General features: G+C 36.4%; 1 protein-coding gene across 3 annotated transcripts; it reads left to right on the plus strand.

The window, feature by feature from the left end:
- Positions 1-47163: 47163 nt before the first annotated feature.
- Positions 47164-106433, plus strand: FUT8 (fucosyltransferase 8; the record flags this gene model as incomplete). Of its 3 annotated transcripts, none has more annotated exons than XM_080617552.1 (9): positions 47164-47366; positions 55153-55268; positions 55400-55568; positions 62490-62604; positions 68926-69163; positions 92097-92343; positions 93582-93758; positions 101539-101689; positions 106116-106433. In XM_080617552.1, 9 exons carry the CDS (start codon positions 47164-47166, stop codon positions 106431-106433), a joined length of 1734 nt encoding a protein of 577 aa, XP_080473678.1. The 3 variants fall into 3 exon arrangements, with proteins under 3 accessions (XP_080473678.1, XP_080473679.1, XP_080473680.1); XM_080617553.1 differs by having other exon boundaries at positions 55403-55568; XM_080617554.1 differs by having other exon boundaries at positions 55406-55568.
- Positions 106434-144179: the final 37746 nt, after the last annotated feature.

Here is a 144179-nt window from a genome sequence, read left to right on the forward strand (position 1 = left end):
AGTCTGAATGCCTGAGGCATGTAATTGTTGAAGGTCTGAATGTGTAACAGAATTCTGATTATTGGTTGGCAATTTTTGCAATTATGGCTAGCTCTTGTTGAAATAATGCTTGATAAATACATTAACATGTAATAGGATGTGATTTTCCTATGCTTTTGTCATCAGCTGTAATAGCTGTAAAGGAATTTTTATGTTAGGTTAGACCTATTTGCTATACCCAAGTGAATTGTGTGAGAGCTAGTGACAGCTTTGCAAAAAGTAGGGAACTGGTAGGTAGCATTACAGCATTTCTACAGCAATGATACAGAATCTTGTTCAAGTAAGTAGAATGATTGAAATTAAATTTTTAAATGAAGATGTTTCATTAGTTTACCTAGAGACATAATTGCACAGTTTTCTGTATATTTACTTGGAAAAGTTGTTTAGTTTTTGAGGGAGTTTTAACTGAATTCTCAGGTTAAGTGCATGTGGGTTTATGCTGAATTCCTGCAATTAACTTGCGCTCAGTCCTTAATAATAATATTCCCTTTACTGTAATGTAGGCAAGTCAGTATTTTGAGTTTCATCTGTCACTAAGATACATTTTTATCCAACTTTTTGGAAAAGATTAAATATAAATCCATTTTACTTGCAGTTTTTGTTGATGTGATGTGTATTCCCCCTCCAACTGATCTTTGCTTGGTCCTTCAATATGAAGTAAATTTTACTGTTTTTCCTAACTTTGGGGATCCCTTCTGTAGTACTTCCATATGGCAGAGTCCAAGTTTGCTCTTGGTTAAATAACATCTTTTTGAGGCAGAGAGCCCTTTCCTTCAAGCAGAGGTTAATGGAAGAATTATGTATTTTAGAAGACAAGCATAAAATTGGCTATGATACGATGCAGTAAAGACTTTCAGGTATTGTCAAGTCATGCCATGTTGGTTAAGGCATCCATTTGATATTTGAATGTGTTTTGCTAGAGACTGTTTAGGAAAATAAAATGATTCATCTTGATGGCTTTTTGTTTTTATGGGTTTATGACTAAATTTTTATGTTTCTAAAAATCGGAGCTTCTCTATGGAGCTATGGTTTAGTGTCCCATCAGAAATGTTAACCGAGGCACCAATGACAAGGCTCTTTTTGAAAATCAGTGTGAAAAGAAGTAAGCAGAATTGTACCTTGTTAATTTTAGAGTTCTATCTCCAAAGTGCGTACAGATTCTGAACAGCCCTCCTGTCTCTCTTAAAGTGTATATAACTAATGTAAACACAGAAACGGCTTTCATAATCTTTAATTATTTATTGAAATACATTTCACATGGCACTGATGTGAAATGTTGCAATATGCTTATGCTGTGTTAGACAGCGGAGGAGCAGCCTGGGAGTTCCTGAAGATTATTGGTTCCTGCTGAGAAGTTAGTAAATAGTGGGTGTAATTCAGTGGCACCTGCAGTCAAACAGTACATTTTTTTGTTTATTGAGGAGGTTTCCATTGATCTGACTTCTAGGACAGCAAAGAACTGCATTTCTACTTAATGTTTCCCTCTGTCATTCGTGTTATTCAAGTACTCCTCGAAGTCATAACCAAACAGGGAATCTTTAGATTGATAACCTTTTTTAGTGGCTTTTCTCCTGAAGCCTCTTACAAATGTGTAGTATTGTCTGAAATGCCTTACCTTCTCTGGCAGCAACCACAAGGAGATTGATCATTTCTTTATCTGGCTTCAGCATATCTTATCAAAAGAGGTGATGGCTCTAATGGCGCTTTTTGACATCATAAGTGCTTTGGAATGGAAGCATAGAGAATGCTCGTTTGGACAGTTCTTTTAGTGGCTATTGCTTGAAAGTGTTGCATCACCTGCTATCTAGAGCGCAGAGCACTTGGATTATGGATTTGTTTAAATTTTATTTATATATTGTAACAAATGTGTTTATAGAGAAACAAGTGCTGGGAACTCTGGATTCCCATCTGAGAATTCTTCAGCTGTGTTTGGATGTGCTGTGTGAAGATTTACTGTTATTTTGAAGGTGAATAGTCCCAGGTGTGTATAGTTAGTATGTACTAACATTACAACACACTCAACCTTCCATCCCCCAAATACAATGTGACAGTATTTAAGAATAGTAAGTGTAAATACTTTCTGGGGTGTATTGGTAGCCTATATATTAGCGTGACATGTTTCTGCTGGAATATGGTATATCAAATGGAATATTGCCAAGCTGTGATTTCTAATGGCATTTATACTATTGCAGGGGCCTGTCTTCCCTAAGCTGCACTTATTACATATGTGTATTTGGTGACAGTTACTCAGGAAGAATGTGTAGCGTGTGGAGCAAATGTATTTGGAAGGAAGAGTCATGAGTTCTTGAGGGTGCAGTTTGAGCCTCAATGAAACATTTTGTCTCTCGTCTACCTTTTATCTTGCTTGTTTTCATCTTTAGACTCTCTACTTCCTGATAGAGATGTATGAAGTGTAGTGGCAAGTTTTTTCTTCCTTATCTAGTAGGCTCTTTAATGAGTTCAGTGATGGCCAGAGCTGATGTCAAACTGTATCTCAGTAAAACTATGTATATTGTGAAAGCTACTGCAAAACGTGCTTTTCCAACAGGCTTAAGGTTACATCTCAATGTTTTTTGACGTTATCTCAGTATCTTTCATGCTTCCTGGAGTTCTTCCATATACCGCCTTTCTCCTTCCTACTGTACTCTTACTGGGATCAGGATTTAGCAGAAAACTCAATTTCACAATTCTGTATCCCTTGGTGTTTGAGCACTGCCTTGTCATCTTTGCGTGTTGTCTGTCAGCACCTCTTTACTGGTGTGGGCAAGGGTGATCTATGGCTAAGTGAAGCTGTTACGAAGGAAAATGGAAGTGATGCTTGGTATAATTTATGAAGTTCTTTGCTGTATGAAAACTAGGTTATGCTTATCCATGTTATACATACATAGATATGCATATATACAAAACTATATAATTATACTAGATTATATTTAATACTGGTCACGTAAGGTAGCTTGTACCATAATTCAAGTGTAGGGAAACCTGAATTACTACCAATATGTACGTATGTTGGGAATCAATGAAGAACTCTCAGTTGTGGAGCCTTTAACCCACAGCAGACGCATTGCAGTGAGTCTGTTTGCTTTATCTCATGCTTTATTTCATACTTTATGATGGAAAGAGATGAAAAGAGTAAATTCAGCTTGATTAAACTCAACATGTAACTTTTAAAAAGGATATTTGCTTTTCATCTGTGAGTAGGGAAGAACATATGTATAATTTTCTAAAAATTTCCTAATGTCCTTCATAAATTAAGCATCAGAGGAATAAGAGAGAGATGCACGATTGCCTAATGGATAGTAAAAGAGGGAGATAGGAAAATAACAGAACCACTTCAGGAGGAACCTTCATGTATACATTAAGAGATAGTCTCTTCTTAATATCATGCTATTTTAGTCTTTCTGTGGTGAAGCACGCTCAAGGAAAATGTGTCAAAAACGTGTGTGAGCAACTTAAAAGACCTGAAATCTGCTTGAATTGAAATGTACCGTACTATTTGCATGTGGTTTTCCCCTGACATTTAGGCTCTGTAAAGCTTAGTGTGTAGTACTGAGGAGTAGTTTTGAAGGCATTTTGTGGTCTACTGAAATATATAAATTGCATGTTTTTTGTGTAATATTAATGCTAATGGAATTATATTCAATACACATTTTCAGCTTCCTTCATTATCAGGCATCATCATCTGCCTAAAAGACAAATTTCATAAAGGTCTTTCAGATTTTCCTCGTTGAAAATCTCTGACCACTTCTTTGATCTTAATTTCTGGAATCTCATCTTCGATAGTCTTCTTGGCCTTTGTTTGAAGATCTACCTTTAATTAGCGTGTGTCTGATAAGCATGAAGCTGCAGTGCTGTCTTGCCTCAGGGAAGCAGTGTTGTGTTTTCCTTCTTTTTCAGCTTCCTGGATGCTGAATGCTGCTTGCATCTGTTCACAGCCTTCCCACGGAGCAGCAATGGCAGCAGTATGAAATTGATACCATCTTTGAAATCTTCACAGCTGCTGGTCTGCTTCTGAATCACAGCAGTGAAGTTGACCACAGTCTTATTAGTGTCACCTTACTGCTATTTGACCAATCAGTTAATAAAAGCAGAGTCACTCAAGCACTTTTGAGGATAGACTTTGCAATAAAGTGCTATGAATTTTACTGGTTCTTGTTTGGAAAAGCTTAAAATGAAAGACGAAATTATGTATGAATTCCTAGTATAATTTCCATAGCAATATCAAACTGTGTGCTCACTGTGGGCAGGTTTGGAGAACTTACCTTTTCAAGAAAGAAGGGAAAACAGAAAGAGGAAGGAGCAGGGTAGGCATCAAAGGCACAATAGAAGATGCTGTTTCTTTCTTTTAATCTGCTACTACATGAATTGTTTCAATTAATACATACAGGGTTCTTAGTAATTCTGTTGGTGTTGCTATTTCTCTTGTATGTTCACTTTTCTTTCAATATTAATTTTGCTGACTTTAAAGGACTGATAATTGTATTTGTAGGGTTAGCAGTACGTGTAGTGGGTATTAAGGTGTATAGTTTAAAATTCTTCATCTCTTTTGTACCTGAAGTTTGATAGGCTGAATTAAATCCCACAGTTTAAAATAATCCCTCATGGTTTCTAGGAAGGCCTTCTAGCTTTTTAATGTAAATTTGAACTAGAAACAAAGTACTTTTTGTTTTGGCTTACAGCCATGTTCCTTTTTGTTGTGTTTTCCACATCACAACTGTTTTTCAGAGACACGCATGGTACTGTCTCTCTTCTGTGAAGCTTGCGGATTTAGATCTTCTTTCACTGGGACTGTCAGACATTGTATTCACAGCCTTGTCTTTGGATAGGATAGGCTTTCTCTTTTGAACTAATTACTGTAACCCATAACAAATAATCACGAAGATGTACAGCACAAACTATTTCCTTCCTCAAATTCAAACAGGTTTGTTTCCTGCTGAGTTTCTTGACGTTATTTCAAGAGAATAAGTTTTGCCAGCATTTCAGCCTTTATTTCTCCTTCATGTTGTCTATATTCTCACTTAACAACATTCCTGACTGGGCTTTCCTGACAGCTTTTTTCAGTCTTTTCTTTCAGTAGCCTGTCTCTCTTTAAAGAGAGTTTTCTGTCTGTGTGATCTCCTTGTCTCTGAATTTCCTCATTCTTTTGGTTAAATTTCTAAAGGTGGTTACTACTTTCCCCTTTTCTTAGTTTTGTATACTTTGCCAGACTTTATCTGCACTTAGTTTTTGTTCCCTTAAGATGGTTTGAGTTCAAATCCCTTTTGGCTGCATCAATGCTAATAAAGTGGACCATTGTCTGGTATTGAGGGCAGATGACGTGTTCCTTTCTGGTTAATCACTCAGCCTTCAACAGAGGTAGCTGCATGCACAGTAACATTCCAAAGTTTTCCAGGCTTATGTGATAACCTTCAGACTGTTCTCAGAGGCTGGAAGAGTGCAGTTGGCCTTTATCAAAAGTAGTTTAGAGCTTATTCTAACATGATGATTGCATTTCAGTGTCTGGGAGTTTCAGGCATTAGTATTTTGATGCATATGGTGTTCTAAGTTAACTTTCGTAAAGCCGATAGTCAAGCCAGTTACTAACTGGAGGTTAACTCATTTATATCTGTGAACTGCTTCCTGAAAGGCCTATCCTGTGCATCATTAATATGCATCAAAGCATATTAAGTCTTGTGCTTTGAATGATTCTGCTGGCTGTGTACGAAAAACCCCACAACTCATAACCCAAACCAAAGAAACGAAAATAAACAACCAGCCTCTCTCATCAGTCCCTCCAGACCTTCATCCACTTGAATTTCCTTGTTGGTAATTTGTAGGGTATCTACACTTTCCTTTGCACTGTAACTTTCTCATTTTAATGTTACGTGGAGTGTTTGGCTTCTGTTGCATTGTGGATCTCAGAACAAGTATACAAACCTTAGATACTCAAGATTTCCTGCTCTACTGTCTATACCTGTCCTTCCTGAGCCAAGTATACCCTCTAACCTTATGTAGTATCTGAGTAAATAACACTAAATATGTTGTGTCAGTTAAGTCATATTTTTGTTTGCTTTCTGAGTTTTCCAGCTACTTTTGTTTTATTCCCCATAGTTTTTATGTTGATCTCTGTTAGTTTACAGAGATTAAGCAAGCTCCGAAGACAGTCTACTGTTTGCCACCTTTTTCTTCTGTGACCCTTTGACTAACCACGCTTGCCATTCATCACTTTGGAGCTGTGATCTGGATTGCCATTTGTAAGTCTTGTTATTTTGTTAAAGAGGACAGTCTTTGCCTTTAATTTGCTCACTGGCGGTATGAATGACAGCAGATTTTTAGCTTGCCAGACTGGGAAGCACAGATGGCACTTCACATGGCTGAGAAGTAGTGGAACTCTGGGGAAAAGAAGCATAACATGTTTTCCTGGATTTAAGAGAGCTAAGAGAGGTGCAGTGCTTGCAGTGTTCTCCCAAATTTCCCCTAAGTTTGCTCTACACATCCAAGTGTGTACTGTATTAGCAGTGTCCCTGCAGCGTATGTGAAACTTTGTAAAGTGAAAAATATGGGGCTGGGGGCACTGAACAATGGTGACCTGTCTTCTGGAAATACTGGGAGGTGTCAGCTAGGGTCATGTGTTTTTTAAGCAAAAGGGAAAAATGAGTCGTCTGGTTGGGCCAATGTGTCTTGAAGGAGGGGAGTAGGGAAGAACTTGAGAACTTCAGAGTGTCATGTTGGTTTATTACATTCTGGGTGACCTACCTCCTATCAAGTGAATAGGTTAAAAATGTGTTTAGATATTATTTAATAATTTAATTCTTAGTCTGGCCCTTTAATATGCCCATTATGTGTGAGAATTTCCGTATCATGAAGGGACTTTACACCTTATAGTAGTAACCGGTTTATGTTTTTGTTCTGGTAAGGTTAATGATACTGAGTTTTGCTTCTAATTGTTATTTGTGCTATTAAAACTGGTGTACTCTTAGAATGAGGTCAAAATGCAAAGTCCTACCTGATAAAGAAAAACAAGCATAAGGAAATCTCTCTTGGGCTTGTTTTGAGGAATTTTGAGGAATAATGCTTCCAAATCTGTATCTTGTTCGATTAAAGTAGAATTTCATTGAACAATTGTATGTTCTTCTCAAATCTGTGGTAGTCAAAGCTTGTTCGAAGAGGAACCTTCTCTACAAAGTTGAACTGCAGAAAGAATCCTGTGCATTTCACTGCAAAACAGCTAATTCCTGAGAGCCTTTCTTCTGTGTGCAGTAGAAGTTAGATGATTTGGCTTTGATCCTTGCATATTATGGATTGAGTATAAGCAAGCTTTTCTTTAACTCTTAGCAGTAAGGGATCTTCAACTAAAGAAGATGATCTTTATATATATCTTTATATAAGATCTTTTATATATATTTATGGTTATAAATATAGTATATACAGATAATCGTATATATTTCTTTTAAAATATATTTATTAAAAGGGTTACCTTTCCCTGGGATGTTTGTTTCTTTCCGTATTTTAAGGAAACTTGCTTAGTATCAGCAACTAGCCATGATGCTAGATGTATGAACTGATGGGTATAATGGAGATGAAGTTCAATTTTTAAGCTGTTTCTTCATTAGAAAACCACATTCTCTCTTGTCTTAAAAGCAGAAAACACGTGGTCTGAGCTTCACTTGGCTTACAGAAGGGGTGATTTTTCATTTGTTTTTCTTTGCCAGACGTGAAAAAGCATTCAGTGTAACACTGTAGCCGAATTTGTTGTTTGTTTGAAGTGATTTTGTTGTTTAAATTACTTTCTCATAATATTTGCCTTAACATAGGTTCAGTCACTTCTCTGCCAGCTAGGGGAAACGTTAGAGCCAGGGCTGAAATAAGCAAGTGACTTTGCTGAAGAGCTGGTCTATGTGCTTCTGAAATTGCTGGTACTAGAGGAGGCAGGATTATTGTACTTAGAAGATGACTTAGGTGTTTGGAATATTAGGAAATTATTTAAGTTTCATTAACAAAATAATAATTGACAATTCACATACATGAGTGCTGACAAGAAATCCTGGTATAACTAGGCTGGTATAAAACAGTTATATCAGAGGTCGACTGTTGCATGATTCTGATCTGTTTTCTTGAAGGATGATATGGGTTTGGGAGAGTAACATGATTCTAAGGCGCACCAGGTGGTTTCTAGCTTTTAAAAAAGATTGATAGGACCAGCCAATAAAGCATTGGTTGATTTACATTTAGGATGGTACATAGCTCTGATTGCAGTTACACTCAGAAAAGGTGGAGCCATTTGAAAATGAAAGGACCGTTACTGTGATTATGCTGAAGCTGAACTTCCCTTTTTAAAGGAGAATGACAGAACTCCACAAGTATAAGGCTAGGAAGAAATAAGAATAGTCTTTATTGGGTGTGAGTGCATATATGGGAGAGAAACAGCTGAAAATAAATACATCCGAGGAGTAAACTTAGTAACAAATCTTGTTTGAAAATCAGAGGGTGAGGTCTAGTTTTACAAAATCAGTAATGGAGAGAGAAACTTGGTGGTTCAAGATAACTTTTTATATATTTATGGAAAAAGACTATGTAAGATTATAAGGTTGATTGTGGAATCAAAAATTAAAAATGAGACATATAAAGATAAAGCATATGAGATTTCTCAGTGATGGAATGACAGAAATCTCTGAGGAAGGGGATAAAGCAGCCAAGAAAACATTTGATTGTTGTTTTCATAAAGTTTCCAATTTTGCAAATTCTGTTCTTCATGACTATCACTTGTACTATGTAGAGATCAGAAGGGAATCTTTATTTACTTATTTTAGCTTATTGGTGCTTAGTTTATCTTCGGAAGCAGAGGCGATTTGCCATTTACTAAAGGTGGGATTTTGAGCGAGGTGTCTGGTTCTTCCTGTGGCATTGGGAAGGTAATCCTGTGCTGCCGTATAGGTTTAGCGTCTGCACAAAGTGAAATCAGTTTGCTCCAGTGAAATGGGGAAGTGTGTTGTATCCTCCAGCCGTATTCCTGAGGTTATGTAGGCGTATTCATCTTACTCTTCTGTAGTTGCAGGCACTGACAGTGTGGCTGGCACCCTTGAATTCTGCTCTCTTGCTGTTGTACAGTCAAGTTTTGCATTTTCTAAAACTCAAATTACATTGAAAGTGTTGATAAAATGTATTTGGACTTCATTTTGAATGGATTCTTGTAATGGAGGAGACTGGATTAAACACTCCAGGTGATATTGAACCCTTTATAAGGATATATTTTTAATAAATAGATTCATTTTTCTAAAAATAAAAGGTAATGACTAGTCCCATGTACACGTAGCGTTTCAATGTCAGGATTTGGCATATAACTAAAATTTCCTATCTGCAAAGTTACTTCATGACCTTCATCTCCAAAAAGATCACTGCAATAGGGGCAGACTTACCTGTAAGGCACCATTGTCTAGTTAGTGATATTTGTAAATACTGCTGAGGTGACTGAAAAACAAATGCAAAGATTTTTTTAAATAGTTGTGTGTTTAAATAGAATTCCATTTTCAGGGGTATATTAACAATATTATGCTGGAGAATTGTAAGCTTTTTGGCAGTTGAATGACTTGGAGTAGGTTGATTTTATAGATGGTCACTTTACATTAGTTGTGATCTTAAAACAAAGGGCTTTATTTTTTTCCTCTTAGTAATAGGTGTAGGGATGGAAAAGAAAAATTACTGGTTGCCTGCATCTTGATTTCCATACAGAATTTGTACCTTCTGTGTGAGTTACTCTGAACAGACTATGGAAAACATTCTAAAACCAGTGCATAGTTGGTTGCAAAACAACCAACTGGAACTCAGATTAATATTTCATTGTCATACAGGTAGCATCTGTTAAGTGGAACTTCAGATGACTTAGCCAGGCTTGGCTGGACTGCTTTATGTTAAACTAACTCAATATACTTCATTGTTTTGTAATTATTGTTATTTTTGTTAATCATTTGTGTTGTGGACAAATTTTCCTGGAGCAGAGGTGGAAACTACATTGCAGCTTTGTTTATTTCCCCCTCTACTTTGTCAGTGACTATAAGTAGATGCTTCACTCTGATGGTACGTTAGTGTGGGGAAAAAAGACCCAAATTATCATGTTTTCTTTCTATTGTTCTGTGTGGTTTTATATATTTTAGGTTAACCAAGTGTGACATTTTTGGGAGCTTTTTATAGGGCAGGGTGAATTGTCCAGCCTGGTAGGACTCTGGCCTTTTGGTACTGCCTGTAATGCTGTTGCCTCAAGCTAAATCAACTTGTAAATTTAGTATTTGTTCTTTTCATTACGTGAAATATAAACATGTCCACTTCCTGTTTACTGTGAGCCAGCCTCTCTGAAACTATTTTTCCATACGTATGCCTCGCATAAGACGCTCTTTTCTACCTGTGATTGGGGTTGCAAATATGAACACGTAAGATGATAGAGCATAATGTTTCATATAAAATTGAAAGTACGCATCATTCTACACTGTGCTTTAATAGGTTCACTGTAGGCCTATCTCTTGGAAAAGGTGGACTCCATATTCAGTTTTGCTTGGCTTCCTGACTCACCTTCAGCTGGTACTTTCATCTCCCCATTTCTGTAAAATGGGTAATGTAATGGATTTGATGAAAGGTACAATAAAATAACTGGTTTAGAGTTTTTGAACAGCTAAAACTTTGTTGATACTTTTTATACATGGGGTAACAGTGCTGTATTTTTTCTTTTTTGTTTGGATTTCTGAAATCCTTTATCACAGGAAAGGCTATATCCTTTTTATTGAGTGCCGCCTTAGCTGATGTATAACCACGCTATCAATCTCAAATGGAATTGAAAACAGGCTATCTCACTCTTTCCTCCAGGCATCCCATTTTTGGAAGTTCAGGGGCTCTGACCTTGTAGCTGCTGATTACTTTGAATAATTTATTACATGAAAAAGAAAATAAAAAATTCAGCCTTTTTTATTTATTTATTTTTGTCTCTTCTGCTGCTTTTGAGATTTTTAGAGTTGCCAGTTCGCCTTGTTCATTTCCCAGTGCAGCTGCTGAAGCTTCTCTTTTGGCAGAATTCTTACTGTAGTAAAAGACAATTATCTGACGCATTTATCATTTTCTCTTCACTCCCATTCCTGGTACTATTGTTGCTTTAATTCGTTTCATATTTATTTTCCTTCGCCAGTTTTATCCCTTTCCTTGAAGTCAGGTTCACAAATTAGCTTTTTCAACATCCAATTTATTGCTGTTGCAGAGTCTGATAGGTGCAGCTTTGATTGCTTTTCTGTTATATGGCCAAGAATGAGCACTTAGTTCAGTGGCATGCAGCCATTTTGAATTAGTGAGACCACTGTTATAAAATGATGTAGGAGCTCCATGCCTTGATAACCCAAAAGTAAGATTTTGTTTAAAACAACCTACTGTGTTATGGTCTACTAAGTTTGTTATGTGTAAACATAAACAAGTGGTACAAAACAACATTTGCTTACATCTGTTTTAAAGGCAGAGCCTATTCTTTTCCACGTGGCAACTATTTCAGTTTGAGGAGTTTGCTGTTTTAATTTTGGGCATCTGGTTTTAGGATCTTATTTTTCTCAGTGTTTTTTTCGTCCTAAAGACTGGCTATATATATCCTGAGAATGAATCCACTGCTTTTTTCCCCTCTCGCTTTCTTAATTTGTTTCACAGATGCCTTGGGGGTCTATACTTAACCTTTGTTGGGCTTTTTTTGGCAATGGAGCAAACAATTTCTGGTTTTTTTGGGCCTCAGTATAAATAGAGGTTATTTATATGTATAAATTTCTGCTTTCATAAGAGTTTTGCTACAAGTCATCTAATCATAAATGATAAAATTCTTCTCTTTTTATGAGTGTTTGCATGCATCTCTTGAAAGCTGCATGTAATTGTCAAAGGATGAAAACACAGATTAAAGTAAAAAAGGATAAAAATTAATGATCCTCTTTTCCTCTTCTACTTTCAGAGAATTACCTAGGCTTCAAAATGAAAGTGAGGAAGAAGAGTCCCCCAAAGCATTAATTTGAACAATAACTATTGCTGGTAAGTAACTACTTCTTTTACTCTGTGATGTTGCCTCCACTCAGACAAAAACTAGATATGCACAAACCAGATGAAGACCTGTGCTACTTAAACAGCAACTGAAAACTGCCCTTCTGTTGACAAATCCTTGTCTGCTGGAAGAAGCAAACTTTGCAAAAGAGAGGTCAGGTCTTTTGCTTTTATGCCAGATAACTGATAAAATTGGGTCAGACACCTATTTCATCTTTCTTTTCTCCTCATGCCCATTTCTCTCCCTTCTCCTCTTTACTTCTCACCTCTAAAAAGAGAAATTCTTTGATAGATTCATTATGTATCCTCTGTCTTACATACAAAGCCCGTATTCTTTGGTAGTATTTTGGGCCCTTTCATCTCTATGGCAGATACTACGTGTATTTCTTAGCGATCACGAGTACTGCAGAAGTTGAGCACAGGCCCTATTCTATGAAGTTTATCTAAGAGTTATAAGTAACTAAGCTGTTGTGGCTGTAAACTATTGTGTGTTCTGGGATATTCTAGGTCCAGTGCTAGGTTTTCTCAAATGGTGATGAGTATTAAAACCTTAATACTGCAGATTCTTATGTTTTTGAAGGTCTAAGCAAGTACCATAATACTCATTTAAATAAATAAATGTATCATAAAAAATCTTAGAAGAATAGTAATTCTCTTCTTTTTGAGAAGTTGATTGAAGAGTTGAAGTGAACTTCACTGAAACGTGAATTCAGATGTGAACATGGAAACCAAGCATGTTACGAAATTATTCTTATTAGATGCAACTGTAGAAAAGACTGTTAGGATCAGTATTATTAGTTGTGGTAAAGATAAGGTTGTGAAAGCTTCTTGAATTAGACTAACAACTCAAGCAAATTTGTTGCAGATGAGATGGTTTTACTGTTCAAACAACTGCAGTAATGGTTGTCAAGTTGTAGACATCTAAAATACTCTCAATTATTATGACTTATTTATACAGTTACAACTCTTGAAGTACTTTTTCAGCTTAAGAATTTAATGAATAGTTTAATATAAAAAAAAGTGGGATTTGAAATGATTTGCTGAGGACTTCATGGCCAGGACAAAACAAAGAATAAGGTGGTAGCTTTCCAAACATCCAGTTTCTACTTAGTTTTCTTGAAACTAGGTTGGCTGTTGTAACTGCTTACTGTTACTGAAAGCGGTTGTTTCCATTTCCTGAACCCTGTTCTCTCCCGTATCTGACTCCTGCTGAAACCAGTTAACTGTTTTATCTCACAAACCCAGCAAAGAGGTAGGTAGTTTTGTTTCTTGGTTTGTGGGTTGGATCAGCTAAGATAAGCGTGCAGAAAAGTGTTAAAGTGGTGCAAAGGAAGAAATGAGAATCTGAAGGCAGGAGCAAAGAGTGGAGGAACAGCAGCCAGGCAGCAGCCAGAGAGTGGATCAGTCCATCAGTTTGTGGTTAACACTTGTGTTACCACAGTGTTAGACTGGAAATAGATGATTTGGCTTTGGAGAAGAACAGATTTGGTTTCTGTGAGAGGTATACACTAGAACTGGCTAATCTTGCCACAGCCCTCCCAGCCCTTGCTGTTAGTAGGAGCGACCTGTTGCTACAGAATATAAACAGTGATTCAGAGGGAAGAAATTTTAGCAGATAACTAGAAAATCTGTAATAATCTTCCTATCCACCCTCTGCCAAGCCCCATGTGAAATACCTGTGTGCTTCAGGCCCTGGGAATGAAAGATAAGTATGTATGAAGAACTTGCATGACTTGTCTAAACCTCACTTCTTCTCAGAATTGGCTGGTTGAACTGTGAGCCTGGATGCATGCATATAGGCTTGTTTATACTAAGTGTTTATACTTCATTTTGTACTGTGTGCACACTACCTTGATTTGTCTGTAAGCTGTGGTGATGGTTGCATCTGTTGTAGAGAGATGCAGTCCTTCCTTTAGCAAGAGCAGATCGTGATGGTTAAGAACTGCGTGAAACCTCTTTTTGCCTTTTCTGTTCAATTTGTGCAGAAGGATCATTAAAGAGGATTTGTGCAGAGGATAAACTGCAGTGTCTGGAGCAGTACTTAGGCCAGTGGTTTTGTATGCATTGCTCAACTCCTAAAGGAGATTGAGCAGTGGAGGTAAGCTGATTGGAGCTTACTATCTAGGTAAGATCTAGGTAGTACTCATAGGTTGAGGGAAGTAACTAAATAATAGAGAGGAGGTGATACCTTTTCCATATTACCTTGTTATGCAGTCTATAGATTGCGTTGGATTCCTGCTTCCTGTCAGATTGCATAACAAAGTCTGTTCAGAACTATTTTCTGCTATCGTAGTCTGGCTGGGAAAACCTCTATTTATTCCATTTACCTATTTAATATTTTTCTTGATACTTCTCACATGTAAAAACATTCCCATGGTAGTCTATACCTTCTTTTTTTTTTCTTCTTAATCATATTTCACACTTGATCTAATACATTCCATCTATGGACTGCAGTTTTGTAATTTATTAAAAAGGAAGATCAACAACTACATTATAAACTACTTTCTTATCCTTTCTTGAATATACTGCAAGTTACATTTGTCTGAGATAGGCTTTTGACGATAAACTTATCTCTTCAAAAAGCCTTTATATTGTGAGTTTTAAGGTTTATTGTAGGGGCACCTGAGATCTTGGATAGATTTTATGTATTTCTACATATCTAAATAGATAAACATATGATTCCTGATGGAAAAGGAAAATATCTTTTCAGAAGGGTATGTTGCTGATTTAGTCCTGTCCTTTTTATCATTATCCATTAACCATCTTTCTGTGTTTCTGGAGTACCTACTGTGTTTCTTGCTTACTACTTTCCCCCACATCTGAGGATCAACAAAATCTGTTTCTTGCTCTAATGTTCAGCTTCAGTTCACTATTTTATTCTGGTAGTCATTTAGCTTGGATTCTTGTTTAGAAGCTGTCTTACTGCTAGGCTGGCTTTCTGAAATGTATTCTTTTTTAAAAGTGTGTTCTATATAAGTTCTGATGCAACAGCACAAACAACAGTCATGTCTTTTTCCTTCTTAAGAAAAGAGATTACTAATGTATCCATTGACTTGCGTGTTTATTGCAGTGAAAAATGGTAGCAGCTACGAGACTGCAGGGACATTGGAAGATTGGATTAGAATTTAACATGAACCAACAAATTAGAATGATCTATGAAAAATGGGATACAAGTCATTAAGGGCAAGCTTAAAATACTGCTTCTAAATTAAAGAAAAAAGGCAAATACAGAATAAGGAATGGCTGGGAGTTCTGAAGTTAAAGATTGAAAGTTAAGAGCTGACCTTAAGACAACAGCATCATACACAGAAAAACGTTCTAAAAACATAACATCACAGCAGGATAAATAAATGGAAGCACTGTCATAAAACACTGTGTAAATCCCTCTGCTCAACTTAGCGTAGAAATGAAGTCAACAAGCTCATTGTGTCAGGTTTGGAGCCATGCACTTAATACATGAGCAGAAATCTAAGTTACTTTACCAAGTTGGAGACTTCAGAAGACAGTAGTACTGATGATCAGGACACTGGATCCAAGACCTATGAGGAGAGGTTGAAAAGATCAAGACTAATTTAATAAAGAGAGCATGTGCTGCTGCTCAAGGTCTTTTGGAACACCACAAACCTAATAAGCTCATGTTTTTACCAGTGGAGATGGATGTACTGTGGCTAGTGAAACTCTGCAATAGACTGGGAAGAGCATACGTCTCTGGAAGTTCCAAAAATGTCGTAAGACACAGAAGTATGTGTGATCTCATCTTAGGAGAGAGGTGTGGTCTAATAAACTTCTGATAACCTTATTACATTTTATGATTTAATGTCTAGTTTGTAGTTGGGTTTTTTCCTTCCTCCTCCACTCCGCATTGGCTCTCTCTTGTGAGTGGAGCATGAAGGGAACAGCTTTTTGCAAATGATGCTCAGAAACAGCATAGAATCTCTTTCTGCATATTACAGTAAGTTTATTATTTTTACAAGTTTTTAGCTGAAATATTTTTTCCAGTTGACCAAATTACTGTTGATGTTGAATGCACCGAATTTTAAGCTTAAGTAGTCCAAATGTAAGAGAAGACTGAGTGGAGACCTCATGCCACCCTTCCAATATCTGAAGGGCAGCTATAAGGATGCTGGGGAGTGACTTTTCATTAGGAACTGAAGTGATAGGACAAGGGGTAATGGGTTAAAACTGAAACAGGGGAAGTTCAGGTTAGATATAAGGAGGAAGTTCTTTACTGTGAGGGTGGTGCAGCAGTGGCTCAGGTTGCCCAAGGAAGTTGTGAATGCTCCATCCCTGGCAGTGTTCAAGGCCAGGTTGGATGGAGTGTTGGGTGACATGGTTTAGTACAAGGTGTCCCTGCCCAGGGGTTTGGAACTAGATGATCTTAAGATCCTTTCCAACCCTAACTATTCTATGATTCTAAATCTGAAACAGTGGCTGTAAATTTGGCAGAATTAAAGATGGTAACCTACTTGGATATGATTTGGATATAAATTAGTAATATTTTTATAATCCCTGGAAAATCAAATTTCAGATGTCATTGATAATCTATTTTTAATGTCTGAGATTAGACTTTTAGACTAAACTAAACCTAAGTGTTGACAAATTATTTAAGGAGACAATATCAGAGGAAATAGCCAGACAAGGTGTTTATTTTGTCTGGAATATTTTTCCTGCCTCACAAGCTTCTGTAGTTAAATACGCAATGAACTATGTCACAGGTTTTTTTAATATGAAATATAGAGAGTTGGTATAGCCAATTCTGATGAGAGTATCTGTGAGTTATATTTTTTTTATCTAATGGTATCATTTTAGATAAAATGATTGTCTGAAGGTGTAAGTCTTGCCCACTATTTCTTGTTTATTAGAAGAAATTGTAGCTGTCATGGAGAAGAACAGGATGTGGCTCAACGCCAAGGCTACATCTACAATACAGAAATATTCCACAGTTGTTTTGACTTTGCTTTTTTTAGATTATGTAATCATATTACACTGATACTTAGGTACTTTGTTGTGTCTGTGTTTGGACTATGTTTACTGATGTCTAAAACCACTTCAGAATTTGGCAGAACCTGTTCTGGAAGGAAAATCTTCATTTAATTGTTTTTGCACTTCGGTCTAAGGGATTTTTTGGTGACCTCTTTTGTTTCTAGACAAACGTTGAAATAACCCTAGTCTAAAGGGAGTGAGAATAATGAGATGCTTTGCCAGTATATAGAAAAAAACCTATCAGACACAGGTTAATTATAGGGTGATTCACTTGAACTTGATCCTAATGATACTGTCTTTTAATCAGATTGATTTTTTCCTAAGGAGATTTGTTGTAACTCATGTTAACTGTATTAAAATTGGTTAATGAATCCAAAAAACTGTCACTAGACAGGGAACTTTCAAACCCTAAGGAAAGTTCTTTTAAGGCTGCATGGCAGCGGGTTCTTGGTCATTGTCTTTGCTGACTCTGGAGGAGAATATATCACTCCTAATAAACCTCTAAAAGTTGCAGTTTTTAAGATCCAGTAATTTTAATGATAAAGAGAGATCAGTAACTGTTAAATTGCTTGGCAAGTGGACCTTACTTGAAGAAGTTGAAGATGAGCAGTTGACGTCATCTACCTGGGTTTGTGCAAAGCGTTCGACACTGTCCTGCATGACATCCTTGTCTCTAAATTGAAGAGACATTAATTTGATGGATGGATCACTTGGTGGATAAAGAACTGGCTGGATGGCCGCACGCAAAGAGTTGTGGTCAATGGCTCCATGTCCAGCTGGAGACGTGATGAGTGGTGTCCCTCAGGGATCGGTGTTGGGACCGGTCTTGTTCAACATCTTTGTTGGTGACATGGACAGTGGGATTGAGTGCGCCCTCAGCAAGTTTGCCGATGACACCAAGCTGTATGGTTCGGTTGACTGCCAGAGGGAAGGGATGCCATCCAGAGGAACCTCGACACGCTTGTGAGGTGGGCTGATGCCAACTTATGAAGTTTAACCATGCCAAGTGCAAGGTCCTACGTCTGGGTCAGAGCAATCCCAGGCATGGCTATAGGTTGGGCAAAGAAGAGATTCAGAGCAGCCCTGGGGAGAAGGACTTGGGGGTGTTGGTCGATGAGAAAATGAACATGAGCCGGCTTCAGTGTGCACTCGCAGCCCAGAAAGCCAACCTTATCCTGGGCTGCATCAAGAGGAGTGTGACCAGCAGGTCGAAGGGGGTGATCCTGCCCCTCTCCTCTGCTCTCGTGAGACTTTTCCAAGGAATATGTGCCTTTCCAAGAAAAAATGCTAATGTTTTCACAAAGTCCTATATTTAAAGACTGCTTTTTGCACCTTTCTGCCGAATCATGTTAATAATGATGGTATTCTCTTATTTAACCATAGAAAAGTACTCCTTCCACTTCTGTGTTTAAGTTTGGCTTAGGAAGGCAGAACTGCTATATGTTCCTTTGCTCTTGATTGAACACATTTTAGAAATGCCATTGTCTTAAAGTGTTCTTCTTTCCTGTATGTTACAGTTGCAGTGTTGTGTGGAAGGTCATGTTTTTAGTGGCTCTTTATATGTAATGATAGCTATTTACTCGATTTCCCTTCAAGTCGATGATGTGGTGACTGATAGTAGTCTGGGATTGCAAACTTCCAGAGAGCAATCATTCCGTTTTGTGCCATTGTCAAATCACTTTGATTTTGTTGTCGGTGGTGTTACGTGATAGTTGCTTGGCATGAATGTAATCTGAAGGGTGTGAGGAGATTGCTGATTGTCCTGTAACTGTAAGTGAATGATCTTATAACTCGGTGCTTTTTTTTTCCACAGACCCAAAAGTACCACTCAGCACTCTGCAGCTGGTCAATGAATGCTTGCAGCAGTTGGTGATTTTTGTGCACCATCTGTATTGTGTAGCTCTTCTTCTCGATTGTTTTGTCTTCATTTCAGTGTGATTTGCTAATTACACAGAGTCACAGAATCACAGAACATTAGGAATTGGAAGGGACCTCAAAAGATCATCTAGTCCAATCCCCCCACCGGAGCAGGAACACCTAGATGAGGTTACACAGGAAGGCGTCCAGGTGAGTTTTGAATGTCTCCAGAGAAGGAGACTCCACAACCCCCCTGGGCAGCCTGTTCCAGTGTTCCGTCACGCTCACTGAGAAGTTTCTTCTCAGATTTAAGTGGAACCTCTTGTGTTCCAGTTTGAGCCCATTACCCCTTGTCTTACCATTGGTTGTCACCGAGAAGAGCCTGGCTCCATCCTCGTGACACTCACCCTTTATATATTTATAAACATTAATGAGGTCACCCCTCAGTCTCCTCTTATCCAAACTAAAGAAGTTAAACAAATATGGAAGAATTATGTATGCTGTTGTTGTATGTGCATAGCTCATCTGGGAGGAAGTAATGTTTCTTCTGGAGAATGACAGAATGAACACTGATGTGGTGAGCCACAGGTATTTGAAAAAGGAGATGCTAAAAAGCCACAAGTTGAGTTGTGGGAAGTGGACTCCTGACTTTCCGTAACTCCTTGAATGCTGTGATTAGCATCCCACAGAGCATTGTAAGGCAATACATTAATCATATCTTAGGCAGTGATAAAGAATGCTCTGGAATGTCAACAGTGTTGTGCACCTTTCTGTGGTTACAAGACTTTCTGAACAGCAGCCAGAATATTTAGAAAACAATTGTGTGTGTGCTCTGATGTGCCATTATTTGCAGCAGCGTGAAAACTGATGATTTCTGCAAGAAAACCTTTTTTCTAGTGTAGCAATATTATTAGAATAGGTTCTTAAGTTATTTTGCTCTAAATATTTTAAGATGTTTGAATTTCTCTGTTACTAAATCATTTAGGTTTGCGTTAACATCCAGATTAAAGATGGTAACACTAATTTTGTCTCACTGGTTCCGTTCAAACAATTCATCTAGTTGTTTTCAGCCTGCTGTTCTCCATGTTTTCTTACCATTTATAATGTGGCTTCCTGTTTTTCCTGGAATATCCCAGAAAACTAATTTGCATATACCTGGAATTTCTGTTTTTAAATTCATAATTGTTGCTATTAACTAATACATAATTCTTACAAATAATTTCGTATCCTAACAATTTCTGTGATGAACCTGAATTACTAAGCTCTGTTGGAGGGTAAAAGTTAATTAATGCTGATACTTCTGCAGTTATTTTGCAAAACCTGAAAATTCGTTCTACATCAGTGCTTCACAATATATTTGAAGTGGTGCATTTCTGAAAACTGCTTCTGTTCTGAAGCCTACCGTTTACATAAAAAACCGGTGTCATTGCATGTGCTCTGAGCATACTACAGAATTACTAAGTTGGGAAAATTAAACTCATCCCTGCATTTTTCAACTAGTGGCTTATATTTAGTCTCTGCTGTTGAGTATTATAGCATTATTCCAGGGCATGTTGTTAGAATGACTGATGTAAAATAATCTCTGAGTTTGGGAGCATTTTACAACAAGCTGTATTAGAGTGGATTATTATTTTGATGCCTTATGCAGGGAGTATAACACAAGGCAAGGTCAAGAGAAGGTTAAAATCCAGCTCTGCTCAGCAATTTAGTGGGATGCAGTTCACACATTCTAATGGCTTCAGACAGTAGCTTAATAACATACACTTTCCACCCCTCTCTCTGCTTTTATTTCTCAAACATGCCTTTTTTGAGGAATGATCTTTCAGGCCAGAATTCTGTAAATCCCCCAAATATGGGAGTTCTTGAGGGTTTCCCCTCTTTGCCTTATATTGAAGGATTGCTTATTGCCTGCATTTAATTTATTCAGGTTAGGTTCAGGTTAGATATAAGGAGGAAGTTCTTTACTGTGAGGGTGGTGAGGCGCTGGAACAGGTTGCCCAAAGAAGTGGTAAGTGCTCCATCCCTGGCAGTGTTCAAGGCCAGGTTGGACAGAGCCTTGGGCAGCGTGGTCTAGTGTGAAGTGTCCCTGCTCATGGCAGGGGTTTGGAACTAGATGATCTTAATGTCCTTCCAACCCAAACTATTATATGATCCTATGATTCTATACCTTTGCATCAGCTTCTTCATCATTTAGTAATGGTTGTAAAGATATCATCCAGAGATGGAGCTGATGGCAGAGAGCATGAGGCCTTTCCTAATGTATGCCAAATATAATCAGTAGGATCTATGTGATTTCCTGAAATATATGGGTTTTCTCCAGCTCTGCATGTACTGAGATTCAAAACAGGCTGTAAAGAAGCTAAGTGGTAATTGATACAAAAATAATCAGAGCTTTGTTGCAATTTAGTACTTCCATGCACGTGTGCTTCTTCCAAGTCTCCTTTCGCTGTACACACTAAGTCATTGCCAGATACTTCTGTCAGTGTTTTGTATTTCAACAGGATTTTAATCTGGCCATTTCTTTAGTGACCTTAAAAGCATGTAGTACGTCCATATGCATGCAGGAAAGGTGTGTGGTTTTTTTCCTTACATTTTTAATCTATATTTGTTCAGCAGGGATATTTACAAACACCTTTTCCTGTTTTCTTTTTTCTACACACCTACAGTTGTGGGTTGTTTTTTGGGTTTTTTTGTTTTGCTTTTTTTTTTTTTCTGAAATGCAATTTATTCTTTTATTCTGCTTAATGCTGTAACTTCCTTTGAATTTAATCTAATTCCTGGCCTGTTGTGGTGAGTAATCAAGTGTTTCTTTCATGTAGAAAGATTGTTGTGTTTATGAATTATCTTTCTCCAGCAGCTAAGTTGCTCAGTGTGAGTGCTTGTTCAGAGTTCTTCAAGGCAAGAAGAGTTTTGCCATTTTGTTCCCTCTATTCCTCTGGACCAGTTCACGCAGTCAAAGCGTAGAAAGAGTTTTAGGCTTTTCTGTTGCATGTGGTTTGTTTTGTTTTTAATCTTTCCCTACCTGTCATTTAGTTACACAAGATTAAGGAATGAAATTCCGTATATATTCTTTTATAATGAATAAAACATACATTTGTCCTAAGCAAGCAGGGAAGAAAAGTTATTTTGTAATGAGCTAAGAACCAGGTCATTGGTATAATTTTATTTTATCTTATTTTTTGGTATCAAATATGAGAATTATTTTTTGGAATCATTTTTGATAGAACTGGTTGCAGTGTGAAGTGTTTGGGGGAACCTAGTTTTTCTTTCTTTATTGTCAGAAAAAGTTGATCCCCAGTGCTTCATTTTATTACTGATAATGGTCTCCTGAACATTTCTAAATGATCTTCATTTCTAGAATCATCAGAACTGTGAATATGGAAAGAATGTTTTGATAGTTTGTGATTGTAATGATTTCTTGGGTTTCATGCCTTTTTATTTACCTCCTAATGTTTAGTGGGTTTGATCTATAATATACTTTTTTGTCAAGCAGAGAAAACCTGGGAGAATGGGGCAGGAGAAGAGAGAAAGCGTAAGATTTAAAACAGTAAAATGCTCCAAACCAACAAGCTAACAAAGAAGCAAACTGACAAAAATCCTCAACAGAACCAAAGCCAAATGAAATTGAAAGAAGCTTCTGCTAAACTGTTCCAAAAGCCTCTATTGCATGTGGGAAAACTTTCTCAACAGAACTGTGAAATGATGGCCTACCCTGCTCCCTGCTAATGTGCTTCTTTCATAGGATATAGCTTTATCTTAGTTGGCTATAGTTCTGTAATAGGACCAAATCCTGTTTGTATGTATGAAGAGAACTGACTTTGTTGTGTTACTATTGCTTATATTGCTTTCTGTCCAGAAAAATAGAAGGTGATTTATTCAATAGAACCTTATTTTAAAAGAATTTCAAAGTTGGTCTTTGAGGAAAAACATCTGTAATTTAACTTCTGTACCAAGGAAATCTGGAGAAACTAAAAAAAAAGAGTTATTGGATATGTGTTTAAGTATGGGATATTGAAGAAGAGCCAGTGTAGACATTACCTGATCAATAAACTATAATTGAATTGCCTGGTTTGGGCAAAGCTCTTAGACAATCATTTTTAGAAAAATGCAAGTCTGCTGGGAAAAGAGAAACAGTCTTTTATGTCAATTTGTAACTCCATAAAGGAATAGGAAAACAGGAATATGTGGTTATTTTTCATAATAGAAACAGCTTAGTGCAAGGATTCGTTTTTCCTGCTCAAGGGCCTGTGTTGGCTCATGTAGTTCATCAAAGAATAAATTATCTGGAAAGCAGAGTCTTGTGCTCTGCTGAATAGAATCTCTATAGGAAACTTTAGTGTTATATTTGGTTCTAAATAATTTTGACATAATGGTTACATTTAAAGCGTAATTTTTTTGTGCACTTCTCTAACATAGATTTGGAGTTAAGAAAGTTAGACATGATACAGGTTGAGATTTGGGATGAGGTCTTCCTATGATCTTCCTGTGGTCATTGTATGAAATGACCTGTGCCAGTAATGTTTAATGAAGATACAGATTTGTGTAACTCAGTACAAGCCTTTTTGAATTCTGTGTGAAAAGACTAAAAATATTATTTTACAGTCCATAAATATAAAACTGAATTTGGTAGTAGAGAAGTTTTTACGTACACCTTCTCCCTTCCTCCTCAGTTCTATATTTGACAGATTCTGTTTTATATGCATTTAAATAGCAACAAGCAAATTTTCAATTTAGTTCCATTTGCTCTGGTTTAGGTTTAACATACATCAAAATGCTGCTTTAGGTTCATTTCTGGTTCATGGAAAACTTAAGATTTTGTGGTGAGTTTTTTAGACAGAGATAAATTCAACTCACTACATTAAAGGCATAACTCAAAAGAATGGCCTTGAATGTTTCCATTTTCTTGGTTATGATCTTAATATGCATTGCTTAAATAAAAGAACTGTAATGCACAATTTTTGTTGTTGCTGTTTATTGCACATATAATGTCTTTTTATGTATTATAATACAAATATTCTAATAATATTTTTTAGAGCCTATTCTGGCTTTTGATAACATAAATGTTTTTATACTTGTGCATAACTGAGTTTCTTTAAAAATTCATCATTATTTAGTAATCTGAAACAAATGAAAACTTCCTATTTGTAAATCTGGGTGTCAGTGCACCGTTGTTTTTACTGTCATCAGGAATCCCTTTTCAGTTTGGCAAATGTTAACAGATCCATTAAAAGCAAATCAGGGCAGTGGGTTTTTGAAAATTACTGGAGTTGAATTTTTGATCACTAAATGCTATTTTAAATTTTGTCTACCATCACCACTATAAAAAGCATGGTAAACTTAATATATATTTAAAATACAGATTCTTGTGTATGACTGAAATAAAGATCCCCAAACTCAGGGTTTTCTGGATTTATAAGAACTGAATCTGAAATCTTTCATTTCTCTCTGAAGGCATCTATGCAAATCACAGTGAGGTAAACTCAGTGTATGTAATTTCTCTTCCATCAATTACTGCATAGAGCATTTTTCCTAGAGAAACTTTTCTGGTTTAAAAAGAAGAAGCCGAGAAATAGTGACATTGAAAGAAATTCAGTGTGAGTGTCCTTTTTTCCATACAGTGTGTTTAGAGTAGATAAAGGGAAAGGCTAAGATTCTATTCCAAATAAATGCAATGGCAGCTACTAACAGTTTTAAAGTCATTTATGTGGTATTAATTTACACCTGGAAAGGTGGCATAAGAAACTATAAAACTGTTTTTAGTGGAACAAATTATTCAAATTAGTATTCCATTTCTTTTCAAGTTGATGCCTTTATGAAAACAGGAGATGTATGTGGTCCAAGTTTATTCAAGTTTGAATAAGCTATGAGCAGAAGAGGCAGAGCTGGAATTGCATCTGAAATACTGTAACAAAATGCTTAGATATTTTGATTCTGATGTCTTTACAAGTTGATGTTTACAACATTAGGAGATTGAGAACAACAGGGTCATAAAATACCATTCAGTTAGAATTTTATTGGCTGTTTGATTCAGTCTTTATAAATTCTGTATCTGCAGAGGGCAAAAGCTGTTGGAGAACTGATATATCTGAAAATTTCAATCTTTAGAAAGGATCCCAGTGCTTATTATGTTGGTAGTACTGTTAAAATTGCAGAGATGCACGAAGAGTGGGGAGAAAATCAGTTACCACTTCATCAGCATTATTTGTCTACTGAACAGTTTCTATTTCTTTATGTACTGCACTTCTGGGATATGTGAACAGCAGACATTAAGAATTTTTAGAATCTAAAGCATATAGTGTTCCCTGAACTCTGAAAACAAGTTTTAGTGTCTTAATCTATTTTTTCTCCCCTGACAGACTCGAAATATAATGCTTTATGATTACTTAAATTTTGAATGAAGCCTGTGGGTTTTGATGTTTTGGCAATCTCAATCTTTTACTCTATATAACATGATTACAAAAATCAGGCACTATTGCACTGAGAATGTGGTGTTCGTAATCTGTGGTTCCTGCCCCTGGTAAGTGAATTTCATAAATAGTTTATTTATTGACATCACTTACACAAAAGCATTTAAATAGAAAAGGAAATATGAATAGATCTGCAAATTGGTGACTGAATATCATTCTGAAAAGATAAGAAATAACTCAGACCAGTTAAAATGTGTGAAATCACATTTCATAGGTAGTCAGGGATTCTGCTTTGTTAGTTTCTGAGAATACTTGTATAGTAATTGAAGCTGACACTTCAGTTATGTGGGGATGCTTCTGTGAATGCCAGTTGCAGGATAGGGATCTAAGTTAGGGGTACAAAGCAGGCACAATAAATCCTTTGAATACAGAAGGACTGAATGATACCAGTAGCAGCATGTGACAGCCTGTGAGCACAGTTTTATTTATTATACCATTTTGAAAAGTGCAGTCTGCCTATGCAGGCTTTACTATTTCAGAATAGGAAATGTACACATGAAATGGTGTGATTTGTAAATTAAAACATGAACACATAGTGCTCACATGCACAGGTCTCATTAGGATATAAAAATCACATAAAAATAAGTTTAGCTTTTGTAAGTCAAGAGGCCAACTAACCCATCCTTCCTGCTCAAACATGACATCAATTTGAATGTATGCTGATTTTATTGTGACGAACGGAAGTGTTTGATGTATCTGCAAGGGACTGCATGCCTACAGAAAGGACATTTTGAAGCTGACCATAGGAACTGTTTAGGAAGGAGTAGTGATATTTCAAGCACTCAGTGTATTTTCTGTAGTACTTAATGTTTTCAGATTGTTTCTGTGTTTCAAATGTTACAATTTTTTTTGGAAACAAACAATTACAAATTTTCTTTGATTTTGTTTCCTGAATAGCCTGCATTTTGGAGCCCTTAAGTGTGTTTGTCCCAGTAATGCCCTATTATTTCATAGAAGAGCATAGTAATTACATAATATTTGCAAAATGAATCATTGAGATTTTTCAATCAATTTGCTATGATGAATCTCTAATTAGAGCAAAATTGTCAGACAAAATGTTTCTTGTAAGTATCAGGGCTTACAGGGAACAACCTATTACAAATATGCCATTTTATAACTACAGGTAAGTTATGTTTTGTGTTTTATTTTACCATCCAAACAACTTTCATAATGTTTCTTCTGTAGAAATGCTTAGGCTGTAGGATGTCCCCTCATCTTTATCTGTTTTTACAGAGCTGCATTCTGGCTTCTTTCTTTCTATGCTTTGCTGCTGCTTTCGTGAAAAAGAAACACTCAATCTAACCTCATCTAGGTGTTCCTGCTCCAGCAGGGGGATTGGACTAGATGATCTTTTGAGGTCCCTTCCAATCTCTAGCATACTGTGATACTGTGATACTGTGAATAATTTGAAAGAAATTGTTACAACAATTCCTAACTTTGGTGCTTCAGAAGTTCATGATCATTATATTTGCTATCTTGAAGACTCTTAAGAATTGTACCAAAACTGCATCAAAATGGGCTAAATTCTGTGGCAGTGTTGATTTACTGTATTTTTGCTGCAATTTCCTTCACTTTTGTTTTTCAGTTATCTAGATAGATTTTTCAGCAATGACCATGGCTATGTAAGATCTAAACAGAAAGTCAGTTGTAAAAGAAATTTAATCTCAGGTTTTGTCTGAAAATCTTTCCTGTCCTTCTGAAATGCCAGTAGCAGTTATCTGTGGAAGGAGTGGAAGCAAGCTTCTGAGCTTCCAGAACCTGGGTCCTTCTAAGACAGGGAAAATATAATGTCCATGGGTGTGTTTTTTCTAGCAAGAATATTTAAGCCTATTTTTTAACATACCCATTAAAAAACCCAAACAACAAAAAAACACATTTTAATGACAGTGAGTTTCGCAATGTAATAGTGCCTTCTAAAAATCCAAATATGTGACATCAACTAGGTCTTCCTTAATTTCATGCTAATTTAATTGTTCATAAAATTTAGTAACTTTCTGAGTCATGAATTCCCTCACAAAACCAGTGCTGATTATTTCCCAGTACCTGGTGTTTATCCGTGTGCGTGTTACTTCTGATGTGTATTGTAGTTTCCTATTATTAACCTGATGCAGCAGTTGTATTTACTGATCTGTTATTTCTCAGGTCTTAGAGCAGTTTTGAAAAACTGATGGTCGTATTCTTTTTCCTTGTTATGGAATCTTAAGTGATAAGATACTGTGAAGCTCTTACTGGTTTTGTGTTACTTGAGTTCTATTAGGATAGGTATGTGGACGAAGTTTTCACAGTTTATTCCTCATGATTTGTTATTGGTCGTTTTACTGTCATTTTAAGCTTCAAGAATTCTTCGGTAATCTTTGTGGAGAAAGATTTCAATGTAGGGATCAATTTCAGTTCCTTTCTAGGAACTGCTAATGTATGTACTTAATTTAGCTTTCCTGCTGTGGTCCTGTATTTAAGTTGTGCTGTTAAAACTGAAACTTCATTTGGCCCTGCAGAATCTCTGTCAAGTCTTTCAGTTCTGTTGTGCTTTTAAAGAGTTTTGCTGTAACTTTTATGCATATAAGAATTCGCTTCTCAAGAATTTCATGCTACCAATTTAGTATCTTCCAATTAAGCTTCACAGTTACCTCTCTGCTTGGTTTAATACGTGTCACTGGGAGCAAAATATGGGTCATTATAATCTTTTATAAAGCAATTTAAGTTGTACTCCAAGGAGTTCTTTTCTGCTATGTTCTGCATTGTTTCTGGGAGTGGGTGTGGAGTTGAAGTCACCAGCTCCTTCCCAGCATTTTCTCAAAGGCTTTCTAGCTTCCTTATAAAATCCTCTGTCTTTGCACTTAGCAGTCAGGTCACCATAGAGCCTTCAGTAGCATTAAGCAGCTTGTTATCTTAAAAGGGTGGTATTTAAAGCCTCATGGTTATAACCTGCCTTCTTCTGTCCTTTAGAATCCCTGTCATCAAAAAAAGTTAATCCCCATTTAAGAATGGTGTTGGTATCATCTACTATCAGATTTATGGAACCATTTCTGTCTCAAAATTTTCTTCCTTCTCATTGCCTCTTGACTTGTGAGCGGAAGATGGAGTTGCTCGAGGTCTTTAAAAGTCTGTTCAGTGCATCTCTCTGTCTGAAATCTTCTGGTAATGGCAAAACCAACTTCAAAAGCTAGTACTTCACTTCTGAATGCCTCAGGGTAGATAATCATAGAATCATAGAAAGTTAGGGTTGGAAAGGACCTTAAGATCATCTAGTTCCAATGCCTCCTGCCATGGGGAGGGACGCCTCATCCCTAGACCGTTTCCCACTTCTTTGGGCAACCTGTGCTAGTGCCTCACCCTCACAGTAAAGAACTTCCTTATATCTAACCTGAACTTCCCCTTTTTCAGTTTAAACCCATTACCCCTTGTCTTATCGCTGCAGTCCCTGATGAAGAGTATGTACATAATGTTTGAGACGTTAGTTTTAATTGTAAGTCTGTAATTTTCAAATGGAGGTAGTAAACTGATTTTATTGTTTCTTGATTGATAGTTGTGGGGGATTTTTTCCCTTCCTGTGGAGCTGAACTGTACTGCCATCCAGACTCCTCTTTACCTTTCTCAGTTGTTCTTTCCTGAGATTCACTTTGCTGAAACAAGAATCCGTCAGGCTGGCACTGGATTTATTATCGGTGGCTGGCCTATAGCCAGACTCTTTTAAGAGTGAGAGTTAGCAGGCCTGTGATTTCCACAGGAAGCTGCTCAGGACCACGGAGAGCTCCGCTTCATGATATAGTTGCTAGACTTAGACTGAACTATTCAGGAATAAAGGAAGTTTAGGGGAAGGGCTAAAATCCCGTTACACTGAAAGTATGAACAAGAAGATAATAGCTGGTATAAAAGGGAGTTGATGGGAAAAGCCTAACTTGCAAGTTCAAGGAATTGTGATACTACTAGAGGACTGCTAAACATAGGAGCAGCTGGCCATGATATGGTCACATCCTTATTAGTGTTCACTGCAACAGAAAATACTGTTTTTTCTCCCAAATATATGCAATAATTCTATGAAATTAATGGCTTTGTGGATACTATTGCAAGCTTGCCTAGGAAATAGAAAGAAAAACATGTGATTGTAGGTTTTTTCTAGTGTCTGGCCTTTCAAAAAAGAATATTTCAAACCCTGCATTATATTCCTTATTACTAGTCTCAAATACACGAATGGGATTTGACTAGAATTACATGTGAGAAAATACGCGAATTTAGCCTTTAATTCCTTTTTTACTATGTAGTATTCATGTTGTTTTAAGAATGATGAACTTTATATGCAAAATTAATTGATCTTACTTTTAGAATGTTCATCTTATAAAATATTCTTTGTTAAAAGAATTCAAGCAACTTTGTTTTGTTTCTATTGATAAATAGAAACACACATGAATACACGTACAGACACACAACCCCAGTCTTGCATAATAAAGAAAATAGCTCACAGTGAAGGCTGATAAACACACCATGGTTTGACAGCAAATTTATGAATTAGTGATAGTTATAAATAAATATGGAAATTATGATCAACAGTGTAATCTTAACACTTCACATAAAAGGAGTTAAACAAAAAGCTAATGCATTTAAAGATGTTTTAAACTCAGTAAGTTTTAAACTTGTCAGTCATTTTGCTTAATATGTCGTACCAAATTTAAGAGGAAAAGCTGTTGGCAGCTTTATGTGAGGTTTTGTCTTGCAACTTTCACAATCCTGTTTTATTCATAGCCTTAGTACTGTACAAAGCATTTAGAGTTTTTCAGTTCCTTCATTTTTAAATAAAAGAATAGATCTTAGATCAGCATTTCACTTGAGCTGTGGTGATGGTGAAGATCAGATAGAGGAAGCAATCAAGTTTTGGTGGCATGGAGCTCTGTGAAAGCTGTAAATTGGTGTAAATTAGACAGCATGAACCTATATGCTAATGCACATAAATTGGTTCCCATACTTGAATTAGCCCATTAGATCTCTTTATTGTGCTTTGTAGTGTGTAAAGTAGAAAGTGTCAAAGTGTCTTAAAGTAGTTGTTTTTTATCTATGAAAACAGAATAGTGTATAAAAGAAAATTAAAGTGCCAAGGAGAATTTTTACAAGTTATGATATATATATGTTGTGGCACAGTGGAATTAAAGTTAAGGCAAATACTTCCTCATCATATGGCAATATTAGTATTTACAATCTTCAGTAAAATTTGTCTTGTTCTAATAAAAGCACTGCAGAAAACACAATTCAATTTAAATTAGAAAATGGTGATACAAAGCGAATATGAGTATTTAGATAACAAACACTTCAGTCTTTCTCTTTCTCTAATGTGGCCCACTTAAAACTGTATTCTGGTATTTCTGTTACTAGGTTGTCAAATCACCCAGTCTCCAAGCCTCCCATGTGTGACAAGGAAGGCTTGTAGCTCAGTTCTGTGACGCTATTTTTTGTTCCCCAGCTACTGAATACTATATAGCCTTGACTATGCTTTGTGTTTGCAAATAACATAGTCCTGGTTGCAAATAGCATTACAGTTTTCTTATGGCTGCAAAGTGTCATACATTTTTTTCATAACTATTACAAACTCAGCAGTTCTCTCCTGCTTGTTTTTCATCTTGATTTATAAAGATCCAGCTGAGTGGTGAACAGGTTGATGATATCTTCTTGGTTATTAGATTTTGAACGTTGCTTTGATGCCAGCTAGAAGAAGAAAGATCTGATCTTCCTTCTGATGTTTGCAGCCATTACGGAATGACATGGGTAAGCTGGCTGAAAAGAAGATTTAGTGGAGAGCTTCAGCACGAAGAAGAATGGAAAGATCAAATATTAGTTAGAGGTTGTCCATCTTTTTTTGCCCCATTCAGAAGTGGCAGCTGTGCTTTGGTCCCAGAAAAGCAGTGAAACAAAAAGAAAAGCACTTGTATGTCGGATTCTAATAAATTTGGATTCTGATGCAAAACTATGGAACAAAGTAACATCTTAGCCTGGGGCTAGGGGAACACCTCTACTTTGTGAATTTCTGGGCTCTGCAACCACATGCAGTAGGGAAGTTGTTACCTTTGAGTGTTCTAAGTGATGTTAACAAATTAGCAGTTTTCTTCTTTAAGCTTCTAGTAAGTTCAGCTTGATTTAAAGAGAAATGTCTGATAAAATTTGGAAAGCTTAATTTTAAATCAGCCTTTTTGTGGGTTTTAGGAAAAAAAAATTTTAGGAAAAAAAAATGTTTGGCCATTGTGTCTGAAAGGTTGTCTGAATGATTAGCAAGATTAGTAAGTATGTTTGAATACATTTTAACTAGGTCGTGCCAAAGTGCTTTGGTGTCCCTTCTTCAAGAGAAGTGATGGTAATTTTGTAGCTTACATGCACTTTAAATGCAACTCACATTTTAGCATCACGCCATGTGTCCAGTAGCAAGGTCACGCTGATGCAGCGACTGTTGGTTAATAGAAAACCCCAGCTCCTGGACCAAGTCGGCCAGCAGCAGTGAATTTTGGCAGGATATTCCACCAAGTCTTGTTCAGGGAAGATTCTGCGCACTTTTGTCTTTTCAGGATATGTGATGTGCTGTGTGGATATTGACCATGTTAAGATTTTGGTATGCAGCTTGAAGGACTAAAAAGATTAGCCTTCTCTGTTCTTTATTATTGATCTCCAAAAGTATTTCACAGAATTAGGGGTATTAAGTTTGGTGCTCTAATAAGATCATAATAAGTTCTAAATTCTCTTAAGAAAGAGACAGGCTATTTCTGTTCGTCAGCTCTCATCTAATGCAGGGCAGAAAGCACAATTCTTTTCAACCTCTTGATTAAACTACTACTTTTTGTAAGAATGTTGGTGCTTCAATTTAAAGGGAATGTGCGACCGAGAATCCATTACCTCATTAAATCGTCTGTTTCAATGGCAGATTCCTTTAGCTGTTAGACACTTACAGGTTTAAGAATTCATTTCCCTTTCCTCATGAGCTGAATTTATCTAGGTTAAACTCTTAATCGCTGGATTTTGTTATGCCTTGCAAGTGTAAGAAGCAATGCAATGTCAGAAATCGTTTCTTTTTTAACATAAGTTATGTCCTGCTATCTTCCATACTCTGTTCTTTTACTACATTGCTTCTACAGATTTCCACTCTTCTGTTTTCTTTTGGAATGAGGTTTCTGCAAGGGCTAACAGTAGATAATTAGCTTACTACTCGGGAGGAAGATCATGCTTGATGTTAGAGTTGATGCTTGAATTTTTATTACTCGTTCTTGGCTGTGGCTATATTAGATTAGGGTTGCATGGAGTCAATACAGTAAGTAAATGAGAATAAATAAACCTTCACTGTTATATAATTGTCCTGTTCATTTGCCAAGGTAATTTTTCTCTTTTGATTAGTCCATATAAGACAAAAGGTAACATCACTTTACTGTGTTTCTGGTTAATATCTTAATAGTTAAAAGGGACTGTAAAGCTGAAGACTGCTTTATCCATTGCTTATTAAAATGAGTCCGTGTAGTCCATGGTGGAGTATATTGGTTTTGCAGTTAATTCTTTTATGTTTCCAAAACTAAAAATCACCAGTCACTTTTCGTCTAAGTGTTTGACAGGAAAGCTTGCATGTATTTGACAAGTAAGCTGCTCTTTGCCTTTCAAGGTACAATTCCCTCTTTTGTTTAAAATTGCTTCAGATATCAAAAAAATTAGAAAATATTGTATCTTTTTTCAAGCTTTCCAATGTAATGCTACAAAAATTGTAAGCACTTGTATTTATTACCCTATCTAAAACAAAGGAGGGCTTAGTATTTTTAAATACCATGTGTGTGTATTCTTAATGTAAGTCTTTTATCAGTTTAAAAAAGTTCTAACTTCTGATTAGATCTTAGCTCCTGTGAAAGTGTTCCAAGGTCAGTGATCTGTGTTTACCTTCAGTAAAAACCCAAGCGCTGTGGGTTTGGATCTTTCTGAACCACTGATGTTCCATCATTTTGAGGATGTCTGGTCTGCGATATTCAAATCACTTAAATTGTGGGTGTTTTTTGGTCTTTTTTTTTTCTTTCTGTGATCTCTCACCAGAAGCTATATGGTTAAAGTATGATCAGTAGAATCATAGAATCATAGAATAGTTAGGGTTGGAAAGGACCTTAAGATCACCTAGTTCCGACGCCCCTGCCATGGGCAGGGACACCTCACACTAAACCATGCCACCCAAGGCTTTGTCCAACCTAGCCTTGAACCTAGCCTTGAAGTGGTAATACTTAACTTCTTAACTTTGTTCTCCATTGCTTTTTTTTTTTTGATATAAGTACATTTATTAACTGCAGGGGCATGTGACCCTTCACTGGCCATTATTTTGATGTTTTTCTGCCTAGGCTTTTTCCTTATAAAATAGCTCCTGAAAGGAGACTAAATGTTCTTTTTTTTTTTTTTTCCTTTTTTTAATTAAAAATGTGCCAAGTTTTATTAGGGTAACACTTACGATAATTAACATTTTAAGTATTGCAAACTCAGTGAATAGGGAAGTCAGAGAAAAACATTTTTTTCTCAACACCTTTTTTTCTACCGCATTGTTATTGTGAGTATACTGTTACTTCGACTGATTACTTCCAGTGGTTACTATTAATTCAGTGATTTAAGCTGAGAAGTGCACAGTGCCCTCTGATCTGCTGGAAGCTTTTCCTATTATGTGTAAGGTCAGGTAGTCCGCTCCCTGCTCCTTACTGCAATTTCTGTGCTTGGGCTGCAAGCTCCTGTACTGGGATTTTCTTGACTGCCATACTGTGTAGTTTCTTGAACCTCCCAGACCTGATCATGGTCAGGATCTCTCCAAGGAATGCAGATTTTCTCTCTTTCTCTGGGATGCCCTGCCTGACCCATTCATCTTAAAGAAGCACCAAAATGATTGTGAACAAGCAAACAGAATGCTTCCTGCCCCCCAGTACTGTAAAAAAGAATGGAAGGTACCTCTAAAAAAGACGAAGCTATACATATCTGGAGGTATCACTAGGATTCACAAAAGGCAGGGCTAGGAACAATATGTGTGTTGTCTCTAAGAAATACGAAAATGAACATAGAAGAATTTTGTTAGGAGAGCTGGATTACTTTTTTAGGTTAAGAATAGATGAGGAGAGCTTATGGTTTTTTGCAAGATTGCAAGATTTTTTTTGAAAGTTGGGGAATTGTATTCTTCTGCTATGGAACTATTTTAAAAGGCTATTCCATTTATTTGTGTTACGTTTTCTCAATATCTCTAGATATTATATATATAATATTATATCTAGTATATATAATATAATAATATAGATAAATACTCTTAATTAAAAAAATGTTAAAAATAAGTATTCCATCCCTGATATGTTTTCCCCCATTTCAAAGTTTTGACTCGTGTTTTGTACAAGGATTAATGCTTAGAGATGGGCAAAGAATTACTTGACCAAAGTGCTAAAAGGCTGAATTGCTTTAATTGATTATAGAATCATAGAATAGTTAGGGTTGGAAAGGACCTTAAGATCATCTAGTTCCAACCCCCCTGCCATGGGTAGGGGCACCCCACACTAAACGATGCCACCCAAGGCCTCATCCAACCTGGCCTTGAACACTGCCAAGGATGGAGCATTCACATTATGCAGATTTATATCTTGCATTCCAAATATGTAGCATATTTCAGCTGCAAGCTTGATAGTATCTGTAAATATTAATAAATTCAACTTTGAACATCATTTTGGGGTTGGGAAATATCAGGAAAACCAGAGTCTGATGAGACTGCCTTGTACAAGTTACTAGATCAATACAGGGCCTAAAATATTCTTTGATTTAATTCTTTGATTGCACATTAGATTACCTTGTATCTAATCTAAGTATAATGAAAGATGGTAGTTAAAAATATTCTGATTAAGTAATTGATCTTTGTGGAAAATCCATAATGAGTTAAATAAAAAGTAGAAAATGCGGTATTTTAAGATGAATTAGGTTCTTTCTCAAAGTTAGAATGCAAGGGAAAATCAAAAGGAAGATGTTCTTATAGAATGTGAAGCACTTCTGTTTGACTATGAAACTAGGGAGACCTCCTTTTTTCTTTTAAACAGTTACTAATTTCACTGGTTGCTGGACTAGTGGAATTACTTGTTAACTTCCAAGCCAATGATGAAATTGTGTTTTGTTTCCTGCTGTCATGGAGAGGGTAAGCTGTTCTTCAGATTTGTTGTGAGGTTATGATATTTAAAAATGTACTACTATTTGTGTGAAAGGTAATATACATTGTACAGTTGGATGTTATGCATTTTAGATTTTTACTTTTTTTTTCCCCCACAGCAGAAGCTGTAAAAAATGTTGTTTAAATTAAATTCTTGGGGAGTTCTCTTATTTCAGTCACAAAATAGCTGATACTTTGGAATGTATCTCTGGAGATGGTCTAGTCCAACCCCACTGCTTAAAGCAGGGTCAGCTGGAGCAGGTTGCTCAGGTTTGTGTCCATTCTCCAGAGGTGGAGACTTCGCTAACCTGCCCAGACTGTTCCAGTTTATAATCTACATGTGTTCATCTTCTCTTGCTGACTTTATTTTGGTTGCAATCACTACCTGCGATTGTAGGGTAAATTAGTTATAAAGAACAACTACCTCTGTACACGCAATCCTTGTTTTGACTTCCTAAAAGACAACAATTTGGCACAAGATTGCTTACTGGACATTCTCATTATTTGTCTATTTCTTCCTGTTTCTTCCTTTCTGAATCTGTTTTCTTCTTAAAACTCTGCAAAGTTATTTTCAGCTATAAGTTTTTTATGCAGTTAAATTGAAAAAAGTCTTCGCGTTGCTCAGCTGAGCATTTTGAATACACACGAGAAACTGAGAAATAATCCCAAGATCTTTTAGGGTTCATTTTTCCTCTGCTTCGAATTTCTTTTCTGTATTATAGTATGTATAATGCTGTTACTTCTAAATGAATCTTAAGATGACTCTTCTCAAGTTGATAATCTTTCTTTTAGAATCTAGCTTTAGTTCCTCACTGCTGGCAATTTACCTTCTTCGTAAGCTTTTTAAGTGTGAAAAATCATCAGGCTTTCACATTCAGTAACAGAGTCTCTCTAACCACATTTCAGGAAGGATAAATAACTTTGCATCTGTCTCCTAAGTTTGTTCTTGTTGGTTTTATTTTGTTTCCTAACCAAATGAAATGAGTGGGCCTGTAGCTTGCGCGTAGTGAAGTCCCCTAGTACTGTCTCTTCCTGCCAGGGAGTTTTCTGTGATGAAGAGCCAAAATTATAGTATATGAAGGCTTCAGTACTGAATAAATCTCCACTTGCAATGAAATTGAAAAGGGTGGCAAATTCTATTAAGAGAATGTTTAATTTGAGAATAATCTGCTGATTGTATCAGATGAGGAGATCATATTTATTTATGTAAAATTAAATGGAGTATATGAAGAGAAAAATCACCCAAATTGCTCTGATCAATCCATACAGACAAAAAAAAAAATAAGCTCTTGGAGTAACAGTAGTGAAGATGAAGGTGTGGATGTAGGAGTAAATAGTAAGCAGGTCTTATGATTATGTATCTCACGTTTTGTAATACATGTGAACAGAAATTAAGAAAAAAGAAGTAAATTGACACAATAATTAAGTATACCTGTGGAATACTATAAAATTTATGTCCTTGTTCCAGAAAAAGTGGGGAATGGATAGTTTTTATGGATAGAAAAATAAAACTATATAACTGAAAACAGTGAACTCAGAAAGCTAAACGAACTTCATTGTGGATACTTTCATAACACAAACATTAATACATGTTCCATGAATGGATTTCAGTTCTCTGGTTGAAGAAAATGAGGTATATAATTTGTATATTAATAAAGGCAATTAAAAAGTTACGGATGAATGAAATGCTTTCTAAATTGTTTACAGTCAATATTCTAAAAGGTTTGGAACTAAATTGGATGAAGTCTCTTGAGATTAGTATAGATGAATGCTAGAATTAGAAATAATTACTAGCTGTGGCTTGAACACAATAGTATGCAAAGCATGGGGACAAATATTGAAAGAAAAGACAATTAACAAAATAGAGCTAGATGAAAAAGGAAGATGAGATAAATGCAACATGGATTTGCCAAAAATTGTTCACTTAGTCTAGGTTTTCTTGTTAACTGTTTAAGTGAAGGAAAGTAAATTTCCTAATGGGATGTAGTTTGGGGAGAAACTCTGTTCCTGGACTTCCTTTCAGCATTTTTTGGCACATAGAAAATTGTATATTGAGTTAGAGAAAATGTGGGTGACAAGTAGAACCATTAATTGGAAAAGGAAGTAGCTGAAGGGATGAAGTGATGGAAAATTGTGATGTGAGGAAGAGTATTAGGCTGGAGGAGAGACACCATTAGTGGAGTGGATTACATCTGTTATTCATCTTGGGCATTTTCAGTAGTGACAATGTCATAAAAAGATAATAGATTATAATGAAATTTAGGTCACGAAGTAGAGGAGTGTTATAATGGGGGTCACAAAAAATGTGCAAGAACTTTTTACTTGGGATGCTGGAGTGGTAGAATGGGATGAAGTATAATAACACAAAAGGATTAAAATCAGAATTTCTGTATATAAGATGGGAGCATATCAATTTGAAGAGATATAGGTGCAAAAAGAACTGGAGCTATTATGTCCTTGCAAAATGGTTGCTGGACTGCCAGAGTAATGTGGTTAGGAAAAAGACAAATCCAGTCCTATCACAGAAAGCAGGTCCAAGAGAGAAAAGCAAGTCTTTGTTTCAGACAAGACAACGGCAACACCTTGTGTGTCATGTACATTATTCTGATCCGTGATTTTCCTAAAAGTCTTAAACAGAATGGGAGCTGGTAGAAGATGTGGAGGATTTCTAAGCCTCTCACAGTGAAGTGTTTAAGTTAACATATAAGACTCAGACTAGCATGAAAGTGTGGGAAGGTATAAGGCTGCTTTCTGTATTCTGATGGAATAGGGCAGTAACCGTGCTCTCTAAACTGAGTTTATACTAGTTCAAGAAAACACAAGTATAAATTAGCAACATATAAATTTACTTTTGAAATTTTAAGCATTGAAAGAGTGAGTTTTTAAGCAGCCTTCCAATAATGAGGAAAAAAGGAAATCTATCTTTTTTTGTTGTTGTTAGGTGAAACTTAGAGTTTTCTATGGCACGCTTACCTGAAATACTAGGGCATAGCATTTGACTGAAGAAATCTTGCCCATATGACCTAGTTCAGATTATGAAGATGGTGTTTAATTAATCAAATAATATATAAGCTTTCATAAAGAATGCATTGTGTACACTGTGAATAATATTTGCAAGTTTTGCTTATTTGTATCAGATGCTACTGTTATTGTAAAGTTGGTCAGAGAAACTTTCTAAGACTCAATTTGGAGTTTTAGAAAGCAGCATTCTTTATTGCAGTGCCGGCCGCACTCGCGAATCATTTTGCAAAGGTGAACACACCTGATACTTGCTGACAGTGGCTATATATTTAGCACATTCATGCATATTCATAGCTTTTCCAGGAACTAATTATGATATTTGCATCCTAATTACACATGCGCTTTCTTGCTAAGTGGGGGTCTTCGGTGGTCGTTGATAGTCTTCCTCACTGTATTTGCTGAATGACCTCAGTGCTTGCACAGGCCTGCAAGGTCCTAGTGCTGAGTTAGCAGTTGATATCTCCTTGCTTCTGTTCTGTTCCAGTCTCGCTCCATGCTGGGCGCCACTCTGCTGTCTTGAAGGCTGGCATCCTTGGTCTTATTTACTGTCTCCTTAGTTGTTATCAGTCCCGTGATGTTCCTACCCCCATCAGCCAAACATTCCTTTCTCTCTACATCTTAGTAAGCTAGAACAGTTTGGTTTATTCTACTATGTTAAAGGCGCACATGCTATTGTTAGTTTAAGATTTAAGGTTACACTACAGAGACATTTAGTTGGGGGTTTTTTTGTCCTTTCGTCCTAATTTTTATTTTAATATTCTAAAAGCATTATTTCTTCAAGCTCTAATCCTTTGTCAAGAGGATTAGATCATTGTTACGTGGGACCTGGAATTGTAAAGTTATTTGGTTTTGCTTGGGTTTTTATTCTAGCACAACAGGTTAACATTCCTTACAGTAGCATGCTTTCCTAAGAAGATAATTGTAGTAAGTGAAATCTTAAAAATACTAACTTAAATTACTTCCTTTTAATCAAAACTGATGGTGATGAGAAGGTTCGATCTAAGTCACACATCCAGTGTAACTTGCTTTTTGAGTGATTCACACTTAATGATAAGTCATTGTGATAGCCTTTGACAGTGGAGTGAATTTCATGTTTCATACTATGAAAAAAGAATTGTAGATGATATAAATGCCATTAAATGTAAAGCTGTTTATATTAGCTATATTGGTGTATGAAAGTTATACATCATACTGCTAAAGACTCCTTCATGAGTAATTTGTTTTCTTTTTGGCTTACATAAGGTACACTTTGTTTTTTGAGTGAATCTAGGTCAGTAGGTGGTTGAGCCAAAAGCAGACTTGCTTAGCTTGCTTTGAACTGAATCTTGAACTGAAAATAGCTTGAAACTGTACATTGCCAAGAAAAAACATAACACTATTCTGGGGCCATAATTCTGAATAGCATGCTGAAATAGACACTGAGAAATTCTCCATTCCATCATTGAATTTGTTACTGAAAGCATGGTGGGAATAATAATTTAATAAGGAGCTAACTTAAGTCATGCAAGATGTCCTTGAAATGATGGTATTCGCCTGTTCAAGTTTCTAATTTGTGAGTACCTTTTAAAGCTTTAAAATAACTAGAAGTCATTATGGAACAAGGTGAGGAAAGATAGTAAATATTTATTTTTTCATTGATTCATTGCTATAGCAAAATAACTTCAACATGGATGCACATTATTTCTCCTGATGAATTTGAAGTTATTCTTCAGTTTCTTTTTTAATTATAATTTTAATTAAGTTAATGTTCTCTTTATGGTTTCTTTTAGTCATTTTGTAAACACTGCATTGTGTTGCATCAAAGATACGTTTTTTAACCAAATCTTCCCTGTTAATTTGACAACAAAACATTTTTGTATGCTTACAATCAGTTGTGGTGTACACATGTAGTATGCACAATTTGATTTCCTGATTAAGGCATTGAAGCAGATCCTTATTTTTATGTAAATATTCTGTCTTCTCTTTAATGGTGTCTAAATAAATTAGTGAAATGAAACATATTTTCTGTGCTATGCATTTAGCAGCAAATAAATTTTAATTTGACTTCCTTTCTCACAGTATTATTTTCTGTTCAATTGATGCGTTAGGGATTGTGTATTCCTAATAATTTATAACAGCAATTACCTATCAGAACTTTTTTTGCTTCATTGAATGATACTGCATATTTTGTATTGACCTTTTATAGAAGAACTACAGGATTAAATTAAACCTGAAAAATAGCTTACTTTGCATTCAGCTGAGCATTTGCTTTTAACATTACTTTGTTCTTATTCTACAACACTTTTTTCTGATATTGGTTTGATTTCTTTAGTAGCTGAAACAGGAGTTTAAAATAACAAATCAATTTATAAGGAGTGCCAGAAAACTCCTACATTTAAATACGAAAAGCCTTGGTGTTGATTACCACCAATATCTATTTGTTCCTCATTATTTTGAGATGGTTTCATAGCTGTGTATGGTCTCCTTATCTTTAGTCTCATATGGAACCAGGAGACCCTTTGCATTCATAGTGGAAGATTTTCCCCTGCATATGCAAGTCCAAACTGCTTCATTTCACAATGGCTAAACACTGTGTCTTTACAATCCTACATTCAGAAATCCCTGAAGGTTACCAATTTTGCTGTGTTGTCTCTAGCCCCATACTGATACTGGCATTAAAGCTTCTTATGCCACTGTCCTGTTGTATGCTGCTGCTTCTGCTGAGCTTTGTTTTTAACACTTGGCACCTACATCAGTGCTGTGACAGGGATTTATGTGGGTGGCTGGGTTCTTATTCGTAAGAGGTGATTTCCCTGAGAGATCAGATTGAAGCCCTCTGAAAATTAAAATTAGCTGGAAAGATGGCTGTAGAGCTAATTCTAAGAGCCGTTGGGAAGAACAGAGGAATACAGTCCTGGTCACCCCAAACACCCAGGGTAAGCTCTTTCAAAGAGATAAGAGATACCTTATTAAGGTTTTTAGAAGGTGATGTTTCCTATTTCCTGCTTAGTAAATTATTGGTACTGCTCTCTCCACACCTTTAGGTTTGGTAAGCTCTTGTTTTGATACTAAGTTATGTAGTGTGAGGCTGGAACTAGATAATCTTAAGGTCCTTTCCAACCCCAACTATTCTGTGATTCTATAATTCTATGATCAGAAGATGCTAATGATCGTATATATAATAATTAATCTCAGGTTTGCATTACTGGGTTTGTGGGCTGCTGCTGTTTTCTCTTAACTTCAGACTTGTACTTTCAGTCTTGCAGTCCTGAGCTTAGATTACAATACGAAAACTCATAAACAGCTATAAAATTAAAAAGAGATAAATATTGATGTTACATCTTGACTTTCTGTCAGGCAGGTATCTGTGGCATACATCTGCATGTGGAGGTCTTTCAGAAACCTGATACAAGCTGTAGAAATTGAACAGTTTTAAAAATGTGATAATTTTTCCTTTTTGTTTCCCTATTTGTTCTTTTACTTTTGCTACTGTTTTATTTATTATAGTTTAATTTATTTGAAAGTCTTGTAAGGACCTTGAAATACTGAAATACTTTTGACGTTTTGCATTCCCTGAACAGTATGAAATGGAAGAAAAAATACAAAAGGCACATTACAGTACAAAGCCATAGTTAAGGGTAGCTAGAACTCGCGTATAATTAGATACACCACATTTGACATACAGGCTGACTGTTTAATGTTAGTTCAGTATGTTCTTCCTATTTATTCTGATAGTTCGGCATTTTTATTTTAACTTTAGCTGTACTGTGACCTAACATATAAAAAGAACGATGATATCATCAGGGATTCATAGGAATCAGATCTTCTGCATATTATAAAATATTCTTCAGAGTAGTTGCAGAACTCTGTGTTCTTTAAAATAGTAAGATCATTAATTGGTTTAGGCATAATATTATTTATTATCAGGAAGTATGAACAGGTTCACTATTAAAGAATGTTAAATTCAAACTGTCAGTACTTGGCAATCATTTATGTAAAAGCAAAGTGAAGGTGATACAAGAACAATGTACTTGAAAATAATCACACCATTAATTGTTCAGGACGTAGAAGGACATAAATAACAAGGGTTTTTCCCCACTATGTGCACTTGCAAATTTTATAAGCTCTTGAGAGCCAGAAGTACGTAACCAATCTTACCCTCAAACACAGTCAAGTACTTGATGGAGCTATCATTCCATTTTCTTCCTTTGAAAGACTGTCTGGTATTTCTTCTGTCTGAGTTTCTGTGTATTCTTTTAAACCAAACACTCAAAAAGTTACTTTTTTATTAACAATGAGCTCTAAAATGTCTTTTTATAAAGTAAATGTAGGATTGTTAGCCCTTTTAAAATGTGGTCTCTTTGTGCTTGATAGCATAAAACCTTTAATAACTCTTAAAACAGTGTTTTTTAACATTTTAAATTCGTTGAAATATTTGCACCATATCAGATCAAAGGCTTATCTAGCCTAATGTATATCCAAGACTCGCTTGTAGTAGATGTCTAGGGAAAACTGCAAGAACCTGGAAACTATGGTGATACTACCCTGGTACATCCTCCAGTTTCTAACAATATGTGACTTGGGATTCTGAGAATGTTGGGTGCTATCTTTGTGGGTAGCCTTTGAAAATTTTAATCTTCCTTGAAATGGTCTAATGGCCTTTGAATTGTGAACTTCTAACACCTACAGTGTTTGATCAAAATGGGTTTCATGCTGGAATTGCAGGATTTGAGAGATACCTTATTTTGTTTTGAACGTATTCAAACCAGAAAGTTTTACTTGTTATTCCTGTGTACTAGAAGTAATAACAAATGATTGATAGTACCATTTACTTTCTTATACTGTTAATGATTTTTTGCAACTTTTTTGTTGTTGTTTAAACCTGAGAGGACGTGATTGCTTTTTGCCCAATGCTGAGCTGACATTTTATAGAATTACCTATCACAGCTAAAGTCCATTCCTGATGGATAATGGTTCGAAAGTCATCTATACACAACTTCACACACTGATATAAAGTGAATTTTATTTCTTCATTAGACAGTGTCTTGATGTCCTTCAGTTCATTGCTATCAGCTTTTATTCTCTGTATGCAAAGCTTATTGCCTTACTTTTCACCTTGTTTTTCAAATCAGTTATGAATATGTTAAACTGTATGAGGTCTGTGATGAGTCCCAGTGAAGTCCATGATCATTCTTTCCACTTAAACTGATTGCTTTCTTATTGTAAGCTTCTTCTAATGGAGTGGTGACTCACATGATGAACTTTCTTCTTCCATGCACCTTAGTTTCTCTGAAATATTGTGAGGACCTTGTTGAAATTTGGAAATCCACACTCACTAGATCAACTGCCTAGCATTGGAACTGGTTCTGTTTTGCCTGTGTGTTTGTTCCCATCTTCAAAAGAACTTTAATAAGTTTATGAGGCACAATTTCTCTTTCCAAGAGCCATGATAGTACTTTTTTTGACTTTGATTGCTTTCATCCTTATGTCTGCAGTTTTATTTCATCTGATTATTTCTGCCAGTGTGCCTGACAGGAATATTATTTTTGTCTGGGCTGTAGTTCCAGGAATCTCTGTTGTAGCCCTTGCAGAGGATTGTTTGCGGTTTTCATTTTCTGTTCCTTTGCTACAAGGTGATTTTAAGTGAGAGGTTACACACTACTGTTAATAATTAAACTATTGCATTAACTTCTTTAGAACTGTTGAAAGAATGCCATCTGTTCTTGACAAATTGTTATATTAATTTTGTGGATTTGTTTGATAGCCTGTTGTACTAACACTGTTTGAGACACACTGATGCTTCCTCTTATGAAGAAGGTACCTGATTTGTGAGTCTGCCTAAGTTCCTCTGTTATGAAAAACAGATTGGAAAAAAAGAAAGTATTTCCCTTGCAGAGTATTCTAAACAGTTCTTACATACTCTTATCATTTGTTGACCTTGGAGTCTTCAGTAATTTTTCTCTTAATTTACCTAATCATTTGAGCATGCTTGTAACTTTTTGAAAGAATGCTTTCTTTGCTAATTATAATAGTTGTTTGAAGTAAGACATTATCTTTCCAGGTAGCATGAAGTCCACTTCTCTTTTAGAACAGTTCTTTTTTTACTTTGTTGCTCCTCAAAGGACATCCTGTCTGAGTATATTATGCAGACTGCTATGAAGTGGTCCTGTAGCAGAAACTCTCTGATCTAAGTTCTGCAAACTGTTTATGATTAAGTCAGAAGTTTTTCATAGTAGCTTTTCTCTTAAGCAGTAATTTTATGATGTCTGTAGCATCTGTTTATTCTCATTACATTTCCCAGCATAATATTTAGCCAATCAGTAGAGGAATATTTGAAGGCACCTTCTGTATTTTATTTCCTCTGCCTTCAGAGACTTTGTGATTTCACTTAGCATGTTGCAACCACATCAACCATTTTCTGGGTGATGGTAGTATAGATGTTAAGAGTACTTTCACACTTAAACTTTAAATGTCAGTCCATGGGGTTTTTTTTTATGTTAATCATTTCTTCAAGTACCTAGGCTTGTTTCTCTTAGAGCAGCAATTCTCTGGGGAGTTGGCAGTGGCTTATTCTGTCTCATATAATACGGATTCTTTTAACTTGTACTGAGATCTGCAAAGGTTGATGAAGAAACCACTATCTTCCTGAAGGCAATCCCACAAATTGCCAAGCTAAAGCAGAAGCTATATATAGCTTTCCTAGAGATCTGTAGAAAATGACATACTCCTTGTGTGGGATTCTGACATTACTTTCAAAGAAAATTGATCTGCTTATGCTCACCTTGTCACAGATACATTAGATGGAAAAGCCTGAGAGAGTTACTACAAATGTTTTCCATTTAATTAGTAATATCCAATTTCAAATAGTTTATCTTGTGTACCATGTTGCTAATCCTACATGGAATTTTTCTGCCTCTTTCAAACATACAAAAAAACCTTCTGGAAGATAACAAGAGATTTTTTTCAGTATTTTAATACTATGTTAGATTTTTTCTATCTGGAAGTGCATGCTCCAGGCATGTCTCCGTGACTGAGTGAATTTGGAAGTTATTGCAAGTTGGAAAGTCTATTCTATAAACTTGAAATGAGTTGGAACAGAATAAAAAGCCTAACTGAAATGAAAAAGAAGACAAAAAAAGGATTAAACAGAGAATAATAACTTGGGAGAAGGTGGGTGTGGATAGAATCTCGGAGAAAATATGGTGGATTTACAGATTTGAGAATTGGAAATATAGGTTATTTTGGAAATGGAGTGTAAAGAGCACACATGTGCCTTTTACAAAAGGTAGAAAAGTTACATTGCAGAGAAAGAGGAAAAGAGATGAGAAGTACTTAAGATTTTGGATATGCTGATCAGTTAAATCTTCAAATCAGTTCTAAATGAGGAGGTTCTTACACTCATTAAATGATGTTTGCCAGGTACAAAATGAGGTGAGGTGAGGTGATTTTGCAGTTTTTTACATGGTACAGTATCTTTAGATGAGAGAAGATTTTGCCTTTTGAGTATTTTTTTGCATTTATATAGTTTTAATAATCACACTTGTCAAGATGGGATCGATAGATTTAAAGGGGAAGAAGAATGTTCCTAAAAATCAGGTTTCTGAAGTCATGCCTGATTTTCAAATGTATGGCACTGCCATGTATGTTCTACTTGAAATCTCCCTCTTTTATTGCCTCTTACGTTTTTAGTGTTCTAATCTGTTTTAGCAAAGGCAATGGAAGGGTAAAGAGAGACGTGTTGTCTTGCAATTTTAAACAAGAAATACAATTTTGGGTTTAATTTTAAATGGGCATTTCAGAGGTGACTGTAAATTTAAGAGTAGGCAATGAATGGATTTGTTTGCAAATTACTGCTTGCATTCTTTGCAGTGCTTGCACATTGCTTAATTGATATTACAGCTGCTGTTAGGCCTATCTACTTGCAAACAGTAGAATATATTGTTAGAATGGCTATAACTCTTCTGTTACAGGGTGGGAACCATGATTAAAAATGGAGAAGAGAGTTCATAAAAGTGGAAAAAAATGAAGATGTATTTGTAATTGAATAAAAGCTCTTCGGTGATTCTAAAGGAGACTATTAAGTTTATCACAGAATGTTTTTTAAATTGTTTTAATGTGTGAAATGAAACACAAATTAGTCAATATTTGTCTTATAAAATGTAAGATTTCTTCTGGCCATTTCAAACACAGAATTAATTGCATATTCTTTATACGGTTCATTCGTGAACTCCACATATTTTTTGTGGAAAGTTAAAAGCTTTATTCTTCTTCTACTTGACAGAAAGTAGTAGCATTGTTTATCATTATTCCTGAACGTTAATGACAATACATTTATCTTAGTTGCAGTTCAATATATTTTTATATATCAGAATTGTAATTTTTTTTGTTTTTCATTCTTTTCACAGAATATAAATGAAGAATGATGTGATATTTATGCTTTCTATGTACAGACCCGTAAGGATCATCTCTAAGGAGTTGCAGTAAGGCAAACACTGAGAATAATTTTTCTCTGGTACAATGTGGTGAAGCAAAGGAACTGAAATTGTCCACTTTTGTACAGTATAGGGACTTAAAATGTTCCTTATTTTGTGAGCAGAAGCAGTTCTGGAGTGAATTGAACTTCTGAAAATGCGGCCATGGACTGGTTCCTGGCGTTGGATCATGCTCATCCTCTTTGCTTGGGGAACTTTACTGTTTTATATTGGTGGACACTTGGTACGAGACAGTGAGCACCCCGATCACTCTAGTCGTGAATTATCCAAGATACTTGCTAAACTTGAACGGTTAAAGCAGCAAAATGAAGACTTAAGGCGGATGGCAGAATCTCTCAGGTAGGATCCAAAAGTAATTAAAACTTTTCAAAAAAGGGTTGGTATATGTAACATGTTTGTGATTTTTTTTTTTTGTTGTAAAATCATGCTTAACATTTAAAAATGTACAAAAGTGTTTTAATCAGTTTTGTAACAGACTGAAAATATATTGCAAAACCTTTAAACAGATAATACACATTTACTTTTGGTCTAATCTAATAATTAATTAAGAGTCATAATTTAATGGTGTCCAAGTGTTACTGACACAATAGCAGAGTTCGTAGGTGATTAAATCCTCAATGCCAACTTCAAGCAAGTGCAATAATTTCGATGTTCAAGCCAATTAGAACAGCTTGCGACTTTTTGACACTTCTGCATGCAGTATCTGATAGAGCTCATTTTAGAAGTGTTGAAAACGTTCCTACAGCTTGCTGAAGATGAGCTGCAGTAGACTGCTGCATTATATGAATTCTTTTAACTAAGTTTTTTTCCTTGCTTTACTGCTAAGCTTGTAGCAATAATTGTAAAATGATAGGATCATCTCCCTTGTTACAATTATTTATTACATTATAGGTGGGTACAGTTACAACTTAAAGTGTTTTCTTTCATCTTTTCAGACAGACAGGTTTTAACATAGACTTATGGTATCTCCTTTCTTAAGAAATTATAAGGGCAGGATGTGTGCCAGAGTCAGATTGGACCCCTAAGTATGTGGACATCACCACATGCAATGTAAAAGTCCTGATGGATGATGTGGACAAATGCAGAGGCTTTGTATGTTGTTCAAGCTGTAGAAGAGCAAAGCTCAATACAAGATTTTACAAAGTGGGAGGGTGATGTTTATTTTTACTTACTCTCTCTTTCATAACTATGTACTCACAAGCACCGGGACAAATATGTAGCAGTGGTCTGGCCAGGATCTGCTGTGTAGAACATGGAGAGAAAGAAGCACTGTGAGTTGAGTGTTCATAATGTCTCTTGGGTTGTTCTTGCTTGGCAAGGAGAAACTGATTTTGGACTTGCTTTTTAATATGCTTTAGGAGCAGATGCCATTTTGGGGTTTATACCTTGCTATTTTGCCTCATAAATCATAGGAAAAAATAGCAAGTTGCACAAATCTCTTTGTTTTCCTTTCTAGCATGTTTTGTGGTTCTAGTCCTGTTCTTGTTAACTTATCTTGAAGTCAGTTTGTTTCTCCCCTTCATTTGAATTAAATCACACATATGGATTCTGTAGCAGTGAAATTAATACCTTTCCTCTGAACCCCGTTCTGATGTTTCTTCTGGTGCATTCTCTCCCTTTCACACGTAGTCAGGACTCTTTGATCTGGTAGGCTGGATAGACTTACTGAAGTTTCGTTTCACTGCACTCTTCCTGGTTTCTATAGATACGGCTGCATGCTGATGAGGCTTCTTAGCCTAGAAAAACAAATATCTTAGTTTTGCACGTCAACGCTGAAAAAGTACCTTGGCATTCAGGTGGTGCAGCACAGAGGCAGAGAAATGCCATTGACTAGATGCCGTCCATATTAAGCATAGACGGTCTTCACCTTGAGTAGTATGGCCATGAGTGGGCTGTAGTTTTCTATACTCAATTTATTAACTTATGGTAACAACTGTGTTGGCGAAAAGTTTAATATATTTTTGTTGACAAAAAATAGTGTAATGTAGATTTTGCTACTATGAAGAAACTTAAAGTAAGATCCTGTATTTGAATATATACAATACCTTTAGTTTCCTTTAGTATTAGACAAGAATAGTCAACCTCAGGGTTTCTTGCCTCTGAGGGGGAAACAGTTGGCATTGACTATAAAGTTTACCACCCCCCATGCTTTCAGCCACACATATTTGGCTGACTTGAACAAATGATAATGTGGTGTTTTGCACAGTCATGGTTTAAACCCATGTCGTGGTTTAAACCCTGTCAGCCACGCAGTCTCTCTCTCACTCCCCCCCTTCTTTCTCTCCCCCTACTCCCGGAGGGATGGGAAGGAGCATCAAAAGAATGTAACTCCCACAGGTTGAGATAAGAACAGTTTAATAACTAAGGTATAACACAAACCACTACTGCTGCCACCAATAGTAATAATGATAAAGGAAATAACAAGGGAAGAGAATATAACCACTCACTACCCGCCGACTGATAACTCACCCCCACCCAGCAATGAACTAGCCCTTCCGAGTTACTCTCAGTTACCTTCTGGGCATGATGTGCTGTGGTATGGAATACCTCTTTGGTCAGTTTGGGTCAGGTGTCCTGTCTCTGCTTCCTCCCGGCTTCCCCTCTTCCCTGGCAGAGCATGAGGCTCAGAAAGTCCGTGGTCAGAGTAAACATTCTGACCAGCAACTAAAAACATCGGTTTTATCAGCACTGTTTGTAGGCCGAAAGTCAAAAACACAGCGCTGCACCAGCTACTAAGAAGGAGAAAAAGCTGCTACTGCTGAACCCAGGACAGAAATATAACCAGTTCAAATTGCAGTCACTAGAAGAAAGTAAATGTTCTTGATTTTACTGATGAAAGGGTACTTTTTTCTTCTCAAGAAGAAGGCTCTAGAGATAGCATATGAATGCATATCTTGTCCCTGTGACATACAGGCTAAGCTATATTTTTAGCTTTTTGCTGGAACTGATCTGAGATGGTGCAGTACTAGACTTTGAGGGAAGTGATGTATCCCAATGTAGAGCCCTTTCATTATTTTTATTGAGCAAAATCCATGATACTCTTTAAAATGTATTTGTGAAGGTTATTTCTATAAAGCAATAACCTGGTCAACCTGCAGCATAGAAGTATTAAATCATAAATATAATATAGAATTTCAGTTTCTCATTTCTTTGTTTGCCAGGTAGAACAAGTGGTGTTAAAAATAACTCTTAGCTTTAAAATGGTCCCATTAGAGTTTTATAGCAATATGGCTATTTAAAATGAGGTATTAGCCAGCAGTCCATGGATTCAGTCTATGGCCTGGAAAAGCTCACTGCTGCTATGAACATCCATTAAAGAAACAAAACATCTCAACTTCAGAAATTGAATTAGCATTAGACAGAAAAGATTACTTTTGCTCCAGTTAAAATCTTAAAGTGAAGACACAATTTGTTTTAGGCTGGACTGATCAAAGGCAGAAAGTCTGGAACTATCACTTGAATTTGATTTAATTGCTCGAATTTTGGGGTTTGTACTGAAAACTCTCATTACTGATAATGGCTGTGAAATCCAAGTGGTTAACATGATGGTCTTTAAATCAGTGTAGCTTGTGAAGGTAAACTGTATTGTCAAATTGGATTTTATTGCACTGAGGTAAAACCTTGGTTTTGCTGCCCTTCTCCACTGAGATTTTATATCTAGAGAATTAGAGAGTTTGGGGTTTTTTTCGTTCCAACAGAAAAGAAGCACACTTTTTGTAATAAGTGAAGATATGGAAGGGACCTTAATTATAGAATCATAGAATGGTTAGGGTTGAAAAGGACCTTAAGATCATCTAGTTCCAATGCCCCTGCCATGGGCATGGACACCTTCCGCTAGACCAGGTTGCTCAAAATCCCGTCCAATCTGACTTTAGTTCGAGTTGTTATTTAAATGATAACTCTTAAGGTTACTTTGAGAGGAGTTTGATCAAGACCAGAGTGCCTGCCTGGATGATTGTTGCAATAAACAGGCATCTGATTAACTAGACTGAAGTATTTTGACAATTAGATAAAACTTCTGGATGGTAAAAGGCTCCAAGTTAACAAAAATTATCTCAGTAGGAAGAGAGGCTTTGCGAATGGTAGGAATTTACCATAATACCTAGTTGTGCCATTAATAATAGCTAGTTATGGCAGAGAGGAAGAGATAGAAAGCAGGTATGGTTACAAGAATTCAGTAGTTTAGTAAAAGTGTAAGTTGTAACAATTTCTGTTTTGAAGTTAAAGAAAACTGGCGTTTCATCTTGAATTACGTTGGAACCTTAGTTATATGCTAAAATATGATTCAGTACATTTCCGTTGCCTAGTATTTCCCATTATAATGGGTTCTTGGGACTTCTCTGACTTCCTTCTCACCTGACAAAAGTGTCAGTCCTCTGGGATGGTTGAAAACAGGAGCTGCGCTGTGCTTAGTTTCATCCAGCCAACCATGAATGCCAGCACACGACAAGAAGTGATCTTTCCACCCTGAGATTTGAATGCTCTTTTGCTGCCAATTTAAGTAGCAGCTCCTCATCCCCAAAGACAGCAACAACAACAAAGCAACAAACCAAAAATATGTCTTATGAAACACACCTTATGTGCATGCAACATCAACCATGCAAAAGTTGAGAAATGTCATATCTGAGACAAAGCTTTATGAAATGTTGCTTAGCCTGTTTTTGCTGTGTGATGCTTAAATCATATTTGATCTTGCAGTTTCTCCCCAGTTGTCTCTTTTTTAACAAAGGATGCGTGAGGAGTAGAATTAAGGTTTTAGGGCAGTAAGATGTTTGGGGTTTTTGGAGGAGTGTTTTTCTTTTCCCCTGCAAAGTTTGTATGTTTGATGTCACAAACTACAGCACGTTCTTCCGATTTATTTTTTAATAGTTGTAATTTATCTCCCATATATTGGTTAAGAATAGTTTATATTTTTGTAAGGATTTTTGGTGAGGTTATTTTTTCTCAATATGCGCTTCTGCAATCGTGCAAGATGGAACAGTCACTTGTTTTTGAAAGTCGCCTGAAATAAGAATATTCCCCTAGGAAGTGAGTACACTTTGTGGTGCAGTTCTGATGACTTGAAATGACTTCAGGCACCACTTAGTTTTTACTGTGCCTTTGAAATGCCTTCGGTAAGAAGTCACTGTAGTTTTTCTTGTGCAACTATGATGCTTTGTAAAAACCTTCCTGTGGGCTATAAAGAGGCACAGATATATGTTAGTGATGCAGGAGATAAATGGAAGTAACGGTGTTTTGTATTGCCTGAGTTTTAGAAATAATGTGCATGAATACTGTTTATTTATAACTCAATTTACAATGTTGTCATAGCAATAAGTGAAGGATATTCTGTGCTAGATGCTTACTGACATGTTCTTTTATTGTTGATCAGAATCATCATAGTTTATCTAAACTTAAACTCAAATTTTAAGAAGGAGGTGTGTTGTCAGGACTTACTTTGTTATGAAAACTTCTGTATGTTTTTCAACAGGAATTCTTATTCATAAGTACGCATTATTACTAGGGTATTCTGCGCTAGAAGTTACCTACATAGATGATGCAATGAGTATAGATAAGGATTTTGATTCAAACACTTTTCCCTCAAATGTTGCCTTATCTCCAGCTCAGTTGATGTACTTGTAGAGGGCAGTAACAAGCAAGCTGTGCTGGGTGCAGAGAACATTTTCCTTAATTTTGAGACTGGATGAAGGTGAGGAAGACAGCAATTCCAAGTCTGATGAGGTAACAGATGTAGAGACAAAACTGCAGAAAGAGTAAATTATTTTAGTTCTATCCTCAAATGATGTAATTTTTGCAAGTCCATGGAACTAGCGTAAGAGAATGCCCCCCACTCTCATCCCAGCTCCTGTTATCTAACAACTGAAGTACAGTAAATGTCTTTATTACAGTATGCCAAAGCAAATTGAATATTAAATGGGATGTACATTTCTTTTTAAAAATCTTAGTTATATCAATTGGTCGGAATGAATTGAGGTTCTTTTGTATCACCCACAACCATCCTTCCGCAGGATTCTGCACTTGGTACTTTTAACAGACTTTCCTTATGTTCAGAGGATCCATGTGTTGTCTGAAAATTTCTTATGGTAATGATTTTGTATGCTTTTACCTTACTGTTCTTCACAAATTCTACCTTTAGGGAATGTGATTTATACGGAGAAGCCATTCCATTTTTCCTGGTAATTCTGTGGTTAGTTGTCCTGTCACAATTGTGATACCAAGTTGGCAAAACACACCTTGTGGTTTTAAACTAGTGCAAGAGCTTGAATGTGTTTCAATATGCTTTTTAAAGGTTTGTGTTGTCTTGTACATGGCCATACAGTACCATATGTCAGTATGATATAATACTGTACATCTGTTGCAGGAACAAATTCACAAATGGATTGTTCATACAGAGAGAGTATATTTAGGGAGTGCACATGCTTAAGGTTAGAATATTTTCCTCAGTTTTGTCATGCTTATTCCCTCAGTGCTTAAAAAAGCAGATATATGAGCAGTTATTGATAATTCCTTTTTATTTACCATAGTAACTTTAAACCACAAATACATATTTTGCAATAATTATCCCTAATTTGCTTTCCATGGGGAGCTTTAAGAGAACAAAATTTTTCACTAAACTTGTCAGGCTACATAGCTTCTTCTTTTACCTCTCCTACCCCTGCTGGAAAAAAGGAGTTTTAAGTGTTATTCTTAGCGTGATACAATTTTGTGATGCTCGCATTAGGTTTTTATTCCCTTCAAATACTCCAGTGAAAATGGACTTTTCATCAGTTCCTTATTTTTTGTTGATATTTAAATATCCAGATCTGGGAGACATTAAATTTAATGACATCCCAAGTAGGATTTTTAGACTGCTGTCATTTCTGGTTTAGGGTGAAGATACTCCCTCTAACTGCTATTTTCTCTATGCTACAGGCATTTTTCATCTGGCAAGAGGTCTTTCCATATGGTGCTTTGAAACTGTGTATGTGTGTGTGGACAGAGTATCTCTTTCTTTTTATGCTTATATTCCATTATGAATGGAGAATCATCTTTATGTTCTATATTCTTTACAGTTCTCAAGACTTTTAGACATCTGTTTCCTCTTTTCCTTTTCAGGGTTGTCTTTTACAAAAGTCTTATAAAAGGTGGAATAATTTTTAACCCTTGAATCCAGCAGAAGTGTTATTAGAATCATAGAATCATAGAATAGTTAGGGTTGGAAAGGACCTTAAGATCATAACCTTATTCTCTAGAGATAAAAGGAATTTTTATTTTCCCTCCATTCATTTTTAATTTGTGGGGCAAATAGATGTTAGCATCTAATTTCTATACGTTAATAGTTTCAGTTTATTAATATGTGGATTCAAGTTGAGATGATGAGCGAGCCTCAGTAATACCCTTAGGGTGGACACAGGGCTCATAGATTTCAGGATACTTATTTCTGTATTTCTCCTGTGCTCACATACCAGAGGTTTCACAAATGGATGTTACAGTTACTGTGTTGTTTTAGGTGACCAGCAGTTTAGAATACCAGAGTTGTCATAAAAAATTACCATGGTGGTACATTTAAGAAGCAAGGATCTTGTTCTGAATCCAGAAAATATGTTGAAATCATCTTGTGCTAGTATGTAGGAAAACTTAACTTAAAAGCAGAGTTACAGTGCTGGAGCTCTGGTCCTCTAAGAATATTTGGCCAGCATTCAAGACCAGAATGTATTTCATGTGTGAATATAGAAAGCAGCCAAAACTTGAATCTTGTAAAGGCACATACCTCAATTAGGCTTTGCTTGTGTGCCAGTCAGTCCAACAAATGGTCTGAGTTAAGCTGCTGCAAGTACTGTTTTCACAAGTAGAACCTAGGATTGGTCTTGTCAGTGAGTGGAAGTGTTGTAAACACCACAGTTTAACACGACATTAAATCGGTGTGCTGCAGCTCTGATATGCACTGTTTTCCTCTTATAGGATTGAGGCTTAAAAATCTTTATTTATGTTAGTATGTTTGATTTCTTCTGCTTTTAAGAAAATGCCAAGGTTTATCAGCAAAAGAGTATGGAACAAAAAAGGAGAGATAAACTGTTAGTGCATATAATTTATCAAATAACAATTATACATATATCATATAATTTCTTTATTTTCTGTATCCTAGGATACCAGATGGCCCTATTGATCAGGGACCAGCTGCAGGAAAGGTACATGCTTTAGAGGAGCAACTTTTAAAGGCCAAAGAACAGATAGAAAACTATAAGAAGCGGACGGGAGATGGTTGGTAGATAAGTTTTATTTTACTTTTAAACCAAGTTTTGGTATTCCATATTGGAAATGTATTGATTTCTTAACAAATAATTGAGCTACACGTGCTGATATTTTTATGCCCTTTTTTTTTTTTTTTTAAGTAGGAGGCCTTGGAAAAGACCATGAAATATTGAGGAGGAGAATTGAAAATGGGGCTAAGGAACTTTGGTTTTTCCTCCAGAGTGAATTGAAGAAGCTGAAAAATCTAGAAGGAAATGAACTGCAAGGACGCATTGATGAATTTCTGTCTGATTTGGGTCATCAGGAAAGGTACTTTTTGCTTCTGCATATAAGTTTTAAGGTTTATGGGTTGATTTAAGTAAACTACTGATATACTGCTTAAAAATCACTTAGGATAAATTATTGGTATGTGGGCTGAAATATATCTGAAGCATGAATATAAAATTAATACTTGTATTTCATGGGACATAAAGTATATATCCAGCTTATGTCATTGTAGCTTAAAGTATGACCCCTTAAATTGATATATTATCATAATTTTTATCAGAAGACCTGGGTCCTGGATGACAGTTGTTGCTTTTCAGTTGCATCTGTCTATATATGTGCATATGTGCATATTTGTACATATAACTAAACCATTTAAAAACTTTAAAATATTTTAGGTGTATGATTGTGCCTGTCATAAATACTAGAATGTATTTGTTACATTGATCATTGGAATATTTTATAATTGGAATTACTTTAAAATTGGGTAATGTCTTAATTTCAGGAATAATAGTCATTCTGACAATTATTTTGACAGCATCTTTTTGTAATCAGAATTTAGCAGAGTATTTCAGATAGAAATGGCCTTTAATTACACTGTTGATGTGTTGGAATTAAGTTTTTGTTTGTTGTTGATCTTCTGGCCTTCCCATTGCTGAAATACTTTTTATATTATGCTAGAACATTCTGTAAGAGTTTTGTTCATGCTGAACAAAATTGATCCAGAAAGTGTTAAAAATTTATTGGAATCTATCTGTAAAGCTATTATCTTTTATAATTCTGTTCCCAACAGAACCACAATGGCAATTTATGTCTCTTTAGTAAACAGTCTTAAGAAAATTGTTGAATTACCCAAATATGCTACCTTAAACAGGTATCCTTTTCATAAAAAGCTGAGCTCTTCAAGAGTGAGCGAAGTAGTAAAGCATGAACCTGTGGTAATAATACTGTAGTAAAAAGAAAAAATAATAAGAATTTTTGATTCTTTGGAAAGAATGTAAATACTATTTAAAATGTAGTTCTGGAATAATATGAATTTGATTATTAATGTGTGCAAATAATATAGTCCATTAAATTTTGTAATTTAATATTCCGCAATTTCAAAACCCAATTTGTTGCAGATTGATGGAGTTTAAAGTGAGAAGGAGGGAGTATTCAATTATCGAGAGTTATTATCTATGTAAAATAAGCCATTAGATTTCATCTAATTATTTCTCTGCTAAGTGCTATTATGTATGTTTGACTGAAATAAAAGTAGTGCTTGGCTGAAACAGGATTTTACAAAAGGCTGGAGATCTTCAGTCAAACGGTCAACTCATCTGTCACTGTGCTGCCGCTTCCCTGGGTATTTTGTTCCAATAGTTGCTTCCACCCAGAAATATTTGTTCTCCAGAGAAGTTATTTCCGTTTGGGTTTCTTGGACTTCAGGTCATTGCTTCTTGATTCTTTTAAACTGTCTCTGCTAAAACTGACGCAAGTAGTCTAATACCAAACGTACTGATGTCCATCAATGGAACAAAATCACTTGAATACGTGTTACTGCTCTGTTTATATAGCCAGGATCACATCAGGCAGTTGCCACAGTGGAACTCTGAATAATGTTGTCTGTTTGATGCTAGAAGGGTTTTGTGTGCCCACTTCCCAGGATGCATCCTTTTCTTACTCCTTGCTTTCCTGCATGAATGGCTACTAAATAATTAAGACCAGCTTGCAAGTTCTGTATTTCTGGCAGCCCTGTCTTCACATGTGTCTGTACTTCAGGATGAGGCAAAATCTGTACTAGAAATGCATAGTCGTTTGCATTGAATAATAAAAGTCTGCCTTGTAGACCTCGGAAGTTAGGAGATGAATCCCACTGTGGAAGTCTTGAAAACAATGTGGTACTGGAAGAAGTTTGTCTACGATGCAAGCAGTCACAGCTGCTCTACTTTTTTTCTTTTCTTAAGAATTTTCTTGTTGAATAAAAGTATTCTTTAGACTGAAACAGTAGTTAGCAACAGCAGAATATCCTAGAGTCTGTTGAGTCTTAGTAGTAGTAGTAGTAGTGTAGACCTTCCTGTGTGGTGAGGTCCCCAGAGAAGACTAAAGTTGTTTGAGCTAAAACCAAACAGCCAGAAACTAGGTTTTATTAAAATAAAATGACTATTTTTTTTCACAATGTAGAAATTCAAAGCAGTTGCATAAGAGAAAACAGATACAAGTGTTTCTACAATATTCAGCCTCTGTTCTTGATGTACTTACAACATTGGCTTCCCGCAATATAATTGTCTTGTGTTACAGAATGCTTAGTTGCCTCTAGTCTTGAGGAAGTTCATTCTTTCATCTCTGAGGTCAGGCTGTCTTCTTCTTTCCCTTTAGTACATGAATTGCAGGAAAACTAGCTCCTTGTGTGCACATCCTTTGGCCTGTGGTACACTGGAGTCTCTGGGGTGTTCTGTTCCCTTAGGATGCACAGTAGCTCCCCAGGGAAACAACAGTCTTTATCTCCACAAAGTCCATCTGGTCTCTTGAAGGGAACATAAATTTAGAGTGAACAAATCAGATGCTCTCATTTGGTCTGAGAATCATGGCTTTTTGATGAGTTTTTTTGTTATTGCCGAGTTTTTTTGGTGTGGTTTTTTTATCTGTTTCGTATGTAAGTACATGTGCACTTGTTGATTTCTTTTTTTAAGGCTTTTAACTAGCTGCTGAATGCCCTTTTTGACAGTGATGTCTTAGAAAGTTGTTACTTATGGATCTTACATAACTGGAACACTACATGTAAAGCTGGTATTACTTATTTTTGTATATAAATATAAATGTATCTCAGACATTTCAAGATATATTATAATCTAATATTTGGATTAGAAAGATTAATTATAAGTGTTTAAAGCAGTTTTTAGTGCCCTCATGTGAAAGCAAATACAGGGGTGTGTAGTGATCCAATGATGGGGTAAGTATGTAAAGCAAGTAGGTAATTGTTTTTGTTTGTGAGGAAAGCCTATTGTGTTATAGGGAAGACTTGCTTTTTAAGAGATGATAAAGACAGTTTCTGTGACTCTGGATAAATAGTATTGTTTGTTAATCTTGGTGCTGTTGTGCACATGGTCTACTAATATGATAGCGCTTCTTTTGTTGGATGCCTTAATCGCTATTTCTTAGCTGTGTCCTAGGGGTTGTGTAGATTTTCTCCTGGAGCTTGCCTATCTTGGCAGATGTTTTTTGTCCGGTATTTCACTGCTGATTCTGTTCAAGAAACAAAGTAGCCCAGTGAAGTTTCCTGCATTATGGAATATGTAATTGTGTTCTAGTTGCCATAGGGAAAATGGCTGTTGACAGTAAGTTCATCTTAACAGTGGAAAGGCTATTTGACATGGTTAATAAAAAAGAACAGATGAATCCTCTAGTTGTCATGGTTGTTTCCTGTGTTGGCATCATCTTGTTTGCAGGGTGGCTGTTACCGAGTTAGTTTCATTCCTGTTTTCTCCTGGGGACCAGCTGTCACCACAGCTTCTGTGGTAGCTGGCCAAGGTTTGATGCATAGTGTTTGGGCATATTTTCACATTATTTCCTTTGAATTTGTTGGAACATATCACGTTTTTTTTCCTCTTTGAGTTTTTATTTGTTGATGTAAATCTTCCAGGAGGTTTAAGTGTAATTTTGTCATACGGCTAGAATAAATGTCTAGACTGATATTTCAAAATGTGTTAAAAGTGCCAGCCCTCCCCCTTTATTTGTGACAATCAAATAGAGATGAAATATATAGCCAGATTCTTCATTCTGCTTTCCAGGAGCAAAATGCTTTTAAAAGCAGCTCCAAGATTTAATTTATGATATGAAATAAAAATAACAACAAATGGATATTGTTGGTTAGTAACACAATGAAAGACCAAGTTTGACATTAAATGTCTGCAGTGCCACTGTCTGACATTCTTTCTGCCATTTTACCATCCACATAGCCTCTACTAATCCTGTGCGGACTCATTTTTTGTCTGCACTTAGCCATCTTGGGCTCGTGGATCACTGGTCCATCTACATTTTAGTATCTACATGGCACCTAGCTCTGGTCTTTGGTATTAATCTGTGTCTCTTGTAAAGCCGTATTAATAAGCCGTCATGATGGTCTGTCACACTCAAAAGAACCTAAGAGATGGAAACTAAAAAATGCACATTTCCTTGCAATAGAAATCAAAGAAAGAAAGCGACTGAAGGTGTGCGTGGTAGGTTGACCCTGGCTCACACCAGGTACTCACCAAAGCTGGCCTATCACTCTACCTTCTCCTCTGGACAGGGGAGAAAAAATATAACAAAAGGCTTACGGGTTGAGATAAGGGCAGGGAGAGATCACTCATCAATTACTGTCATGGGCAAAACAGACTCAATTTGGGAAATTAGCTTAATTTATTATCAATCAAATCAAAGTAGGATAATGAGAAATAAAATAAAATCTTAAAACATTTTCCCCCCATCCCTCTCTTCTTTCCAGGCTTAACTTTAATCCTGAATTCTCTACCTCCTCCCTTGCAGTGGCACAGGGGGACAGAGAATGAGGGCTCTGGTCAATGCATCACGTTGTCTCTGTTGCTCCTTCCTCCTCAGGGAGAGGACTCCTCACACATTTCCACTTCTCCAGCGTGGGGTCCTTTCCACAGGAGACAGTCGTTCATGAACTTCTCCTTCCCACAGGCTGCAGTTCTTCTTGAACTGCTCCAGTGTGGGTCTCCTCCATAGGGTGCAGCCCTTCAAGAACAGACTTCTCCAGCGTGGGTCCCCCTGCAGGGTCACAAGTCCTGCCAGCACTATAATCATTTCTGTGTGGTAACACGTGTGAATTTTCCAGTTCCTGGTTTGCTTTGGAGTTTTCTAAGAGTAAAGGTTGTTTTTTTCAAGTATTGTGAATACTGTCTGAAAAGTCTTGCACTAATTCACAATTTTTTCCACAAATTATTATATGTTCTTTATGCTTTGTACTGAGCAAAGCTATCTTTCCCTAAAGTGTTGAGTCACTGAGGCTGTAAGGACTCTCTCATAATTCCTTTTGCCTTAGGGATGGTGGAAAATAATTATATTTCATCTGTAAGGCTAATTATTTAAACCTTCCTATTGTCTTTGTTTTGTCATGGTCACCATGGCCAATAATATAAAAAATAAAACTTGGACAACAGGTTTTTTTTCCTTAGAAACAGGGAAAATTACCTAACCACCGAGAGTTGGTTCTTTTTGTAATTGGTAGGCTTTGTATTTTCAGTTATTTTATGCCAATATTTAATAGAAATATATTACTATTAAATAAGAGATTGGTTTTAATGGTAGTAGAAGATTTTTTCATTATTATTTTTAATGTTTATATCTGAATTTTTTATTTTCTCATTAAACATCCACCATGGTTGCATCATGATTGGGAAGAACAACATATTTAAACTCCCAAGAAAATGCGTGAGTTTTGTTTTTTAAGTTGCTTACTACCCTGTAATGCTTTCTATACACTGGAAAACACTGCTTTAAGACAACAGACTCTTTATCTCTTCAGTTAGTTGTATATAATCCATTATATTAGATCTACTGCATCATTAATTCTGTTCTGATTGTCCGTAAACTGTGTTTGCAGGTTTCTTTGCATAGAGTCTTTAATAGTTAGTGATTTGAAGCTAGTTATATGATAATACTTTAAATTTCAAGTTTAGTTACCTTGTAAAAGAAAATCCATTTTACATGGTTTGAGATTAGAATGTAAATATGGTGCTTCCAGTTGATTGACAGAAGGTGAACATCACTGCTGCTGAACAAGATGGGTATAATGTTTACTACAGCAAGAGTAGGTCATGTACTAAGTCGGTGTCTCTGTTATCCTGTGCAGAGGTATGGGTATAAAAACCAGTATGAGTGTATGAGAATGGAAATATATAGATCCATAAATCCAGTTATTGTCAAGAGAAGGTTGTTGATAACTCTGCTGATAAAGATAGCTCTGACCCAATTTGATTTATATCGGAATTTACTGCTTAAATATTGTGTAATTGGAAATAGTTACCTAATGGAGATACGTTGTTCACTCATTTCTCACTTGCTAGGCTTATTTACAAGGGGATACCCTTAGCTAGCTAGATTTGTGGTTCCAGTACTAACAAGTCCTGCTGGCAATGGTCTTGTATTACTTCACTGACACCACCACTTGAAAGGTCATTAGGAAATACGCTTGTCTTCCTCTCGCACTCTTTTTTTTGTCCCTTTGCCAAATTTCTGTGCCTTTGCATCTCCTCCTAATGATCAAACTTCTGGCTTCTCAAGAATTTCAGGCAAAAAATTATAACATCTGAAGTCCAGATAAACAAATTGAGAAAACCAATTTAAAGTTAAACTTTCAGCATTGTTATGGAGAAATGTTTATCAACTTTAAATATTCTCAGTCTATAAAGCAAACTCTGAAGTTACTGGTTCTGAATTATGGTACCTGTTGCTTGTAGATCAGCCATTAATGTTTTTACAAATATTTTGAGTAGTTTGCCCCTGGTTTTGTATTTTGTTTTTTTCCCCAGAAAATTCTGAAAATTTGCTTTGTGTAGTCTAGACTTGTAATTTGGCCGTTTGAGTATTGGTAGGATGCAGTCATTCCAAGCAAGCAGAATGCTTACTTTCTTCCAGAGTCAGGAGCTCCGTGCCGTAGAAGATACTGTTTACTAAACCTTGTAATAATATTTCGTAGTTAGTTTTCACTAATGAAAACAGAAGGATTACTATTGTAGCTGTGGTAAAGACATTTGTAATATTATGTTCTGTACAGGCATAGTACTATAATTACTCATATGTATGAAACATACATTAAATGGAGGACAGTATTTTTTGGCTACTGTTGGAATTGTGGGGAAGGAGGTGGCATGAACAAATTGTTTTTGAGGCTGTATTTGAAAGATCTGTTTAATTTGTCTTTGATTTCATCTAATCCTCCAATTTAATAATGTTGAGATTGTTTTCCATGGTTGTTCACAGGTCAATAATGACCGACTTGTACTACCTCAGTCAAACAGATGGAGCAGGAGATTGGCGAGAAAAAGAGGCCAAAGATCTAACAGATTTGGTACAGAGGAGAATAACTTATCTACAGGTAAGAGGATAGAGCTTTTAAATCAAGGTGAACATTTAGTTTATTAAAATATATATATAGCACTTAGCTATACACTTGTAATAGACTAATTACATGACAGGTTTAAGTCTATGTTTATATACAAATGAATTACATACAAAAGAAATTAGAATGTTTGGATTCTTTGTTTTATTATAAAAGGTAAGTCCCTGGTTTCTACTTTTTGTTCTTTAGAGTGTCAGAATGCATACATATCTTTGCACAGTGTTTAAAAAATAGAAAAATTGAAGTTCTTGTATGAAAATTCAAAAAAAGCAGCCCGTCCTAAAAAAACATGAGTATGCAAAACTGAAGTGCTTGTATAGTATATTGCCCAGGCCTAAACTGTTTCAACATATGTGTGATACTTCTCATAGATGCCTATATTTGTGAGTGCATAAAGCCTTTTTAATGTGTATGCTTGTATCTGTCTATAAAATTTAAATAAAAACTTGATCTGAAGGTTTTGAGGCTTGAATTCATGTAAGAAAGCGTGCAGCTATTTACATACTGATCAAAAAGATATTTGATGTAGCTTGTTTTATTTGTACTTGGTTTGGTTTTCCTTGCATGTGTGTACCTCACTGCTCTGTTTTGTATGGTCAGAATGAATGTCTTATCTTTTCTTTGTGTAAATAGCCAAATTTGTTTCTCAGATTTTCATTATTTCACATTTCACAGTTCAGCTGCTGGAACCTTCTCTTCTATGACCAAGCTATGCATTTTTTGCTTATTAAATGAAAACCAAACACCCTTCCATGGAAAAAAACCTCCCAGTAAATTAGGCAGGAGACATCACTTTATTGTCTTCCTTCAAGTGCTTCGTGAGAACTGTTCCTCATTCTTTCCTTTGGCATGTCACTGTTTGGCGATGGTGTACCGTAACTACTTTTCATGATGATAAATATGGCTGTTGTCTACCTTTTCCTCTTTTTTTTTTTTCGGTAGCCATCTATTGTCTTACCTAAGCTTGTATGTGTTTCTGGAGAGTCATTGTCTTCCTGTAGTATGTTTTACAGTGTTCAGGGCCTTAGTTCAACACCACAGAAGGGATGTGTGTTTCCTTAGTAATGGCCTTTGAGCTTTAAATTGAAGAATGGTGATATGTGTTTTCCAAAAAGATGTAATTCTAGCTTTGATAAATATTTTTAGCATTGTAACTCTGCAGGTCACCAAAAATAACACTGAATTCTTCAGTTTAGCAAATTTGCAGCAATATAGAAAGAATTATTTGGGTATTATATGAACAAATAATATAACCCTGTTTATTCTGTATGTCTTCGGCTATTTGAAACAATTTAGCTGTATTGTATACTCAGTTTTTGTCCTAAAATGTGAAACAGAAATGTGATAAGGCTTCTCTTGTGAAACTGTTCTTTCTTTCTTATACTTACTGTATTTCTTTTCATTAATTGCTTTTCAGGCTAAACCTACCTAAAATTTTTGATCATTCTTCATGTGTGAGAATTTATAATACTTTCATTTTTTTCTTCCTGATGTCTTCCCTTGACACTAATTCCTCACCAGGCCATTAGAAGTGAACATCCACTAGCAGACAAATGACAATAGACTATTGATTTATAGAATAGCACCACAATATATTTTTCTTATCTTGCCTTTTAAGCAGTCTAATGTATTACTTAGCTAATAATAGTCTCCCTTGAGTTCATGTCACTATGGAGCTATTGAAAATAATGCCTGAGATTTTTACTTCAGCTGAATTTTGAAACTTTAGTAATTTTCTTTCACTATGCTTACTAGAAATTTAGCTATCAATACTAAATTTCACTTATCAGGAGTCATGCTTATTCTGGTTAGGTTCTTCTGGAATTCATGACAACTCATGAATTCCAAGTCAAGTCTTTATGCTTGACTGATTTAATATTTCTTAGACATTTAATTTAATGGCTTTGTCTTTTACCAGTTCTTCCATATTTCATGCATGAAAGTACTAGTCCCACTAAGATAACTAGAGGCCATTTCTCTGTGTATTTGCCATTTCCTGCTCCTTTTTATAATCTGTTTTGATTTTTGACTGCACTTTGTCCCTTATTTCATAACTGCTTTGTTTGATTCATTCTTATGTGTAGTTACAGTCTTTGAGATGGGCCATTCACATATACAATTACTGCCATCTCTCTTTTCCTTTTTATTCCCATTTTTCTGTCTGGAAAAAAATGAGGATCCTATCTCTTGTCTACATGCCTATGAGCCAGACATAAGCTTTTGGAGCTCTGATTGTTGCAAGTAATCATCCAAAACAGGAATATGTCTGTGACTACACATTTGGAAGTCAAGTTGACTTATTTTACAGCGTGGGTTTCAGGATTTCGGAGAGTACAGGGCTGACTGCGAGTGTGCGATGTAAAGCAGTCCATGTCTGAAATAACGTATATACACACCACTATTCATAATATGTGTGTTAAAAAAGAAAATAAAATAAAAAATTCAACAATCCTTCCTCCCAACTCCATGCAAAAAATGAAATATGTGGAACATATTTTTTTGGGGTTTTTTGGTGGGTTTTTTTGTTTTTTTTTTTTTTTTTTTGTGAAGAATAGAAGTACTGAACAGTTTTCTTTCTAATACATGTTGAACAGTGACAGCTGCATTATTTTGGGACATCTCCCTGGGAAATCATTTAGCTGAATGATTGTGAGTAGTGATGACTGCTACTTCATGTGGATGGCATTACCATAAATTTGATTTAATGAGGCTACATTTAGCTAGTTCCCTGTAGTTAGAGCAACACTCTAAAAAGCTAGGAGCTTAGATTTAAGCAGCAGACCTTACTTTCAGAGATGCTCATTATCAAACAATTGAAGAGAATGTGCAAGAGAAGGCAGGCAGGGGCTCCTGTGGTATGGGAGCTGTATATTTTGGAAGTGGTAGAGTGAGTAAATGATTATGTGATGATTTCCTTCTGTGCTTATTTTTGCACTATTTTATTTTAGAAAGTTAGTGATTCAGCATGCAGTGTCCCAATAGCAATAGAATATTTTTACCTCCAACTGTGAAAACCTCAAAATATTTTGTTCAATTTTGAAGGTTAAAAATATCAACAGGTGAGAGAGATTACCAAGTACTCAGCAAAATCATCAACTACTTATAGTTTGCCATATTTACACTATTTACTTGGGGTTGTGTATGTATGCAAAGAAAAGAAAGTTGGTTACAAGACTTTATTCTGAGGTTTCTGGATTTCTCAGTATTTTTGGTGACATAACGTGTCAGTTTTTTCTGCCTTAAAGGGTCTCTTCTTCCCATTAAAATCAATGATATATATTTTTAATAAAAGTACTCATGCTAAAATGACAACAAAAAAAGGCTCTGGGCACTGGAGAAGACAGAAGTTTGCACTTACCCTTCTTTAGCAGTGAAGAATCCACACAGGAGGGATCTGCTAGTTAAAAATGTATAGGAAACTTCTTTGATTAGTTTTGGTACTTCCAGAATGACTCAAATTGTCCTGGGAAATTATGTCATTTAAATAGTTAATAAAAATTTAAACTGTGTTTAAAGCATATTTTGTCAAGTAAATTTTCTATAACTGGCCTACTTCAGGCTTGAACTAAAAATTTCTAAACTAAAAATTTCTTACAGCCCCAACTTTCTCAGCCTGTCTTCATACGGGAGGTGCTCCAGTCCCTGATCATCCTCGTGGCCTCCTCTGGGCTTGTTCCAACAGGACTAAAAATACCTTTCCTTGACATTATTCTCTCCCAAAAAAAAGAGAATTTTTCCACAGAATTTGAATGTGACTGTCTTCTCCAGTGACTGTGTAGCATTAAGGAATGAATTGTTCTTGAAAATACAAAGAAGAACACTTTTGTTCATGGGCATCATATTGTGTTTATGAGGCTTCTTTGTAATTTGTAGCAGATTGCTTGCCCACTCCACTGGAATCTGTCTTGATTCGTTGAATGAGAGTACCTTTCTCTATACTTTTTAAAATCTACAAACAACAGTCATTTCTCTTACAGTAAAATGCATGTTAAGCGGCACAGTTTACTTTTGCCAGTTTGTCATGTGTTTTGATGGCTAACTGCACACTTGAAAACAGTGGAAGTTGGTGAGGCATTGAAATGGCACTTCTGACATTTTCCCATCTGATCCTACTAACTCTGTGACTAGGCTAGCCAAGAGCCCTGGAGAAGAAGGTCCTTTGAGCACCAAAAGAAGTGGAAGATGGGGGCCAGGAAATAGTGCTAAACTGTTTTTACTGTAGTTGAACAATGACAGGGAATGTTCCCAGGCACTGGAACATAATATTCTAAATGTTAAATTGTTAGAACAGTTCCTGGCATGCTTTTGCCTCACATCAAGTAGCTTTCTCCCAACCAATTCTTTGCCTATGTTTAAGCCTTACCACAAGACACTCTTCATAAATCTATTGTTTGCAGCAACCGTGTTTTAAGAGGTTTAGAAAGTTTAATAGCATGGATGCAGTCTTTTCTGTAGCAGCTAGAATAAGTCTTAGGCATATTTTGCTAATGGTTTCCTTTTGGCCATAATAATTCTTTTTACAATCTAGTTATAGTATGTCACACAATGGTATTAAAACTCTTCTAAGATAGTCTGTATAAAGTATGAATTATTATTATTAACCAGAAGTTAAAACATGTAGACACATCTTTCAGAAATGGAAGTAAACCAGATAAACACAAAACTTCAGCTGAACACTTGTGTCTGCTGCTGACAATTCTCTATGACAGAAAGAAGCTTCTTACATTTTGTTATTAGCCCAATATTTCAGTGAACCCCCCCCCCAACATAACAATATACGCTATCGTCTTTTTTTGAGCTTAAGTCTTTTCTACACTTTTACAGTTAACAGCAGGAAAAGGTTCTTCTTGCACTGCTTATTAACGCACTTCATTGCGTGGTGTAAATGTGTCTGTAGATTTAGGGAAGAGATGCTTTTGCATGGAATTCTGTCTTTGTGAACTTGTACACCATACTAGAAAAACCTTCTACTAAAAGATTGTGGGAAGTAGATTTGTAATAACCTTCAAGATACCTGTTAGATTTAGTCTCAAGTTATTCATTAGGTTGTGATAGCAGGAGTATGGGTCTGAGGAACAAAAATTAGGAATAGAAATTTTATTTCATTTATTGATTTTAGTTGCTAGCTAGGCTTTGAATCAGATGTTTTTTTCCTTAAAGTGGAAAAAAGAAATGCTGAAGTAACATGTTGTGAGGCTTGTTGTTTTATTTTTATTTCTTCTTTTTTTCATCCAGATCTGAACTATTCTTCCCTTCTTTTCAAAATTGAATGCACACATTAAAGTTTTTATTAGGTATTTTAGGACTCAGAATATTTAGGTTATCTTTAAGATCACTTGGTGAAGAGATCTCAGCTATCCAGATGGTGATTGTTGGTTTTTGAAGAAACCTGATTTGTTGCAAATGTACAGAAAATTTTATTTAAAGTTGTTTAGATGAGAGAGGAATGAGTTTATATTGATGCTCAAATATCAGTGTTCTCGCAGCTTAACTGAAATCTAACTTTTCATCCTAGAGATTTTATAAATAACCTTTTTGGAATGCAAATACTTTTTTGTAGATAAAGACATCGAGACTGTGTACAGCCAAATACTACATTTTACAGAAAGAAAAACTTCTGTGTGTTATATTATGTTGTCTTAAAATATTTATTAGTTTGTACTTTTAAACACAGCGTTCACATCATGTAGACATTTGCCTCCTTTGCTGTTGTTTCCAAGACTCTGGAAGCGCAGTATGCTATTTTATTTAGAGTACATGCAGATTAAAATACTGCCTTTTATCACGCTGTTTAGGTATGTGTTCTGTATTTGGTATGTAGTCAGTCTGGGAAGCAGTCCATTAATAAGCATTTGTTTTATTCTGAATCCTGTAGACAGGTGGAAATTTCCTTTCGTTGTATGACATGCATGCTCATTGAAAGAGAACTAACAAACCTGGGGAAATGCCAAATGAAAAAAGCATTCCAACAGTGGGAATCATGTTGATGAAATGTGAACTCTGAGCCCAAATGTTAGCTTATTCTGACAGATTTACAAATGAGAAAGTAATTTAAAATCTTGAAGGTATTCTATTTTACATTAGGATAGTGAAGTCTGTTCAATAACTGTTCATGTGCACAGTGAAGAATTCACATAAAATTTTAATGGAGCTGAAGCCTACTCATCCATTTGAATATGAGATGTGTTATAGCAGGATGGCTTCTGTGATTTATGACATGTGTCAGTTTGTCAGAAAAAAAGTATGCTTTTGTGTATATCTTCTCTTCAGCTTCATTTTTTTCATCCATGCTTACAGAACCCGAAGGATTGCAGCAAAGCTAAGAAACTTGTGTGTAATATCAACAAAGGCTGTGGCTATGGTTGTCAGCTTCATCATGTAGTCTACTGCTTCATGATTGCTTATGGCACTCAGAGAACACTCATTTTAGAGTCTCAGAACTGGCGCTATGCTACCGGTGGCTGGGAGACTGTATTTAGGCCTGTAAGCGAGACATGTACTGACAGATCAGGTACCACCACTGGACACTGGTCAGGTAAGATTTAATAACTCAAATAATATCATCTTCTTTTTGCAGCTTCATTCATGTAGAATTATACTGATACCTCTTTCTTTAATGTTATGTGAAGCATAATAACTGTGACTCCAATTGTATATGTAAGCATCTTTTAAGTCTTATTTTTGCATTGTATTGAAATAAAATGATTATCCTTATTAAGATATCTGCTTTGGCAGAGATTTTTTAATACAAAATTTCAGATTTAAATTGTAATCCTTCAGCACACTGCCGCTATGCTATGTGCCAGATATGAATCCAGTTTTTATGGGAAGAGAATATTAAATAGAGGCTGTTGTTGGTAAAAATTAAAAGAATAAAGAATGGTTCAAATATAAAGCAAGAGAAATACAATGAAAATGGTATCGAAGTCATTCACACACCAAAAAAATAATTAAAGGATTAAAATAATTTTTACTATAAAGTGAACTGACTCAAAATTCAGGCTGTGAAGACAGGGGCAATCTTAAATATCTTTTTATTTATAGATCAGGAAGTTAATTTTTATACTAGGCTGAAGAATTTTGCTACAATAACTAGATGGGAATTCATGTTTGGAGGATCAGATAGCTTTGTCTCAGAGTAAACAGCGTTAATCTTAATAGAATTCTCTCAGTCAATGTCTTGAAGAGTTATTAACGTCTCCATGGTTTTACAGGGTTTTTTCTATATATTTATAATATTTTCAGATAGTTGTCAAAATGGAATGGATATACAGCATGCTTGGACATGGCTGGCAATATGCTAACTTTTTGCTCTCAGTTTATGTTAAATAATAGGAAGAATTTTAGAAAGTTAAATTTCTATGCAGTTTTTTTATGTGAACAATTGTCAACTTGTTAAAACAGATTTTATTGACTCTTCCTCTTGTTCAGCATACCTATTTTTTCTAAGTCTGTAACTGGTGGGAGTTTATAAATCTTACAATAAATGCTAGAAAGACACAGTTGATCAAAACAAATACAAGACTAGATAAATATAGTGAGGTGTCTTCATTGATAAAAGAATGGGAAAAGCATAATTAAAAAATAGGGTTAGAGAGAGATGGAAAGTTAATTTTAATAATATTCTGTATTATTGACAATTACAGTCCACACAATAATTATTGGTTGAGTAGGTAAGCTAACAATGGGTACAAAACAGGCTATGCCATGCTCAAAACCAATTTAGAGTGGGAAACAGCAAGGGAAATATTGTGCCACTTTTCAGGCTATAGCTGTTTTATTTATCAGCACTGATGCAAATTTTGATTGTTAGTATGTGGCACATTAACCTTATCCCAGAAATGAATTTTGGCTCAGTTACTTTTTGCTTAAGGATAGATAAGGAGTGATACTTTTATTATTTATGTTAGTTGTCCTTACAGACTCAAGAACAGACTCAATTTCTTTCCCGTATGTCCTGAAGGATGCAGTTGGCAGCAACAGCTGTGACTTGGTTTTCAATTGGGACATTTAAAAGATTTGTAGGGATTTTCAATAGGTGATTGTGTAGATTACACTCATCAGTAAGAGACAGTACACTGATGAGTTGTTATTTTAGCATAGTGTTCTCATTAGAACTACAGGAGCTACAGCATGACTTTTGCAGGCCAGTAGTATCCCAGTGCCATTAAGACAATAAACAGTTTGTCAATTTGGATAGTAAACAGGGCTTTTCAATTCTGGGTTGACAGAAACTGGTTCCCCCCTGCCAATCTTCATTCTTCCTCTTCTGCTGGCTACCTCTGATTTACAGATTTTTGGATGATGTGTGAAGTTTGAGGCATGGAAGAATGGCCAAATCTTCTAAGTCATCAGAGACTACCCTAGAGTCACAGCAATATTCCCCTTCCTTCATTTCTGCAGAACTCTCAGCTAGTCACTGGGCTTTGAAACTAACATCAGTGCTGAAAAATGAAAATGTAGATGTTCATTCCTTCATCTGTTTTCTGTCTTTGGCCAGTCCCATACCTGTTTCTAGACAGGGAAAAACTGCCTGTTCTGACAAGGGTTTCAGGTTTCACGTGTCATTCTGTAGTGATTATGCCTCTCACAGTTTCTTAAACTATAGAATCAGAATGGCTTGGGTTGGAAAGATCATCCAGTTCCAACGTCCTGCCACTGGCAGGGATACCTTCCACTAGACCAGGTTGCTCAAGGCCCTGTCCAACCCGGCCTTGAATACAGCCAAAATTATTTAAGTTCTCAGATAGGCAGAACTGATACCATTCAAGAATTTCTAGTTACATATAGTAGAAGTGTTTGTAACTTCAACTATTGTACTACTTGGAATGATTGCTGTTCAGCTATTTTACTTCCTACTGAAAATTCTTGGGAGTTATGTTGTATGCTAGGGTTTGTTGAGGCTTTTCTTTGACAGCGGTGTGTTATTTGTTTCATTTGTGTTCTTTTTTTCCCAGAGAATCAGTAACATTTCTTATTCATGTTGGATGCAATCGTACATGAGGATCTTTGTTATCTGGCTGATCAGCAGTTTAGTGGGGAAGTGTGCCCTTGAGGACATGTAAAGGAAGGAGAATTACTTATGCAGTGGACAGTTCAGTCCAGGGCCTGTTTGAGTCCAGTCATAACAAGAATTAAACTTGACAGAAATTTCCTTGCTCCAACATACTATATGTGTGTCAGCCAGATCTCTTAGTTTGCACTGCTTTTTTGTTTGCACTTTGAAAAAGGTTTAATAAGTATTTTTTCCACTTCACAGTATACCTTCAGTTAGCTTTCGTAGCTTGTTAGAAGGTTCAGATACAGTAACCCTGTTGAATTTAGAGGAAGGCAGGGCAGGGTAAAGTGTTATAGGGAGCTGTAGTTTAGGATAAAATGCAGAATCAGTACTTGCCTTTCCAAAGCAAGCACACATCTATACTTCAGTAAGCTAGTCCTTTGTCTTCCGTGGATATAAAGAACATTTCCAAGTCCTTGTTTAGATACTGCACCAAGAACATTGCTGATTAAAAGCAAAACCTTTTAATGATGAATGTAGCCAAACAAGTTCCCTAGAGTGTGTGTGCAGTCTCCATCTTTGGGACTTTCAAGATGTGTCTGGCTGAAGCCCTGAGCCCTGAAGCCCTGTTCTGATGTCATGGCTGACCCTATTTTGAGCAGAAGTTTGAAGTAGATGTCCTCCTGACCTGTAAGCTGTGTGATCTGGACAAACTCAGTAAACGAATTCAACTGTGGAAAGTGTTGATTATGACTAATAATAACTTGGTCTTATTCTAATGAACTGGCATTGTCCAGAACTACAGGGTGAAAATACAAAAGCAGTAGGCAAATAATGGGTAAACAGCGTCAAAGAGAAATTCCTACAAGGGGTCAGTTCCTCCCGTTCTGGTTACACATATGAATCCTCATACATGGTGGTGAATCTTACATCTTTCTGTGTGGTTGATAGAACCTATCAGAATCTTAAGTATTTTTGGTAGGACTCTGCATACCCAATGTATATGGTATCTTAAAGAATTTAACTATTAAAGTCTTAGAGATCTCAAATTAGCTTTTTCAGATTTACAAAATCCAATTTACAGATTAGTGTGCAAGCATTCATGTGTGCTTATGCGTTGAAACAATGTTTGCGCATTGAAATAACGGGTTCTTCAAAACTTCAAGATGCTGCAAAACTTTTGTTTGAAAATTTTAGCAGGTTTTGTGGATGAGATTTTTTTTTAAAAAACCCATTTTTTAAAATGGTTGAATGTTTTCTAAAGATAAGTACAAATTAAAACTGACATTGAAAACTTCAGCTGAAGTTGCATTCATGTTTGGCGAAGTTAGCAACTGAAACGGCCATCTGGGCATGGTTCTGGGCAGGCTGCTCTATGTGACCACAGAATTTAGTTGCAGGCAGTTTTGTGAGCCTTGCATTTAGCATAATAAGCTGTTAAAAGAGTGTTCTGGAGCAGTTCTGCACACACGGCTTAAAAAGACTGTGTTTTCCTGAAAATCTGTTAAAATAGATCATGATTTCCTGCAATATGGGCACTTGCTGATGAAAGTACAAATAATGTTTCCTTCTGGCTCCCTACAGTTGTGGGGTTTTGGAGAGGTTGGTTGTTTTTTCTTACTAGTTTCTAATTCAGGAATTAGGCTGAATGCATGAAAAATGTTGATGTGATCAAGTTTTTGAATTAATGAATGCCACTAATTTGAGTTTTGATGTTCTAGAGATAAAAGATATTCAGCTGCAAAAACCAATCTTTCTGTGGTTAGCCTACTGGGTAGCCACTCGCTATAAACTGTGTTAAATTCTGATCTTCTGCAATGGCATGATAACTAAAGAAGAATGATATTAACAGTTAATCTCTGTTACTAGCTTCAATGTGGCTTCAGTAGGAATCTTCACTGGATACTTAATTTCCAGTAAATTTGAAAGACATTCTGTCCCGTTGAAAATTGTTTTTTTATGTCTTTCTAAATTTCTATGGATCTTTTTATTCTCTGTACCTTTACAGAGAGAAATAAGCCTGAAATTCTTAACTGTAACTATAAACAATTTGTCTGCAAACCCACACCTTTATTTTTTATCTACAACTTTTGAAATTATGGTATTTTCTAGATTTTTAAAATTAACATAAAATTGCATTGACATTTATAATTTTCCATTTCTCATAAACAAAATCTTACTACTACATAGTTTAATAAAAGTTGGTTTTAATTATGTATCAAAAATATTCATGCAAGCAAATACTTGTAGCAAGATATCAGTGTAAATTACAGAAATAGGCCAAAAAGTCATAAAATTATATAATTTTAAAAGATTACTTAATTTGTAGACCTGCAGAGATAGTAAATTAGTAAATGATGTTACATGGAAAAAATGGTTTGAATCTGTACACTTACCTTCTTCTTAATTAAGTTGCTTCTGCTTGACGCTTCTATTTTAGTTGTATTAGCAATATAAAAGGTTGAGATTTTATGAAGTCTGTCTTCAGCAAAACAATATAGATATTCATGTCTTCTGCAAAGGATTAAGGGGCTTATATGAGCTGAGAATATATGGATATTTAAACTATTATTGGTCCAGTCTTCTCTTAACTAGGCATAAAAGCTAAGCTTGTCTGTTTCAGAAGAAATTAGCATGTTTTTGGAATTTGGAAAGTAGGTGAATTTTAATAAGGAAGCTGATATTAATCTGGTAGTGAAAGATCAGTAAGCATGTTCTCATCTGTGTGGAGTATTAGAGGTCATCTCATACCTTGTCATCTCTGGCAGGAGTTGTTCTTTATGTTTGACATGGTGTTCCTACTAGTCACATTCTGTTTTTCTTGCTTAAATGTGTTAAAAGATTTAGAATTCTATTTCAGGGTTTTGCAAATAGAGCAGTTATTTTACACTGTGGCATTGATTTTTCCTTTTCCTTTGTTTCATTCCCTTTCATACTGTCATTCTAGAGACAAAAAATCTTAATAAGAGATGCTTGTATGCATGTTCTTCTCAATTTTAAAATTATATCATGCCTGCATTGTGATTTACTTGTTAATTTTTCCCTGATACCTATGGCTTAGGTATCTTATAACAATACTTATAATTCTTATAACAAGCATGTATGGCTTTCTAGTAGTAAGAACCAAAATACAGAGAAATTGTGAAGACACATTTATCATTAAATTAGTTTTCTTTTAAGTAGCTGTATTGAGCATGATTATTTTTAATTGCCAGGTCATAATGTTCTGTTATCATTGCAACATGCTAAAGCAGTGTAGGCCTCTTTCTGTCTTTATTCAGTTGCTGATTTATGATGTCCTGGTGGCATTCCTCAGTAATACACTAAAGGAGGGCTATAAAACAGCTAGATAAAAAAACCTGAACCAGTCAATAGATGGAGAAAACAAAACAGATCAGGAGAAAGGACAGATTAATATATTGTTAGGAGTCATATCTGTATTTCATGATGGGCAATGAAGAGATGTGGTGGTAAAGAAGCCATCTGCATGTTTTATGTAAGTGTGCACCTTCCCCATAATCTTGCAAACCAGGAAGATGAAAGATAAGTCAAAAAAAGAAACTTGAAACAAAGTTTCCTGCAGTTGCCTTTGAATACTGACTTTGCTGCCTATAGCCATGGTTTCGCGAATGAATGCTTTTAGGGCAGGGGTACCCAGAGGGTTAAAAATGGCAGAGCTCTTCATTTGGTGGTAGCGCCAGCTTTTAAGTGTTCATTAAACTATAATCTTAAAATATGAACTAACTAATGTGTTTATATGTATAATTCAAGAAACAGAATACTGTGGGTACACAATCTAAATTTTTAATTTATTAAAGCCAATCAGGCAACAGTAATCAAAAAGACTAAAACAAAATTGCGCACTCAAGCCATAAAGAGTTCTGCAGAATTAACTGCAATAAATAAGTTTCATTCCATGAACTAGATCTTCCTTGACAGTATTTCTTCTTTTATGTAAATCAAATGAATATTTAGTATGAGCCTGAAACCCCCTTTAGCTTTCATGTAATTGTATGAATAATGTTTTGGTCTTGTATCTCAGTCTTCTGTATAAAACCTTGCAGAAAAAATGGATTCATTACTACTTCTGATTTTTAATGTTTGTTTTTTTTTTTTATATCCTGACTTTCATTATTTAAATTTTAATTCAAGCAAATTTCGGTTACTGTGAAGCATAATGGGGAATAACGATCTGAGAGAACAGAACAAAATTTGGCTTGTGTTTTCCCTTTGTTTCAGTTCTGTTAATCTTGAAATCAAGCTACTAATATTGTGTAGATTTTTTTCTGTGAAGGTGCTTTGTAAGATGCTCTGTATGAAGACATTTGTGTATGTAAAAATGAAAAGAACATTTAGAGAACGGTAAGTCTTAAAAAGACCTTAGAGTTCCAATGGGGTAAGTCTGGGTTTTCAGGGCAATGCAGTAGCCTTAGAGAGCAAAGTGTGATCCTTATTTATGTCTAAGTGATGGGTTATTGAAGAGTATCAGAAAGTTTATTTCACCTTGCAGAGCAATGGCCAGGCAGGAGCATACTGTTTAGTTTCATTATCTGGCCTTCAGAATGGGTATTGGTAAATACGAAAGGGTTCTCAGAAAGGACTACACTGATTCAAGGCCAGAAAAGTCTGGTTTACAGTAAGAAATTAAAGAGCATGATTCAATTTAAAAATGAAGGAAGTTTAAAAAGCTAGTTCTGACACATTTTATAGGCATTTATAGGCAATTATAGGCATTTAATAGGCAAAAAATCCTACTTTTAAACAGAAGTAGATAGCTGGACAATTAAGATTGGAGATAAGGTCTGGTTTTTTACAGAAAGATTGGCTGACTACTGTAACAGTTTATTCAGGGAATATGATAGATTCTCCATTAGTCTTCATTTCATCAAGATTATACATGTTCATGAAAAGTGTGGTTTATCTCCCTTTTAATATTTTTCACGTGTGATACAGAAAGTTATTGTGGTTTCAGTAACCCAGTTGAAGCTGCAGTGTGGTATTCAGTGAGCAGGCTAGGATAGGAACAGTGAATAGAGCCATCAGCAATGGAGTGGCTATTCCTTGTAAGAGCATAAGCAGAGTCATTTATGTTAAACAATTTTTTACCCACTGTTGCTCAAGAGATTGGAACAGCAGAAAAACAAAAGGGAAAATAAGTAAACTTTTTTTTTTTTAATGTATATTTTACCTTTTTGAATGAGGTGAGTCAATCCATGAAAAGAAACACAAGGTGTAACTAGAGAGCCAGATGTCTTCGAGCACATGGCAATCCTTTTTAGCTCTCAGCTATCAGATCAGTGCTTAACTTCATGCACAAAACCGTTAGTGGAATAAAAGAAGCTAAGTCTTACAGACAAATGGAAATCAAATTCATTTAACTAGCTGATCTTTCACTTTACATAAAGAGATAGGATGGAGAGGGAGAGAGATTGATTTGTGTTATTGAGCCTACATTACTATACATAATGTTTTTGAGATCATTGCAAATCTGTGATGAGTTAGAAATGGTTATAAATTCTGAAAAAGATCTTTTCTAATGGTTAAAAATTAATTTTCATGTCAAGGTGCTTTGGAACATTTTGAAATCCACTTCTGATTAGAAGTCTTTGAGTAAAAAATATTCTGCTTGCAAAATACTCAGAAATAAAAATGAAACTGATAGAGGTGAATTCAAAATCACACAGAGGGTAATAGGGCAAAGATTTCAGTATATTCCAAAAGTAATTACATCCTTTCCTGTTAGGAGTTATGTGTCATGAGACATAAGTAAAAGAAATTGGCTTCTTTTAATTTATGGTGTTTTTTATTGTCCTGTGTTTATCACCAGCAGACCAGAGGTACAGCACTGTACGTCTTTTTCAGCTTTACCACTTCTTAGATCAAGTGGTAGGAACACAACATTTTTTTATCATTGCAAGTCAGAATTTAGTGTTGCTTTCTATGAAATTTGCATTCTTTATAAAATATAAGTTGATGCTTTCTGGATCTTGGAGAAACTGAACAGCATCTTTGGGGTAGCTTTATATGTATGTTAAAACACCCTTTGTGATCCTGTTTTGAACCGTGGATAGAGAACGTAGGCATTTTTCCCTTCTGTGAACTGATAAACTTTTATTCACATAGAAAATAGTTTCTGGAAAAGTAAGTTCCTTTCATAAATGTAAAAAAAAGCAGACTGTAAAGAAAATTGTATTTAATGATACCTGGTAATGTAATTGAACTCAGTTCCAATATTCATGTGTAATAAGCAGAAAACTGTTAAATATATCCGTGTGGTTTTTTCCCCTTTGTCCTTCTTTAAGAATGGTTAACTTCTATAGATAATCTACCCATTGCAGCAGAGGTGAGGAGTCCAGGCTTCCTCTAGTAATAAAGTAAATTAAATTGTAGCCCCAAACTACGTTATTTTTTTAAACTATTTTAAAATCCTTGCAATAGCTTTTTGATAGTTATAAAAATGTCTGTCAAAAATCAGAAAAGAAATATTTAGAGTTTATCTTAATAATTTATTGGTTATTGTTATAGCTGCATTTCTATGATCATAGAATCATAGAATAGTTAGGGTTGGAAAGGACCTTAAGATCATCTAGTTCCAACCCCCTGCCATGGGTAAGGATGCCTCACACTAGACTATGTAACCCAAGGCTGTCCAGTATGGCCTTATTGCCTGAAAACTGGAAAATGGTGTCTTCTGTAATTATCTGTTAGAGAAGCTCCTAAAAGCCTTGTTGAGACAGGTATTTCCAGGGAGATAGTATTATAGGTTGTAAAATCTTGCAGAATTAGGACCAATAAGAGACACAGCAGAAGATATTAGTAGGGTGAGCAATTTTATAGCTAGTGAAACATGCATGAAGACATTTAATTCTTGGCTTGATTTTTAAATACAGTATACAGCAAAGATATTCACAGTTACAATCCCATCCTGCTGCTTAATAGCCTGGCATTTATTGCAGACATAGCAGAGAAATGAAGATACTTGCAAAAGTCATTTCTGTACCTGGTGGGAAGTAGGATCAAGTACCAAAACACAGAAGCAAGTTTTTGAAAAAGATCAGCATTGTTCTGTTCAGAGATCTGAGAAGAAAAAAGAAATCTTGAAGGACTTCTGGTTTGAAGGGACTACAGGCAAAAGGAGTAGAAGTTGTAGAAAATGCCTGGATGATATCATAACATTAAATTAAATGCTGTGAGTATCAACATAAAGGTTTTAGATATCTCCTTCACAATTCATAATTAACTTGGTGTTACTCATTCTTTGTATATTATCATATTATTTGCAGTGTTAGCCTTATATATGTTTCCATGTATTAAAAACATCACGCTATTTCAAAAAAGAACAAGAGACTGAAAACTGAAAAACAAATAGCTAGGTGCTTCTGTGGTGTGAATTTCTTACCATTGCTGGGAAGATAATGTTGTGCCAGTGGAGTCTTATCCATGTCCTTTTTTTTGGTTATGAACATAGTAAGAATTTCAAGAAAACATCCCTTATAAATAAAACATAAAAAAGTTAGCTTTTTTTATTATTATAGATGCTATCTTTGGTTGTTGCAACCTGTATTACAGTAGCAGCACTTAATTTCCTGCTATCTTTCTTTCTTTAGGCTCAGTCATCTAGATTGTTGCAGTCATTAGCCATTGTCCAGCATTAATTTTTATGTTAAAATACACTTTGTGCACTTCTCTGACCTTAAGACTGAGGATCATTTTCCAGCGAATTTAATGGCCAGCATTGCAATTAGGATTATCCTGTCCTTAAAACACCATCCTCATTTTCTCCTACTTCTGGGATGAAACACTAGAAGGATAAAGGAGAAAATAAGATTAGAATGGAAACATTCTTTACTCCATAATAGCACTGTCTGGCAGTATATTGCTGAATAATAATTCAACAGAATAACAAGAATATTAAAGTTATGTAACACCCATTTATTAGCATAAGCTTGATATGTAATGAATATTTCCAGTTGTAGTTGTGGATAGTAATGGTTGTTGCAAGATTTTGGTGTTAGCTATGGATCTAAAATGTAACTGCTTAAGAAGTCAAGTTAGAAATAGTGTTTTACTGAAGAATGCAATTTTTTAACTGCTGTTACTGTTTACAACATTAGCTTTTATGTGAATTGCTTAAACCCCCTTCAAACAATGCAAAACATAAGATATAACTGCAGGATTTACCTTTATTAAAATATTGTATGAATCAATAATCATAGAATCATAGAATAGTTAGGGTTGGAAAGGACCTTAAGATCATTCAGTTCCAACCCCCCTGCCATGGGCAGGGACACCCCACACTAAACCATGCCACCCAAGACTCTGTCCAACCTGGCCTTGAACACCGCCAGGGATGGAGCATTCACAGCTTCACTGGGCAACCCATTCCAGTGCCTCACCACCCTTACAGTAAAGAACTTCCTCCTTTTATCCAGTCTAAACTTCCCCTGTTTCAGTTTGAACCCGTTACCCCTTGTCCTATCACTACAGTCCCTGATGAAGAGTCCCTCCCCAGCATCCTTGTAGGCCCCCTTCAGATACTGGAAGGCTGCTCTGAGGTCTCCACGCAGCCTTCTCTTCTCCAGGCTGAACAGCCCCAACTTTCTCAGCCTATCTTCATACGGGAGGTGCTCCAGTCCCCTGATCATCCTTGTGGCCTCCTCTGGCCTTGTTCCAACAGTTCCATGTCCTTTTTATGTTGAGGACACCAAACTGTGCACAATACTCCAAGTGAGGTCTCACGATAATGATTTAGCGTTCTAAGAAACTTTATCACATAGTCTCATATTTCTTGTCATTACATGTCTGTGAATGCCATCTCAACATGTTAAATTGCAGTTCCTTATGCAAGTGAAGGTACTGAATTTTAACTTCTTGGATGCAACTCACTAGTATGATTGTGTTACTTTCCATGTGACATGTTCCAGGGGAAATGTGTTCGGACATTTGGCTTGCTTAATTGGTATACCAGTCTTCAACACTTTTTAGCTCCAGTGGAAGTTTAGTTAGATGGGAAGACTAAATCAGAGAAACCAGATAATTGAACTTAGAGGAAAAAAGTCTAAAATGTCCATCCACTTATCTAAGAGAAAACAGAAAATTTATCTTTGCATCTTAGAAATCATAGAAAGCAGAATTCTGGTAAATCAAATTTAGCTTGCATGAGGGTAGGGATTTCTCCGTTTAGGACACTGTGTATCATTTATAAGGTTATATGCTGTGTGTGTGTTCCACCAGCCTCAGAAACAAAGAACTCTCTTCCAGACAGAGGGATGAAACAGAGAACAAAAGGGGAGGGAAACAGAATTGCATCTTTCACTGATATTATAGATTTGTTCTGCCTTCAGCTTGGTGTTCTGATCTTGTTGTGGAGTAGCATTTTCTCCTGGGGGTATAAGAACGTGCCAGAAGAAACAGAAGTCTGCAGATAGCATGGGAGGCCAAAATTCCTGATTGGAAATATGTGTGTAGCCAGAACAGCATATCAGAAACTTGTAGGATGTTTCAGTACTGACAGGAATTTGTGTGAGAAGAAGAGATGATGTCATGCAGCAAAGGTATAGCCATGTCTGCTTAAAATAATAAATATTTTGATAAATAAAGGAATTCAAACAATCCCTTACAATGTTTCATGTTAAAAAGTGAGCTACTCAGACTGCTTGTAAAAAGGGACTAAAACACAGACAAACTCATACCCCCCCATATTTTTTAAAGGCAGATTTCATGAAGTTGCTTGATACTGTTAAAATGCCTTTAAAACAAACAAACAAACAAAATAATAAGACCAAAACCCCAAACAAATTTTGTATAAATGAGAAAAACAGGAAAGAATAAATTCCTAGCAAATTACATCGTAAGGAAGGCGAAAAGAGATTTTTGAGGAGAAACTTGCTAAAGGCAGAAAGACTGATAATAAATCCTTTTTCAGGCACATCAGAATAAGGAAGCCTGCCAGAAAATCTGGAGGGCCAAGAGATGATCAAGGCATGAAATGAGTACTAAAAGAAGACATGACTGTAGTACAACCTATAAAGATCTTTCATATGCGTTCATTATAAAACAGCTTTGGGAGGCTCCCATGCTGGAATCTTTCTTCATAAGGGACACTTTGGGTGCTCTTTCTTAAATAAGTGTTATTGAAACCATTTGGCAACAAAACATTTTGTTTATATTTAGTACTTGTTTATAATTGCTGTTCTACAGAATAATGAAATGAGGCTGAAGGAATATCAATATTCAGAAAGGGTTCCAGCAAATCACAGACTCGGTATTGGACAAATTGACAGAAATAATAATAAAGAATCAATTTAGGGGGTAAACATTAAAATATGTTACAGTGGAGAAGAGCAAATGAGAGTTTTATAGAAGGAAATTACATCTCATAAATTTAGTGGATTTATTTGAGAGACAAAAAAATCTGTGGGTAGGGAAGACTGAGTTCATTTAATTATTTTGCTTTTCAAGAAAGCACTTCAGAAGGCTTCCCCTGATATAAACTACCATCAGATAGAAGCTCCTGATGTATATAAAATTGGGTTAAAAGAGACTTCAGAGAGAGAGAGTAGAAATTAATGATTAATATTCATTAAAGTAAGTCAGCAGCAGACTGATGCAAACTTTGGGCTTCAACATATTCATATATGATTTGGCAAAGAGATAGAATGTGTTTAGTGAAGGTGAAAATTCCTTATGAAGAGCTACAGAAGGCTCTTGCAGTAGTGACTGCAAATAAGATGGCAGATAGAAGTCTATGTTGATAAAGACCAAATAATGGGAAAGAACAACTCTGAACTATATATACTTTGAGTGGTGAGAGCTAACTATGTATTGCTATTTAGGGAGTGTGGAAGCACATCAAGCAGTCATTACAGTATTAACATGTTGGCCTAAAAACTTGTGCTTAAACTTAGAGTGTGATTAACATCTGCTTTTCAGGATTTCAGTTTCAGTATTAGAGAGTGCCTATTTAAATGGTAATACTAAAAGAACTGGGTAGCTCAATTTATGTAGAGTGAGAATAAGGTTTTTCCTTTCCATATCTATGGTTCAAAACCAGTCTCACTGAGTGTTTGGTTACATCTCTGAAATAAGGATATGGACTTCTTGACCTGTATTTTGGCAGCCTTTCCAGAAGCAGAAACATTTGCATGAACAAAGCAAGTTGAATTCTATTGCTCACTCTCTCAACAAGTTCAGAGTAAAACCCCATTGTTGATGTGGTTGTTTTGCTGATAGTTTGCATTTTTTGTGTGTAACTAGAAAACTGCATGGGTCACTTTTCTGCACAGCTGTTTTCACATTATTTCTTTTAGAAAAGTAGAAAGTATATAAGTAACTGTAACTTTTTCACATAGAATGCTAAATATGATCAGTATTGAAGTCAAGTAGCTGTACTCTGTCATTCTGCTAATTCCTGAAAGATCTACTGATCTGAAATTAGATCTGAAATGGGAGATGCTGTCATTTCTCGTAATTAGCTTTATTTGTTTTGTTTTTACATAGAAGAATGTTTGCTTTTGGTCTTTCAGTGGGTGTGGATTTTTTTCCTCTTTTGTAGCAATACTTTCAACATCATTTTACAACTTGTGACACAAAGTTGCAATCCGTAATCTGCCGAACTAAACAAAATCCATTTGTATTTTAGTAAGTTCTTCATAAAATACATGTCTACTCTTTCACAAAATAATCAGTCAAGCCCACAATACTGAATGTTGATTCTGATTAAACCATTTATATAGGCTAAGCATACTATTGGTTCTTATTTAATTGTATAAAGAATTGCATTAAATCTGGTCTTCATAAAGGATTGCTGTTCTTAAAGGTTGTTTTCAATGTCGGCAGCATGTTTTAGCAGGATGGGAGATAAATGTGGAATAAATTGCTTTTAATTGCATCCATTGTTAAGTAGATTTTCCAGAGGTAGAAATAAGAGCGTATATGTTTCTTTAATGTTTGGTGTATATAATTTCAGTATCTATCCAATAATATTCAAAAATTTGAACATTTTACAGACTGAATTCTCCTTATGTCACTGTTAGTTTAGATTAATATTTGATGTCTGTATAAAATGCAGTTAACTGCTGATAATAGTTCCATGCATGGCCAGGACCATAAGCAGAATAGTATATGCATTGTTCAATGAGAATTATTTAAGTATGTTCAAGTGAATGAAAGTAACCTAGAACAAGGGATTTTTATTCATGAATAGATCTGTCCACTGAAGTAATTATTTTCAAAATAGTAGGGACGTACTTCCCTATGTTTCTTGATTAAAGAAAGTTGAAGCACTGCTGCTATTTTGTAGACTTAGAATGTCATACTGAAAAGATCTTTTATTGCTAGATATTTTGTTAGATGTGAAGAATCAACTAAGTAGGCAAATGTATGCCTATTTCCATATGAAATAACTGAAAGCTATACCAAGACTTTTAGGGCAGGAATAATTTCTTCCATTTTATATTTCTATTTCTCAATCTTTAAGCCCTCAGACCACTGATTTCTTCCTAGTGTTGTGAAGAGATAAGAAATTAGAAAACCTGCATTTTCTTACGTTGGTCTTCTACCTACTTTGCGTATAGTTTGTTAATCTTTAATACGAAACAATAAATATTTAGTATTCCAAGAAAAAAAAAACCCACCGTTACTGTAACCTCACATTTTTGGCGTTACATGTCCATGAGTACCATCTAACATGTTTTGTACAGAAATCGTTAGAGCCTGTTTTCCTTTATCTGCCATTACATAAATCCAGGGACAAATCTCCAAAACACAGGTATTTTGTTTGCAAGTGCCCTTAACTCCTATAAGAAACAGTAGTAGTTTGAAGTTTCTAATAGTGTGCAAATTAGTAATATTTTATTATTACAATAGTTATGGAGAAAACTGTTATGTTTATATATTAGTTGGTTTTTATTGATTCTTCCGTTAAATTTTCCCCTTATTTGCTTTGGAAAATACAAAATTCTGTCTTCAGATGACAAGTATATAACTTGGAAAGGGGCATATATGGTATGACTGAAGACCAGAAAAATTTCCTTTTCCATTATTTCAGGGTTACACTCGTGTTTTTCCCCTTTCATATTAATAGACCATATGAAGTATAATGTGTCCCTGTTTCTCTCAGTTTCTTTTTGATGCACTGTTAAGGTGAAGTGTGCATCACTGCTGTGTATTTCCAACAGCATAGCAGGTTTATTCTCTGCTGTTTTATTCATGGCTAACTAAAATGTCTTTTTGTCTACACGCACCTTGAGGGTTGTGTTCCAGCTGGACTTGCATATGAAGGAGTTTTTACTAATTCATTGAAAGAAGAGTATTCTGAGCATTCAAATTAGGACAAGACAAGATTGGGAGCTCAAGTTACAAACTTGAGTTATAAAGCTCAAAAAGACAGTAAATGTCTTGTCTAACCTGGGAGCCCTTCTCTACAAGATGCCTGGGCAGCCAGCTCTGAAAATTAAACTCCAGTCGCATGACCCATTGGAAATTTTCAGGTCTCCAAAAATACCATATTGAGGTGGTCTTGTTTTTTTGCATGCTCATATATGCTTGTTATGGGCTCATACATATGTTCAGTTAGCATATGCATGCCAGAGATCAGTCCCTGCAGATAAGTCCCTGCAGCTGTAGAGGGTTTATTATAAAAGCAAGCTGTTTATCTTCTATTCCAGAAAAGACAACCTAATATTGAAAACAAGTATTTGGAAGTGTTTTCAGGTGTGTAGTAATTAACATTAGACCAAAATAGAGATTAACCTTTGGTAGACTTATTTCAAGTACAGTAAAAAAATTAGTTTTTCTTCCGTGTTGCTGTAAAGGTCTTTTCTGTATGTTTTCCTAAGTTCCTTCAGCTATCCTTACAAAAGGATACCCTTAAATCATCAACTCTGGCTACCGTTTGCATGAATGACTAAACTGGGATACCGTGGCAAAACTCCTTTGCATTTATAATACTAGTTGCCTTTGCAAATACATTTCATGATGTTTTCTGGTAGCCAGGGAGCTGGAGCTCTTCTTAGACATGTACCCTTTCATATAGACTGTTCAGATGAAATGGGGCATTGTTCAAAAGCAGTTTGAATATTAAAGCAAAAAATAAATTACTAATAACCTCCTTGATTTCTACTTAGTTTAACAGTCTGCTGAAAATGCCTTCACTAACTTATACGGAGTCAGTTTGTGCAATCACACTTCATTGTTAAACGTTCCAGCTGGCATGCTGGGTATCTAAACAATTGAGCATGGGAAAAATCTTTACTTTTTAATGTTCTTTTAAAGCGAGGTGACAGTTGCCATAAAAAGCTTCTAATAAGTGATGGGTTTTCAATAGAATGAAACAGAAATGTAGGTCTTTATAATGCAGCTCATCTGAGCTTATTTAAAAAGGTTTCAAGGCCCTAAATGCATCAGTGGGCGCTACTGTTTTAGTTCCGTTAGAGACGTAGCTATTTCAAATTCAGAAATCAATAAACTCAGTTCATGCTTTCATTAGGTCCAAGAGGGAGAACATTCATTGAAATCTCATTACTTATTGGGACACTAAAAGCACTGTTTATCTTTACATTGTGTTTTTGATTATGTGTAGGCTTCAAAAGAACCAGAATGATATGGGAAAATAAATACTATTGAAAATCAGTGGATCTTGTGTTAGAAAGACATGTTGGTAGTTCAGGAGCTCTGGAAGTTAGGGGTTTTGCTGGAACAGAAATAAGACTGCCATCAAAGTTTTATTTCTTGGAGGGGGGGAGCTGATAAAACAGTATCTCTGGCAGAGAATTATTTTAGCCATGTTTCTTGTGAGAGCAAGATTTTGTCATCATGCTGTACCTTTCTATTTGCTCCTTTTGTTATCCTAACTTGGTACAAGTTCTGAATATTATATACATTTTGGCCAAATTTGACCAAAGCCATCAAGAATCAGCCTCTTGGGATGACAAAAGGGACATCACCTATATTTTCAGTTTCTTTATGACTGAATTGCACCAAATATACTAGCTCTATTTTACATTGACTACTTTAAAAGAAGAATAGGATTCTTTATCTAATTTTAATTTCATTTTATAATTCAACTATGCTATAAAGTCTTTACGAGGAGGCTTTAATAATGTTTGGAACTGTCCGAAATATAGTAAGAAATGTAGGAAATGTAGTCTGCAGCAGAGAACAGATAAAGGCATACTTTTTCTTTCTTATGAACTAGTTGACAATTCATAAACAGCGTAACACACCATAGCTTTGCATAATTTCACTTTTTGTCTGCTTTGAAATGAAAAACATTAAAATATAATTGAAGTTAAGCCATGAACCTGTTGTCTTTGCAATACATAACAGTAGTCAGCAACACAATGAGGAGCCTTGTGAGAATTCAGCACAGCCCCTCTCACCATATCCTATGCTAATCTAACAGCATTCCTAGCACTCTGAGATATCTTGTGTGATTGAATTTAGAATTGTTCACTCAGCTGGGTAAGTAACTGAGCTGACAGTCTTTCAGGTTGTAGTGCTTAGTTTAGTAGTGTGGTGATTAGTCTATGCAAGTTGATACCAGCTTAAAGAAGTCTATTTTATAGAAACAGAAAAGTAATGAATCTATTCCATTTTTATTTGAGTTTATTGTTATATTTCTAGCAACACAGAAATTAAATTGAAGTTCTCATTTACACAACAGGAATGTCCTTAGCTTAGTGTACCTTGGCATACTTTGAGGGACAACTTCTTGAAATAATACTTTGAAATTAGATGGTGAATTTTGAAATTATAGCATGAATTAAGTTCTTAAACAGGCTTTTCAGTTAACATTAACTAATAGTATTGATCGTTACTTGAAACAAAGCTGACATCCTACTGTGTGAAGTAGTGAACACCCATCTAAATGCAGATCTGAGCCAATGTTCAGAGAGTAGGAAATAAGGTAAGGCAAAATGACGAATTCCAGAGATCGTTTTAAGCCAAACAGCGTTTTTCAAGATTCAAAGAAGTTAATATGAAAGATATAAATAGCAAAAGTTTCTAAATGGGCTTCAAATTAGGAGGACAATGATAATATTTGAGAAATACACAGGCAGTAACATTATGCCAAATCATGAAAAACTACCTAAGTCCTGTGAGCTACAGAATACATTGGGATACTGAAGGGAAGCTAAATTATGGCTTTTATAACACAGGCCATTTCAGTATTTAAAAAGTAATCATTAGAACACTTGGAAATTGAAACTGTATGACTGATCTATTAGTGATGAGCATAGCCAGAAAATGGTGATGAGTAAGAGCTACGTGGTGCAACTGGCATGGGTCATCCAAGTAAAAATAAACTTGTTTACCGTCTGTGATTTTTTCCTCCAGAGTATGTTATGATCAAGGAGTGTTATCAATATTGCAGTACATTGACTATTAAGAAAAACATGCAGTGAAGGAAAAGTGGATAAAGTTGCAGAACTTTGGAGGACAATTATTTAGGTAAATCCAAACTGAGAAATAGCACCTGGAATCGTATGAAAGTTAAACAAGCTGCAAATAGAATTATAGAGGCAAATGTTCGCAACTGTAGAAGCAAAGTAAATCACATTGGAAGAAGTAGTTTAAAGTATTGCTGAAATGTAAGCGACCTATAGCAATGTAGGTAAATGACTCTAGAGGTACCTTCCAACCTAAATAATTCTGTGATCAAATGTCAAAGTTGGACCTACAGCCAGCAGGGTATTGGACGTGACTGACATGATGATACCATGTTTTGAACTACCAGTGTGAGAAAGAGATACAAGCATTAGTATGGATTAGTACTTTCTATGGCTTATCTATTATTTAACAAAATGCAGTGGACGAACTGAACTATTTTAAAATTTAGAGAATACATAGCTAAAAACTGAAGAAATGTCTGGATAAAAAGATCATTCTGTATTTTTATCCCAACTTCATTATCTTCAGTTGAACAGCTACAGTTTGTATTAGTCAAGAACGTGACTTAATGTTTTTGCAATGTTTATGCTTCCCTATCAATCTGACCCGAGGTTTGGATATCGAATGTATCATTGATTTTGATTGCAGTTTATTTCTAAGAAAACTAAACCAATATCCTGCTATCCAAGATTTCCATGAAAGTTTTTTAAACTGTCTCTGTTGAAAATAGGACAAGATCATTGCCTAGTAGGAATCTTAAAATGAAAACTGAAAAAAGATCAGTAGGATAAGAAAGCTGTCACTTGCCGATGTGGCTGTTGCAGTGGGTTGTTTACTCCATCAGGTTACTGGAGAGTTACTCTTCACTGGTTTTGTCCAGTACAAAAGCAAACAGTTGCTGTAAGTTTTCCTTTTCCTGCATCTGCTAGCTCATACTTTTTAAAGTGAGTGAAGACTAATAGATTTTTTTTTCTTTGTTGTTCAGAACAATAAGAAATGTGATAAAGGCTGGAAAGTTGTGAGAAAGTTTCCTAGAATTGTTCACACATCTGCACGATTGCTTGCACAGATGTTCTCAGCAGTGGTATCAAATTTCTGTGCTTTATCAGAAGTTTGTATGTTTGGATTTAGTAATTATGCCCCTTGCCCTCTTTTAATTTTATATTAACTGATAACAAAATAGAACATTATTGAAAATAGCAATAACCATACTGATAGTTGTTTGGCTGGGGGTTTTTTATACATATTACATATACATATATATGTATATTTATATACATTACATACACAGATACGTATTTTCAACACAACACTGTGTGTGTCACAACTATTTTTGTCAACAATAACAGGCAAAAGTTCTGAAGCATGAGGGGCTTCTGTAACCATTTCATAATTTTTAATTGCATTAACAACACATTCTTTGATCTGTATTTGTGAATATTTCATTTTATGACTTGCTATTTGTAGCCCATACTTTCAGTAACAGTCTCCATGTTGGGTCTCTTATTGTGTAGTTTTACAAAGTAAGAAACTTAATCTTCTCTGTGAAGGAACCATATGATGTTTTCAGTTCCTTCTCAGAAAGTAGCTTTTCATATCTCAAAGTGCACACATTAACACTTGACCTGGTAGGTAATTTTACACAACCAAGTTATTTGTTTTGTCTCATTGAAATATATTTTGTTTGTTCCTGATTTTGATTCACAGCAAGTATTGCAGCTTCATTACTATTCAAACAATGTATCACATACAGTTGAAAGCTAAAATGTTTGGTTTGGTTTGTTCTCCCTCTCCCCTAGTCTTCTTTGGTATTCTTGTGATTTTGGTATATTTCAATCTAGTTTGTTGTATGCTAAGTGCTTTTCTAGTCATTGCTGGCCAATCTTGTTTTCTTCAAAGCCTTAAGACAGCCTATGGAAATTTTTAGGAGCACAGTCTTATCCTTTAAATAGTATGGAACTATGTATAGAGTGCTTTTCAGGGCCAGAATGCCAAATAGTGGGTTAGGTCCCTTAATCAGCTTCATCAATGGCAAGACTTTCCAAATGGCTGTTTTCACACGACATACTTTTCCAGTGATAGAATGAAGTTTAAGAAATTGCAAGTGATACCAGACTTGATAAAAATTCATCTTTTTATATGCTCCTTTGCATCTCTGCTTTTTCTTCTCAGAATTGCAGCAAATTTCTTCCTCTAATTTAGGATTGGAGTCTTTTTTTCTTTTCTTGGCTAAGATTGCTATTGCTTCTTTTACCATCTTGTTCCTTCCCCCACTTCTCAGTTGAGGTGGAAAGTATAAAAAGGATGGAACCTTGTCCTGATTTCAGCTGTTAACAGTTGGATTTTCTTTCCTTCCTAGCATTCTTTCATACAATACTCAAGCTGAATGGTTCTTGACTAGACTTCTGACTAATATTTCACACATACGCCAGCTTTAGCACTTTCTGGTTTCAAGGTGCTTTTCTTAATTGCAGCTTTCTTAAGAAATGCTGATAAAATATTATCCATCTTGTTATAAGAAAACTTAAATGCTCAGTATTTTTACTAAATTTATGAGATTTTACTAAATCTTTTCCTGTAAGTGCAGCATAATAGATGGTAAAAATATGAATTGGCTTCTTGAATGAAAAAATATCATCCATACCTGCATTACTTATTCTATGGGAAATTATTCTAAAAGGTCCCTTTGCAGTGTTATGTAGTGCAGTGATGAAACATCAACATATAGATACAGCTGTGAGGACAGATATTCCAAATCTATTAAAAATCAATTGAAAATATTCCCGATCACAGCAAACATTTCTTATTTAAATAGCCATTTCTTAGAGAGTTACTGATGAAATTTGACTAGTTCAGTAGGCTCACTGGTGTTAATGTAGTATTCTGGCAATGTATGACTGCAGCATATGCTTGTCAAATTTCTAGGACTTTGCCACAACTATATTGAAATTATTTTTAGTGCACGTAAAAGTGGTTTAACCTTAGGGATTTTTAACTGTTCTTAAAATAAGAGTCATTATCCTTGCACTGGATTGATTTTTTTTCAATCTTTAGGTTTAACTGGTAATCAAAAATTATATGAGTTTCATTTGCTTACTATTAAAACAGGTTACTGTCATGGCTGGTGAGCAATGAGCAGAGAACTAGCCATCTTTACCAATAAACACTGCAGACAATGAAAATACTCTTTTGGAAGGAATGAGCACACTAGAAGTCTAAAATGTTTGATGTTTCAAAACTGCACTGCTTTGTATTATGTTGTCATGTATTAGAACTTATTGCGGTATATGAAACTAGCTTTGAATTATCAATTATGTAGACGCTTATGTTCATGTAATTTGTAAGAACTCTTATAAAAAACGTTTAGTGGTTTACTGATCCTTGAAAGTCCCATCTAAAACATCTGTTAACCACTTCAGTTAGTATTTAACATATAACAAATTCTTACCTATATGTAAATCACATGCTTGTATAGTGCTTGGCTGTTTTCCTTGATCTAATTTGGTGCTTACCTTCATAGTTCAAGCTTTTCAAACAGGAATTGTCTCTTTCTGTCCTTTCTCTTCTTCTGTCAGTAAAGAAACTAATTCAGTGGTCCAAATGATGTCTGAAATGCTGAGATTTACTGCAGTAAAATGTATTCAAAATTGCAGCAGGACTGTATAGTTATTTTTTTAACAATTTCTTATGCCTTAAAATATTTCTTTATTTTTTAAGCAAGTAACTGAGTTATAAGCATTTTAGATAACAAGTCTTTCCAAGCAAGCCTTAGCACAAAGTAATGATGTAGTTGTATATGAAAAAGTATGAATACATAAACACGAACACTTCTTATATTTTATTAATAACCAGCTGCTAAAAAATTAAGAACCTTCAACTTTGTTTTACTGGAGTGGATTGTTAGATACAGTTCGTATGTAAATCTATTTAATGTTCTTAATTCTGTTTTGAAAAAGTAGAGCCAGGGTTAGGTACTTCTTTTGAGGATAGTTTAGCTGATATGTTTAGGATGTTACTTGCCAATGGTAAAGCTTATTAATAAACTCCTTGACTCATCCTAGTATGTATTTTAAAACAGGTGAGGCTAATGATAAGGATGTTCAGGTGGTGGAACTTCCCATTGTTGACAGCTTACACCCACGGCCACCTTATTTACCGTTGGCTGTCCCTGAAGACCTGGCTGATAGGCTAATTCGTGTACATGGGGATCCTGCGGTGTGGTGGGTGTCGCAGTTTGTGAAATACTTGATACGTCCACAGCCTTGGTTAGACAAAGAAATAGAAGAAGCCACAAGGAAACTTGGTTTCAAACATCCAGTGATCGGGTGGGTATTTCGTTTTCTTTTTAACTCTCTGTGCTTTAATATGTATATATAGTGCTTTGTGTTCAGGACAAATTGTTTTATGATGGTTTCTCAAGAGCCTCTAGCATTTTATGGGGAGAAGGAGTGCTTTCTAGATGAAGCTATTATTTTTTAACTGTGCATAATACAAGTTGATTACAAGTATTTCTTCAGCATACTCATCCACCTATGATTTGACTGATATTGCTCAATGGAAGGGTGTTTTTTGGTTGGTTGTGGGTTTTTTTTAATGTCTTTCTGTAGCTAGTAGTGTAATACAGAATTTCATTCATGTAATTGCCTTACAGCTTGTATTCCAGACACTTTTCTGTCTGGGTCTTCTTTTCAAGTGCCTATAGCCTTTACATTTGAGGAAAAAAGGCTAAGCCTGCATTTTATATGCCACAATCCACAACTAATTTTATTGTTGACTGGACCTGAACATGGTATGTGCTTTTCCCTTTCCTGCTGATGCTTTCACTATTGCTGTTTCTTAGCAGTGACTATGTGTTGGAAAGGTCCGTATGGGAGAAGAAAGGAAATCATCTATAGGCAATAAAGAACAGCTTGTGGAAGAAAGGTTTTACTGTCATGTAACATGAAAAATGTTGTTGTTACTCTATTAGAGCCTGCAAACACTTCTTCCTTTGCCAGAATTTGCCTTCAGTGCTTAATCTTTCTTTCTCTGGGGGTACACAACAGGTCTGTCCAAGAGTTAGTTGGCTTTTGACCATTGAGTCAGTAAGCCACTTCGCCACTAAAGACGTGTTAGATTTCAAGCAGATGGGGAAGATGCATTTTAACTACCTTCATTCAAATCCTGCGTTGCAGTTTGTGTCACAATATATCCATGATACAAATACTCCTATTTTGCTTTTGGACTGTATTTGTCAAGCATTATCTAATGACACCAGATAACCTTCTGCACAAAGAGAATACCTTGCATGCTACAATTATCTCTCCTTCATTCTTTTCTTTCAGTTACCTTTGCCTTCCTTGCAAGATTATTATATTGCTTTCAAGAACAGACTGACAGCTAACTTCATGTTGTCAGTGTGTCTTGATGGACATCAATGAATCTAATCCTTTCTTGTTTTATGTAGGGATTCATTTTAATATGCATTCTAGAAGTGCACACGTGAAATGTAAAGTTAAAATTTCAATTGCTGAATTATTAATTGTATTTATAAATTGAAATCTGAATTTCTGCCTTTTTCCAGTGTTCATGTTCGGAGGACAGACAAAGTAGGAACAGAAGCAGCATTTCATCCCATTGAAGAATATATGGTACACGTTGAGGAACGGTTTGAACTTCTTGCTCGCAGGATGCATGTTGATAAAAAAAGAGTGTATTTGGCTACAGATGACCCTTCACTGTTGCAAGAGGCAAAATCCAAGTAAGATGAACTACATTTGTATTACAGTTTGTTCCTTCTGGTTAGCTTTACAATTTCTATTGTGTGCACAATTTTTAGGATTTGTTTGCTTGCGTTTTTTTAAGCTATTAATTTATTTTGCTTATAATTTATATATTAGATTGCATTTCAGCTTCCAGTGATTTTGATTTTTCTCTGAGACATTCCTTTTTATTTTGGATGACTTTTTTTCCGCAAGTATGCTTTTCAAAGTTTGACGTTAAAAATCCAAAAGAGCTGAGCAAGATACCTGTGACTACTTAAAAACAAACTTGTAATGCTGTAAAGGGCAAATAAAAATATAAATAATAAATACACCAAACTTCCTATAGAACATAGATATTAAAAAGAATCACAGAATGGTTGGAGTTGGAAGTGACCTGTGGAGATCATAGAATCATAATAGTTAGAGTTGGAAAGGACCTTAACATCATCTCTTCCAACCCTCTGCTGAAGCAGGTTGCCAGAGAAGTTTTTGTAAGCTTGTTGACAACCTTCTGATGACTCTTTCAGAAAGATTTCTATATAGTGAACTTAGAAGACTTTCACCTTATGTGCTGAATAATTTTAAAGTTTGTCCTTAAATATATGTGGGATTCCTAGTCTGTAACACTGTCTCTGTCCCTTATTTGCTTCTTGTCTTCTTCTAGTTCTCCAGAACATGGGTTTAACAACCTACCTTAGGTATAGGATAACTCAGCTTGTCACAGAAGATACAGCTGTGTTCAAACCTGAAAATGCACACTGTGCTTTTGTTTACTCCTAACACGGCCTGTCTTTTCGTGTGAAAACTCAGTGTTAAGTTGCATGTCTTGCAAGGTGCCACTGAGACGGCAAAACCTTCTGCTTAGTAAAAGAAAGTAGGTGCATATGCAAGAATAATGTTCCATATTTAACTGTATTTTTTTTTGGGTTATGGTGTGTATGGTACATAAACAATTTCACAAAAGCTAATTGCCATGACAGTGGAAACTTGGATATCTATATCAGGAGCATTGAATTGAAGTGTATTCATTACTGAGTACAAGTTAGCACGTTTTCCTTTTGAGTACTACTTATTTATCTGTCTACTGAATAGCACCTATTTCTGTTTCCAAAATTTTTTCTCCCTTGAACAGAAAAATATGGGGTTGTTTTTTTTTGTTTCATTAAAGCAAGGAAATTAAAATTTTAAAGTGAAGGTAACTCCAAAGTGGCAATTTCTTTAACTGTTTTATTCTTGGTAGACATCCTTGGAAAAATATATAAGATTATATTCTGAATTACAAATCGGCTTTTGCATAAGGTAAGCAGAAAATATTATTTTGTAGTAGAGCATTGCAAGCCTGTGTGTTTCGATTGTGCTATTTCTATTTTTCGTTCATATCTACGAAGGGCTGCTGTGCAAAATTATGGAGTTTTGACAAAACTAAATGAATACACACAACTCCAGATGATGGCAATCTAATCCTTCCTTTTTTGTATATGTAGAGACAAGAACAATAGCAGAAACAATTATGATAACGTAACATTTAAAGTGCAAATCTGAACAATGAAAAGACAGGTAGTAAAAAATTGAGGTTACAATATTTAATTCATTTCCATTGTCTTAAATGAATTTAATTACTGTTTGTAACATAACAGATTTCAGTATTGCTGTAGCAAACTTAGTTATGCATTTTTTGTCTTTGTATTCAGCTTTCAATGCTTAGCACGGTACACTTTAGTGTTGTGAATAATAATGAGATGCACTACCTATGTAGACATACAGTTGCTTGCACCCTACTATTGCTTGCAGTCAACTAGAAGACATTTGAAACTTCCTGTGATTTCATAGAAGGAAGGATGCAATTTGATGTTTCAGCACTTAAAGGCATCTGAAGACAGGTTAAGGTCAGATTTTGAGAATAAAGAACCTTTTCATCCTCTTCTTGTGAAGAAAAATACAAATTAGATTACACTTCTGACAAAAAAAGTTCCAGTCACACTGAACTACCAAGCTGTGACACAGACAGCTGTCACAATGTACCACAGTAGCTTATGTTGCATTCATTATAGGGCGCTGTAATATTAGTAAGCATTAGCTAGATATTATATCTCTCTATACATGAGAGTGATTGGCTGTCAAACATTGTTGGCATTTAAATAGAGAAAATGTTGCCAACATTCACATGAACAGGCATGTTTCTATTAAGAGAAGTGTTTCAAACTATTCATAGTCATGAAAACAGAAATGTTTTGACTGAAGTTTCAGAAACTTCCCTTGCAGTCAGATGTCTACCAACTGCAAGTATGGTAGTGGAGTTAGTACTATCAATATGTAAGGTATTTTTTGTTTTCTTTTCCAAAGGAAAGAAAGAAGTGAATGTATTTTCAGAATTAGGTTGATAAGAGAGGAGCATGCTTGACAGTTCAACAGCTGTAATAACTATGGGATTAAAGCACTTAATAGATTCATGGAATGGTTTGGTTTGGAAGGGACCTTAAACTCATCCAGTTCCAATCCCCTTCCACTAGACCAGGTTGTTCCAAGCCCCTTCCAACCTGGCGTTGAACACTGCCAGGGATGGGGCAGCCACAGCTTCTCTGGGCAACCTCTGCAGTGTCTCACCACACTTACAGAGAAGAATTTTTGCCTAATGCCTAATCTAAATCTCTACTCTGTCAGATTGAATCCATTCCCCCTTGTCCTGTCACTCTCCAAACTTCCTGTAGGCCCCCTTTAGGTACTGGAAGCTACTCCCCAGTGTTCTTCCCAGAGCCTTCTCTTCTCTGGGCTGAACAAGCCCAGCTCTCTCAGCATGTCTCCATAGCAGAGGTGCTTCAGCCCTCTGATCATCTTCATGTCCTCCTCTGGACTTGCTTGAGCAGATTCACATCCGTCTTGTGTTGGGGGCTCAAGAGCTGAATGCAGAACTGCAGGTGCAGCCCAGGACATGATTGATTTCTGAACTGTAAGCACACGCTGCCAGGTCATGTTGAGTTTTTTGTCAGCCGACATTTGATAGCTTCTGGTAAGGAAAGGCTGTGGCATTTTTCGTAGCTAAGTTAGGGATGGTGTAAATTGCTTGTTCTTTGGCTGATTTAATAGTTTTTAAATAGAATTTTTTTAATTTCTAGTATACATGTTTCTAGCCTATATCATATGCAGCATCTTCTCTCTTTAAGGCAGAGTATTGAAAATAATGCAGTTGAACATGTGCACAGATTCTCAAGAAACCATATTTAATACATTTCTGGTTTATGTATTAATCTGTTTAGGTCTCTGTCATGTAAATAAGCACTCAAATTCAACAAAGTGCATTCTTCCTTTTAGAATATTTACCTGTCAAGTTATATGTATTTTGCTTCTTCAATGTTTTTGCAGTAATTTTCCTCCCTTATGAGTTTGGTTTTTTTTTCCAGCACTTATGAAAGCTTTTTTTCCTGCTCAGTATTTCACTATTTACTTCCACAATAGCAAGTTAATGTCTTTTCTCTCTGTGTACTATATGTATTTTAGCTGTTGTAACTCTCCCTGCCCAGAATCATAGTATGCCTGATACATACAGTTCAGTAAAGCTTCAAAGTTCTTGAGCCTGGTGAACAGCTCATACACATTTTCCAATTCTTTTTAGAGCAAGACCTGAACAAACACACTTCTTACCCCATCTGTTTACACACATGCTCACACTGTTCCTTTAGAGGGAAGAAAATTTGCATTGCCTGTTCTGGACACTTTCCCAGTTGTAGCAAATTGAGAAGTGGAGCATGGGACTCGCCTTGGTTTGTACCTGCTAAACAGCGTAGAGATAAGCTATAGTTACACGGCTAGTTAATCAGCTTCTGAAACCAATTGGAACTTGAAATAGTCTCATAACTTTGTTTGGTTTGTATCCTTATCTGAGGCTGGTATTTGCAGGATGGAAAGATTTGAAACTCTCTCTTCCCTGCCTTGTTCTGATTTCTTCTTTTCCTCTTTTCCTAAGGGGAAAAAGAAAAAAAAGTCCTTTCTGGCCTAAATATCAGTTTCAAGAATATATTTGGTAGCTTTAGAAGAATTAGGTTTATTTTTTTTTAGATATGTTGAGGAGATATGCTATGTATATATAGTCTGATACAGCATTATGCTGTTTTGTTTCATCTTCACAGTCTTTTCCTTTACTGTATATAGAAGAAAGAGTGTGGGTAATTTCTTTGGAAAGCTAGAAGGGATCCTACTGTATTTAGGCAATGCTGTCAGTAAGAATATGACATCTTAGTATTTATTATTCATTTACAATGCATTCAGGAATCATAGTAATAGGATCATGTCTGCATTCTGCTTACAAAAAAAAAATCCCCAAAAGCTTATAACATATATATTACATTAATCACAATATAAATACAGACAGAAAAGGGAATAGAAGGACGCAAGAGCTAACTATAGAGCTTTAGAAGTTTCATTTTGTCTATTCTTTGTAGTCATTGTGTAAGAATAGCTTTAAATAGAATCTAAAGCACTGTAGTGAGTGGGAAGGAAAATTAAACCTCACCTGATGCGGGAAGTCAGTGGGCCACATAAGGCTAAGACTGAGAGGAATACAGGTTTGGCCTTTTACTGTATTTTTCTTTATGCTCTGCTTTCTGCCTGTGTTGAAGACAGGATGCTGGACTAGAAGATTCTTTGGTCACACTGAGTATGGCTGCTATTATACTCCCATTTTAGGATGCTTTAAAGAAACCTCTTTTCCTAAGCATGAATGTAGCAGCATGTGCCATATGTGTGTGTGGCTGACCTAGTTTCAGCTGTAACAGTTGTGCCACAACAGTGGCACAGCATAAAAGTGCTTGTTCGAAAACTTAAAACATGTGAGTAAATAAACGCTAAACTTGGATTATTGCTTTGAAGAAATGGGTTCTGAAACTGTTGGTTAAGTGAGTTTGACTCAACTTTACAAAATGTCATTGAAGACCAAATTTAAAAGCATCTCAAAGGCTGCAGAATAAAGGGAGGAAGGAGAAAAAAATTAAATGCATGCATACAAAGACGTGTGAATAATTGTTTGGGTTTGAGGGGTTTCTGTTTTGTTTTGTAGTTTGTTTTTTTAACAGATTCAATATACCACACCTTTTGGTGTGCTGCTTTTGTCAAGTTATTAGGCTGATCTTTTGCTAGTAGGAAATCAGATTCTTCAGGGAAGGTTCTTTTGTCTTTACTCAGCATCTGGGTTCTGATTATCAAAATCTGAAGTCACTAATTTTACCAGTATTCCTTATGCCACAAACTTGTAAAGGGGTGTGCAGATATCTTTATTATATTCACTGTCTCTAGAAATGACATCTTCTGTTAAACATTCTTTGTGTTGCTCCCCTCAGAGTTGTGTCACTGATGCCCATCTCTGTTCCCCAGCTGATTTACACAGTAGAGTATGACACATTTCCATTTGGCCTGCACTTTCTTTTTTCTTTAAAAAACATACTAATATGATTCAAACAACGGAAACAGAAATAGAATATATCACAAATCTTGTGTTGTCATCTGTTGTATTTTAAGAGCTGGTTCAATATTGATGTTAATTTTAGACATATGAAGGTAAGAAAGAAAATTATCATTGTGATAGAGTTAATTCTGAAAAAACTATTTCTTATATATGCTTCTATAATTTCTCAAAAGAGGTAAAATGAGTTACTCCAGATGAATATTTCCACCTTCTCTTCCTTGTTTTTTTGTTTTGTTTTGTCTTGGAAGGCTGCGTGGAGACCTTAGAGCAGCCTTCCAGTATCTGAGGGGGGCCTACAAGGATGCTGGGGATGGGCTCTTCATTAGGGACTGTAGTGACAGGACAAGGGGTAACGGGTTCAAACTTAAACAGGGGAAGTTTAGATTGGATATAAGGAAGAAATTCTTTACTGTGAGGGTGGTGAGGCACTGGAATGGGTTGCCCAGGGAAGTTGTGAATGCTCCATCTCTGGTGGTGTTCAAGGCCAGGTTGGATGAGGCCTTGGGTGACATGGTTTAGTGTGAGGTGTCCCTGCCCATGGCAAGGGGGTTGGAACTGGATGATCTTAAGGTCCTTTCCAACCTTAACTATTCTATGATTCTATAATGTGACATGAACTTCCCCTGATTTTAATGATCAGATGCACTCTTTAAAGTTGTCATCCTACCTTTGGGAAATTTACCACACATACATTATTTTTTGTTAGAACAGGTGTTTCTCTGCTCATACATAACCATAAAATAATTATTATTATTTTTACATAATTATTATGTATTTTATGTAATTACATAACAGAACATAAAATTCTGTGAAAATCACCGTAAAGAGAAAGCAAATTCTTCCTGAAATGTGGAAGTTTTCCATAGGGCTTTTTGATTTGCTCTTGAGATTAAATGTCTTGATTTGGTAGTTGCAGCTAGAGGATATTAAATGAAAGAAACTTGCTATATTTCAATATTAAAGTGGAATAAACTAGGCATGTTCTTTAAAGTGGTTGTCATAATCATGTCTACTGTATGTCCAGAGTATATGCACACACACTGCGTGGTGTACAAGTGCATGCTAATTTTAATAACTTTCCAGGAAACCAGAGTGTAAACCTTATTTTGATCTACGTTCAGCATAGAATTGTCAAGCTTTGAAGCATCTAGTTACAGGTCTAAGTTACTGTTGCTCCAGCATTACAGCCTACTCTATATTATTTAATTTATTAAACAGTATATGAGTGATTAATTCATAAAATGTAATATTAGCTGCCTTACTATCTTATCTAAGATATTGATTTATAATTGCTATGAAGTGGTATATATGAAAAATAGATTTTATTTGAATTATTTTATAATTAGCCCTGTAGTTGTAATTTTGTAGCTGGCAGTTACTCGTATGAGTTGCACTTCATGATTGAAATATAATTATTGTGTAGCAGCAATATAATTATCATCTTTGTTACACCTACCTGGAATTTCTCATATAAAACTTATCTTTGGTAGGAGGCTGACCGAAAACTTAATTATTTTTTGCTACTTTTCACAATTTATTTCAGATTTCAGTTCCCCATGAAAGGAATACAAATGTTTTGAGAAAGACCATCCTTTTTCAACACTTTAAAAGTACTTTTATTTAATTTTAAAATTCATTGTTTCCTGTTAAAAACTTGTAATTTTATTTTAAAAATGACATAAACCAAGGGGTTGTATTTCAAATAAAAATAATTGGACTGAAAGTATCACTGTTTTGTTTATAATATGTCAAGAAATTTTACATTAATTTTCTTTTGGCTAGTAAATTGCAGAATTTTTCTCCATGTGGCCCTAATAACTGTAAAGATACTTTTGTTGTTAGTTTAAATTTGTTTATTTAGCACGTCCCTTTTACAGGTGACTTGAGTTTTCTTGCACAGTGTCATGATCGTTATCTAACAGAGAGTGTGGTAATAAAATGTAGTCTAGTAAAAACTTAATCCCGTATTCTATTTAGTAGTAGAGAAATGAAGTTATCTGAGTTTATTTCATTGAAAAATCAGTAAAATTAGCAGAATGTGGCATATACTTGCTGACATTTTTTCACTTCTTCTGCAATGTCAGGTCTCAGACAGACTTACAATGTCTTTTTATTTATTTATTTCTGGATAAAGAGAGGACATGCTTGGAAGCAGCAGTAACATTCCAGAGTGTTCAGTAAAATTATAATGCATTCCCTGTAAAGCAGAGATGCAAAAGGAATTAACACCCTTATCTTGCAGCATAAATGATGCTTCCTAAGAAAAAATGAAATTAAAAAAACAAAAGACTTTGCTATTAATGTGATTTGTATTTTCACAGGTATCCAAATTATGAATTTATCAGTGATAACTCCATATCCTGGTCAGCAGGACTTCATAACCGTTACACTGAAAATTCCCTAAGAGGTGTTATTCTGGATATTCACTTCTTGTCGCAGGCAGACTTCCTGGTCTGTACGTTTTCGTCCCAGGTAAACTGCAATACAAATACAATATACAGTATATGTATCAGTTCTAAATCTTAGTTTTCTTCATGCTCATGTTACCTTATTCTCAGTGGTCTCTCATGAAAACTTCAGGGAAGAATTAAAGGCTCAGTATGGTAAGTGAACATTTAGAGGACTGTAAGCACTGGTTGATTACTTTTCCACTGAAGTTACTGGCTTAATTAAGACATTGGAAATGAGCAAGAAATTATATTAAACATGTCGAAGAGTTCGTTGTTTTGCATAAAGTTAATGTGTGACTTGTATCCATCCGTTTCTGTGCAGCTTAGTTAAGGCATTTAAAATAAGTAAACCCAATTTTAAACATGTTTAACGCTTCATAATTTTGCATAAAGTTAATATATAACTTGTGTCTATCCATTTCTACACATCATTGCACTCCACTACTGTTCAAACATGTCTGCTGTTGCTTTAGTTGATTGTGGCAATGAAAAAGAATTAAGAAAGCAGACATTTAATTTCTGTTCAGTCTATTACATTTCTAGCAATGCAGTGGCAGCTCCATAAATGTGAATTCTGGCCACTGTAATCCATACAGAGTTCCTGTTGCAGATAATTATATCCTACAAGCATATCCTTTCTTGAGCGGTCTGATGAAGCAAGTTGTGGAGTCCATTAGAAAATGGAGTCATATAACTGTAATCGTTGGTGTTTTCTTCTTTATTATGTCATATTGTATAATAATTTAATATATAATGAAAAGCTGTTGTAAAAGCTTGTTTCAGATTGGAAAGCAGTATTTTGTGACTGGTACGCTGATCCACCTAGTTCAAGTATGGCAAAATATGATTGAAATCCAACAAAGTGTATGTTTTTTTACCTGCTGTTGTCATATATGCTCTTAGGTGACACTCCTGCTTAAGAAAGAATTCAACTATAGATAGTGATAGATTATGATCACACATGATTACACAGTTACATGGAAGTGAAGACAAAACTGAAAGTCAAAATTTACTTCAAGCCCAAATGTTTCCACTGCCATGACAATTTGATAGGTAACAAGCATAATATTAACATTGTTACATGATTGATACAGTGATATATTGACCTTGACAGCCAGAATTCTTAATAACATTACCATGGCAAGAAGACAGCTGAACAGAAAAGTATAGAAAAGCCTCTTATCCCACAGTCATGCTTGTGGGTAGATTTTTTTTTCATTGTTCGCTAAACCCTGTGAAGAAAATGACATTTTATAGCATGCTTAGGTTACTATAGCCTAAGTCAGACCAAGACATGAATAAACTCCAAAGTAAAAATCCTCACTAAGAAAAGCTTGTGAGGGGCCATTCACTTTTATAATCATGCTTGATTCAGCTAAAGTATGTTCACTGAATGCATATCACAGTGAAAGGGGTGATTATCAGCTGATACCTGTGGTTGTCTTACATGCCACACATACATTGGTGTAGAGACAGTTCATATTCTGCAGAAAGAGTCATGTGGTCTTGGGTAAAAACTTAACAAGAAATCTAGAACGCTTTCTGCTATTATTATATTCACATAACTGTTAAAAATGGTAAATGCTTTAACTAAAACACTCGATATAAACAGAAAAAAAATCCATGTCTAAATACAGGTACAAATGGCTTGGACAGAATATATTGAAATTGAATCGTACACGTTGGAGTCATGTTTATTGACATAGTTAAGGTGATACTAGTTGATTGGGACCCCTGGGGGTCATCTGGTACAACCTCCTTTGAGGGTACCTTTGAAGTACATGGTATCTTTGAGTTTGTCTCCTTCTGCGTCTCCCTGCATTTCACACTAGACATGTTTGCTGGATGACATATTTGGATTTCCAGAGTTGCATTAAATTCTACTGAAGTCTAGGAAATCCTGTATTAAACCATTACTTTCAATAGCTGGCACTATGAATTTGGTCCGAGCATCTAATTGATTTATTCTGGGCAATTTCTTCTGCTTTAATAATTCAAACTCTTCAAAAATCATATAGCACCAGTTTTACTGGTCAGGCAACAATGTGATTGATATACATTGGGCTTTTCTAAGGTCTGATGCAAGTTTTCCCACTGTTCATAAAGATTTCTCTTTTATGGTTTTAAAACTTGATCCTCTCATCTCTAACATTTGAACTACTATCCCTGTCCTTTCATCAGTGAAATGAACAGTTTGGTAATTACTTTGGCATTGAATGTAAGCAAAATCAGGCTGTTAATGAGTATCTTTTGTCCAATCTGCATGAAGAGAAAGTAAGGATAAGAATATAGTCTTAATTTCCAGTATGATTTTGGACTTCCCATAAATCAATTCTATGCTGACTTTTTTTCCATTTTATTTTCCTTGCCAGACAGAGTCAAAACTTCATTATGAGGTATTAAGAGAAAATTATAGTATATGTGGATAGAATCATGTGCTTTATGAAGTCCCTTGTATTAAATCTTATTATGCTACCAAAACTAAATGAATACTGATAGAAGCTTAAGGATAGGTATTTCATTACAATACTGTTAAAAGAAATTAGGCCTATCGAGTGATGTAAAGTCAAGGGAAACATCCTACATTGGCACTGCATTTCAGCAAAATCATATTAATTGAGAACTATAGAAAAACCAGATGGTAGTTACACAAATCGTAACACAGGAGCAGAATTAAGATTGCACATTAAAACAAAAAGCTTCTTTGTCTCTCCAGTCTTCATTTAGATGAAATTGTAGCTCCCTCTGCCTGACATATTTGTCTTCATAATCTCATTTCCTTCCAGAATTTATTAGTCGTTGTACATGTAAGTATACAGGCTGCAAAATAAGTGCATGTGTGAATAAGAAAGGGGAGGCTGGCTTTAGCTACAGTTCTGCATGTGGATTCTTTGCCTGCTGCCCTCAACAGCTTACAGTTTAGTTACCCAAATGAGAGGAGATGTTGTATGTTTTATGTCAGATATGCAGGACACTCACAGACAAGCATTTCTCCTGCAGTGATTTAAAATCTCTTACAGACTGTGTGTGTATTCTCCTCCTGAAGTACACACACACGCAGTGAAGAAAACATCAAAACAGTCACAGAAGATATAAAATAAATAATCTCTTGCCAGTGTATGGGTAATCAAGTTTATTTCTATATTATAGGGTATAACAAGTACTTCGAAATAATTAACTTTAGCCTGATGTTCTGAAAGGTACTTTTGAGAAGTTATTTCAAAGATCAGATGGAGAGGGATAAAAGGAAATCTATTACATTTTTTTAAAGCGACTGCCTCTCACAAAGATAGGAAGGTACAAATATGTCTTTGTTGACTGATCAAAGTTCTATTCACCATATCTTCAGAGGGAGAAAAGTAAAATCAAGCTTTACTATATTTATGTAGACTGAAAGTTATGAAAAAGCTCAAATGCTTCCTCATATTGAAGTCTGCTGTATTGTTAGTTTATCAAGCTCTGTCAAGTTTACTTAAAATCAGAGAAAGATTCAGTAATGTAGATTAGAAGTCAGAAAGGTCACAGTGTTCAAATCAGACACCTGACAAAGAAGAGCTTTTTAGCCAGTTGCTGGAAAGAGCTTTGTTTAATATAGTGGCAGCCTTTTGTGTTTCTAGCAATTTTGAGAGATACAACACAATTCTGATGTGGGGAACTGTTTTTCAGTCTGAAGAAAATTCCTTTTATAAAATGCTATACAATGACATTTCAAAATGCATCTTTCTTCTCACCAACATTGTTATTATCCTGCTGGAATTCAGTTTCACTTAGGTATCTTCCAAATTGCCAACAGTCATAATTCTGCAACAGTTCTAATATTAACAGCATTTTAAAGCCTCGGATTTCTAGAACTGCTTGATTGTGAAAATTGGAGCTTTCCTTAGAAAAGTAAATGTAAAGCCTCATTATTGCAGAATAAATTTTGAAAATGCAAGTTCTGAAGGTTTAAAGGGAAGTAAAATACAGTTTTTATTAGTAGTAGAAAAGGAAAACAAATTTGCTTCTACATTTGATTTGCTACATATCATTAATTTTAAAAAGCAGGGTGGCAAGTTTTAATATAGACTTTTCAAATCTTCATGAAAAGTAGGCTGTTCTAATTATTTATCTTTTTATTTAGCTGCTTTATTTGTCTACCAGATCTGATCACCAGAGTAATTACTAAAATGCTGCTGAAAAATGTTGTGCTTCTTGTTAGAAATATGCAGGGTTTTGGGTATTTTGTTGGGTTATATTTGTTGCTTGGTTGGGTTTTTTAGTTGTGTTTTTAGAGGTTTTGTGCCTTTTCATTTGTTTTATTCAGTTTTGGCTTTGGTTTTGTTTTTTAACCTGGACGTTCCAAACCTTGATTGTCTTGTGAAATTTGTTACACATTGGTTGCTGACTCCTGTGGTGTGTTGCAGGCACAAACAATATTTATGACTTCTCCTTTGTTTTTATTTCCTAAGGTTTGTCGAGTTGCCTATGAAATTATGCAGACATTGCATCCAGATGCTTCAGCGTATTTCCATTCTTTGGATGATATCTACTACTTTGGGGGACAGAATGCCCACAACCAGATTGCTATTTATGCTCACCATCCAAGAACTGCAGATGAAATTCCTATGGAACCTGGAGATGTAATTGGAGTAGCTGGAAACCACTGGGATGGTTATTCAAAAGGCATCAATCGGAAATTAGGAAGAACAGGCCTGTACCCATCATATAAAGTTAAGGAGAAAATTGAGACAGTCAAGTATCCTACATACCCAGAAGCTGACAAGTAGGAAGATCGTCAGCAGTAATTCTCAATTTTGATTGGTTTGAACCAGTCAACACACTAACTAATGGTTTCTATGGGATTTGAATTTGCATTTTAACATGCAGTTAAAATCAAAGCCTTTAGCAATGAAACTGGATAAGAAGCTGAGAACAAATGGATGGGCTATTATCTGAACTTACTCTTAAACAGTTTTTGTTATATGCACTCTCACACATGCACACACAAACCCACATACAACAGGGAAACTGTTGTTTTATACTTTTTGTCTCTTTTCAAGATTCGTCCCAGTCATTAGTCTTATGTGAGCTTCGGGCTCTTTTTCTCTGCCATTAATTGACAGTAATGTTCAGACTTATCACACTGCCACATTGTGTAATTTGAGTGACATGAACATATTTTGTATGTACAAAATTTAAAACATGGTGCCTATATTTGAAAAAATTGTGACCTTTTTAGAAGAGCCATGGCTATTTCACAATGGGTAAGAGTCAATCTTCAACTGGTGTTACCATGACCACTGAACTTGCTTCAAACAACAAATTCAGATTTCAGACTAGATTTCTTTTACAAGTTTATTTTTAGCATTCCATTGATTACTTCTCATCATTAATAAAATAAAGAATACATCCAACAATAAAATAATCACTGTCTGTTAGGAACTTTGTAAAAAAATGCCATGAACAGATTCTTTAGTACTGGTAATGTTTCTGGACATTGGGTTTTATTGGGGGGGGGGGGGGGGAAGGTCAACAAACCACACAACCCACAAAGGAAAAAGTAGCTGGAGTTTCACTGAGTTTTTACACACTCATTAGGTAGTGCAGCAACTGCTCAGTGACACAATGCTGCTCCATTCTGTGGATGGTGGGTTTCAGCAGGATGACTTCAGTCACTCAATTTCTTGCGTTTATTCTCCAGCACTGTTCTTTTTAGCTTCTGTGTTTCTCTTCTGAAAACATGTTTTTAGGGTGTTATTATAGATGGCCATTCATCATTTTGGCATTGAATGTAGTTACTTCTAAGTAAAATATTTCAGGTTATCCCATTTATAGAACCGGTCAATCTAGACTGCTCTTAAAAAACCCTAACAATTTACCCAAAAAAGTAGATTCCAAGAAAATATGCACAAGGATAAATTTTTGTGCATGACATAAAATTGTTAGTACTTCCTAGTGTTTTGAAATATGTTGCTAGTCTGCTCTCCATTAAGAAAAGGGATAATTTGCAAAACAGTTTTACAAACATTGGTAGATTTGGGGGTTGTGTGTGTATATATATATATATATATATTTAAAAATGTACAAGATATCAAGAGATAATTTCCAAATAGAAAGGATGTTAATAGTGGGATACAGGATCTAGTGCAATCCAGTCTGGAATACTGGAAGTGAAGAAGATGTTTACTATTCAGACACTGAGAAAATACCACGAGTAACAATTTAAAAAGCATGGCTGCTTGACCTTAACAAAGCAAAATTTAAAAGGCTATTTAATTATATTTATGAATAGATCAAGGACAGTGTTGACATGATGAATGGATGTACTTGACCATGAATAAATTTTAGACTGAAAAGTAAAACGAAATCGCTGGCGATGTCAAGTTTAGCAAAAGTCTTCCTATTGAAATAGCGGTGAGTAAGATGGAACTTCATTGGTATGTAAAGGAATTAGCAAAGTAATTCTCTCTGACATTACTTGCATGACTAATCCTCTAGATCCCTTTCAGTTATGTGTTCCTCAACCAAAAAACGATTTTGTGTCTTGAAAAAGAATAAGTTGAAAATGTCTGTGGAAAAGAAGTTGCCTGTTAGTAGTATTAAGTAGGCATGTCAGTAAAAATGAGCATAGATACCAAATGAGATTTAAATATGGATTGAAGGATAAAGGCAAATGAGTAAGAGTGGCTGAGAAATGCTAAATACGATGAATTTTTGTAACAAAAGATATCTGGGTTTAACTGGTGTTTCTGTATTTTGGAGGTACTAAGCTGTTCGATGCTAGATTCCTGTCTAAGTGATTCTGATAAGTTTTCCACTAACTCAGCCAAATTTGTGGTATTTCAGAGGCACAAATGTAGGCTATATTATAACTTATTTTTACTTAAATTTGAATTGTACATATAAAGCTATTACTACTTTGCTTTTCAACTTGGAAAAAAAAAAAATCCAAACCCACAAATATTTCTCCCTCAACGATGAGATCAATGCATTTTATCCTTGGGAAAAGTAATTCAGTTATTTCTCCACAAATACTGCATTATCTATTTGATATAGATTTTGAAAATGTTTTATTTTTGAAGCTCTTTACTTAAAGCTTCAGAGTTTCCAGTTCATTTCTTAGAGTGTGAAGCAGAAATTCGTAAGTGAATTAATGTATGAAAATTCCTCCATAGTCAGGTAACTCAACTGAAAATGTCACTAAAGAAGACAAATAACAGAGCATCTAAGATGATCCCAAAGGCAAGAGCAGAACTTCTGAGATATTAATGAGAGAAAACCCTGGTGTTGCAGAGGACATAAGTATATAATGTTGCAGTTTCTCAACAGACTTTATCTGACAAAATATTGACAACGTACATGTGCCTCCTTACATATTTTAAGTACCTAATGAATAATTAGCTCATCATTTTTGAGGAAATGATCATGAAATAGTATGAAATAATAAAATTATTGTTAATAATTAAGAAATGTACTAATGTAGATGCTATGACCTTATTCCCCTGGGAGGTATGATTCTCTATTGCTTATAATGCCGGGGAAGACACCTAGCAATAGGTTGCCTACAAGATGCATATGTTACTAGAGATTTGTCTCCTTTAAGACTACCAGTTGTTTATGACATGGAATCCTGGGACCTTGAGAAATTAAAACTGAATTTATTTTATAACAAAATGAATATTAGAGACTTTATTCTCACTTATGGTGGTATCCAGGTAGTATGGAAGGATTCGTGGGTAAATGAAAATGAGACCCTCAGATTTTTATTGTAGCTCACAGAAAAGTGAAATAACAGGAAATAAATTTTTTCTTAAATACTTGAAAGAAAGCTGAATCTTGTGAAAGTTGTGAACTCAAGATACTAGCCAGAATGCTTGCAAACAAGCAAGTATGCATCTTCCTCCCTCTCTTCACCTTGTAGCTCTGCAACAATCTAGATACGTAATTTTTGCCTTGTACCAACCCATGTCTGTCATCCATAAAGCAAAGCCTTCATACTCTTTTGAACAAGTGACTGTTTAATTTAATCTTTCATCATTTGTGTGTGTGTGTGCGTGTGCATATTGTGGTCATAAAAAAGAATATGATCAGTACTCATTCCTTCTTTGCTATTTTACATTATCATTGTCGTGTTCTCTGTAATAACTTACTTGCCAGGTAGTTGTAGTCTCTGGAAACTGAATATTCAGCTTGCATCTTATCAACTGGGCTAAGAAATTTATTCTGAGTAGTTCAGTTAACTGGTATTCTGTGACATCGGTGCACCTGGAGACTGGGGTCATGGCAGCAAGTTGTTGCTACCACTACAACCACACCCACCTGAGTTCTGCCCTTGGTTTTCAGTTCCAGCCTATGGTCAGATGCATGGAATTCCCAAGCTTCCTTTACCCACAGCATACTGTCTCTGTGAATTGCAGAGTATGATGGATTTGTACATGAAGCATGATGCTTTATTTTAAAACATTTACTTTCAGAGAAGTCTTTGATCTACCCCTTCTACCACTGAATTCTACAGTTGCAGTTACCAGAAAGATTTCTCTCTTTAACCAATTTTTCAGAAAAGAGAGTGGATGATACCTTTCTTATGGAAAGATACTCACAAGGTGAAAGTTTGCCCCATAATGGGTTTTATGTTTCTTTGGTATGCAATTATAAGTGTCTTGTCTTCTGAACTGGGAACATAGCAGCATATAAAATATGAAATTTTCCATACAAATTCCTGATAAGGTGATGGAGATTTTCCTTCATGCCAGTGGAGTAGAACCTACCATTTTTACCATTTTAGGTTGGATATAAGGAAGAAATTCTTTACTGTGAGGGTGGTGAGGCACTGGAATGGGTTGCTCAGAGAAGGTGTGAATGCGCCATCCCTGATGGTGTTCAAGGCCAGGTTGCATTAGCCCCACTGCCTATTCACATCTAAGCCTGACGTACCATGGCTGTAGAACCTATTTCTGCTTAGTGTGTTTCCTTGTCTAGTTGCTAGTGGTCATTACTTGACCAGGAGTGCAAGGGACAAGTGTGATATTCGATTTTCCATAACGTGTGAAATTATATTTCTTGCATTTCTTGCATGTGTTTTCCCTAACTGCTGTAGTCAAGGATTCAAAGAGAAAATGCTATAATCAAATGTGCCTAATAAGTATTTAGGAGGCTTACAAGGCATGGAAGTTCTTTATCTAATAAGATTTAAAGCTCACACTGTGGCAATCTCCTTGACCAGGTGTGACGTATTCTCATAGCGTTCCCTATCCATTTCTGGGTAGCTCTTACAGACTAATGCCTGCAGCTTAATATGCAAGCAATAGGGACACAACCTGAATGCAGTCGTTTTACAGTACTGTAAGATACAGGTCATTTTCTTCTCTTCAGTCCTAGAATCCTTTGGTTTAGCTTAGTTTTAGTGTTCCTGCTCTCTGGCAAGTTTTTTTTTTTGTATAATACAGCTGCACAATTCTCAATTACTCCACCACAAGTAGAGCCACGAGAATGTTACCTCTGAGCTGTGAGGATCCACTGAATGTAGAGATCGCTGTCCATATCGATAGTCTACAGAAGATCTGTCTTTGGAAGAAGCTGAGTATGTTTGTTGATGTGTGTCTAAACAGTAGCACCCTGGAAGAATGGAAGGAGGCTGAAAACCAGGAAATATTACTTCCTCCTTCATCAATGAGAAGGTATTGGGAATCTGTTATGTCCAGCCAAGACTGGAAAGCAATTCACTAATTGATGGGAGTAGTTTGCTTCACTACTTCAGCTTTTCGCTGGAGAATAAACTGTGATGAGTTTATAATTTTAAACCTGTGGTCATTTTGTAACATCTATAACATTTTGTTTGTTTTAACTTGAGAATAAAATTGTTATACACAAGGAGTAAGTTCAGATTTGTGGGATTGGGCAGACAGTGTTTCTTCTTGGCTTAGATGGAATTCGTTGTGCACTAACTTTTCTTAAAATTATTTTAGCTTATGAGTTAACTTCAATTACTCAACAAAGATAGACAGGTCTGGTTAGGCTGGCTTAGCCACTTCTTTAACCTGCGTGTCACTAGAGATTTATACAGAGGCCAGCGCTGAGGAACCTGCACATAACGGTTTTAGAATTGATGGATTTGGTTGCTTAATTTTGTCCCTTGTTTATATACAACAGAAAAAATGCTTTCTAAATAATAATATATGATAGGATAGATCTGCCTCCTCAACATATATTTCTCTAAGGTGCTGAGATGTTATGACTACTCTTTATTATACTTACTCATATTAGCTCATGTTTCCAAGTATGTTGTTCTTTCATTTTGTCCAATGTGTAGATCATAATATTTATGATCCAGGAACCTCCTATTTTTTGGTTTCCACCACTCTTGTCACAGTGGGATTCTCGTCATTCAGTAGAATCCTTAGATAGAACAGTAGTATAAATAATAATAGTACTCATAAAATGAGTTAAACATTTAATCTATAATGCTAAATTCAATATGATTTTGTAGTATTTGCTTCTATTTCTATTGGATTAGTTATACATATTCCTCATTTGCCATCATGTGCGTATGAAAATAAGTTCTTAAAACCCCAAACACCAAAATCCAAACCCAAGCCCAAATACTGGAAGTTGGATTCAGGAAGTATTAGTTTATTCCTACATGCTGATAACCTTTGTTATTTATAGTATATTTGTATGTTTGGTTCTGAAACAGCACAGTCATTTAAGAAATTACCTTGTGTACTTTGTTTGCTCACATTTCTTCTCTTGGGACTTAGTAACAGACCTCGTGTATGCCAAATCTATTCCAATGTGACTTGATACAGGTTCGTATCTGTGCCACTGCTGGTTAATATATATTAGTTAATAAGAGTTTTGGCAATGAACATGAATGTATATCCTTCATTTCTGTGTTTTTAGAATTGAACATAGGAGAATAAGTATGAACTATTGGACTAGGCTTTTGTCAGTGTTTCATCTGAGTAGGGCTTACGCATGCTCTTTTTCATTCTGAAGATGAGATGTTGCAGAAACATGCTATGGAGAGGCAGACACATACAACATAGTTATGTATCTAATAGGAAGGGATAAAACCTGTTGAAGAGCCTGAAGAAACCTCTAAAAGATGAGGATATGACCAAGGTAATGGTTGGCTTGACATGAAGGTGTTCTAGTCTTTGCTTTATCTGTTGATGTAATTGACGCACACTTTTTCTACTCTTGTTCTTCTCTTTCTGGGCTGCCCCTTCAGGTTTAACAGACATACCTTGTTTTGTCACAGTTTCATGCTGGATGAATACCTGTTCCAGGACATGCTGTTCCTTTCTAATAAGATGCATCCTGTTAATGCAGGTGCTCTGCTGTACTACCTCTGCAGTAAAATTGCCTGAACTTTCTCAGTGCAGTGTTTAGTTGATGTTGGTCTCTCTTCAAAATTTCCCTTGAGGCATTTGCTTTTGGGAAAATTACACACAATGGTTGAAAAAAAGAAAATTATACTGTTCTTTGCTGATGTGAGTCTGATGTTTTATTTCTGAGATACCTGTAATTTGCCTACAAAACCACAAAGTAGATTTTAACTTCTTTACTGTGGGAAGTAGTTTACTACTTTGGGCTGTAGCCAACAGTTAGTTGCTGAAAGTAAGCTTTAAGCCTTTGCAAGTATTTCAGGCTTTTATTGCTGACTGAGAAGGAGGTTGACCCTCTGACAGGAGAGGTATGGAATTCACAGAATCTAGTTGGGGCTAATTTTATGTGATACACTTTTTCCTACCAACATTATCACTCTTTTGCTTAAGTGTTTTATCTACCTTTCCTTTGTTTTAGAGTTTATCTTGGAGTTATGATAGTATTGTCTGTGCTTAAACACCAGTTGTAAATGAGTTTTTTAAGCTGTCTGCTGGTACAAGGCACAACAATGTCCATTAATCTCTTCATTTGTGCAATATCTTCTCCAGCAACTTCCCTACCACTGGTGCCAACTTAATTTCTTTGTTTCAGACTGATTTCTCCCTTGTCTCCCTCTTAACATGTTGAACAGTCTTCCACTCTGTTCATACAGATCTCTATAAAAACCTGCATGTGTGCAAAACAAAGTAAACATAGAAAATTAAATGTAGTTATATTGTCTAAACATCTGTTGTTTTTCATCAAATGGATCTTCTATATATCACATGTATTTAAATTTTAACTTCTCAGAAGCAAAAAAAAAAAAGATTTTGTTATTGTTCAGACTTCTTAATCCTGAAACAATAAATAAAGAGGTTTCTAGAAGGAATAAAGCTTTTCCAAAAGCAATAGATCATTTAGGCCTAGTACAAACATCATAAAAACCAGAAATCCCATTAAATGCATAAAAGTAAATGTGTGTGAACGATCACTCAGAACTCCAGAGCAAGAAATACACAGGATTATATATTTTTCCCCTGGTTTTCCCCTGTTGTTTTAACTAGCTCATCAAAGTCGACGCTTATCTGTAAGGAATCAACAGTATTTGGCAACTGCTGAACTAGACAGACTTCCTAATGATCTAAGTATATGAAATTTTATCTCAAGGCATTTTTAATCTTAATGCAAAATTACCTTGATGTTCTGTTATAGCACATAGTATTTTTGCATCCTGAGGTTTTCAGATAACCACTAGTGGGTGATATACAACATGAATGATAGAACTTTTAGGTATATCCATCTGCAAAGTGTAGAAACAGCTGTCTATGCATAAGGTAATATGTTGATATGTCATGGTAATAATTTTAATTTCCGTTATAGGATGGGCAAAGTGTATCACTGCTGCATAGCAGTATGGCTAACAAATGATTTGTGAAATCGCTGTCCTTTTTTAGCTGGGATGTTTTCATTAAAGAGCAACAGCTAAGACTAACAACAGGTTTCCATATAGTTTAGGTTTGAGGTCTGCAACTTGGACACACACTCAATGACTGAATAATGAAGAATATAAACTACATTTTACTATTTCAGGCAGATTCAAAGGATAGTAGAGTCCCACCCAGCACCCAAACAAATTGCTTTGGGAACACTCCCCAAATCACTTAAATTGAGAAAAGAATAAGTTATTGGGTAAAAAGGCTCATAGTCAGTTCAGAGAAAGTCTCTGCTCTATAGTCTTCAGACTTTCTGTCTAGAGAAGATTTGGTTTTTCAAACTGGGCATCAAAAGAGTACGCTGTATCCATGTTTTCTCATTAATAATAATTTTATATTACTCTGATCTTACACTTTTTCAGAATCTCTAACATTTGTCAAGATTGTATTTGTATGCAAGAATGTAATGACAGGATGCTACATAAGCAAAACCAAAGAGTTTTCCAAATTTCCAAATGCTTTTCCCTTCTGTATACATTTTTAGTAGTGCTCTGGAGTTGATGCATGCATGCATCATCAGATTACCATGTCAGTACTAAAGTTCAGTATCGCTAGCGTGCTCGCAAGTGCAGAAAACTTTTTTCCAGGGATCAAAAATGGAAATTCTCTAGATGAGTGGTACTTATTTTCAGCAGTAGTATCATTTAGCTACTGATCTGTATCTGTTTGCAGTGAAAGGAAACAAGCCTTTTTTTTCTGATCTCTTTATACCTCATACAGTCTATAATGGAAAAAAAAGAGAAGAGCAGAATGTTTCCTTCACACAGTGTATAAATGGCTCAAGTGTACTTATGAACTGAAGGGTCTCAATTCTCTGACCTTAGGTGCAGGAATGCATACCCACCCCCAGTGGAATGCACAGTAACGATATATCTGGGAAACTTAAGCTACCACACAGGTATGTATTATTTAATTATTAAGGATATAATATTGAGAGAGTTGTGCGCCTGCTCTTCTCTCAATAGTTGTTTTACATATTTACTCTAGTGTTCAGTATGTTTTGTCATGGATTTTTTGGTTATCAACCTCTACAACCTTGGACTGTAGTAGCTCTTCTGGATGCTGTTTTTAAGGGTTTAGGGCAAGAAGAGCAGACCAGTCCTCTGTCAATTCTTTCCTTCACAGTATTGGTTAAGAGATGGAATAACTAGCAGTGCTTTTCCCCAAATACATAGTTCCCAAATTCATAGTGACATTTTTCCTTTTTTAGCCATCACTGACTTAGGATTATTTATTCATGTTCCAGAATATATGTCATTCTGTCTATTTTTAGGCTTTTTATTTTGAGAGATTGTTGTTAAAGCAGACTGAGTGCTGTTCTGAGAAACCTTAACTCACTCATTCTAGGATTTGTTCCCTTATTGTCCAGCTATTCACAAACATTGGCGACTGCTCTAGATGTACAGCTGGCAGTGTAAATGATGAATGTTCGTTACCATTTAGCCCTGAGCCTTTTGATTTCAAAATCCATATAGCTTTATATTTTGATTTGGCCAGAACTTGGAGCCTGCTTATTTATTTCTTTGAAAGCAATATTGGATTTCCTTCTTCATTAAATTAGAAATAATGCTATTATGAGGTCCTAAGGAGACCTGAATTGCAGAGCTCAGGATTTTGGATTTGATACAAAGTTTAGCTTCAGATGTTGCTTAGAGTAATTGCAGTGATTGTACTACTACTGCAGAATGTAGTCTGCATCAGTATCAGCTAGATACCAGCTGTAGCTATTAACGCAATGTAGTCATATCACTGAGAGAAGCCACAGAATTCATTCTCTGGCTCAGCAGGATTCAACAATGCACATTGGTGAGACTCAGGCAGTTATCTCTGACAATTTAACTTCTTGGAGGTAAAAATTAGTTTAATCTTTATCCAGGTCTCAGGAGATGTATTAAATACAACTCAGAAAGCAGTTTGCTTGTTATACTATAAAACCCTCACATCCAGCACAGATCCCTATATTCCTGTGGTTAGAGAAGAAATCCCAGGTATTTGTTTTCCATGTGGTTATATCAGTAGCCTGTGCATACATTATGCTAGAATTACAGTCTTTTATTAGGAGGCTCGGCTTAGACAATATGGTATCTGAAATGGTAGTTGAAATTTAACAGTGTTTAATGAGGGCCTTAGGTTTTTGCATGTGTTGTTAAGATGTCTAAAGTGAAAATCTAGTGTTAAACAGATTCAAGTGAAGGAAGGGGATACAGGAACAGGAGGGAGACAGAGGGGTCAGTCACTTAACCATCCCTACCTTTAAGCACAGAGGCAATGTGCATAGCACTCTTGTGACTGAGTAAATATGGCTGAAGCAAGCTGTTAATATTTAGTGAATAAAACACCTAAAATAAATTGAGATTTACGGCATGAAGTATGTATCTCTTAATGTATGCTGCAGGTAGGGTATTAACCATCTATTGCAGCTTGCTGATTTCTTTACTGAATTTATCACAGTCTCTCTCAAATTGTTTCACCACTTTTCCAGTATCATTTATTCAACTGCATTATCATTTATGCATACTGTGATTCTCCATTTCCCTATTTTCAGAAACCACATTGGTCTCTAGAAATTGACACTGATAAGACTATAACAGCTGGGAAATGAGCCTAATTTGAGCATAAATATTCTGAACAGAGGCTAATAGGAGCTGACCTGAGTGTTACTAATAAAAATGTCGTCAGGTGGTGATCTCTGTTTGCCTTTGCCTTGACACCATTTAGATTAGAGCAGAGGCAGGACTTAACTCAGTTTGCAGCCTGCCAGTGAGTAATACAAGCTTTAAAATACGTGAAACATGAGAAATTCATGTTCGAGTTCATACTGTGTCACCATTTATTGACATTAATAGTTTTACAATTTTTTCATTACACTAAATATTATCTAAGTTTAGTCATGTGCATTTAACCTATTTCCAATCCAAATAATTGATATTATCTTGTAAAAAAGGAAGTACTTATATATTAGAAATGAGAATAGGAAATCTAGACCAAATTGCGCATCTCAAATAATAGCCAAAAAAAACCCTCAGAAAGCATTTTAACTGTTCTATTTGTATCCTGATTTCATAGAAAATGAAACGTGTCAAATTAAAAAAGAAGAGGAAGGATTCTGAAACCTGAAATTAATGACAGTGTACTTTCTAACAGATAAAAACACCTTGTCCTGGGTTCAGCAGTAGCAGTCATTTTTCTCCTTAGTAGCTGGTGCAGTGCTGTGGTTTTGACTTTCAGCCTGGGAACAGCGCTGAAAACACTGATGGTTTTAGTTGTTGCTCAGTCATGTTTACTCTGACCAAGGACTTTGTGAGTCTCATGCTCTGCCAGGGAGGAGGGGAAGCCAGGAGGAAGCACAGACAGGACACCTGACCCAAACTAGCCAAAGAGGTATTCCATACCACAGCATGTCATGCCCAGGATGTAGAACTGGGGGCAGTTACCCAGAAGGGCGAGATTACTCCCAGGGTCGGGCTGGGTATTGGTCGACAGGTGGTGAGCGGTTGTATTCTCTTCTCTTGTTATTTCATTTATCATTATTGGTGGTAGCAGCAGTGGTTTGTGTTATACCTTAGCTACTGGACTGTTCCTATCTCAACCCGTGGGAGTTACATGCTTTCGGTTCTCCTCCTCATCCCTCTGGGAGCAGGGGGAGGAAGGGGAGGAGTGAGCTAACAGCTGCGTGGTACTGAGCTTAAACCACAACATTGGTTCTTGGTCCTTATTTTGAAATGGCTTCAAGTGGCTCATCTCATTTAGTTTGAAAGAGAACTTATTTTTAAGTTTCAGCTTCCAAGAGGTGTTAGATGGTTTTTTGTATTACATTTTTCCTTGTTAATTAAAGGCACAGATCTTCATTCCCATTTCAGTACATATTAAACCCCTGTTGGAGAATGATTCCCCACAGCATCACAGCTCAGAGAAGCTGGTGTTTAATGTTCAGTGAAGATGAAAACATTTTGTGACAGATGTTCAGAGAAAAAGAAAACATAATCATTATTGCAGGGTAATTATAAATTAATTGAGTTTTGCTTTAATTGTGCCTTAGTCCAGAAGTGCTGGAAGATGGTAAAGCTGTAGGAAAGTCCTGATCATCATGTATGTCAGTATCTCAATGGTCTGCTGCCTGTACTCCAGGGGAATTTAGTTGGACATACTTCAGATAGCTTTAACACACCAGTGAGGATAACAACAGCGATCTAGCAATGGTAAAGTGAAACTCATCATAGCATAATTAAACCTGCATTCATTTTAACTCTTGATAAAGCATACCTGCACAATGCTGAAGTCCTAATTGTAGATGCACTTGAAAAAAATTCTAGTTAGGCTGACTCTACATTCAAGAGCTGGCTAGTTCCTCTTTTGAGAATGCCTTGAAAACTAAGATTAATGTAAAATACTTTTTAAACTAATGGCTATCAAACCTAATGAAAGCTGTTAGGAGCACCTAAATATGGCTACCTAATAGTGCTTGAATGATAATTAAAGATACTTATCACCTGGAATGGGGAGCCTTATTGAAGTCAGTTCACAATGTCAGCTTTTTCTGCTGGCAAGCTATTATATTCTAGAAATGATAGGTTAATTAACGTATCATAACCATGGGGGAGGCTTTTGTTTGCTTTTTTTGCTGGAAAGAAAAATGACATCTTAGCGGATGAACTTTGCAAGCAACAAGCATTGTGTCCTCTGAAGAGATCTTAAGTCAGTGTTCTGATTGAAAACCAGGAAGCTTCTCAAGTCTGTGTACTTGTGTCACCTGTCGTTTTGGACCTGTTATGCCTTGGTGGTGGATCCCTTGTAAGACAAAGCTTCATTTTGCTCCGTTATCCCTTGTTCTAATTGCTCAGATGCTTGCTATTTGAATAATGTTAATTATGGTTATTCTGAGAGCATGGAAACAATTTCTGCTGCAGAACGGAACACCCTATAGAAGGAATATATATAGATATATTTTTTAGGCAAGACTGTATTCCACTTTGCCAATGCAGAAGGGATCTGACTTCTGACACATTCTGTGTTTTTCTCAAGGTTTTAAATACTCATTTAGGTTTCATTTAAGCTGTACAACTTTCCTGCAGAACAGTGCTATGGTACTTTCCTGACAAGGGCAAAATACTTTTAGTGATACTCCTCTCCATAACTTAAGTGGGGAGTCCTCTGAGGTAATGTAATTTGAGCATGATAATACTTTCTGCACTATTAAACACTGAGAGTTTAATTCCTGATCATAATCTCCTCAGTCCAGAAGAAACAGAAGTGCCAATCAATTTTCCTTCTTTATTCCCATCCACTCAAATGGTATTGCGATGAACATGTGTTCAGTTTCTGATTGTTGTATTCATCATTCGGATGAATCTGGCATAAACAGGGCAGGATTAGCAAAGTCCCCATTCAAGGTTAATTCAGACAGCTACTGTGAGTACTGGTATCTTCATTCATCTTTGACAGGTTCAACAAAGTCATACCTTCTTGACTTTAAAATGAGAATATGCTCTCTGAGACTGAGCTCTCTCACCAGCCTCTGAGACCAGGGGAAAGTTTTGGGCAAAGAATACTTGCCTTTGGCAGAGGAGAGTTAGGTTAGGGAAGATCTAAACAAACTGGACATACACAAGTCCGTGACTGAAGCTGACTCAGCAAGTGCTGATGGCATTGGCTGATGTCCTTGCAAGGTCACTCTTAATTGGTTTTGAATGGTCCCTGTGTTTGGGAGAGGTTCCTAAGGACTAAAGGAAAGCAAGTGTCAGTCTTATCTTCAATAAAGACGAGAAAGGGAATCTTAGGAGCTACAGATTGGTCAGCCTTCCCTCAATCCCTTGGAAGACATGGAGCAAATAATCAGGGAAACCATTTCTAAACATATTAAAGAAACAAGGTGATTTGACATAGTATGCATTTATGAAAGGAATGTCATGCTTGACCCATCTGACAGCCTTCCGTGAAAGGTTACTGGCTAAGTAGATGATAGGAGAGCTGTGAATGTTGTTTATCTTGATCTTAGTAAGGCTTTTGACACCCTCCAATTGCATCCTCTAGACACACTTACAAATTTATGAATAAAGAAGTGGACAGTGGGGTGGACTGAAAATTAGCTGAATGTCTGAGCTCAAAGGTTTTTTATCAGTGCCGTGAAGTCCAGTTAGAGGCCAGTCACTGGTGGTGTACCCAAGGGCCGATAGTAGGACCAATACTCTTTAGCAGATTCACTGATAACTTGGATGATGGGAGCAGAGTGAACTCTCCAGTTTGCAAGTGATACAAGACTGCGAGGAGGGGCTGACACACCAGATGGTTGTGCTGCTATTCAAAGGCTGGAAAAATGGGCTGACAGGAACCTTATGGAGTTCAACAAAGGGAAATGCCAAGTCCTGCACATGTGGATGAACAACCCCATGCACTAGAGCAGTGCTGGGGACCAACTGTCTGGAAAAGAGCTTAGCAGTAAAGAACTAGGGGCTCCTGGTGGACAAGCAGCTGAATATAAACCAGCTCATGCAGCAACAAACGCCAAAAGCATCCTCAACTGCATTAAGAAAAACATTCCTAGGAGCTCAAGAAAAGTGATTATATTCCTGTACTTCTCACTGGCGAAGCTACATCTGTGGTACTGTGTTCAGTTCTGGGCTCAGCAGTGCAAGAAAAATATAGACTTGGAGTGAGTCCAGGAAAGGCCACAGAGATGATTAAGGGATTAAAAAATCTGCCATGCTGAATGAGCTGGAATTTTTTGTCCTAGAGAAGACTCAGGGGGGATCTTATCAATGTGTGTAAGTAGGTGGTGAACAAACAAAAACGACTCCTCTCAGTGGTATCCAGTGATAGGAGAAGAGGCAGTGGAGAGCAATTGAAACACAGGAAGCTGCATTGGAACATAAGAAGCAGCTTGTTTACAGTGAGAGTGGTCAAACACTGGAACAGGTTTCCCAGAGAGGTTGTGGAGTCTCCATCCTTGGAGATATTAATAACCTGTCTGGACACGGTTGTGAGCAACTTTCTTTGAGCAAAGGGATTGGACTGGATGGTCTTGAGAGGTTCCTTCCAATCTCAACTTACTTGTGAGTCTACCAATCTAAATACTCTTGCATTTTCTCTTGTTACATTTAGAAATAGCAATGCAGAATTCTGTGCTTATTTTCCAATATGTCTGTGTTAAGTGTGTCAGTTTGTGAATAAATGATGAAACCATTTTGGGGGTTATAAGTACAGCACCTTCTGTCTGATGAATTAGTTTCAGTGAGAAAGATGTGTGTGTGAACTCTGTTGATGCTAGTGATGCATTAAGTAACATAATTTGAAAAGGATTTTTAAATATTCCAATCTTATTTACAGCTCAATAGAGAGGGGTTGTTTTTTCTCTTTAAAACTCTCTTTGCAAAACTGATAATAGTAAAAAACATTAATATGTTACTTTAGTCACTGAGACTGTTACATGAGGCTGGTTATACACTGGAAATTAGAGAAAAAGACTTTTTTTATATAGTTACTTGTCATAAATAAAACTGCAGATAAAACTGTAAGTTAATCTTAAGGAAAACAACCTACCCAGTGTTTTGATTATGCAAGCAAAAAAATAGCACAGATATTTTAAAGCAAAAGGAGTATCTTTTCTAACCAAGAGACACACAATGACGCCTGCCTGTGCAGGTATAAGAAAGCTCTTAACAACCTGGAAGATCTTCAGAAACAGGCTGGAAAAGTTGCTGAATCATCATAGGACAGTTGCTGAGAACAATGTCAGTGGTGGCTTGTTCCTGCTCTGTAAGCATCGCAGATATTTGTGATCCATTGTGTTTCACAGAAGGTCACTTAGGAGATTTACCTAGCTGTTAAAGCTCCTTTGATGCTAGCCAGCCTAAAAACAATTGTCACCGATGAAGACTTGCATAATACAGTCCCCAGTATAGTCCTGAAAAATAGCTAAGTAGTAAAAATTATAGTCTCTATCCATGGTCATGGAAAGACATCAGTCAACCAAAAGAATTGTATGTAGCCAGGTTTGTGCAGTGTGATCACACATTAAACACACGAAACTGATGGACAGGGGCAGAGCAGTTGACGTCATCTACCTGGACTTGTGCAAAGCCTTTGACACTGTCCCACACGACATCCTTGTCTCTAAATTGGAGAGACATCAATTTGATGGGTGGACCACTCGGTGGGTTAAGAACTGGCTGGATGGCTGCATGCAAAGAGTTGTGGTCAATGGCTCCATGTCCAGTTGGAGACCGGTAATGAGTGGTGTCCCTCAGGGATCGGTGTTGGGACCGGTCTTGTTCAACATCTTTGTCAGTGACATGGACAGTGGGATTGAGTGGGCCCTCAGCAAGTTTGCCGATGACACCAAGCTGTGTGGTTCGGTTGATACGCTGGAGGGAAGGGATGCCATCCAGAGGGACCTCGACACGCTTGTGAGGTGGGCTGATGCCAACCTGATGAAGTTTAACCATGCCAAGTGCAAGGTCCTACACCTGGGTCAGAGCAATCCCAGGCACAGCTACAGGTTGGGCAGAGAAGAGATTCAGAGCAGCCCTGGGGAGAAGGACTTGGGGGTGTTGGTTGATGAAAAAATGAACATGAGCCGGCTTCAGTGTGCGCTCGCAGCCCAGAAAGCAACCGTATCCTGGGCTGCATCAAGAGGAGCGTGACCAGCAGGTCGAAGGAGGTGATCCTGCCCCTCTCCTCTGCTCTCTTGAGACCTCACTTGGAGTATTGTGTGCAGTTCTGGTGTCCTCAACATCAAAAGGACATGGAATTGTTGGAACAAGTCCAGAGGAGGCCACGAGGATGATCAGGGGACTGGAGCACCTCCGGTATGAAGATAGGCTGAGAAAGTTGGGGCTGTTCAGCCTGGAGAAGAGAAGGCTGCGTGGAGACCTCAGAGCAGCCTTCCAGTATCTGAAGGGGGGCTACAAGGATGCTGGGTAGGGACTCTTCATTAGGGACTGTAGTGAGAGGACAAGGGGTAACAGGTTGAAACTTAAACAGGGGAAGTTCAGACTGGATATAAAGAGGAAGTTCTTTACTGAGAGGGTGGTGAGGCACTGGAATGGGTTGCCCAGGGAAGTTGTGAATGCCCCATCCCTGGTGGTGTTCAAGGCCAGGTTGGATGAGGCCTTGGGTGCCATGGTTTAGTGTGGGGTGTCCCTGCCCATGGCAGGGGGGTTGGAACTGGATGATCTTAAAGTCCTTTCCAACCCTAACGATTCTATGATTCTATGATTAACTGTATGTAGTTCCACCTTAGGTTGCTTCTGAGTTTAGCTGAATGATGCTGCTGACGAGCTTACTTTGTGGATCTGCTGTGGTTTTTTATGCTTGCTGATATTGCTGACCACAAGAGTATTGCCCTAAATTTCCCTTTGTACTGAACATAATGTATCAGAGAGAAGAGATTTAAGCAGTTCTGACGTGTCTTGTAGCATACTTTTTTTTTTGCCTCCCTGTGCCAGAAATCCTAAGCTCTTGAATCATTATCTAAAGCCGGAGCTTCTACATAGACTTACGGAGCTGCTGTTCCCTTCCACTTCACAAAGTTTGCTTCTTCAATGATATTAACATATGCACTCATCTCACTATTTTAGTCAGAGTAAATGTTCCAGGGCTGACTATCTTTTCCCTGTCTGCTTTCAGCTAAAACTTAAACTGATCATGCAAAAGAAATAGAGAGCTCTCTAGCATGCATTTTAGTGTTTATGTCATTTTCACTTAGACATATGACTTGTGATTTAATTTGAAGAACTTCAGATATACCTGTGTATTCCTGTAATAGGAGCCAGAGCAATTGCCAGGAAGTATAAGGAGAAAACACAGAATGAAGTTTTCAAGGGATAACTAACATAACATTAATAAATGGTGATAATGGCATTTGTGAGATTACTGAAGGGAAATGGAAAAGGCTTTGTGTGATACCCATGCGTGTTCATAGCGCTCATTGAGTATAGGCTTTTTAAATCTTTATTACCATTGTAAGCTTGCCTTCAGGGCTGTAGGAACTCAGTACACACGCAACAAAAATATACCAATGCTTTGAAAAGCTTTCAGCTCATTCAAAGAAACCTCAAATAAACCCTACTGAAAAGTATAAAAACCCAGTTTCAGAATAGAGAGAATTTTGTTGCAGTTATAATGACCAAAAGCATATTTATTGCACCAGTTGCACGTTTAACTGTCAGATCAAAAAGGCTGAGTTCTTTCTCTCCATACTGTAAGCTAGTATGTATGCTCAGAGATATTCTGATAAGGCCTCTAAAGGACTTTCAGTTTTTTTAACTGCTAGGGAAGAATGGACCTCATTAGCCAGAAAGTAAAAATGAACACTGAACTCCTAATTTAGTTATGAAAGGAAAGAAATAAGAAATGTGGAATCATTATAAAGAGAGCTGATAGCAAACCCTCTCTTCAGATTGCCTGACATTTTCCATTATGTAAGATTTTTGTAATACATTGGAGTTTTTTTCCTCAAAGCTTTAATACCTTATTGTTTTCACCAACCTTTGAAGTTTGTCAGGGTCAAAGACCTACAGCTAGAGACAGGTCTTTTGTAAATCTTTTAAAAATTCTCATTGAATTAAAAGATGTTACAAATTACTATTTCCCTTACTTCATCTGCATTTCTGAAAGGGATTTTTGTAGCTGCCAAAAATGACTGAATATAAAGACTACAGGTCCATGCTGCCACTGTGATGGAACAATGTGTATTGGGAACATTCAGGACCTGCAGGAACAGCTACAGCAGAAAGGAGTAATGCTGATAGCAAAGTGTGATTGATTCATGACTGGTCATCTGACCCATCAATACATCCATTTTTCCTGAGGCTTCTTGAAGGGAAGAAAAAGATCTAGATACTTCCTTCTGTTCTACCAGACAGAGCACATGACGCACTATCCCATCTCCCACTCGAGTATGAAAACCTTTGTTCAAAAGCATATGTTGATTTGATTCTAAAGTCATGTTCTTAGACATTATTCTACTGTCATGGCTGCTCATGTGGATGTTATTATTTTCCTTTGAAACTCTGTATTGTAATACAGTTGTTAATTACACGATCACATTATTGTTATACAAGATGTGCCATCATTCAATACATGAGAGTTTTAGATAAGGCAAAAGATTAAAGCTTGATGAGGATTTTTTTCTGTAAGGTTTTATTTTAATACAACATTCAACATAAAGAAGCAATAATGTAAATAGACTATTACTGTTATTACTATTATTTTTATTATTATTGGTGTTAAAAATATGAGTTCTAAAGGAAGAGTCAGCATGAGGAAAATACCAACCATATTTTTCCAGGAAGAATAGTCAGTGTTCAGTTAGAAGGTTTACTCCTTTCCAGAAGGAAAATAGCCTAGAGGTGTGATGACCTGAGCTGGTAGAGGTATCATTATGCATAACTTACTTGCTGCTTTTTGAGGTTTAGAACTACGCAGAATATTATCCTAAATAGTGTGAAAATGTAGAAAGAGATTAGATGTGCTAAGGGAAATCTGTTGAGTTTCTAGAGAAAGTTGGAGGCAAGGAAAAGAAATATGGAGAATTAGAAGAAAAGAAACATCAGTCAATGAGCTTTTAAAGAAAAAGGGATGAATTAATAGGGTAAATCAGTATTATAAACATTTGCAAGTATTCAGACATCAGATAAAATAGATATCAGAGTCTTAATTTTTGATGACTGTAAGTGCAGGTAGTTCTAAATTACAGAAATCTACATAAAAATTTAGACAAATATGTATCATAACATCTTTATGGTATTTATTTAAAAATCTGTTCATTGAAATACTTGCAGGAGTCAAATAATAGTCAAATACTGATTTACTACCTTTTTAATAATCCACAGCTACAAAGCACAGAAGACTGAGGCCATGACTGGAAAGGCTGGAGAATGCTCAGAAGGTAAGTGTAGTCACTGGGTAAGACCAATGAGTGATGGTGTTGGGTACTTTTATCTGCAAGTTCATTTGTTGGTATTAATGTTTATGAAACAATATGAAAGCAAAGCAATGGATAAAAAGTCAGGATTCCCATGTTTACTTACTTGATCATATTGGACCTACTGTTAATGAAAGATACGTGTGAAATGCCTGGTGGAATCTAAACAGAGAAAACAAAATATGGCGAGGCTTGATATAATACTCTGTTTGCACTAATTAAGGCAAATATACATTTGCCTCTAATTTTGACACAGATGCTGTGAACGTTGAATAATTGATGCAGAAAGTCTTTTTTTCTTTGCTTTCTGTTATGCAGCTCAGAATGGGAATGCTAAAGCATTTATGACAATGACCTGAAGCTACATCACAGCATTGTCTTATTCAGCCTTCAAGCTCTATTGTGAACTTTAGAGGACGATATGGCCTTAAAAATGGACAGTGTTTAAGAGAACAGATTTTTTTTCCCCCTTATTTTGCTAATCATGCATATTGTGAATAACTTTTCTCCTTTTCTGCAGACTGTTTATTTTTTTGTTGATTCTGAAATATATAGAAGCTATGACATAGTACAAGTCAAATTTGCAAGTAGGTAAATGGACTGAAAACACTTCCTGATACAGTTAGCAATGTAAAGCAAGAAATGTGCGTGGGTAGTTTGTCAGACATGCAATTAGCCCTTACATACACTGATATGCAGCTATGCTTATTTTAACTATGTCTACTATGCTGTTTCTGCAGCTTGGTTGGGCATAACTGAACTACCACTAAGCTATATAGAAGAGAAACTGGGTGAGAGAGGGGCTGCAGAAGCAAAGAATGCAGTGTACATAAATGGCCTAATGCTGTAAACTAACAGCTCCTTAAGTGGGGTTTTAGTCATACATTTTATATTGAATTTGTTTTATACTCAGCAATAGCTATATATTGTTTTGGAGTTTTATTCTTTATTGTTTACTAATACACTGGTATTAATACAGAGCTGTTGATGATTAACTGCCTGCCTCTGAGGATCATCATGTCATTTGTTCCATCTGACATGCACATTCTGCAGTAGTCCTAGGACTTGGATATTAGTGTGCCATGGAGCAAAGCTGTGTGTATTGTTTTCGGTTGGAAGAGAGGAGGGATATATATTTCATTCTTGGGGTTAATTTTCAGAGTCTCTGTGAAGATGATCTATAAATTTAAGTCAGAACACAAGTATATGTATTGCCAGGGCTACATAAAGCTGTGGCTTGAAGTTTGAGAGGAATAAAAACATGGACTATAGTAGCTTAGCATGTATATACGTGTTATAAAAGTTACATAGGTTCTGCCTGCATATGATTATAGATAGCACTGTCACATAATTATGTTTCCTAAATTTGTTCTTGCCAGAAAAGTAATCTATTGGTACTCCTCATGTAAAAAGCCAAATCCAAACAGAAAAAGCACCCTGCTAACTTTAAACATATTTACTTTCTAAATTAAATAAAGGTACAGATCTGAGTGTATATATTTCTGTGCAAAAATGCTTAGCGTGAGCACTGCCCTTATTGGGCAAAATAATTGAATATATGAGCTTGTTTAAACATAAACAACTGTTAGGTTTCCTCCCTGACATGAATTCTATGAACTGCTGCTGATACTGCAATGACTTATGTATTTCACATTACATCCAGTTTAGGATAATTTCTTTTTCTACTGTTCAAACCCATCAAGTCAGTGTAATTGTCACAGCAGGGCACTGGTGATACACTAAGGATGCCCAGACTCACTTTCTGTGGAAGGAATAATGATAAATGGAATAACTCCCAGCAATTATAGTATTATCCTCACACAGATTTTGAAGAAAGAACATTTTTAATAGGATCTGCTGAATATTCTGCCCCTTGGTTATCCTCACTGGATTAAAATTTAATCCAATATATTAATTATCATATACCATAACAATATCATGCACAATACACACATAATCAACAAATATTTACACTGTGTAAACAGTATTAAATACTGTGTTTCTTTGTATCTTCCACTTGAGGATATCAGAGACCTACAAATGTTAAATGAAAATAAACTAGTTAAATTCTGCAGGATTTCTAAGTTATACCTGAAAGTCCCATATTGTGTCCACAAGATATCATGTTATCCCCTTTTGTATTCTCTCATATAGCAAACACAATAATCCCAGGCAAAGTCATATGCAGATATTAAATTTTCTGATGCATCAATGGGTGAAATCCTGGTTTCATTAACATCGACAGGAATATGTTGAGTGAAGCCACGTTTTCCTTTCAGTTCTTTTTCCGAATGTCCTTTCAACTGTTTTGTTTGGGATAATAATAGGAATTTTTCTGTTGCATACCTCAGTTAAAGTGTCAAGGATGACTGCAAGGTTGCGTCTGATGGGAAATGAAGATAAATCTTTACAGGTAAATCCTTCTAAGTAAAAAAAATATATAATTTACTTTTCTTTGCTAAGAATCTTGTAATCAAAGATAATTCATAGGATTAGGCACCTTAGGCCTGCATGGGAGCTAAAATGCTGATTAAATATAGTTCTTCTGTCAGTCTGTGTATATAGGACAGTCTCAGAAGTGTTTTTCAGCTGCGTGGACAGACCCTTTTCCAACTCTAAGCTTAAGAATGGGAATGCTTCATGCATCAGATTAATGTAAGAAGAAAACTTTTTTAATCTTCTGATTTTAGTTTTTCTTGGATACCTGTTATGTGCAATTTTTGAGATTGAGCATCATGATATTAACCTTTGTTCTTTTAATCCCCCTGATTATTGTACCCCTAACATAATAAATACCTGTCCTCTGAGCAAATGTCGCTTTCATCTAGGTTGTTTAGACTGCAACAGCTTTGTTTTTGGTCTTTAGAGGATGTAAAACATCTGTAGTAGCTATAAAACAGAAGCCAGCTTGTTTTGCCCCTATCTGAATTGATCCTCTTCCATATGAGACCTTATAAATGTGAAAATTTAATGAAGTGTAGAAAGAACAGCAGTGCTATAAACATCATTACCTACCTATACCTGATGCATCTTCTCTGCTCTTATTCCAAAAGTGTTCAGGGTTTTTTTCTGAAGTAAACTAGGTATTTTCAGTGAGTGAGTTGAAGAAAAGTTAGAAAGTAAGAATGCTGATTGCAACAGCCTGGATTTTAGGCAGACTCTGATAAGTACCTACAATAGTGTGGTAGTGCCAATGTAATATTTCCAACCTTTTCAAGTTAATTGTCCTAAAAGTCGCTGGTATCCTGGTTTTGTTACTAAATCTTTCCCCTTCCAGTGTTCTTAAAGTAAATGTTCTCTGACTCATGTAGCTTAAAAAAATTAGAGACTGCACAATGTGACCAAAGTAATAATGGGCACCTCTCCCAATTGCCATGATTGTTTGAAGATAGATGAGAGTGCCCTCAACATCAACCAGATCCCTCAGCTCTTTTAGGTTCATCCCATGAGAGCCCATGAACTTACGTATGATCAGATTGCTCGAGTATTGTCTAACCTGATCCTCTTCCACCAAGGGTAAATATTCCTTGCCCTAGATTTTCTCACTGATTTCTGAGTCCTTGGATTTCTGAAAGCTGGTCTTACTAGTAAAGACCAAGGTGAAGAAGGCATCCAGTACCTCAATCTTTTCCATCTCCTGTGTCACCAGGGCCCCTGCCCCATTCAACAGTGGGTCCACATATTCCCTAGTCTCCCTTTTGCCATTTCTCCACTTGTAAAAGACTTTACCATGTTCAATGCAAGGTGGGCTTTGGCTTTCCTAACTGTGCCTCTGCGTGCTTGCGGTAGTGTTTCTGTATTCCTCTCAGGTTACCCATCCCTGTTTCCATCTTCCATGTATTTCCTTTATGTTTTGCCAGGAGCGTCTTGTTCATATATATTAATTTTTTTTTGCCTGGCTTCCTGCTCATTGGGATAGACTGCTCTTGAGGTTGGAGGAGGCGATCCCTGACTATCAACCAGCTTTCTTGGACCCCTATTTCCTCCATGGCCTTTTCCCATGGGACCGTGTCAAGCAGATACCTGAAGAGGCTGACCTCCAGGACCGTGACCTCGCGTTTTGCTGTGCTCCCTCCTCTCAGGATGCTGAATTCCACCATCTCATGGTCACTGCAGGCAAGGCGGCCTTCAGCCTTCACGTCCTCTTTTGTAAACAAGGTCCATGAGAGCACCTTGTTTAAAAAACATATCTGAACCAATCCCATGAAGAAGGCAAGGTGGGCAGTTTATTGTTTAAAGGCAGCAGTGAAAGCTGAAAAATATCCTCCCCCCACTATCCACCATAAACTATTCAGATTCCTTTATTCCAGTTCTGTTGTAAATTTCAGACCCGTGCTTAGAGGGCTGTGTAATGAATACATGTCCAAAAGAACATCAGTTGACAGGGCAGATCAAGTACAGCTTTTGGCTACTGTTACTAGTGTCACACTGAAAGGAGCTATTCTATGGGGCTTTTAGTGCTCTCTATGTGAGATTAGGAGAGCATTAATATTTATAATTCACATATTCACCTAAAGTTACATTTTATGTCGAAGTAATAATTGCAAAATACGTCGATAAGAATTTCTCAAGTCATCTAAAAGCAGAGGAATGTGTAAATTTTTTCAGAGCTCTTTTTCTACGAAGTTTCCAGGGCACATTTGTACATAAAAGAGAACATTTGACTACATTTTTTTCAGGGAAGTTCATATAGGGTAACTATTCCCTGTACCAAGAGAAAGTCTAAAATGATGGAACTGAGATAGACATGCTAGGCATGATATGAGGTGTGGATGAGGAGGAATCTATACCTGGCAATGCAGTTTGAACAATGGAAAACAAGACAGTGCATGACAAAGTTCATTTGACATATGGGTGGAGGTCCATCCACGTGTCAAACTGTGTGTGCTTCGTGAGGCTTTGTGAGTGCTTGTAAGCACTGTCTCAATAACTGGTTTTGTGGTTGATTAAATGTTACTTAGTTCGAATATCTCATTGATAAACAAATCCTTCGAGGTATAGCTAAGTTCTGCTTGCTCAAACTATCAACCAGTAGTGTCAACTTCACTGTATTGAGTAGGATACAGTGCTTGCTCACAGTAATGGGAAATTAGAAATGGGAAAGTGAGTGTCTTTTGAAACTTCTTTTTACTGTATAGAGGAATGGAAAGCAGACGACAAGTGTTCGCTTGATTCAGTCTTTGGATTTTATGTTAAAAACAAAAGAAAAAAGCCACTGTCCCCCACGCCTTAAATCTCTAATAGGGGAAAAAGAAGAGAAATCTATGAAAGAATCTAGAAATCAGTTCTTCAAAGATTATGTCATGAGGAATATGAGAAAGGAAGACAGATGTAGTAACCATTCGTAGTTTCTAGGATACATCTGCCTGAATGACAGAGATACGTGGCGTGGGTAGGGTATGTACTGTTTCATTCAGCTGTGGAGAAGTTTAAAGGACACAGTTCTGCACAATAAACCTTCTGACAGTCATGGTCTAGCCTGACATGCTTCTCTTGAGTAAGCATAAAATCTGTTCACAGATTCATTTATGAAGAATGACAAAACATGTTTGAGAGGGAGGCCGCAAGGACTCACATGTAGCTATGTAGCTCCTTAAAATCTACAAACCAAGCAGAAGAGAATTTGTGGTGTACTTGATTTATTGATTTTCATCTACAGTGAATTGACAGAATACTTCTGTCTTGCAGTGCACCTGTTAAGGAAAATATAATTGCAGAGAAGTGTATGAAATAGATCATGAAAATGTTTCCTTCTGGTGTTTCTGCTTGGCAGATGTGCTAAATGGTTATTCCTTTCTTCGGATGGTTCTCACTCTGTAAAATATGACCTGCTTTTTCTCTACTAAATAAGCCAGGCGAACTGCCCATGCACAGCAGAAACAAAATAAATGACCTTTCTGAAACACTGGAATTTATCAGGCCTATTTAACTGGCACTTCATTTGTGTGTGCCATAGGCATTTGAATTGGCACAATTTTTGTGACTTCACACTTCTCCTTTCTCCATATAAAATGTAATTTATATTGGAAATGAGCAGTCAGAATACTGAGACTTTATTAATCTTTAAAGTGATGAGATCCAGGATTTGTTTTAACTGGAGAAACTCTGGATTCTCTAATTGAAGGCACTACAAGCTAATTAGAATCACACCAATACTTCTGCAGAGGGCAGTGATTCTAATAAGAAAAATCATGGAAGTGGAACACTTCTAAACAATGCCATTAGGGTTCTTCTAACAGGACCCAGTTAATGATACAGAAAGAGGACAAAAATAGATGTTACATTAGACTTAGGAAAGTCCAAAGTTGGGTTAAAAATACTGTATGCACCCACATGAATGTACTGGGGATATAGTCCTCTTCCCATCTCCTTCCTCTCAATGATGTTTTACTGCTTCGAAATACTGATTAACTGTTTAGTAGAAAAGCAGCTGTGGAATTAAAAAGTAACATTACCCTGAATATATTCTTTGGAGTTTCTATTGAGGGAGCTGGCTGCTTCTTCTATCTAATTCAACCCTGGTCTTGTTCATTAATACTTTGGAATTTGTAGATGACTGATGACTTAGAGAAGTTGGTTGATTTAGATTTCTAAGTGGAATTGTATGTATTGTTTACTGTCCTCTGAACATTAAAGTAATCTAACAACAGGATTCTGAGTGCTGACAAAATATTACTCTTGCATTGTTGAAGCCAGCTATTCTTTAAAAAAAATTCAAGGGAAAAATAATTAGCCTTTGTCTACGAACTACTATACAAATGTCCTTCCGTGACAGATTACTTACGCATTCAATACGTCTTGAAAGGCTTTATTAAAGCATAATACAAAATTCTCTCAGAGCACTGACACATGCCAGAGGGCAGATTAATGAGGGCTGGATAGCCAAGCCACCTGCTAGATTTCTGTACTGACAATTTGCTGGAGTTTTAAGAAATTGCTGAATGAGTCTGTAATTTTTCATTGCCAGAAGCACAGAGGCTTACATTTTCTTGGCTTCCTGTCCAATATAAAGGGTAACAAGAGAAAAGCAGCCTTAGCTGCAGGGACGCTTGTACCACTTCTGGCTGTAATATCAATATAGCTGTCACATTGTCACCTGACATGTCAATTATGTGCATCTCAAAGAGAAGGCGCTTGGTTTGCTGTAGAGTATTGTGACTCCATTTTCACAGCTGCTTAGCTCGAGACAGAAAGGTTGTTAAGCAAAATTGCAATTAATTACAAAATAGACACATAGCGCATCTTGATCAAAACGGATACATCTCTCACCCGTTTTCTGAGTTCTCAATTAATAAAGCTATGCTTGTTTGAAGAGGTACGCTAGTAAAACACTTCCTCTGCTGTGGTTGGTTGTATCATAATATATGCAATTTCAAAGGAAGAAAAAAAGACTAAAAGACTTGCAGCTTCCAGTGTTGCTTATTTCTCAGCTTTTCAGAGGCGTTTCTGGTAAAATGCTATGAAAACATAAATTTCCATCCCAGGAAAGCACTGTGTTCCCTTCTTGAATTTACTCAGCTCCTCTTAGTTCTGCTGTTGATGGAAGGGTCCTTTTACATCTCTCCTAGTTATTGACTGCATTGAACTGGTCACAATCCATAGTAAAGAAAGATAGATACCTCTGGAGCTGCTTGTCAGACTATCAAAATCAGACATCTTCAGTGCTGCTGCATGATACAGGCTGTCTCAGTATCATCATCTGGCTGTCATGGCAAAAGGTTTGTCTGAGGCAGAAGCTTTATCTCTGGTAGCTGGTTTTGGAAATATTTTGACAAACTATCAGCTGATGTCTGTCTACTACCTCTGTGTGTATAGGGTTGTTACTGTAACAGGAATGGCAATAGCTATCCAGGTCTCAGTCTAATTTATGTAGTGATTATCAGGTGATAGCAGTGAACAGACTTTTAAATTGAAGTATTTGTAGAGAGATAGCTGATGAAATGTCTTAGCTGCATAGTTAATGAGACTCCTCCAAGTATCTTATGGCAGTTTAAAATGTGAGAATGACAACTATGAGAAATTCACCTCTAAATCCGCTGGTTAAAGGTCTGATCCTCATTTCCTCTGTCTTACAGATGTGATGGCTTATTGAGTATTCTATATAGAGTGATCTGAGGAGAGTTACAACCTCTATCCTGCTACACAAGGCATATTGCAAAAAACCCTCTAACTGGAACAAAGCGCTGTCATAGACAACTGTCTCAGTAGAGACTCTAGGAGGAAATGAAGACGAAGATCCTCTCCCAATTCAAGCTGCAGTTCCTCTTTGCATCTACATTATTGGCATATTTCCACATCTGCATTTTAAAGCACATAGTCAACGGTGCCAGCAGTTTCCGTATTCTCCAGATTTGCAGATCATTTGCTGGAACTATTACTTTGCCAACATTTTTTAATGGTCTTTTCTACTGGAGTTCCATTTTTGTGTGATCCTCTCTGGAGTTTTCCTGCATTATTCTTGTCATCCAACTGTTGGTTTTTCCTTTCTTTTTTTCTAATTTTAAAGTGGAAGAAGATCCCAATGCCAATGGATGTTGAAAAAGATTTGATTGAGGTAAAAATCCCTAGATTGTTTGCTAAAGACATGCCACGGGTCAGAAATCGCACAGATAATGAAAGTTGCCATCCCTTTGTAATTCAGTTCTTTAGTGTGAAATCAGGGTATGGCTCCCTACAAAAGGAGGAGATTTTATCTTGAAACAGATTCAAACTCATGCAACCTTAGATAAAGACAAGAAAAGATTTCAGGTGGAAGAGACCTACAATGATCATCTGTTTTGGCCTGAATTTGGAAGCATTTCAGATGAAGTAGTAGGTCATCATTGCCCAGAGGCTGGAGTAGAGCATGCCAAAGTTTTAATCTTCTAATTTAAGAACTATTTAAGTGTACCCCCAGCTACAGCTTCCAAAAAAGAACTGGCTTTCTTATCTCAATTCTCCAGAAAAGTTGGCATCTTGCATTCCTTAAGCACAGGAAATCTATAACAGGTTTCCTGCCAGGCCTAAAAGAGTCTGACTCCTAAATCTGGGGGATTTTTTTTTACTTTCTTTTCAGGATTGTCAGTGATTTGGTGCAACTGGGCTTTTTTCCCTCACATTGCTGCCTCTATTGAATTCATCACTTGATGGGGAGCAGTTGTGATTGAATATGGTATAGGGAATTCAGACTGAACCATAGCACATTCATTCTCACCATAGGGCAGGTGAGAAGCTTCCATCATGCAGATCAAACCTGTCATACCAGAACAATTAATCTGACTTGCTCCCATCAGTCTCCTTCTCAGGGGCCCCTCAGAACACAAGAGTCAATGGCCTATACGTGAGATAACTTGTGCTGGCAGTCTATTGCTTATCATCCTGTTCCTCAATAACCTCTGCTCCTCCCATCGCTATTACACAACCGATGGGTGATGTGACAGCCATCCTACAACTGCAGTTCAGATGATAGAGGCTGATTTGGCTATGTGAAAAGACTGCTTGTCAAGCCACTACACAGGGAAACTCTCAGTGCACCATTAGGTGTGTGCGTGTAACATGATCAACACAGCATATTGTGATATCCATCCCTATCCATTGTGTGATCAATATGGAATTGATGACTGATATTTTCACTATAATTGTGGTGTAACTTCACCTATGTGAGAGGGGATGCTTGGGGAGATCTTGCCCCAAGTGCTTCCATCAGTCTGTGTGGCTTGCTTGCTCCAAATGTAATTCACCCCATTGCAGAATATATGGTCTGCAGAAACTATTTTCTTCTTGTATTTATTAGGAGATCTGAAGGAAGTAGCTTAAAGGAAGCAAACTTATTACTGTTCCTCTCAGCTCAGCCAGAGAGATTGCATGTAGTTCAGTTCTTGCCTACAGAGCTTGTCTCAGGTCAATGCATACACAAATTAAAATTCCCCAATGTGACAGATGGTATTTGTTTTGTGTGCGTGTTCTCAGCTGCATGCTGTGTCCTTTCAAGGAGTAGCTGGAAAAGAAGAGCCCTTAGAAAGGACAACAGGGGGTGGGTGCAGCTTTGGGGAACTACGAGGCCTCTTTGAGGGACATGGTTCCAGGGCTGGCAGGAGGAGAGTCACGGTGCAGCCTGGGTTGCTGCAGCCCACAGGGACAGAGACCGCTCAGAGGAGTGGTCAGCAGGATCCAGAGGTAACCAAGTGAACTTCCTTGGGATCAGAGGAGACGGGCAAGTTCAATGAAGTTCAGAAAGCCACAGAGTTATCCAAGGCTATGCCTATAAGCAAGGATCTGTCTCTGAGGACACAATGAGCAGAGGGGAGAGTTGTTTATGAAACTGTTTTGTTTTCATTCTATCTGATGTGGTCACTTTGAATTTTTTGCAACCTAAAAGCCAGGTTACTTATGTTTTTTTATATAACCTGTCCCTTCTTAGGTATAAAAGCCTTTTGTCTTATTATGTTATCTTTCTATATAAGAAGGTCTAGGCAGATCCATATCAAATCTCTAACCAGTGCTAGCTCCCTACAAAGCAATCATATCTGGGAATTTACTATTTTTATAGTTCCTGTCTGTAAAGGACACCCTCAGCTGATCTTTGGTGTGGCTTTCTGTTGGGTTCGGCATGATGGTGGAGCTAGCAATAACTTCCTGAAAGTGAAAGCTTTGGTCTGCACCTTCTGCTATCTTAGTGCTTCCTTGTCCACTGACGCTGTGTCAGCTTTCAGTGACTTTTACAGAAAATGCATTTTTTTTCCTTTTATGGCCTCTGTATTTTTCTTAGCTAATTTTCTGCTTATGTGCTTACGTCTGTAAAGTGTTTGATGATTCGGCTTGTTTGAAATATGCAGTTCCGTCCTTTATGGTGCAAGTGGGAAGAAAGCTAAGAAATAGAGTTGACTTTGACCAATTGTGGGCAGCGGGATTCTTCCCGTGCTTCACAAGATCTGCTAGGATGTGTGGATTGTGAGAGGAAATAGAGTCTAGTGTCTTGAGGGTAGATTTTTCAGCCATATGTGGGACTAAAGAAGTGTTTATATTGTTGCTGAGGAGTAAGATGGATTTTTTTTCCAAGCTCATTCCAATTCTTGCTGCTGAGCTCTGGGTTTTCTCCCACCCACTTGTGGCATCCTCAGACTTACACAATCACACCCAAGTGAGAAAATCTTAATGAAAAATTAATAGGAGTTTTTTAGATCGTGACATTATCTAGGGCTTTAGGGAATGTGGTACAGTCACTTGTTATGCAGAAGTGCATCTGATCAGCAGGTGCCCTTGCCATGTCCAGCAAATGATACCTTTATTCTTTTGCTGGCAGGTGGTCTCAGAACTACAAGCGTTCAGAGCATCTGGCTCTAGTGCCTGGGGACTGCATCAGCATAAAGACTGCCATTTCTGATTGCTAACAAATCAGAAACTGCAGCGGCAGGATCCGTCCAACCCTGACTCCTTTCAAATCGTTTGCTACTCATGAGCTGTAGCAACGTGTATAAAGCCACTTAGTTTTTGTTGTTCTCTGCAAAGCTCTCTTTACAGGACCTTTCAGAAAAGGTTCACCCTCATCTTTCAGTATATTCTTGCTGGGCTTTTATCATCTAAAGAAAATATTGCAGGAAGATAAAGAGTTAAAGCTGTAAAACACCCTGATAAGGAGACAAAACACAGTGAGTAAATCATCAGTGTTGCCTGTTGATTCAAACAGGTAGGACAATATGAAGAGACACTGTTTCACAGTCATTGTCAGTTATAAGGTTGAAAAGCTGTAAGCCAAGGGTGTAGAAGGCCCATGCAAACATTAGACCAGTGTCTCCAGTGTCAGAAGGACCTGGAAGACATTATGAGGACTTGACCTCATAGCAGCCTTCCAGTATCTGAAGGGGGCCTACAAGGATGCTGGGGAGGGACTCTTCATTAGGGACTGTAGTGACAGGACAAGGGGTAACGGGTTCAAACTGAAACAGGGGAAGTTTAGATTGGATCTAAGGAAGAAATTCTTTACTGAGAGGGTGGTGAGGCACTGGAATGGGTTGCCCAGGGAGGTTGTGAATGCTCCATCCCTGGCAGTGTTCAAGGCCAGGTTGGACAGAGCCGTCGGTGCCATGGTTTAGTGTGGGGTGTCCCTGCCCATGGCAGGGGGGTTGGAACTGGATGATCTTAAGGTCCTTTCCAACCCTAACTATTCTATGATTCTATGTAACACCCTTGTGTTTCCCAGTTCATGATCCCATTTCTCTCTTTCTTGCTTCAGTGTGTGAATGTGGGCACGTCTCTTTTTTTGCACACAAATCACACAAACTTAGAGCCTCAATAAATGCTAAGCAGTGAGAACACTCTAAGGCTGTGGCTGAACTGATCTGCTTTACACCAGTATCTCACCCAAAAAGCAAACTGAGAACTGTGAATTTGACACTACAGTCCAATACTGAGAAACACAGCAACCAATAAGAGTTAAGTAGTATGTAAACAATACATACAAACATAAGCAACACACTTCTGGAAATGAACATCAGCAACTGCAATTGCTGTTGATAAGTTAACACTGACAGGACCACCTCACCTACCTACTGACATGTCAAGGAAAGGAACAATAATGCTGTCCTCCTGCTTCTTCGTTCTTCAGCTTTGAATTACACCTATTCAATATTCAAATATTATAAGCCTCTTTTCCTGCCTCCTTTAAATGTCATAATACCACTAATACAATGTAAAAATGATAATGTGTTTCTGAATTTAATTTGTGGTGCTGGTGTTGCACAAATATTGTGACTAAGAGACCATGAAGGAAGTAAAGAGAATTTTATTTCAGTCAAAACTAGTTTCACTCTCTCACAGTCTTTCTCTTATGGCTTAAACTCATTCATTCATTTATGATCATTCTTTCATGATCATTCTTGCCTATCCATATATTCACAAGCCCTAAGCAGACAGGCCATGATGGACAAGGACAGAAGTGTCATGAAATCATAGAATCATAGAATGGTTTGGGTTGGAAAGGACCTTAAGATCATCTAGTTCCAACCCCCCTGCCATGGGCAGGGACACCCCACACTAAACCATGCCACCCAAGGCCTCATCCAACCTGGCCTTGAACACCGCCAAGGATGGAGCGTTCACAGCCTCCCTGGGCAACCCATTCCAGTGCCTCACCGCCCTCACAGTAAAGAATTTCTTCCTTATATCCAATCTAAACTTCCCCTGTTTAAGTTTTAACCCGTTACCCCTTGTCCTGTCGCTACAGTCCCTAATGAAGAGTCCCTCCCCAGCATCCTTGTAGGCCCCCTTCAGATACTGGAAGGCTGCTCTGAGGTTTCCATGCAGCCTTCTCTTCTCCAGGCTGAACAGCCCCAACTTTCTCAGCCTGTCTCCATACGGGAGGTGCTCCAGTCCCCTGATCATCCTCGTGGCCTCCTCTGGACTTGTTCCAACAGTTCCATGTCCTTTTGATGTTGAGGACACCAGAACTGCACACAATGCTCCAAGTGAGGTCTCACGAGAGCAGAGTAGAGGGGCAGGATCACCTCCTTCGACCTGCTGGTCACGCTCCTCTTGATGCAGCCCAGGACACGGTTGCTTTCTGGGCTGCGAGCGCACACTGCCAGCCGGCTCATGTTCATTTTTTCATCAACCAACACCCCCAAGTCCTTCTCCACAGGGCTGCTCTGAATCTCTTCTTTGCCCAATGTGTAGCCGTGCCTGGGATCTAGACCACTGTCCTGGGCTGATGAATTTCCCCTAAGCATCGAGGGAAGGATACTGTTATGGTGCTCAGCACTGGCTTTACGAAATGCCATGTTCTCTTTACAGTGTCACAGACCCCTCTGTGCCAGTGGGAATTTTGCCTGCTATGAGCCATTAATACTGAGGTCACCATCTGCTTGTTTCTGCTTCTGGGTGAAGGCAAGGACTGTGTTTTTTTTCACATAAAGTGGATCTGCAGCCAATGTTTGTTTTTTAATATCTTTATTACAGGAATAGAAAGAGCCTGCATGAAATGAATAATTATCCCAGAGGCTCTGTGCCCATTAGTGACACAGGGAAAGCTGTCAGCCTGTGAAATCCTGAAACCAATAGTGGGAGTTTATAGCATTTGAAGAAGTGACAGCCCAAACTGTTCGCCTGTATTGCAGCTCTGCTAATGCACTGATGTGGTTTTACATAGAAAACTATTGCCTGTAAAATATTAGTCACTGGCACTCATGTAGTATCTGCTGCAACACAGGGTATAATGCTGCTTCCTGATACAGTGGGTCTGTGACTTATCTGTATGGTCAGTTGTACTCTCCTTGCACAGGTTTAAAACATAACCATGCTTATTTTCTAACTTTGTATCTTGTTTGTGCAGGAACACTAGCTACAAAGGATGCAGAGCAATTGGGCCTGAGTTTGTCTAAGTCAAAATGTAAGTGACATAATCAGCTTGGAGAGGCGCACAGTCTCCACTAAAGAATCGTTAGCCTTTGATTTAATCAAACACTCTTGAAACTGATATTAACAGGGAGCTTGAAAAGTGAAATGCTGGAGAGTCCTGCCACTTTTTCTGTGAAAGAATTAGGAGAATATGGTACCTCACAGCACAAAACAATATGATTAAACAAGCTACAGTCTCTTTTGTTGTGCTTGTAGCAATGGTGTTATTTAACCCTCTGATATGAAATTGTGTTATATTCAGTTTATACGTCTCACTGATCTTTGTTTTAACCAACTGCTGATTCTTATTATAGTGAAAAATACTAGAGAAGTTTCAATCATGTTTCCTACAGAATCTGCAGTCTCTCATTTTCTTTTTAATGTTTGTCATCATGTTACTGAAGACAATGAACTGTGAACAGAGCTGTGTTCCCTATTACAAAGGGCAATTCTAAGTACAAGAAAAAAGATGGGTGCTGCAGGGAGGGAAGTTCAAGAGGTGGAAAGGATATAGTAAACTACATAAGAATTAGTGGCTAAATTCAAGTGAAGATTTATGTGGCATAACAAAGAAGAAAAAATGTTCAGGAAAGATTCTGTAGACATTTAAAAAAGGCTCAAGTATTAGAGGAATCATAAAAGAAATTATAAAAGATAATTGGCATCATTAAGTAGGTGTTAATCTTTTAATAATGAATAAATGATGATAAGTAAGAGACATTAATAGAGTTATAGCTGCTATTAGGGATATTGATAGCTGGGGAGTAATTTTCAGGGACCATAGAATATGGATACAAGTTCTTAGTAAAGAAGAAACAGTACCAATGCACACCATGGGTTTTTTACCTGCATTTGAGAGTGTAGACAAAGCTCAATTTATTGCCTCTGTAGGTCATGTTGGGTAGAGAATGGACATTGATTTGCTCTAGAACTAGGGTCCATGAAGTGTCCTACATCGCTTTTCTGACTGTGTCTTATCATTGTACGGCGCGGCTCTGGCAGCTGAAAGGACCCAGACCATGATCTTTATTTTTGATCAAAATAACTTTATCTTTCTTTTAACAGAGGATCCTAGCTAGCAGATACGTAAAGAACCATACCAGATCCCCATTACTTCTGTTTCTTTCATTTGGTAGTGCAGGTGTGTTTCATGTATATGAAAAGACAGTTCAATGCATTGCTCAAGCTAGTTTTCAGATGCATTTAGCAGGACTAGTTTTATCAGGGAATAATGTGCACTTTTATTGGTAAACTGAGAGCTTTTAAGATATGTAGCAAGACACAGCAAACATGCAGGTTCCTTTTTCAGTTTTTCTTACTGCTTTTCAGATTAAATCTGCAGCAAAACATCTTTCTTCTGTATTGCAATGGAATGTTTAATTCTGAGTGCTGCTTTGAGATACATTTTGTATGAAAGATCTTTCACAGAATGACATTGCTGTATTTTCACACTGTCAGGTCCGAGAAGCAAATGGAGACCCAGGAAATAGACCACAGAGGTTGCTTGAGGTGAAAGCTGGATAAGGTAAATAGCAGATCCAGTGGCTTGAATTAAATAAATACTGGAAGCAAAAGACAAAAACTGAAATTATGTGTTTCTTTGAATGTTGTGAGTTGCACCCCCAGTGTTAATCTCATATTTTGTACTGTAGTTTCTGTTTATTTTAAGAAAGGCCTAGCTGGAGTTTTAATGTGTCCCCTACTCCTTTTTAGATGAATGTTTATTGACTCATTACAGGAATTTTACAAGTAAAAGCAACGTTGGAGATTATTCACTGTATTCCATCATGTTCAAACACTGCTTAATGATCAACAAGAAATTCTAATCATTCAGCTGACATTTAGCTGTTGAATCTTGCCATGAAACAACCAACCATTTCTTCTAATGTCTGGTCTGGGAATCCCAGATAAATAACACCAGGGATGAGATACATTATTCTATGTAGTCTGCTTGCTTGTTTGTTTAGGCAGATATAACTGAGTAGTTTAAATGACATGTGTAACTGTAGAACCAAGAGTCCACCAAATCTATGGATATTGTCATCCAGATGTCACTTTCAGAGATGTAGTACCTGATCATTGCTAGTTGAGAGAAAGATTTTCAGTGGTATCGGACACATCAGCATTATGCCTTTTGTGCCAACAGGAATTCTGTTTAAGATGAATGCAGTACAGAATCCTAAAGCTCATTATGTCCCAGTTTTGTAACTGGCTGGAAAGCAGCGATGTTCCTAACTTAAGGTAGAGTAGCTGGGGTTTCTCCCTGTGTAAGAGTTGGATTCTTGTTTGTCTGCCAAGTCCCAGCTATTCCCAGGAAGTGGAGGACCATCAGAGAGACCATTACATGTCACCAGTACTTGAAATATCTCTACATTGTACCCTATTCCTCTCAAATACAGGAAGTAATATGCAGATGATGGAAAAATTAAGCCTTGATTCTATATCCTTATTTGATGTCCCTGAAGAGTCAAATAATGGCTTTTCATGCTTTATTATCTTTTCATGCTATGTGTATCACCTTATGGCCATACGGCTGCCAAGAACTTTTGACAGCAGTATATTCATATCTCTTTTACTGCGGAGCCCAGAACTGGACACAGTATTCCAGATGTGGCCGCACCAGTACCAAGTAGAAGGGAGTAATCACCTCTCTTGACCTGCCAGCAATACTTCGTCTAATGCAACCCAGGATACCATTATCTGCCTTTGCTGCAAGGGCACATTGCTGGCTGATGTTCAACTTTGTTTCCTCCAGGACCCTCAGGTCCTTTTCTGCAAAGCTGTTTTTCCTGCTGGGTGGCCCCCAGCATGTACTTGTGCTTGGAGTTGTTCCTTGCATGTGCAGGACTTAGTACTTATCCTTGTCAAGCTCCATAAGCTTCCTGTCTATCTCATTTCTCCAGCCTTTTGAGGTCACTCTGAATAATAGCACAACCCTGTGGCTTATCAGCCATTCCTCCCAGTTTGTGCCATAAGTGAAGTCACTGAGGGTATATTCTACCCCATCATCCAGATCATTCATGAGATGTTAAACAATTTTGGACCCAGTTATGACCTCTGGGGTGTACCACCAGTTACTGACCTCAAACTCAACTTTGTGCTGCAGGTCACCACCCTCTGGGCCCTGACATTCAGCCCATTTTCAGTTTACCTCAGTTTTGCTTCACATCAATTTGCTTCAGTTTTAGTTCATACTGACTATGGTTTATCATCAAATCTAAAATGCAATTGTATATCAATAGAAGCAGTTTGGTATTAATATATTTAATTTTAGACTTGCAGTGGTTAGGTAATACAAGTGAACGTTCAGATCTGTCTCTTCAGCATTTTGTGCAAATTCCTGTAAGAGTTTTCTTTTAGATAACTGCTGCTATGATACA

Source organism: Psittacula echo, assembly GCF_963264785.1.
Source record: "Psittacula echo genome assembly, chromosome: 5".
NCBI lineage: Eukaryota > Metazoa > Chordata > Aves > Psittaciformes > Psittacidae > Psittacula > Psittacula echo.